Consider the following 144,179-nt stretch of genomic DNA (forward strand, 5'->3'; position numbering starts at 1 on the left):
GTCAGCAGAGAGGGACATGGGAAAGGCCAACCCCCTGTGCTGCCTGTGCAGCCTGGATTCAGCGAGGGGCTCGGAATGTCTGTCCAGGTTTAATGGTTTCCTTGCTCATTTGAATGCGTTATTGTTAGAGCAGCAGCAACAGCAGCCGTTCTGTAGACTTTACCCATCACTGGTTAGAAAATGACAAATGTCAAACTATGTCTGACCCTGACTCTCTTCAGCTCTTTTTATCTGTGGTATCTCTTTGGAATAAAAATGCCTGCTCCCTGCTGGGTCTTCTTAAAAATGCACATTGTCTCTTCACATAAAAGCAGGGATGATGGTGCTAGGGAAAAAGAAGAAGAGGAGGAGACAAAAAAAGAAAGAAAGAAAGAAAAGAAAAGGCATTCATTCGGACTTCTCAGGTTTGAAGTGCAAGTCCAAAAACCTGTTGGGCTAAACTGACACTTCATTAAGAATTTCCTTCTGTCCCTTTAAAACATTCTGCAGCTTTCAAATGGGGCCTTGGTTTTGTCGCTCAGTGTCCTGATCCTCACAGAGAAGGAACTGGTTTTAGAATGGTCAGGGCCAGCGTTGGGGAGAGTGCCTTCAGCACCAGATGCCTTGTCTGTTTTTCCAAACAAGGTGGAGAATGAATACAAAATGCACTAGGCAGTGTCACATGTCCCTGGGTGTCCTTCGCCACGCTGAGCCACAGTGTTCCCTATACCTAGGAGCCTGTGTTCTCAGGTGAATCCTGAGTGGAAGCACGCAGCTTGGACAAACATCATTACTACGACCACTGTTCTAGTCAGAACCTATGTTTTTGTGTCTGACAGTCTTTTGCTGGCTTGAAACTTCAAACCAAAAAGGAAAGGTCAAGTTTGAGGTGGATTGACTAAACAAATGCCAAGGTCCCTTCCAGATCTCATAGTCTAGAAGCCTCTGCTGGTCTCTTGCCTCCATGCTACCTTTTTGTCTGTGTAATTTTCTCATCAGCTAGGTGAGATGTGGAAGTTATAGAAACAATTTTGAAAAACAAATCTTCCAGAATGCTTTCACAATCTAAGTACCAAACATTATTAGTATTTTTATTTAATCAAAGCGATATGAAGAAATAATTTTCTTTCCATGTATGAACCATTTATGTCCAGTGGGTAAATTAGAGATGAAACTCTCCCAATTATATTGAAATATACATTTTATATCTAAAGCTGTAGGTCAAATCATGGTCAACAAGCTAGAGTAATGAATATCTATGGCAACAATTTTGCCATCACATGGAAATGTACCCACTGAAAAATGTACCCACATTTCCCCCAGTAATTAGAAATCCTCTTTATAAATTAGACCATAAATAAGAGCTTAGGTATACAGAACACCAATACCAGAGACCAAAGATCTCTTTCCCATACAACCCCTGGTTTTTATTCTTCTACAAGCATGAGACATTTGTTGGAATTTATACAGAAGCTACAGACTTTATGAAACTTTTACCCCAGTAATAAAGTATGAGAAAATATCAATACCAGTGAATATGCGATTAGTGCCTAAAAATGTCCATGTTACTCTCTGGGGCTCAGTTGTCTCATCAGGAAAATGGGGATAATAAGAAACATCTTCCCTATAGTGAGAGAGTACTGTATGAAAGTAGCTCAGATCCCTCTCTGCTCTACAACTTGTATAATTTATAATTCAATGCTGATTATGGACCAGTGCAGTGGTAATTCATGTATCCCAATACAAAATTATTAGACCAATTTATTGTCATGCTAAACAACATTCAATGCTGATAGGGCTGGATCAGAGCAAACTGTGAAGCAGATGGAATTTATAATAACCATTGGGCTTCCCAGGTGACTCAGTGGTAAAGAATGTGCCTGCCAATGTAGGAGACACAAGTTCGATGCCTGGGTCAGGAAGGTCCCCTGGAGAAGGAAATGGCAACCCACTCCAATATTCTTGCCTGGGAAATCCCATGGACAGAGGAGCCTATAGGGCGATAGTCCATAGGGTCACAAAGAGTCAGACATGACTGAGTGACTGAGCAAACACATAATAACCATAATAACAACAATATTAGCTCATGTTGATTGAGCCCCAACTTTTAGGCTCCATGAGAGAAGAGATGTTGTTTTATTCAAAAATATATTCCCAAAGACTTAGTGTTAATCTTCTAAAAACGGGTTGAATGAAGGAATGAGTGAATGGACAAATAAACGAATACTTTATACCAGGCTGTATGCTAAGTGCTTTCTGATTACTTCAATATATTTGTATTTTATCCTCCATGCCTGGAGCTGAGGGCACTAAAAGGAATCTGACATGCTCCAGGCCAAGAGGAATGCTTTTCATATGTTTTGGTGTTTTTTTTTTTTTTTTTTTGTACTCATATGTTTTACTGGCTTTATTTATAATCACCAAAACCTGGAAACAATCTAAATGTCAACTAGGGAATAGGTTAACAAACTACAAACTGCGGTACATCCACACTAAGGAAGAGTACTCAGCTCTACAAAGGAACACATGATGGTTATGGGCAACTGCATGGAGGCATCCCCAATGCAGTTTCCCGTTGTAATCTTCACAGAGTAGGCGTGACACATGAGAAGAGGGAGCCTTGGACAGGGTAAGTTACTTATCTAGGGACACACAGACAGGCGATAGCAGAGCCAGGATTTAGCTCTCGGGCTGCCTGAACCTTTAGCCTCGCCTTCTTCACTGGGCAACACTACCTTTCTTCTGTCTTACATTTATTTCCTGCTCTTCATATCGAACACCCAGAAGAGAATTGTTGGGACTTCATCACTTGGTTGAAAAGACTGCCAGGGCCTAACCTGCCTTTTTTCAGTCCATTCTATGCCTCACTTCCTCATTTCAGTCTTTTGAATGCACCACTTGCACCTTTTGACTCAACTTACATTATCTTTTCCCAGGGTATTGTGCCGCCATTATCTGGCAATGTATTTCCTGACAGTCATCCAGACGAGCCTGTACTTGGTCAAAATGTTGTCATCACTGGTCTCAAACCACCCCCCTCCTCTCTGCTTAGTGATTCTTCCCCATCCTTCATGGTCCAAAGGGAGACCTACCTTCTCTACTCATTTGCACATCAGCCTTGCACTGTCTTGGAAGTTTTCCTGGGCATATTTTGGGCTTGGGACATAGTGAGAAGTGACTGTGTCTTTGAACTTGGACTCAAACCAAGAGGGCCTTGATTTAATACTCAGAACCAGTTTCCTCACCCATAAATTATGGAAAATAATGCAGGCTTCACAGATAATACATGTAGAAGCAATGCCTAAACTCTGCTGCACTAAACAAATGTGTTATTAGCATGAGATTGCCTTCCCATGGAATTCTTTTTTCACCAAAGAGTGTGACACTTGGAAATCATGCTATAGGAAGGTTAATTTTGTGATAGTTCCTGGATGGATGGAGGGAGGGAGAGGCTGGAGATCTCTTAGGCATTGGCTCTACAGTCCAGACAAGATGTAATGGAACTTGGACAAGAGTTGATGGAGGTTGAGTGGAAAGGAAGACTCAGTTTGGGTTTTTAATGAAGAGAGAAGAAGTGTGGCAACTATGGCCCTGGGATAACAGTAGGCAACACTGGCACAAACAGGGAAGTATGGCAAGGTACCTGGAGCTGGTGATTAAATCTGTAAACACAAATGAGCTCTCAGAGAGAAGAGAAACTAAGGCGAACTTCAGGCGCTAGAGAAAGAATACCGAAGGGAGGTAAGGAATAAGGAGACAGGAACAGAGCACATCCATCGGCTTCTTCAAAGTCACTGATCCTTCTATTGCTGGCACTTCTGTAAATTTGCAGAGGGACCAAGAGTGGCATCCATGGAACAAACAGCAAATTGGGATGAGTATCCTAAGGGCTGTGCATTGTCTTGTGTTTTTTTTTTTTTTTGCTAGTGTCTTTCTCCACATGGATATGGATCCTACCTCCCCAAGCAGGGTGCCAGCTTCACAAAGGTCTCTGGTCTTTGGAGTTTCTAGGGCCTTTGCAGAACCAACTTTTGCATACAGGAAGTAGCCAGAATACAGCACTTGGTTGGTTGCTTTCTTTTTTCCTTCAAGTTTTCATTCTTTTTTTAAAATTAATTTATTTATGACTGTGCCAGGTCTTTGCTGCTGAAGGGGCTCTTCTCTAGTTACAGCACACGGACTCAGCTGCTCCACGGCACGTGACGTCTTTTCAGATCAGGGATTGAACCTTTGTGTCTCCTGCATTGCAGGCAGATTCTTTACCACTGAGCCACCCGGGAAGTCCACTTGGTTGCTTGAAAAGGGGCAAGGGAGGAAACTTTCTTGGTGAGATCTAGGCTGAAGACAGGCTTAATTTGTCTAGTAAACTTTTAAGAGTTCTGAAGTAATCACTAACATTTAAGCAACAGGAGATTTCTGGAAATTCCCTAGTGGGAATCCCTAGTGGTCCAGTGGTTAGGATCTGACACTTTCACTGCCGTGGCCCAGGTTCAATCCCTGGTCAGGGAACTGAGATACTGCAAGCTGCACTGTGCACCCAAAAATAAAAAATCAGATTTCAGATACAATTCTAGGTCTTTTTTTCCCCCTGGAAGACTGCCCATCAGGCAAGAGGCATTCAAATGAAAAGCCTAAAGACCCTTTGGAGGCTGCTGGGGGTGGGGTCAAAGAATCCTGAGAGAAATCAGGACCTCTGCTAAGGCGCAAGTGTGGTAGTCATTTTGTACCTAGAAGCAGGAGCCATCAGCTCTTTTGTGTGGGGGGATGCAGATCCATGAAGGTTTTCCAAGAAGAGGTGCTATCTCAGCTGAGTTTCTGTTTTTATTTTTTAATATTTCTTTGGTTGCACTGGGTCTTAGTTGCTGCATGCAGGATCTTTAGCTGTGGCATGCGAACTCTTAGTTTTGGCATGTGGGATCTAGTTCCCTGACCAGGAACTGAACCTGGACTCCCTGCATTGGGAGTGAGAAGTCTTAGCCACTGGACCATCAGGGAAGTCCCCTCAGCTGAATTTTTTTTTCTTAGCTGAATTTTGATGGAAAAGTATGAAAAACTTGTCCAAGGAATGGAGGGGAATGAAAAGTATTCCCAGCAGGGGTAGGGTGAGGATGCAGGCATGATGGCGAATGGTGATGCATTCTTGTGGGGCCAAGCACTAGATACAGGGTAGGGAAGGGCCAGTGAGAAAGCTGGTAATGGAGACTCTGGCCCAATAGCAAAAATCCAGAGCTGTCGAGTGACTTGGCAATTCATCTGGAAAGCAATACGGTACAATGAGGGGAAAGGGGGAGGGTTAAGCAGGGGAGGGACATTGTTCAAGTGATGTGAAAGGCTCACTGTCATGGCTGTGGGATGGCCGGGTATGGTAGAGGAGACACTGGAGGGCTGCAAGGCAATCAAGTATTAGGGAAGGAAGCCACATCCTACTCCTCATCTGCATATTTGGCAACCAAAACAGCTCCTCGGCAGGCCATCTCTTGGCCATTTCATCCCAAAGCTGAGAGAGTGAACAGGGCTTGAGTAGTTTCTGGCTTGGAAGCCAGCAGCAGTGAGTATATACTTTGTTCTCTCTGCCTGCCAGTGAGCGACCCCAGTGCCACCTCAGGAGAAATGCCTCACCTGGAAAAACCAACTCTACCAAATACAAGCCAAATACATTTTGGCTTGTATATCTCTCCTCCCTCTCAGGCTGGGTAGCATCTGGCATGTAGTAGGTGCTCAATGAACATTTATTAATCTGGAATAGGGACATTCATATGGGATTTGGGCTTCCCAGGTGATGCTAGTGGGAAAAAACCCATCTGCCAACACAGGAGACATAAGAGATAAGGATTCAATCCCTGGGTCGAGAAGATCCCCTGGAGTAGGGAATGGCAACCCACTCCAGTACTCTTGCCTGGAGAATCCCAAGGACAGAGGAGCCTGGTGGGCTACTGTCCATACGGTCGCAAAGAGTCAGACATGACTGAAGCGACTTAGCACGCACGCACGCATATGACTATAAAAGCTGGCTTAAAACTCAACATTAAAAAAACTAAGATCATGGCATCCAGTCCCATCACTTCATGGCAAATAGATGGGGAAACAGTGGAAACAGTGGCAGACTTTATTTTGGGGGGCTCCAAAATCACTGCAGATGGTGACTGCAGCCATGAAATTAAAAGATGCTTGCTCCTTGGAAGAAAAGCTATGAACCACCTGGACAGCATGTTAAAAAGCAGAGACATTACTTTGCCGACAAAGGTCCATCTAGTCAAAGCTACGGTTTTTCCAGTGGTCATGTATGAATGTCAGAGTTGGACTGTGAAGAAGGCTGAGTGCCAAAGAACTGATGCTTTTGAACTGTGGTGCTGGAGAAGACTCTTGAGTCCCTTGGACAGCGAGGAGATCAAACCAGTCAATCCTAAAGAAAATCAGTCCTGAATATTCATTGGAAGGACTGATGCTGAAGCTCCAATACTTGTGGCCACCTGATGCGAAGAACTGACTCATTGGAAAAGATCCTGATGCTGGGAAAGATTGAAGGCAGGAGAAGGGGACAACAGAGGATGAGATGGCTGGATGGCATCACTGACTTGATGGACGTGAGTTTGAGCCAGGAGTTGATGATGATCCGGGAGTTGATGATGGGACAGGGAAGCCTGGCATGTTCATGGGGTCGCAAAGAGTCAGACACAACTGAGCGACTGAACTGAACACATATGGGATTCAGTCAAAGGTCTTACATTGTTTTCAGTCTTGGTTCAGCTACTTAAGAGCTCTGTGGCTGTGGATAAGCCACATAACTTCAGTGAGACTCAGTTTGCTGATCTGTTTTCAAAATCACTAAAATTTTCTATTAGAGTGTGCCTAGAAGCACTTTGCAAACTCTAAAGTACTCTATGACCCAAAGTGGCATATCCATAAAATGGGATACTATCCATCCACAAAAAGGAAATGCTGACACATGCCCCTACATGGGTGGATCTTAAAAAACAAACAAACAACAACAACATGATGCTAGACACAAGAGGCCACATATGATACGATTCCTTTTATGCAAAATGTCCAGAATTGGCAAACCTATAGAGACAGAAAGAAGATGAGTGGTTGTTAGGCGTTAGGGGGAAAAAGGGAATGGGCTTTAATTGTTTAATGTGTTTTCTTTTGAGACGCTGAAAATATTCTGGAACTAGTTAGTGGTGATGGCTGCACACCATGGTGAATGAATTAAATGCCACCAAATTGTACACTTTATTTTTGGCCACACTAGGTGACTTGCAGGATCATATTTGCCTGACCTGGGATGGAACCCAGCCCCATGAGTAAAAGCCAAAGTCCTAATCACTGGACCACCGGGCAATTCCTGGTTAGTGTATTTTATCTCAATTTAAAAACCAAATCCAAAAGGCAATATGAAAGTTGATCATCCTGAGAAGTTGTTGATTCCTGCACTCTACCTGTCAGCCCCCGGTCCATTTTTTGGCATTCAGAGAACTTACAGAGTAGGTGCATCTCCACTAAGGAGTTCAGAAAAACTGGAATGGGAGTGAGGGGGATGGGGAGGAGGAGAGCTACAGGCCATCAGAAAAGGGAAGCTAGATGGTATTTGTTTCGCAGATTGCCAGTTGTTCACCCTGTTTGTATTTAAATGAAAGGAGGCTTTGAAGTGGGAGCTGCCTCTGAGCAGGGTTTGGGGTTCCTGCTTCGTGTGGTAAAGTTCAGACTTGTCCAGATTCGTTTCTAGCCAGAGGTTACTGTTTCTGGTGGAAAAGGTTCAGGTTTTGGTTAATAATATATGAACAGGAAGAGCTGGAGTAAAATGGGGGACAAGAAATGAGTTCACCCTGTACTTGATGTGAAAGGAAGTTTTCTATGATTTGGGCTGCATAATTTGGGAGTATCTTTTTCTCATTTAAGGAGGTTGGGTTTCATTTATTATTAACGTTGGTCCCATCTCAGATCGTATTCTCTTTGGGAAAGAACATCTTTAAGCAAATGCATCAGTGAATGAAAGTTAAAATTGCTGGGCTAAATTCTAGAAATGCCTTGAGGACCTGATGATTATCAGTTTAAGGAAAACCTGGACCATTTGAAAGTCCCTCGAAAATGGCAGAAAATTCATTTGTGCTGGAGTTTGCATGTTTAGAAAGAGTCCTCTCACAGTTGCAGAGTTAACCATTCTGCCAACCCACAGAAACTGGAAGTCCCACTTACAGATGGGTCACAATCCGTCTGTTTATGCTGATGATCTCCAAGAGTTAATAAAATATAGAAGAGTCTATAGTGAGCTTTCAAAACAACAGCTAGCTACTTTCTACAGCTCCTCACAGCCAACCACATCAACCAGGTTTACAAACAACAGTGTGTGTGTGGGGGGAGTCTCAACAAACCCTATGAGGGTGATAATTGTAATGATGGTTCATATCTTCACCCTATGTAATTTTATGGGAATTGAGAGTCTAGCCAAATAATAAGTTCCAGCCCCTTTTATCTGCCCAGTTCCCAGCACACTCCCGAGGTGTCTGAGGCACTTCTCACCCTAACCTCTTACAGCAGATTGTAACAATAACAAGGGTAATGACAAGTTCCCAATCTGCAACCATTCCCTTCATTAAGGAGCCCTGGGAGCTTCAAAAACATTCATTAATGGAATCTGACGAAGCTTAGAAGGTGGGAAGACTCACCCATTTCCAGTTTTCAGGTGGCTACGTGGAGACGGGGTCCTAGAGAGGTCTGAGTTTCTGTCACGAGGCTTAAGGGCAGAGGGGAACTCGGGGGTCCTTGGCTACTTTTATTCCATGTGACCTGGGAGTCATCTCTGGATCTGGGGGCACCCCCCAGCCGTATGCCAAGTGACTTTTCTTCTCTCGGCCTCAGTTTCCCTTCGTACAGAAGGACATTTGGGGACAGAAAGTGAGTTTGGGCCAGGTTTCCAAGGTCAACCCTGAATCTGCCTGCACGGACCCCCGCCCCGCCCACGCGGCAGTTGGGGTTGGGGGGGTCCAGAACCTCCCGGTTTAGGGTTTGATTAGACTTGTAGCAGAACCAGCTTGGGGGTGGGGCAGGGGGTGTGTGGGTGGGCTGAGAATGCCTGCCAGGTTTCCAAACAGGTGAGCACCATTTGATGGAAAGCAGGTCTGAGGAGGCCAGGTGAGGCTCTAGGGCCAGCTCGTAGTCACAAGTCCCTAGGCTGCCTGCAGCAAACATTGAGATTAATGCCAGCGTTTTCCATTCCCAGCCCAGGAGCTGGGTGGTGAGGGGCGTCCTCCTGGCTGCGGGGCGGCAGCGGGGGTGGGGTGGGGTGGGGTGGGGGGGACGGATTGAGGAGGGTAGGTATCGAGACCAGAGGGCTCGGTCCGGCTTTGGCCCGCGGGCAGCGGGTCAGGGGGCCGCGGGCAGAAGGCCTAGGACTCGGACGTGGGTTTCAAGTCCCAGGCTCTCGGCCCGGTCCCCAGGGACTTGGGCCTTTCGACACGGAGAAGTTAGCCGGTCCTCTCCGGGTGGGGGGCGGCGGGCAGGCTCCCCGCCTCCCGGGAGGAGGGGAGGAGGGAGGAGTCCGGCGGGGCGTGTCGCGCGAGGGAGCGCCGCGCGCCCGGTGCGGCCCCCTAGGAAGTGGATTTGGTTGCTCCGGATCCAACCCCGCTTCCAGGTTTTCTGCCGTCCCGGCCCTGCGTGCTCCCGCCCGTCTCCGGCACCCCCCCACCGCGCCCCGCCGCCCGCCCCCTCCCCCTGAGTGCCGCCCGCTGGGCCAAGTTTGTCGAGCGTCGCCGCGCACGCCGGCCAGTCAATCAGCGGTAAAGCTGAAGAGGGCACAGCCGCGCGGCCGAGGGCAGAGCGAGCCGAGCCGAGTCGAGCCAGCGGAGCGGACCAGCGCCGGGCAGCCCGAGCCGCGCGCCGCGAGCGCCCGCCGCCGCCCACGCCCTCCTCGGCCCCCGCGGCGCCTGCCACCTTCCCCTCCTTCCCCGCGCCCCTGTCCCGCCGCCGACCAGCTCGCCCAGGTCGCTGTCCCCGCGGAGTCCGGAGGTCACCGGCCCGCGCCTCCGCTCCCTTTGGGCCGCGCAGCGCCTCCACGAATTCCTCCTCCTCCTGCTCCCCGGGCCGGGCGCCTGGCACCGGGGACCGTTGCCTGACGCGCGAGGCCCAGCTCCACTTTTCGCCCCGCGTCTCCTCCTCCTGCTCTCCTTCTCCAACTCCTCCAACTCCCTCACCCTCTGACTCCGCTCTCGAGCCCCTATCTCCGAGCCCGCCCGCCCGCCCGCCACTTTCTGTCCGGTCCCAAAGGTGGGAGCGCGTCCGCCCCGGCCCGCACCATGGCACGGTTCGGCTTCCCCGCGCTGTTCTGCACCCTGGCCGCGCTCAGCGCCGCGCTGCTGGCTGCTGAGCCCAAGTCGAAAAGTTGCTCGGAAGTGCGACGTCTCTACGTGTCCAAAGGCTTCGACAAGAACGATGCCCCCATGCACGAGATTAACGGTAGGTGGGAGCCCCCGGGAGGCGAGCTCCGAGACGGGCACCCCGTGAAGGGGCCGCGGCAGCCCCCTTGCCCCGCCGGTCTCCGCGCCGCGGGACGCAGGTAGTCGAGACGGAGAAATGGACGGGCGCGCTGGAGCGAGCCCCGGTGCAGAGCGTGCCCCGCGGCGCGGCGGCCCCCGGTGCGCCGCGGGCGGAGAGGCATCCCGGAGTTGCCCGGTGTCACTCTCCCGCTCTGCTTTCATCCCCCACTCCCCTCCCACGGTCTCCCGGGTCCCAGGAAGCCCCAGAGGACTCTGGCCCGCAAAGTGCATGTCACCGGCTCCCTCGCCTTTTCCGGATTGAACTCCTTACTGGGCTCCCCGCTTTGTTGTCAGGGTGACTAGAGGTCGGGTGGGGGTGGGGGCCGCCAGTGAGGGGGGTTTCTAGAGCTTGCCAGAATCCCGGGGGCGCGAAACATGGAATTTGAGTTGATGTTTCATTGATTTTCTTTAAAATCTCCCCGCCTCTCTCCACTCCCCGCCTCTCCCACCCCTGACATGGATTAGGATTTTTAGTAGCTCCAGCGGCTTTAGAAGTGGCCTTTAAAAAGAAAAACGACTCTCCAGCCCTCCAAACCCTGACTTTTGGGAACTCTCCTGCTTTCCGGAAGGTGTTGGACGAGAAGGGTATCCCCCCCTTTCTTTTTTTCTCACCTCATTTTAAGGGTTAATTGCACTTTCAATTACAAATCTTTGAAAGGACTGATTACAGGAAACCTGAATCTCAGTTTGGAGATGGCTATGCAAATAGAGACGGTTTAGCCAGTGAAAAAGTTACCCGGATTTCGGCGCTGGGGATGCGTGGGTTGTTTGTGAAAGCCCTTCTCCGAGCGCCGGGGAGACAGGTTTGCGTCGGGTGTCCTTCGGCCCTCCTCTCCAGGCGGGCGGCGGTGGCCGGGCGGGTCCCCTCTGGGTGGCACTCAAGCATTCGCAGAGAGGCCAACTGTTCCACACAGCCCCGCGGGCCGCACCGGGGCAGGTAGCCTGTTCGCCCTGAGGGTTCAGAAAGAATCTCGAATCTAGCTGGCCCATGGCCAGCTTAACCTAACGGAGAAGTGAGCGATTCGAGCCCCGGGGGCCAAGCTCCATTCCGAACCTTTCATGGAAGTGAGCAGAGCGCGCCTTTGCCTCGCGGTGTTGGTCACCCGGGTGGGGCGGGCAGGGGGGCGGCAGCCCCAGAGGAAATACTGTAATTTCAACCAGGCGCTTCCAAAGACTTAGGAAGATTTGGGGGTCATTTTTTGGAAAGGGCTATTAATACCCTTGGAGATTAAGTGCAGTCATCAATTACACATAAATTACAAAGGTAATTGAGGGAAGTTGCTGGGCACTTTTAAGAGTGTGACCGGCATCTATCTAGAAATAGAACCCAAGAAATCCGTGGAGCAGCCTAGGAGCCCACGGCACCTGGGCAGTTATCAAGTAACTCGCACATTACTGATTAGAGACTGTTTGCCCTTGAGTTGCTTGTCTTTTGGGGAGCTCAAGTCTGTCTTCTCAGCGGGACGAGTTTATTGGCTGGAGAGCCCTAAAAAAGCCCTCTTTCTTTCCCCTCTCCCTCCCGCCCCTCTTGAAAAAGTAAAGTTAAGCCAGCAGCCACTGAAGCTTGGAGGCTCCACAGGTCAGACCTGGGGTCTTTGTGCTCTGCACGGTTTGGGCCCCGGGGCCCAGCGGAGATGATTGGCGTGAAGGTTACAGTTGTCATTCCCACGTTTTGAAGGGATAGATGCAGCGATCCACTTAATGGGGATGTGACAAGTTTTCATCTTCTGCCCATGCAAAACAGTATGTGCCTTTGAGGTGCACTGGAGGCGTTGAGGGAGTGGATGCTGAAATTGCCCTCCCCACCTTCTCAAGCTTTGCTTTGTGCAGCCTTGCAAGGGAGGGACATCTTTCCCAGCCAGCATCTCAGGAAAAAGGAAGTTTGCAGGGTGCTGAAGGACAGTGCTAGGTGTTCCCTTCGATTGTCATGGTCCCCAGAAAACACCTGAGGAATACTTTTGCATAGATGTTTCTCTGGACATACCCCCCCTAAAGATAGGAGCGTTATTAGTGACCAGCAGCAGGAAATGGAAGCTAATGTGCTCACACCCAAAACATTTTATTCTTTTTGTCTTGTCCTTCATCTCCCTCCCAGGGCTGCTGCTTTTATTTCCCCTTTTGAATGACCTACTGGACTGCATTCTCCCAAGGAACAAAGGAAGTGCCTTTTTAGCTGGAATCCTTGGAAGACCACCAAGGACTTTAGCTCATGCAGTGCAATTTCGCACCACTTTCAACAATAACAAAAATGCATGACTGAATGGCTCAAAAATGTGGAGTGTTAGAGGCATTCATTTGAGTCTAGGACACTGTCACAACACAGACAGACCCAAGTAAATACCTTTAGATGGTCAGTATAGAAACAGGGGTAATCTTTACTATCACCCTGGCCTCTCCAGATGCCTACATTGTCCTTGTCTCCCCTATGCTCCACTCAGATAATTTTGGTCATTTGGGAGACCATAGTCAATGGGGTGATTTGAATGAATTAACTGCCAAGCACTTTCCTTGGTTGAGGCGGGAGGTGTGTGTATTTTCTTAAGTGCAAAAAGTCCGTGATTGTTTTCCAGGCAAAGGGTCACGGGCGTCTGAGTGCCTAGCCCCAGGCTTAGCCCAAGTTGAAGGTTTGATTCCCAACGGCCTTGCACTTGCCTTCTAGATGTTTGAACAGGCTTTGAGACTACTCCACGTTCTTAAGGACTCTCAGTCTTTTAAGATCATAATTAAGATAATTTGATGTGCTCTCAAGGGTGTCAGGGAACACATCAGACTGACAGGGCCTCCTACCTAGGTCTTTCTTGCATTGCCTATCCACTTGACCCCTGTACTTACCAAATAATGGGCAGCTCAGATGCCATGATCAAAAGAGATCTTTAACACAAAATATAGATTTTGATTCAGCTTTCAAAGGGCATACCTTCTGGAGCACGTACTAGGTACGATTTTCCGTGGAGGCACTCAGCATTGTGGAGGGAGCAAAGAGGATAGGAGGGCTCTGCCACTAGGACCTTCCCAGGTAATAGGGAGATAAGCTGTGTATATACATGATGGGAATACAACATGGTGTGTGATAAGTACCATATGAGTGGTACAGTTGAGGAGAAAGGAGGGTCTGGGGAGTTCAGGGGAGAAGGGATTTGGGACTAGGGTATTAACTCACTAATGGTAGTTCAGTAGTTAGAAAATAATATTTATGGTGAAAAGTTGTAAAATCTTAGCATTCTCATTGTGCCTCTCTCTATGCGGACAAGATAAAGGACATGTAACAGTTGACATTTTATTACTCATCTAATCTTTGCTTGAAATTATCTTGAGGAGTGAACCAGTTTGGTTAGAAACCTTAAGCTTGCCAAGGTGAGATCGAAGGCTACCAAGGAGAACTTGGCATCATAGTTGTGATTTGGGAGCTTTTGCTTCCCTGTTCCCACTTGGGTTTATGACCAGTGCACCTGTGAGTGTGCTCGCAGCCTCATGTGTATATCTCCAAGGGAATCACATAAGCTATGCTAGGATTACGTGGGAGAATGTGTGTTGGAGAAGTAGGAATACTTTCTGCTATTGCATTGATTATTACATGTAAGACACACAGCATGTCTTCAAGGTTGTAATACCTCTTAAATACTTAAACTCTGTGGGTTAGCTTTTGCTGAGAACTTGTGATTTTTCTCACCTGTCAGTATAGAAGTTATCCCAAGTTTCCCGGACATGCTCAGAAAAGAACTTAGGAAAAGTTCTAGCTTACGCAGCCCAGTCTCCAGTTAGAACATACAAATATAAAATGTTTGATTCAGCATAATTACTATTTTCCTTTTTGATTTGACTCACATTGGGTTGCATGCAATTTCAGGATTAGCTGGAGACTAGACTGAGGAATGAAAAAGGAAGTTTTCTTTTGTTGTCTCAACAAGGGAAGCAGCATCAGTGTTCATCTAAGTCAGTTGGCTCCTGAATAACATCATCTGTTTTAGCACTGAATTGGTTGCAATATATGTTTTCCAAAAATGCATTTTGGTCTGAGTGAAAAGATGGGTGGCTATTAAGTGCTATCTCTGGGCCTGGTCCTAAGCATGATCGTCCCAACTCCCATAGAGGGCTGGTTTTGAAAACATAGGCTATGAGAGAACCTATACTTGTGCACTCTCTGCGACCCCATGGGCTATAGCCCACTAGGCTCCTCTGTCCATGGGATTATCCCAGCAAGAATACTGAAGTGGGTTGCCATGCCCCCCTCCAGGAGATCTTCCTGATCCCAGGGATCAAACCTGTGTCTCCTGCATTGGCAGGCAGATTCTTTACCACTGAACCACCTGGGAAGCCCATTAAAGAACCAGTAACTAACTAGTGAAAGATCATTATCACAGCACTATGCTGATGCTGTACCCTAATGGAGACAATCTAATGTTAGCTGTAAATTGTATTTCCTGGGCCATGGGGAGCCAAAGATAGCTTCTGAGGAGGGGAATGTTGTTAGTCACACTGTTTCTGGAAGATAACTAGTGGCACTGGGAGTTCAGGGTTGGTGAGGCAAGGGGGATAAAGGATAAAGGTAGGGAGGCTGTTTTAAATAGGTCTTAACTGGTCTACCTGCCTCTTGTCTGTCCCCCTCCCCTATTCCATCCTTAGTCTCACCAGCTTCCTTTCCCTTCAGCAGTGCTGTGAGTGGAGTCATTCCTCTGCTTTGAGCTTCCCTGGCTTCAAGCATCTCAAATGATTGTTTCATTGAGTCACTCCTGAACCCCCCAGGGTTATGTGCCGCCTTCTGAAACCCTGGCTTGAATCGGATCCATGGTCTTTGCACCCCAGCTGTCTTGTATCCTAGTTCATCGTGTGCGTAGGCACATGTGTGTCTTCTTGCCTCAGCTGTAAGTAAACCGAGGGCACATGGCAGCTCCTGGTGTTTTGTGTGCCCAGTGGTCCCAGGTACAGGAGTGCAGTGAAGTATTTGTTAAACAGGTGTGTGTATGGTGGGAGCGGGGAGGGAGTCACATAGACAATTAGATTGCGTTGTCTGGCAGGACACCAGGGCAATCATCAGATTATGCTGCCTTGATAATAGATCGTCATCCCATGTTCTCTTGCTCTCCTGGGAAACTTTTAGGTCTAAACATTCTGAAAAGCAGTGAATGTAGAGTAAACCTCCTAGAAATGTTATTATAACTTGGAGACTGTTTTTATTTTTTGATGGGACTACTCATCTTTACCACTTCATTAATAAGTGTCATACGGATTTTTCAGAAGGATTCAGAATTCTGATTTTCTTCGTGGTTTCTTTAAGAAACAAACAGTTGAGACCTGTGATTAGGCAATTTAAAGCAAATGGAGAAGAGTAATTGAACACCTTAGATTCAGCATATAGAGCTGTTTGATGCACATCAGTGACCTTTTAAAAAAAATCTTGTTTGTTGTCTTTACCAAGGTGAACAACACAGGCTTCAGAATATCGATAGTTTATATAAGCAGGGACTTCCCTGGCGGGCCAGTGGTTAGAACTCCATGTTTTCATTGCCAAGGGCCTGGGTTCAATCCCTGGTCAGGGCACTAAGATCCCACAAGCAATGCAGTGTGACCAAAAAAAAAAAAAAATGTTTTTTAATATAAGCAGACACACTAAAATGTGAACAGGTAAAAACTAGCATTTTCAATTCCACTTGGTTAAACATCTGTTTCTTACTATAGAGAACATGAAAGTGCAGAAAATTCATGAAGTGATTCCATCCTGGAGGTAATTTGAAATATTATATTTAATTTCTGATGCATTTAATTCAGCAATCTGGTGGGAGAGAAAAATCAAAGAGATCCATCAGCCAGGTATTCAACTTTTGAAAAAGAAACTCTAACAAATGTTAGAAATTAGGAAAAAAATTGAATGGAAGAGTTAAAAAAAAAAGTCAATAACCTCCAGGAAGCCTGGAAACTATGTAAAAACATCTTATTGGAAGCCCAGATAAATGTGTGCCAAACATCAAAAAGACCAGCTGCTTGGGGGAAGAAAAAAAGAACCCAGCATGACTAACTGGCAGAGTAAAAGAGGCTGCTTCAGGGAAAAAGGCATCTTTCACAAAATGGGAAGAGTTTAGGAAGTCCATGAGGTATAGCAGGGCAGGTACAAACTAGAAATTAAGTCGAAAGAGAATCAGAGGTGAGCCTTGCCAGGGACTTGACAGAGGGCCCAGGTGATGATAATGGTGAGAAGCGTAGGCTAAGTGAGTCCAGCCTCTCAGAGGAAAAGCAATATGGCTTCTTTAAGGGGCAGCCATGCCTGATTAGCCTCCCAGAGTTCTTTGAGAGAAAAGAATCAAGTGCATACAGGGAAACAGACCTAGTTCAGACTGTCAAGAATTAAGCAATGGGATTCCAAGGCAGAGTATATTCAGGAAATTCATTTACTTTGGGATAGGTGAGAATGTTTGCTTCTTGAAAAAAGGAAACGGGAAGGGAGGGGGAGAGGGAAGAAACCCCACTGTCCTAGGTAGAGTAGTTTACATGGAAAGACCATGGTTTCTTAGCAAGAGCAGGTCTAGCCTATCTCTGTGTCAAATTAGTTATTTGATCCCTTTGGTCAGGTTCTTTCACCTCCATTTGAAAAATGGGTGTGGGGTTGTTAGAAGACTGGATTACATCAGGGATTCTCAACCCTGGCCATGCTTTAGAACCACTTGGAGAGCTTTTAAAATCTACTAGTGCCTGGGCACTACCCCCAGGCCAATTAAATCATACTTTTTGGCAGTAGGGCTAGGTAAGTTTTCAATTTTTCTTTTCTTTTTTTCCTTTGGCCATGCTGCCCAGCACGTGGGATCTTAGTTCCCCTAGCAGGGGTTGAACCCTCACCCCCTGCGTTTGAAGCCCCTTGTAATTTTTTCAAAGCTCCTCAGTGGTTCTCATGAGCAGCCATGGTTGAGAAACAGTGCCCTAGATGATCTGAGGTCCCTTTCACTTCAGATTCTGTGATTTTGAATAAATAAATTTCATCACAAACTTAGAAGAGCGCTTTGATTGAGATCCAGTGCATGCTTGTTTTGATTTTGGTTAACTTGGTTTTAAGAGAGGGATCTGTTAAACTTGGGGAAAATATTTTGTAGGCAAGATGCAAGTACATGCCATCACCAGTGATGCTTTGCTGATGGTTGAGAAATAAAGACTAGGACATTGAAAGTACTTTGGAGAGATTTAGACAAGAATCCAGCCTTGCTGTTGTTTATTGATTAAGTGTCAGTGTGCTGGGTGATACTTCTTCCCTTTATCTTTATTGGTAAAATAAAAAAAAAATCTCTTTATCCCTTACTTTAATGTCCTCTTTGCCATGTGTTTATTCTCTTCAAGTATCTTATCAAGAAATAGAAGTACAGTAAATCCCTAGGCTTCTGGCCGGCATAGTCATCCAGAACGCAGCTGGGAATGTGGAAGTAAGCAGAAAAGCTAAATGATGGAAACAGCTGTCATAAAGCCCATGCATTCTACTTGGAGAAAAGGCCTTCAGAAATTTATCATCCCCGATCATTGATTGAATGCCTTTTGTATCGAGCAGAATGCTAGGTGCTGGGGATTCAAAGATTTTGTTCAAAACCAGAATCCAGCTTTTTGGAGGCACTTATATTCAAATTTGGTAGATAGGGTTTATAGGTAAGAAGATAAAAAGCTTAAGTTACCTTGTTTCCCAGTCCAAAACTGATTAAGAGTAGATATAGGAGTAGCCAGTAGTGCCGGTTAGAGAGTGGATGGGTCAGAGGAACGGGTAGGTTTAGAGGCTTGATATCTGGGAGGACTGAGAGATGACAGTGTGAAACAGGTTGGGCGGCCAGAGGCTGAATAGTAGACCCAGAACTTGCTGATCCTTGGCAGTTGGAGCCCTATTAGGATGGGTGAATACTCAGAGACACCTCTCTAACCATTGAGGGCACTGGTATATTTCAGGGCAGTATTAAATAATTGTGTTTGGAATATTCTGATTTAAAACTTAAGAAAGTGTGTATGTGTGTGTGTGTGTATGTTTGACTATACTGCATAGCTTACGGAATCTTAGTTCCCTGACCAGGGATCGAACCCACATCTCCCTGCAGTAAAAGCACAGTCTTAATCACCGGACTGCCAGAAAAGTCCCAGAAAGTATATTTTAGAAAAAGTGGATGCCTTCAAAATACAGAAATTGCCCTTGAAAGCATATGGCCTTTTTAGAGCACCTAGTTTCCCCACAGTGCTGGGTCAGTAAGGAGTCAATTCTGTGTGTCACTTTGTCATTTTCTAGGGGGAAAAAAAAAGTTAAAGGCTGTGTATCTTTCTGACCCAGGGATCAAACCTGGGTCTCCTGCATTGCACACAGATTCTTTGCCATCTCAGCCACCAGGGAAGCCCATTAATAATTCAGGGTTTACTCACGGTCAGAACTTTTGGTTGGTGATTTTGTTGCTCTGAACTTTGTCTTCTAAGCCCCCTGGAACGTCCCAGGTAGATTTTGTTCTTATACTCTCTCCACCTGCTAAACTCACCTTGGGAAACTGACATTCTGACCTGAAGTCATCAAAGGCAAGGGTTGGTTTTGAGTTAGAGGTGACAGGTATTTTTTTTTAAATTTAGTTGAGTGTAGATATTCCTTTTTCATCGGCCAGCTTTTCTTTCTTTTTAAAAATTTATTCTTATTTATTTATTTTTGGCTGTGCTGGGTCTTCACTGCTCAACAGACTTTCTGTGGTTGGGGCGATCAGGGGCTACTCTCTAGTTGTGGCGTTTAGGCTTAGGGTACATAGGCTTCAGTAGTTGTGACACACCTGCTTAGTTGCCTAATGGCATATAAGATCTTCCCAGACCGGGGATCGAACTCATGTCCCCTGCATTGGCAGGTGGATTCTTAACCACTGGACCATCAAGGAAACCCGTGACAGGTTTAAATATGTGTATGTTGGTTTCCCTTGTAAACATTTACCAAGCTAAGTAAATGGATAATCATATATAAAGAAACAGTAGAAGTTAAGGACGGGGGTACTATATTAAAGGTGAGGACACATTGGAGGGTTCCCATCTCTGATGAGGTGGCTGTTTGAACCTTTAAAGAAAAAGAAGCCATTCCTGACGGATCACACGTGCTCTGAGAGGCTGTGTAGCTCCAGGTTCTATCACACTGCCTGGCGCATGATAGGTGTTACAGAAATGTTTGTCGTTGACGAATAAGTTCAGGCATGATTTGTGACTTTGGTAAATTCCTTCAAGGAATGAATATTTCTATTCATCCATCCCTTTTAATTCAATTAATTTTAACTATTTTAAAATTTCGAATACATTCAGTACTAGATGCCTAAGTGAGAAAAAGAAATAACCTTTTTTTAAAAAAACAAAAACCAACTTGTAGTGTTATTTTTCAGTACGTCCAGAGATGGAAGCTAAGTATTTCATGTGCTTTGTTTTCATCCTGGTAGACAAATGGTTGCTGCTTTTTACATTGTCTTTTCCAGACATTAACAGGAGTTCCACGGTACCTGTCGAGGTGCTTCTAGAGAAAAAGAACCATTGCTCCTGTTTCTTGCTTTGGCTTCTCAGCCTGGTGTTCATGTCCTTCCCCTTCTTCAGGCAGCTCAGGTTGGGCCCCAGGCAGGATTGCCTGTCTTTGTCTAGTCTAGCTCAAGGTCACCTGGTTCCCGCCAACCCCCCGGCCATTGTTTTCATGCCAGTCCTTTCTCCTCCCAGTTACTTTGTCTTTAAGCCTGGCTTCTTCTTGATGTCGGGCTTCTGTCTACAGGAGCAGCCTGGGAAGTGGTTTCTCTTGGACTGCAGAGGTTTCCTTAGTTCTCCAAACCCTTGACGTCGGCATCCCAGCAAGCATCAAGCCACAGGAAAAATTTTTTCCCTTTAGTTATTGTTTCTATTCCACCACCCGGGTTTGTCTCCATTGAGTTTTCAGTCTGGTGTTTGGTTAGAGATGAAAACAAAGCACTGTGTCCTTGCAAACTGCAGTGTGAAGCATGTGGTTAACAGTTACTACTTGCAATGGTCCAGCCTGAGTGGGAGTATCATTTTTCTTGGCAGTCACTTCACAGAAAGTCCTGCCTCTTTGGTGCCAGAATAAGCAGTCATTACATTCCTGACAATTTATAGTCAAATTATTATCTACTATTGTTAAAATTGCCTTAATTATAGAATATTTCCCCATGCGAAGATTTTAAAAAGCAATGCAAGACAACTTTTCACTGGTGTACTTCAGAAATGGTCCTTAAAAATCACTTGCTGACTAGAAGGTCAGAAACTATGATGAGGAATAGTTTTTTGTGTGTGTTTATGGGGAGACTTTTTTTTTGTCTTAAGGGGAGGTGTGTGGTGGGTTCACTTTAAACTGAATCTGAGCTAAATGCCCCCAGCTGGCTGGTTCATTAATATTCTGCCTTGTTTATCCTCAGTTTGGAACTAATGTTTTTTTTTTCCCTGCCCCTTCAGGTCCCATGGGCCTGGATACATTCTGGGAGGAGGGCTCTACTGGTGGGAGGTGGATTGACCATTAAGCCGTGTGGCAATGGGAGAAGATGGTCTTTCAGTTCAGAGGGCAAATGAAGAAACCAGAACCTTCCAAAATAAGAGACTGTCCATTTCCTTGTGATCAGCACACAGATTGAGATGACTGTGGGAAATGTTTCTGTTTAGATTCTTTCAGAATCTCTGCCTTTGGGCTCTGCTTTCAAGATGTATCCAAGAATCTGTCTTCCTCTTTACCACCCCGATAACTACAGTCCTGATCTCATCCCCCATCACTTCTTCCCTGGATTATCACAGTTGGCTTGACACATCTCTGCTCTGGCTCTCACTCCCTCCTCCTCCCCATCAGTCTATTCCCAGCACATCAGCCAGTGTGATACTCTTCTGTTAAACCTCACTGGGATCTTATCACTTTTGCTCAAAGAGCTCCAGTGACTCCCTTTGCCACCCACACGGAAAGCCAGAGCTTAGGGAGCCTTACAGGGTCTGCCTCTTGCCCCCTCCCATGCCAGATGGTACTGTCTTCTTTGTGTTTTTTGTTGTCTCCACATGCTGGTCTGTCTTCCTTCTGGGTTTTGCTTACCTGTCACCTTCATGGGGAAGTCTTTCCTGACTTCTGTCAGGAACTAGAATGCCCACCTCCACATAAACTTTGTCTCTCTCCCTCACTGCTCTATTCAGATCTCACAATCTGACCCGAGGGCAGGGACTTTGCCTCTTTAGTCACTGTCCTATCTACGCCTGGTGTCTAGCACATTGCTTGGTACTTGGGTGTTCATGGAATAAATGAATGCATGAGTGAGTACTCCTGGCAAGTAGCATGCGGTTTACCCTCCAAAAGCCTTTTCCTAAGAACATCCTACTTGTGAGTGTGAGGCTACTACATACCTTACCCTCCCTCTGTAGAAAGAGAGTGCCTAGGCTAAAGGTTTAATTAACAACTGTTTACCAAGTGCCTCTGAGTTGAGGGGCATCATTCTGGGCACTGGGGGTAAGGCAGCCACTAGTGCCTTATACAGTCCTGGCCTCACACGCATGGGGCTCACGGTCTCAATGAGGAGACTGATCTTGACTTGACAAATCTCCAAATCAGTATCTAGTGACAGCTGTGATAACTTCTTCCAAGGAGAAGCCCTTGGGCTTGGGTGAATGATGATCAGAGTGAAGCAGAGTGTTTTGGGACTTTAGAACCTGCACTTAGGCCTATAGGGCTCTTCTCACTTCCCAGGAGGTGTGTGTTTTACACCATCACACCCCGCCCCCACCTCCACACATACACTTGAATGGCAGGGTCTTGAAATGTAAGTCTGCAGCACTTGGGACAGCACGGGGAAGATGGGGCTGCATTAGCACTCTTCTCTGGTTTTGTCCCTTGGCCATCACTTTAGAGTCAGGGTTTCCGTGGCACCAGGAAATGCAGAGAACTCTGTGTCACTTTGCACCATTGTCTTCTGTCCTCGGCGTGCTCTGCAGAGGAACCACTAGACACTCTTGAGTACTGAACCCTCCAGGTTTCTGTGAAAGCTCAATGTCCATTCTTAATCCTGTAGAGACCACAGAAGTGCAGGTTAAAAACATTTATTGAAGTATAGTTGATTTACAATGTTGTATTTAATTTCTGTTGTGCGGCAAAGTGACTCAGTTATACATATTCTTTTCCAGTATGGATTATCACAGGATGTTGAATATAGTTCCCTGTGCTATACAGTAGGACCTTGTTGTTTATCCATCCTATATATAATAGTTTGCATCTTGTTTTTGTTGGTCAGTCTCTCAGTTGTGTCTGACTCTGTGACTCCATGGACTGCTGCACACCAGGCTTCCCTGTCCTTCACCCAGAGTTTTCTCAAACTCATGTCCATTGAGTCAGTGATGGTATCTAACCACTTCATCCTCTGTCGTCCCTTTCTCCTTCTGCCTTCGATCTTTCCCAATAAGTCAGCTCTTCGCATCAGGTGGCCAAAGTATTGGAGTTTCAGCCTCAGTCTTTCTAATGAATATTCAGGGTTGGCTTCCTTTAGGATTGACTGGTTTGATAATATCTAAGCTTTTTTGACATTATCTGTGTCTCATTGTGCCTCCGTCACGTCTGACTCTTTGTGACCCTGTGGACTGCAGCTTGCCAGGCTTCCCTGTCCTTCACTATCTCTCAGTTTTCTCAGATTCATGTCCATTGAACCATCTGCTAATCCCAAAGTCCCAATTCTTCCCTCAGAAACCCCTCCCCCTTGACAAGTCCATTTTCTATATTTGTGTTTGTTTTTGTTTTGTATATATGTTTGTTTGTGTTGTATTTTAGATTCTACATATAAGTGATATCTTATGGTATTTGTCTGGCTTATCTCAGAATGATAACCTCTAGGTCCATCCATGTTGCTGCCAATGGCATTATTTCATTCTTTTTAATGGTTGAGTAATATTCTGTGTGTGGGGGGGGCGGAGGGGGGGCTTCCCTGGTGGTTCAGTTGGTAAAGAATCCATCTGCCAAGCAGGAGACGTAGGTTTGATCCCTGGGTCAGGAAGATCCCCTGGAGAAAGAAATGGCAATCCACTCCAGTATTCTTGCCTGGGAAATTCCATGGACAGAGGAGCTACAGTCCATGGGGTTGCAAAAGAGTTGGACATGACTTAACAACTAAAGCAACAACAAGTGTGTGTGTGTGTGTGTGTGTGTGTGTGTGTGTGTGTGTGTGTGTGTGTGTGTGTGTGTGTGTGTGTGTGTGTGTGTGTGTGTGTGTGTGTGTGTGTGTGTGTGTGTGTATGCGCACGTCTTCTTTATCCATTCATCTGTTGATGGATGTTTAGGTTGGTTAGATATCTTGGCTATTGTAAATGGTGCTGCAGTGAATATAGGGGTGCATGTATCTTTTCAAATTAGTATACTGTTGTCTGGGTATATGCCCAGGCATGGCATTATAGGATTATATGGCAACTCTGGGGCTTCCCTGGTAGCTTAGATGGTAAAGAACCTGCCTACAGTGTGAGAGACCCAGGTTCGATCCCTGGGTCGGGAAGATCTCCTGGAGAAGAAAATGGCAGCCCACTCCAGTATTCTCGCCTGAAGAATTGCATGGACTGACCATGTGATTGCAAAGTCAGACACCGCTGAGCGACTAACAGTTTTCACTTTTTCATGTCAACTACTAGTTAAGGAACCTCCAGACTGTTTTTCCATAGGGGCTGCACCAATTTACATTCCAGTCAACAGAGTATGTGGGTTCCCTTTTTTCCACACCCTCTTCAGTATTTATTATTTGTAGACTTTGAAATGATGGTCATTCTGACTGGTGTGAGGTGGTGCCTCATTTTAGTTTTGAATTGCCTTTCTGTAATAATTGAAATGCTAGGGTGTTTTTTTGACCAAGTGGCTCAGAACAAAGCCCCCTGGCCTCATGGTGACCGTTCCAGTAGAATTCTGGTTCAGCAGAAATGGATCTGATGCTTCTGCCAGTCGGCAGCAGGATTCCTTACCTCTCCAGGCCTTTATGAATGGCAACCAAGTGTGCATGTCTCCCTGGCTGTGTGTGTGTGTGTGGGGGGGGGGTGGTGAGCGTGGAGGCTGGCCAGGAAGATAGGATTGTAAGCAAATGCAATCTGAGTGATAAGTGTTCCCTGCAGTTATCAAGGGAACAGAATGGGAAAGAGCCTTTCCTGCCATACACTGTGCCCCTCAGAACAGGGTTGACTCCATTTCAGAGTTTGATACTATTTTATTTTTTAAAAAATTGAAATAGGATTGATAGTTTTCAGAATTTTGGATGAGTGCTCTGGATAAAAATTGGGCCTTATTTTTGTTAGTATGTTCAGAAATTCCAGGCTCTAATGAGGGACCCTGAGGCTGAATTATGCATAGACACCACCTTGCATGCTTGGCAGTTTCACGTACTGGTATACAAGTAGTCATGAGATCCCAATATTACCAGTGTTTTGCAGTGTTGAAGGCTGAAGTCCCAAGTTCTTGATTTAATGCAGTGAACTGACTGTATCTCTAGTAAATAGGTTGTATGCAAGGACCAAATCTTGTTTAGATATGCAGATTTACGTGTGCCCTATTTTATATATGGATTAAAATATGAAGCTTTTGGTATATGTCCTAAATAATATAGGCTTGCACTGTCACTATATAAGGAAAAGTTGCCTGATTAAAAATAGACATAAGTATTTTATTTCTTGTTGTCCAAGCAAGCAAATGGTTCATATGCTATGAAGTACTCATGGTGTGGACTAAGATATGTAGGTTCATGTTGAGGCAAACCAATCATTAGCTCTCTAAGCATAGCTTTACCTTTAGGGAGAAGTGATTAATTGTCTCTGCTTTTATTTTAAAACAGACACAGCATGGACCGTTTTCGCCAATAACCTAGTGTTTCTCTTGGAGCCCGGAGATTTTCTCTTGGTTCCTTCTAAGTTTTAGAATGAGAGATTCTGGGATGAAGGAAGCTGAGGCTAAGCTTGTTTATCTCTGCTGGGTCTGTAATAAAAGGGTTTGCTAAGCTAATGAATAAGTACATTAGGAGATGTTTGACACCTGCATAGGGGAAGGGAGTTATCACCAAACACCTCAAGGACAGCCATTTTCATTGAGACCATTGTGTTCATTACAAATATGTCTGTTTATTGAAGTAGGTCTCTAAGTTGCTTTAAAACTTTGGTGGGGTTGGGGTGGGGAGAAGTCACCTCGTGTTTAAAAAGTGATAAGTCTGCGTTTCTTTAAAATATTGTATAATTCAACCCATATTCCCTCCAATTAGTCAAATCTATAGAAGGCATTTCTATAATTGACCATAGCAACATGAGTGACTAATGGCAGTTCTGCTGTTAGGGTAGGATATTTGTTTTCTTTCTTGAAATCCCAGCAGCTGTTGTATCCTCAGAGTTTGCAGAAGGGAAAAACAGCCCCCCAAATTGAGATGTGTTTTTCATGTGAGAGGAATGCAAGCTGATCACTAAGAATAAAGGGAAATGATTGCATTGGCATAGTTATTAATTTCAGAAATGTCTTTGAATCTGTGCTATATGCTGGAGTGTTATGCCAGAGCTTTGTGGCTTCCTGGGGTGACATTTAAGAAGTGTAAGACTTAGATTGTGTATTTTGCCAAATATAAATTGCCTCTAATATTAAGTGTTTTTCTTAACAAAAATTGGTTGTAAAGGAATTTTTCACCATTTTCAGTTTATTTGATGTGTGATCAAACCCTCAATTTTTATCATAGTGTATGTTTAGTAGTAGACACTCTTGTGGGAGAAAGAATGCCAACTGTAGACAGCTTCCTAAAGGTATGTCACTTATGATAGTCATTCTTGGAAATGAGGGACAGTCTTGATCCTTAATTTTAAAAAGGAAGAATAGGGACTGCCCTGGTGGTCCAGTGGTTAGGACTTTACTTCTGCTGCAGGGGGCATGGATTCAATCCCTGGTTGGGAAACTAAGATCCTGCAATGCTGCACAGAGTGGCCAAATAAATAAATAAAAACCTTAAAAAAAGGAAGTATAGGGCATTTTACTCCAGCTAAATGTAAAATGCTGGCAATTTCTTTAAATAGCACATCACTCTAGTATGTTTCTTGGTTCTATTGAATTCTGTCCACTGAAGCAGTTGACTTTGTGCTTTTGTTCCTTTTTAAACAATTTATTGTAACCTTGATGGGACCTTTCTGACCTCCTTTCTCTTCTCTTCCTTTCCTAATATTTGTTTTGTTTAATCAGTCAATATTGATATATTTTTCCCATTAAAAAAAAGAAAACAGCCGAGAAGAGGCTAACATGATTTCATCAGCTTTCTAATTGCTTTACTAATGGGAATCTGTTGGTCCCTTCAACATCAAGGGTGCAGTTTTAAAAGGAGCTGGTGACCGATTCTTCAGCCATATGTCTTTAATTTTTAAAAATCTGGCAGGGCCTGAAATTTTGAGAAGTCATGTCATTTTCTTCCAAGGCTTTAAAATTTTAATTGTAAAATAAATCCTACCTACTTAAGATCATTTAATTGTAAAATAAATCCTACTTACTTAAGATCATTTAATCCATATTCAGTAAGATTCCTACAAGCATAGCGATCATTATTATTTTAGTTACAATAGATAGCATATACTGAGTACTCGCCTTGGGTCTTTTTAGAAAGCATTATGTAGATTAACCCATTTTATATAAATAAAATAAAAAGACACATGATGGAAGGAGAGGGGAATGAGGAATTCTAAAAGAGAGGCTTATGCCAGTGAATGGGCAAGCTGATAGGCTTTCTAGGTAGCTTTTATCAGCCAGTGGGAATTTGCTGTATGACTCAGGGAGCTGAAATTGGGGCTCTGTGACAACTTAGAGAAGTGGGATGGGGTGGGAGTTGGGAAGGAGATTCAAGAGGGAGGGGACAGATGTATACCTATGTTGATGTATGGCAGAAACCAACACAATATTGTAAAGCGATTGTCCTTCAATTAAAAATAAAGACAAGAAAAAAAAAATAAATCCAATCACATTGAAAAAAAGAAACCTGACAGTTCTTAAGGCAAGACATTTCCTTGTTGTTACTAAACCTAGAAAGAATTTATTATATAGGTTCTTAAGTAAAAGACATCAAACAGTGTAATAATCAGTGTCGTCAACATGATTTCATTTCTTGTACTGATCTCCCATAAAACCCCAAGAAACAACATTTGAGAAATTCAGTCTGGCTTTTGATCCATGGGATTATCTTTAGTTGAAAGAATTCAACTCTTCTATCATTCTAGATAACTGCTTCCTTTTCGTGTATGAATTCATATCTCTTGGTTTCTGAGTCAGAGCTCTCCTGTAATGGCCCCCTGATAGCAGCTATTACAACCACCTGAAATGTTCAGAAAACCAGGAAGAGTTACACACCGAGGGAAGTGAGAGCCTGTGGGCTGAAGCCACTTTAGATCTAGGGATTGAAACCATTTGAGGGAAGGTGGACAGCATCTTTGATTCTTCAGCCATTTTCCTTCTCCCTGTCCTGATTGACTCTGCTCTTAGGACTTTGTACCTGGCCCTCAGAATTGTCACAGCGTCATTTGATCTCCAGAAGTGAAAGTGTTAGTCACTCAGACGTGACTGACTCTTTGCGACCCCATAGATTGTATCCCGCCAGGCTCCTCCGTCCATGGAATTCTCCAGGCAAGAATACTGGAGTGGGTTGCCATGCCCTCCTCCAGGGAATCTTCCCAACCCAGGGATTGAACCCAGGTCTCCCTCATTGCAGGCAGATTCTTTACTGTCTGAACCACCATGGAAGCCCATTGGTCTCCAGAGATACTGTTTATAGTAGGCTAAATTTTTTCCAATTGAAAAGATGATATGACAATAATAATAAAGAGTAACTTTTATGTCCTTTTCACATCATAGTTCAAACCCTATTCACATGAACACGTTTTTATGTGATTGAAATTATAGTGCTTGGTGTATCTGCTGTTTTTCTTCCAGTTTTATTGAGGTATCATTGACATACAGCATAATGATGTTATTTATATATACCATGAAGTGATTATCACAAGTTTAGTGAACATTCATCATCTCATGTAAATATAACATTAAAGAAATAGAAAAGAACTTTTTCTTATGAGAACACTTAGGATTTACTCTTTTAACAACTTTTATATATAACATACAGCTATCATGCTGTACATTACATCTTTAGTACTTACCTTATAACTGGACATTTGTACATTTTGACCACGTTCATCCAATTCGTCCTGTATCTGCTACTTGAAACAGAACATGGAAGGTGCTTCTGTAGCTCTATACAGTGCTGATTTGCTAATGGCCACATAGATGTCTGTGGAGTTGATGCACCTGAATCTATTTTACCTATGCCATGCGACTGTGTAGTTATTTTTGGCGGTTTGTAGATGCACGTGTTTATGTGTGTTGGGTATTACATTGAACGCAACAGTGATCATCTACATACCTATGTGTTTGGCTTCTGTTGAAGAACTTCCTTCAGTTAAATTTTATGTAAATCTGTTTTTTTAAAAAAAACTTTCAGAAAGCTTGGAGGAAAAAACCCCGACACATTCCTCTGGTGTTTAAAGCCTTTTGGCGGCACACACCAGACTCCTCTGTTTCAGGTGTGCAGGGAAGAGAGGAGAGAGGAAATCTGAGATTTAACCTAGGGACTTGGTCATTACTGACACTTGGTCAGCTCTAAGAGTTCAGTTTATTCCAGCATTTCCCAGATGCACTCTCTCTCAGCTCTTGTCAGGAACCTACATGTACTTTGCTTCCTAAAAACGTAGTTCAGCAATATTTCAAGAAACAGTTCAAATGTTGGCTGGTCGGGGGATGGCGATTAAACCTGAAGGAGAGTATGGATTTTTTGCTTGCAGGGCATTTTTCTGTGGTTCTTATGCCCTTTTGGAGGAAAGTTTCCCACATGTTTGTGCGTGATATTTTTAAGAAAAGGTATTTGGGGGGGAACCCAAACAAAACCCGTTCTAAAAACATTTGTCGTCTAAACAGAACTTCCTAGAAAGCAGTGCCATTGTTTCTCAAAAGAGGGGCTCGTAATAACCCTCCTTCTCACTGCTCTCCCAGTTTTTGACAATGAAAAGATTTTATGACTATTAGTTGTGAAATGGCTTAATTCAGCTTCTTATTCTTTATGGAAAATAACTTTGCTATGCCTAGTGTCTGTCTCTGGTCAAAGGGCGTTTCCTCTGTCACTGGCTTCCACGGTTTGTCTGCTTTCAGCTTTGCTTGGGAGGGTACAGTCTCGCCTTTTAAATTGTCAGCTTCATCTTTTATCTTTCAACAGGTCCTGGAAGAAAAATCGTCCAACGGCTTCTTTCTAGGGTCAGTTTTTGAAAGATCCAGGGCTTGCTTTATTTTAACAGGTGGCTGGTGAAAGAGGCGCTTACAGGGTGGGGTAAAGAAGGAGGGACATCTAAGTGCAGGAAGAGAATGGTTGGCTGTTGCTTCTGGGGCTTTCTGACACAGCGGCGAGTAATTATGATGCTCTTTCTCCTCAATGGGGCATTGAAGGAGGAGTTTGCCAATAAGTCCTCCAGTTGGAAGACAGCTGTACCCTTTTTAGAACCATTTTGGGGTCTTTGGGAACAGAATTAGGATCTGTAGAAGATGCAACTGTGTAGATTAATTGGCCGCAATGATGCACAGGAGTGATGAATCATTCAAAAGGTGTCCTTCTCCCGAGGGCCTGTCACTTAGGATCAGTCCCAGAGGCCAGGCCAGCATGGTATCTCAGGTGGTCTCAACGACCCTGGTGTTCCGGGATATCTTCCAATGGTGCTGACTTGCTTTAGCCACGCTTGCTTTAGTTTATAGCACCCCTGGGGATGGCTAATTACTGACTGCCCACTGGATAAGGTAGTGCCTCTTTGTTATAACTGAAGCAACTCCCCAGGTCATTTAAATTTGGGTTATTTGTAGCTTCCAGAGATTGCCACTTATAGGGTTCATGGGTCTTTGTGATGTTTGAGACGTTAGAACAACATGTGGATTCCTTACATCTTCTCTCCTGTACCAGACTGCCCTCACCCCTCTTCCCACTCTACATCCGACTCTTATCACTTCAGCTTCTCTTTCCTGAGCCATCAGTTCAGTTTATGTCTTGTTTCATTTGCACAACTCAGAATTATACAATAATATTTCAGGTGGTTGGAGGAAAAGGAGGAGAGTATTTTCTTTTTTGATTCCTACAGCCTCCCTAGGTTCAGGAACAGTTTTATTTTTGGTGTTTTCGACTACATTTAACAGATTAAGTCCTGTTAATAATTAAGAACAAGATGTAAGATGTAAACCGGTCTAAAAAATTAACTAGTAAAACAAGTGAAGCTCAGACAGTTCAGAACTGAAAGGATTCGAGATCCAGGAGGTGCTTTTTCAGACCCCCTTTTCTTGCTCTAGGCCAGTTCAGGCTTCCAAGTGGCTTCGTGGGAGGATACAAAGTGATCAGTTAGGGTGAAAGGAGGGAGCAGAAGATGGTCCATGTTGCCTTTTTGTACTAGAATACTGTGATAACAAAGGCCTCTTGGAAAGAGGGCCATCTGCTGAGGCAGCATAAGCCTTCTATCATGAAGGAGGATGCTTGTTACCTGGGGTTTTAGGAATTCACTGTAAATTAAAGAGTCTTGATACTAAAGAAGATGGCTCAGTTTCCTAAGTGAAGGCAGGTGCTGGCAACAACAGTAATAATAAATTTTTTTATGGAGAGGTTTCAAGAAACTTGACAGTATGCTTTTAATGGCTTTTAATTCCTTTGCTGACCTTTCTGGAAGTTCTAAGGTATTTCATTATGCTATTCAATTTCAACATTTACATTAGACTTTAAGCCAATTTGTTTGGTTTGGTTTTTCCCCTAAGTGGACACAAACTATAACATAAGCACAGAAATATAGCACTGCCAGGCAAGAGAGAGCCTTCCTTGGACCATGTGTGACTCAGGAAGCCTGGGTCCTGTGCCCTGTTTGGCCCCTGACCAACAGGGTGATGGGCATTCAATAACTCATCATATCAGGGCCTTGTTTGTCCCTGGGGTTCATTAAAGGAGGGCATTTAACTAGATGATCCCTAAGATCCTTTCCAGCTCTGATACTCTATATTTCACTGCAGATGTGTTGAGAGCTGATGAGATGATCTGGAAAGATGAGAGGAATATGAGGAAAGCCCTTTCCTCATTGCATATGTATTCTTGAGTACAATAAAACCTTGAAATGAGCAGTTCTGGGTAACTGAGCTTTCTGAATGGTTTTTGTCTCCTTGCTCGCTGTCAGCTGTCATTCTGTACTGCTGTCAGCATGCCCGCTTTTAGCAACTCCTGTCCGTCCCCCCCCACCCCCCGCCCCAACCCCCGTCTTGGCTGCTTCCCTTGTGGTCTTAGGAACCGTAGCATTACACTCATCAGGACTCTGTGCCAAGTAAGCATACAGAAGCCATGGGGGGAGGGCCTCTCCTATGACCCTAGCCCACGGACTTTGGCCGATCAGAGCCTTTGGAGGCTTATTTTTAGGTTCCAGATAGGCTGTGTGTCACTCTATCGCTGTTTGTCTCAGGCTAGACATTAGTGTAGTTAATAATCACATTTCTTCTCTAAGCTAACTAGTAAGAGTAGGTGGATGAGAGGAGGCTAGGATGCACTGGAAAGGGGCTGGGAAGGCAGTGTGTATCCCAGGGCCTAGCCAGACGGCTCATCTTGTAAAAGATCAAAAAAGTGGTTTGGAGAGTGAAGTAAGTCACAAAGAGAAAAACATTGTGTATATAAACACATATATATGGAATCTAGAAAAATAGTACTGATAAACCTGTTTGCAGGGCATGAATAGAGATGCAGACATCGAGAACTGACTTGTGGCAAGACACACAGCAGGGAAAGGAGAGGGTGGGACGAACTGAGAGATTAGCAGTGATATATATATACACTACCATGTGTGAAATAGATAGCTGGTTGGAAGCTGCTGTACAGTGCTCTGATGACCTGGGGTGGGGCGCGATGGAGAGGTGGGAAGGAGGCTCAAGAGGGAGGGTATATATGTACGCGTGAGTGCGTGCTAAATTGCTTCAGTCATATCTACCTCTGTGACCCTATGGACTGTAGCCCGCCAGGCTCCACTGTCCATGGATATTCGCCAGGCAAGAATACTGGAGTGGGTTGCCGTGCTCTCCTCCAGGAGACCTTCCTGACCCAGGGATCGAACACTGTGTCTCCTGTAGCTCCTGCATTGCAGGCAGATTCTTTACTGCTGATTCACTGGGAAGCCCTGTAAAGTAATTACCCTCCAATTAAAAACTTAAAAAAATTTTTTAAAGACAAAAAAAGTGGTTTGGGGTGAAGAGCTAGGCTAAGGAGCTATTTGAGAAAGTTGGAGTCACGTAGCTTGGATGCTTGGATTCTAAAGAGAAACATGCCCCAGGCGTGCCTCTCTGCTCGAAGCAGGATGCTGGCAAGCGCAGGCTGCCCCAGCAAATGTGTGTATGTTCAGGGTTTGCTTGTCTGGCTGGTGCCTGGAATGTTTCATGCGAGCTTCTGAAAGGCCACAGACATCTTGCTCCCTGTGACTCAGGGCGTAGTCCCAGAGTGGGAGTTTGAATCAAGTTAACCCTTCAGCAAGTTCAACGACTAGGCATTAACATCCCGATATGCTTCCTTATTCTGAAGTCAAAGGATTCATCATTATGGCACAGTAGCATACATAACCCACAGTCGAGGGCGCTAGCCACACAGTGTATTTTGTGGTCACTGTTTCTGCCCAATGAAGTCTCTGCATCTCTCTCAGACCTTTGCATCCATTTTCTCTGATACTCACAGTTGGACAGCTCTTCTGCTTACCCGTAGCATTTTGTGAGGAAGAAATAGAAGGACGAATGAGTGGATATTAGAATAATGAATATTCATTCACTTATTCTGTAAGTGTTTATGCAACATCGTCTATGTGTCCAACTAAGTGGCAGTTACTAGGAATATAAAAAGACTGCATCTCAGTCCTCAAGGAAATAATCCTCACCTATTAAAACTGGCTATCAGTTTTATTACTTCTCCAGGTCTGGAAGCTCCTTGAAGTCAGGCACCCTGTCTTGCTCAGTTCTATAATCTCCCCATCTTGCCTTGCACACAGTACAGGGCCTCCATATGTGTTTATTAGCTTGATCTGAAAAACACCCAACTTTTTGCCCATGGGGGGGAAAAAAAAAACGGGCTTACATTCCCAGAAGCTTTTTCCAGACCATCATCTTTGGTTTGATGCTTTCTTTGATCTAATAACAGCAGGCATGTTAGTCTTTGAAGCACACACTGCCCTCGACATCAAGTGGACTGAAAACACTGATCACTGTCAGCCAGGTACCGAAAGGGTCTTCTTTTTATTGTGAAGCCTTCAAAGTAAGGACTTCTGCCCATTCGTACTCCTGGATAAGTGCACATTCCAGCCCACCACCAATCTTGTTATGCCCAGAGTTCCTAAAGTGCTTTAGCTACAAACATGTGCATCTATTGAAAAGATTTGATGCCATCTACTCAGCTGTAGGAAAGCCCAGCAGAAGAATTGTCCCAGGAAGAATAAGGCTTTTAGACCACACAGCAGTGTTGGAAAAAACGTCTAATCATCTAGTTCTTGAGCTTAAGTCTAGCGTGAAAATAATATAGCTAGGGATAATTTACACTGAGGGTAAATGGGTGTTCAGAGTTAGCAACTGAAGAACTTACTGGGGGAATTCAATTCAAGCATTGGAGCCCTTTAATTCAAGCATAAGTGCTGCACGGAACTTGAAGGGCTGCTACCTCGCAGGTCACATGATTAATAATCAGCAAGCCTTTCGAAGTACAATGATAAAATTAAATCCAGCTCTCATTTACAGGAAACACTGCCTCTAGTACAGATTATAGACTTATTAGGTTTATCTGGCAAGGCCTGTCCTTTAAGTGCTATATAATTATTCCTAAACCTTTCAGGAAAGAATTTGAGAAATAATATTTGAAACCCATAAGCTATAATTCACTAACAAGGTGGAAATTTCATTTAGTCGTCTGTGCGTGCTTGCTTATTTATTTATTTTATTGTTCAAAAATTAACCTTTACTCACCAGAATTGCTTCCAGTTCTCTGCTGTTTCCATTCTGGCAGACAACTATAAATAACACAGAATTAATATCACTACAAAATGGTTTATTCGCAGCATATAATTGAAACCCACTGCTGTTTGCACAGGGCATGACTGCAATAACAGGAAATGCTGGGAGACCAAAGGAGACACTCTCAGCCCACCCCAAGGATAACTGGAGGCCTTCTCCCATAAAACTGCTTGGCCCTCGTGAATGGAGGCCGGTGTGTTTTGGCCAAGGATAATTTAGCAGACATCTGTGCAAACAGGCTCCTGTCAGGACGCAGTTGGGCAGAAGTCACACAGCAGACTTGAACAGCCCTTTGGCCAGCCGCGCAGGTATCTGCCTTTATGGGCTGCAGGTCCCAACCTCTGCTACCACTAGCAGGCCGGGGTGCATGAAATTTATTGATTGAGCCCTCAGAGGGAGGTGCTGGGGGCTTCTGGCTGCTGTCCCCCTTCAAGGCTTACAATAGAATCTGCTGTCTAATCGCCATGAGAATTAGCTTGGGGTCCAGAAGCACCGGGTGTGAGTTCTTTCTTCCTAAAATCAAATTTCTGCATAAAACGAGCCCTCGTCTGAAACACATAAACTAAACGGAGTAGAAACTGGGTGGGGTTGGGGGGGATGTCCTTTGTACTCAGAGAATAGGTACTTTTACTTCAAATGTGTCAGCGTGAATTAGCACTATTAATGCTTTCACAACTCAGCTAGTTATTGAGCCGGCCCTTAAAACAAGGGAGGCGAGGGGGATTTGAATAGACAGATCTCTGACTTAATAGCCACTTCTCAGGTTGTTCTTTAGGCTCTGAGCATGTGCACCTGCCTCCCATTTCCATTAACGTCATTAAGAGCTGCGTATCGTGTGTAATACAGGACCATCAGGGTTCTTTATGGCTGTTCTTTGAAAGGGAATAAAATCATGTTCTTTTCATTCTCCCTAAAACATGACGTGTTAAAATTAAGAGCCGTGGTGCTTTTGCCCAATTACTTTTGCAGATAAAGTTTCTTGATAATCGCCTAGAAGTGAATTTTAATTTAAACAAGCAAATTGTGTATTCTTTGTTTAAACATTTTCCAGTTCCATTTGTGTCCCTGGTAGAATCCTCTGAAAGAACTGCTGAGATTTAGGAAAAAAAAAAAAAAAGAACACCCCTCCATCACCAAACACAAGTAAAATGGATGCCAGTGCCCTTACTGCTATTTCACAGCCCACTACCTCCCCACGGGGCCCCAATATCAAAAATCTGCTGCACAAAGCTGAAACCCCCATCCTATCCCCTCTGCCCAACTATTATTTTAGAAATTGCCCTTTATTTTAGCATTAGCTTAATAAGATACGCCATCCACAAATCAAACATGAGGGAGTTTTGGCTCCCTCACTTTTGGAGATGTAGGTCAGAGCAGCAGAAAGACCTCAGCAGTTAAATGACCTGCATTGTGACTAGTACTGAGCACCTATTCTGGGATAAGCTTCAGGGAATCTTTCATCAACTTCATAAGCATCTTAGAAGATGATTATTTTTTTCTTCATTTTTCTGATCAGAAACTGAGCCTCAGTTTTTCTAACTGTAAAATAGGATACTACTTTCAGGGCTTCTGGTGATGACAGAATAAAACAATATATGGAAAAATGCTTCAAGAACCATATGAACCATACCAGGCGCCATTATTGAGACAGCTACTTCTGATTATGCACAGGTGCTTGGAGTAAAAAAATGAAGCAGAGCAAAGGCTAACAGTTTTTTCAAGAGAACACACTGGTCATAGCAAAACCCTCTTCCAACAACACAAGAGATGACTCTATATACATGGACATCTCCAGATGGTCAATACCAAAATCAGATTGATTATATTCTTTGCAGCCAAAGATGGAGAAGCTCTATACAGTCAGCAAAAACAAGACCAGGAGCTGACTGTGACTCAGATCATGAGCTCTTTATTGCCAAATTCAGACTTAAATTGAGGAAAGTAGGGAAAACCACTAGGCCATTCAGGTATGACCTTAGGATTATACAGTAGAGGTGACAAATTGATTCAAGGGATTATATCTGGTAGATAGAGTGCCTGAAGATCTATGGATGGAGGTTTGTAGCACTGTACAGAAGACAGGGACCAAAACTATCCCAAAGAAAAAGGCAAGATGGCAAAGTGGTTGTCTGAAGAGGAAGATAGCTGAGGAAAGAGGAAAGGCAAGGGAGGAAGGAAAGATATGCCTAACTGAATGCAGAGTTCCAGAGATTAGCAAGGAGAGATGTGGTTGAGTTGCTGAGTTATGTATGACTTTTGCAACCCCATGGACCATAGCCTGCCAGGCTCCTCTGTCCATGGGATTTCCCAGACAAGAATACTGGAGTGAGTTGTCATTTCCTCAAGGAGAGATAAGAAAACCTTATTAAGTGAACAATACCATTTAAGAAAATTGGAGACACCAAGGAAACATTTCATGTAAGGATGAGCATGATAAAGGACAGAAATGGTGAGGACAGAAGCTGAAGATATTAAAGAAGAGGTGGCAAGAATACACAGAACTATACAGAAAAGGTCTTAATGTCCTGGAGAACCATGATGGTGTCCCATCACTTTATGGCAATAGGGACAAAAGTGGAAGCAGTGACATTTTGTTTTCTTGGGCTCCAAAATCACTGGGGACGGTTGGTGACAGCAGCCATGAAATTAAAAGACTCTTGCTCCTTGAAAGGAAAGCTATGACAAACCTAGACAGCATATTAAAAAGCAGTGACATCACTTTGTCAACAAAGGTCCATATAAAAAAAGCTATGGTTTTTCCAGTAGTCATGTAGGGAAGTGAGAATTGGACCTTAAAGAAGACAGCGCTGAAGAATTGGTGGTTTTGAAGTGTGGTGCTTGAGAAGACTTTCTGAGTCCCTTGGACTGCAAAGAGATCAAACCAGTCAATCCTAAAGGAAATCAACCCTGCATATTCATTGGAAGGGCTGATGCTGAAGCTCCAATACTTTGGCCAACTGATGTGAAGAGCCGACTCATTGGAAAACACCCTGATGCTGGGAAAGATTGTGGCCAGGAGAAGGGGACGACAGAGGATGAGATGGTTAGATAGCATCACTGACTCAGTGGAGGTGAACCTGAGCAAACTGTGGGAGGTAGTGAGGGACAGAGGGGCCTGGTGTGCTACAGTTCATGGGGTCACAAAGAGTCAGACATGACTTAGCAGCTGAACAGCAAGTTTGAAGTAAAGATCACAACCAAATGAGCCCAATCTTTTGACTGTTTCTGATGTTTAACAACAGAATTGAAATTTTTAAATCATTTCTGACATTTCTCCTAAGACCACCTCGATTACATTTTTAGACTGCTTTTCCCCAACCTGCCACCCCATAAAAATTGATTTGTAAATATCACTGTGGATCACCCTATTTGTGAGCAATATTGAGTCCTTAAGGACATATTCCTGTGAGGCAGAGGTTGTGTCACCCCTAAATACATTTTGTTTATTCACTTACAAGTTGGAAAGGTGCAGGGACTTGGTAAGGAAGTAATCCTAGGCTCTTGGAGGCATCAATTACCTGTATTAAGGTACATTCTGATACTCTTTTGCACACAGATGTGCATTTGTTATGAGTCCTGGCTTAGGGTTCTCTGGCCCTGATCTGGGTTCAGAAGGGCTGCTGAGGGGATCCTCAAGGGCAGTGCCTCCCAAGAGGCTCTTAGAGACTAGAGAGAGAGGGACTTAGTCTTTTCAAGTTGGATCCAGTTAGTCTTCCTGTTTTTCAGGGGTTGGGGTTATACCCCTGTGCCCAAGATCTGACATCTGCTAGGAGCTTCTTAAAGCGAAAGTGAAACTCATTCAGTTACGTCCAACTCTTTGCAACATCATGGACTATTCAGTCCATGGAATTTTCCAGGCCAGAATACTGGAGTGAGTAACTTATCCCTTCTCCAGCTGATCTTCCCGACCCAGGAATCAAACCAGGGTCTCCTGCATTGTAGGTGGATTCTTTCCCAGCTGAGCTACCAGGGAATCCCAGGATCTTCTTAGGGCTCCTGGTTACTGGTGAGGTCTTTGATGACACCCCCGGGGAGTGATGTCTGACCTAGGACCTTTCAAGGTTCCTGCTTGTACATATAGCCCAAGGTCTGAAGCCTTCCAGAAAGGCTTTCCATGTGCCAAAGACAGGGCCAGAGTCTGCTTTTGGCTTGGGCTCTCCCTCCCACTCAGGTAATTGTGCATCCTTAAGTAACCTTTCAAACTGAACACTGAGACATTTATAGCAACCCTAAAGTTCCTCTCATCTCATCCTCTGTCTTTCCCCTTTCAAAGTTTGAACTTTGAGATCCAGGATGGGGGTAGGGGTGGGGTTGTGTGTTTTTTTTTAAAGAAATGAGTTTAATTCACTGAAGATTTAACAACAGGGTATGGCCCTGCTCCCAGCTTCAGCTGAAGGACATGGCCTTTGTTTGACAAAGATCCCTAAGACTTATTAACTTGTAAAAAACTGATAGCATGATCCTTTCCAGGAAAAAAGGAGAAAGAAAGATTGTATGGGTCCTTCTCATAAAGGAGTCAAAATTGTCCCAATCAGGGCTTTTTTATTTTGTGCATGGCCATTTGCTGTAGGTGGTGGGTTCCTATGGACACATTAAAGTGCAGTTCTTTGTGCATTTTTAGTTCTCTGAAGAAAATTCTCATGTTGCATGATCATGATAATAAGCTACATGTTTTGAAAGGGCTTTTTAACTTTAAGAGCACCTCGTAATATTTTTAATGGACTTTATTTTTTAGAGCAAGTTTAGGCTCAGCAAATTTGAGCACAGAGTACAAAGAGTTCCCATATAGCTCCTGCCTGCCCACATGCACAGCCTCCCCCACTATCAACATCTTGCACCAGGGTCGTACATCTGTTGCAGTCTGAACCTGCATTGCTATATCAGTGAGCCTGCATTATCAGCCAAAGCCCATCCTTTCTTTACATTAGGGTTCTCTGGTACATTCTGTGGGTTTTTGACAAATGTATAATGACAGGGATCCACCATTACAATGTCACATGGAATAGTGTCACTGCCCTAAAAATCCTCTGTGCTCTGTGTATTCATCCTTCCCTCCTCCCTGCCACCCACCTACCCCACCCCCAACCCCTGGCAATCCCTGATCTTCCAGTTGTCTCTATAGTTTTGCTTTTTCCAGAATGTCCTATAATTGGCATCAGATAGTATGTGGTCTTTTCAGATTGGCTTCTTTCAGTTAGTAATGCGCATTTAAGCTTCCTTCATGTCTTTTCATGGCTTGATAGCTCATTTCTTTTTAGCACTGAGTAATATTTCATTGTCTGGATGGACCACAGTTTGCTTATCCATCCACCTACCGAAGGATGTGTTGGCTACTTCTAGATTTTGGTAATTATGAATAAATCTATAAACATCCTGTGCAGGCTTTTGAGTGGACATAGTTTCCAGCTCATGGATAAATACCATCTAGCATGTTTAGTTTTTTTTTTTTTTGTCTGTGTGTGTGTAATAAAGTTTTATTAAAGTATAAAGGAGATAGAGAAAGCTTCTGACATAGGCATCAGAAGGGGGCAGAAAGAGTATCCCCCTGCTAGTCTTCAGCTGGATGTTACATGGTCACTAAGTAAGAAAGAAAGTGTTAGTGGCTCAGTTGTGTGACTGCATGGACTGCAGCCCACCAGGCTCCTCTGTCCATGAGATTTTCCAGGCAAGGATACCGGGGTGGGTTGCTATTTCCTTCTCCATAGCATGTTTAGTTTTATAGGATACTTCCAAACTGTTTCAGAGTGACTGTGCTGTTTTGTATTCTTATCAGCAATGAATGAGTTATTTTTGTTCCACATCCTCACCAGCATTTGGTGTTGTCAGTGTTTTGGATTTTAGCCATTCTGTTAGGTGTGTAGTGGTATCTCATTGTTGTTTTAATTTGCAGTTCTCCAGTGATGACATGGAACATTTTTTCAAATGTGTTTTTGCCATCTGTGTGTCTTTGGTGAGGTGTCTTCTTAGGTCTCATGTTTTTAATCAGGTTGTTCATTTTCTCATTAAGATTTTTTCATCCTATGATGTCCATTTGTTCTCTTCTAACTGGCAGCTGGACATTTTGATTTTGGTTACATATCTCACCTAAGATATGTAGGTTTTAAGGCAGATCATGCCTGGTAAATGTTCCCCCTGGGTTTGCTGAAGGATTCACTTTTATTACCACGATTCTGGTGAAAGGGCAAGTAAAAAGTTAGTGATCAACTCAGTGTGCAGCTGCCAGTTAACCTGTTGAATGTATAAATCTGTTGAATGTGTTAACTTGTTGAATGTATAAGCCCAGTTGGTTCTGCCACTTTGTGGTAAAGTGGTGAATGGAAGGTTATCTGAAATCAGATGGTAAATGAATGTGAATGGGTGTGACTCAGCAAAGTGAACTGAGGGAACTGGTCGATGTTTGTGTGTTTATGTGTGTGCTTGCATACATGTTTTGTGGATTCCTACATGATTTGTTTCAGCTGGTGGAATTGTTTGCTTTCTTTTGTTTTTTTTTTTTTTTTTTTTTTTTTTTTTTACCTAGGGTTTCTTGATGAAATCACCAGTGAAGGTACCATGTGGGAGCTGTGAAATTCACATTATGCCCAAATTGTTTCCTAATATAACAATTGCAGTAGAAAAAATGTACATTTTCAAAATAAGCATTGTACCCTATTAGACTAGTCAGTTTCTTGAACAGGGTAGGGGGGGTTAATTTCATCCTCAGAGTAACTGCTCACATATGACCTCCTTTGTCCAGCTGCTCTTGACAGCCTACCGACCAAGGCTCTTATCACCAGTCAGTCCCTCCACGAGAGGCCTCTTGTGCTGCCTGGGGAAGCTGGTTAGCATGCAAAGAGTGATTTCTGGTTTTATATTGATGGGAGAACGCTGGGTTGTTTAAGACCTCTAGCTTACTCAAATTGCTGGTGTGGATGAGGCATTGGCCAGCACTGAGTGGTGAACGGGCTTCGCTGGAGCTGGTCTAAGTAAGGCTGGCTGCATGTTTGAGCCCTCAAATGGACTGTCTTCCTAGAGTAATTAAAAGCATATTGAAAGTTGGTCTTCTTTGCAGTCTCTGGCATGGATTGTAACAGGACTGGATTCCAAGTGTCTTTTCTGTGTACTTTTCCCCTTATGGATTACAGAAACCATCTCTTGCTAAGGAGAACTTTCAATCATGTCAAAACCTCGTTTTCCAAGGGAAAACAACACCTTAGAGAGGAATTTATTTTCAAAAATAGACACTCACTTTGCATATAGACAAGTGCTCTAACAATACCATGTTGCCCTTCTGTTCTGGGGAATAAATACATTATTGTTAGTTTGGAGGGAGGGATTCTTCGTAAAAGACAGACGCTCTGCTCTCTGTGTATTTCCAATGATCCCCCTCACTAAAGATGCGATGGCTTTATCATTCTTGGGGAGCTTTGGGGTTTCCTGTAGATTGGCTGAGACAGACAGGTCCGTAGCCTTAAAACTTCTTGCTACCTGAGAGCTACATCAAAGGTATGGCACTGCTCTGCTTGATTGGGAATGGGTCCTTGGAATTAGGAGCTAACATTTTAAAAAGGTTTTGTGAACAAAATTCAAGACCATCCTATCTCCGGGTCAAAGCTTTGTAGTTCTCCTGGAGGCCCATGTTTCTCTGTTATTACTCGCTCTTTAGAACCACTCTCTTCTCTACAGAAACTCCATTTCAGCACTGCTTTTCATGTGTTTCTCCTTTCATCCTCAGAAAACATTGTAAAGTTACTCTTCTCTCCACAATTTTCCACTTACGGGACTTAGCTCCAAGTCCCTTGCACTGGATCAAGCAACATGCAGTTTGAACCCAAAACTTTTGTTTTTAACTCTTTTTGTTGTTGTGTTAGATTTCATATAATAGAGAATCTACCATTTTTCACCCATTTCCTTCTTTTTTTCTTTTTTGGCCATACCATGCGGCTTGTGGGATTTTAGTTCCCTAACCAGGGATCAAACCCACGCCCTCAGCAATAAAAACGCAGAGTTCTAACCACTGGACCACCAGACAGGTTGCCATTTTCACCATTTTAAAATGTCACAGTTCAGTGACATTTAGTACATTCCACAATATTGTGCAACAGTCAACACTCTAATTCTTTTCTCACGTCAAAAATTCATCTGCCGCCCCCCCCCACCCTTGGCAGTCATTAATCTGCTTTCTGTCTGTAAGCATCTTGTCTAATCTGGATATTTCCTATAAATGAAGTCATACAGTGTTGGAACTTTTGTGTCCAACTAATTGACTTAGCAAAGTTTATCCACACAGTTGCATCTATTGGTATTTTGTTCTTTATATGGCCAAATAATAGTCCATTGTACGAACATAGCGCATTTGTAATCCATTCCTCTTTTGATGGATGACCTGGGTGGTTTGTACCTTTTGGCAATTTCAATAGTGGTGCTATGAACATTCATCTACATGTTTCTGTCTGAACACCTGTTTTCATTTTTCTTGAGTCTATATGGAGGAGTGGAGTTTCGGGTCATATGGTAATTCTATGTTTCACTTTTTGTGGAGCTACCAAACTGTTTTCCACAGTGGCTGTGTTGTTTCATACTCCCATCAGCAGGTGTGAGGTACACGCAGGTCTTTTTGAAGCCAGAGGCTGTGTTCATTTTCTTAGGCCATACCATCTCATAATAAGTCCCCAAAGGTTCCAGCAGCCCCTTGCCAGGTGTCCCCTCCAGCCAACAACAGAAGCAGGTTTCAGGGGGTCTTGTGTTGTGAGGGGAAGTTGTTGGTAATTACAACTTGGGCTTGGGGTAAAGAACAGGTGTTTGCCATCCTCCTCTTCCTCTGTGTCAGATAGTGAAGAGTGTAGGTGCTGGAACCACACACTGTGTGAGCTGCCAGGGAAGCCGAAGAAATACCCAGAATGGGCAAATCAGTTACTACCTAGGATTTAGGGAGTGATAAACTGTGGTATCTTCCCTAGTGGCTTAGATGGTAAAGAATCTGCCTTGTAATGTGGGAGACCCGAGTTCAGTCCCTGGGTAGGGAAGATCCCCTGGAGAAGAAAATAGCAACCCGCTCCAGTATTCTTGCCTAGAGAACTCCATGGACCGAGAAGCCTGGTGTGGGCTACAGTCCATAGGATCACAAAGAGTCAGACACGACTGAGTGACTAACACACAACTGTTGTATGGAGTTTTTAGGAGTCACAAAAATATTTTAATCTTGGCTGTGCTGATGGTTGCAGTAATTATACTGAAAAGCATTGTGTGGTATATATATTTTTTGCCACACTATTCAGCTTGATTCCCTGAGCAGGGATTGAACCTGCATTCACAGCAGTGAAAGCACTGGACCACCAGCGAATTCCCTGTGTTTTACTTTAAATGGATACATATTATATTAACATCTCATTAAAACATTAAAAACCAGAGTTGGCTCTGGAGCCTTACTGCTGCTTATTAGCTCTGGCCTGGGACAAGTTCATTAGTGCCTCTGTTCCAGGGTTCATATGTATAAAAGGTGGTAAAATAATAGTAGTACCTACCTCATAGAGTTGTGAAGATCAAAGAGGCTAATATACATAATATAGTGCTTGGCATGGTGCCTGACATATAACCAGTGCTCGGTGCATGCTGGTAACTATTAATATTAGCATCATAAAATAGTTTCTGAAGATCCAACTGATAGATGGTGTTCATGATGGGACAATGAGGACAAGAATTAGGTAGAATTCCTCTTAAATTTTGAATTCTTAGTTCAACCCTACTGCTGAGGGCAATCAGCAACACAGGACCGTGTAATGAGGCAATAATTTGGATAGTAATGGGAGATGAGGTCATGTGGCAGGGGGTGTTGGGTAGACCTAAGGGCTAGAAAAAGAATATTGGTGCTGATGTGGGGGAGGAAATTGTATTAAAAAGGCTGCTCTGCCTTCACTGACAACAGATGTTGGGACGTCTTGGGCTCTGAGCTCCAGGGCCTCTGACCCCCTTGGAATTCTCTCCAGTTCCTTTGGAGGTCACGATCTGATAGTTGGAGGAGTCCTCGTGTGGAGGAGTCGTGGTATAGAGTAGCTCCCTTGGATAGGTTTTCCTCTCGCTTTGCCTAATGTATCCCATCCCCAGGAACCTGGGAGGTGGTAGGTGCTCGTGCTAGCAAAGAAAGCAGCCACTTTTCAAGAGCAATGGAGGAAAAGGCTGGAATGGGATGGAAGGCAGGCACCTAAAGGACAGAGAAGGACCTGTGAGTGAAAAAGAAAGCTGAACAAAATGCCGAGCTGCTTCTGCCAGTTGCTCTCAGGCTGGAGGGCCTTCAGAGAGAGCCGAGCCATCATCTGTGTTCACACTTGCAGACTCCAGGCATGGGACAGCCTCCCGTAGGAGGGGCACACAAGAGCCAAGACAGCCACCCTCCCCCCAGTACTTGAGAGAGACTCAGAGTAAACACATAAAGGAACTGAAGATCGTGTCCAGAGAACAAGCTCACAAGTGCCACAGGCTGGCCATAAACTGAGTGTATCAAGTGCCCAGAGAGTCAATATGGTTGCGTTTAGGTTCACCGGGTGCTTTCCTTCTATCTCTGCACCTCCTTTCCATAACCCGGCGTCCTACATGGACTGATCATGTTTTACAGCTGGGAACACCCTGGGTTCCCGACCCGCCAAGTGATTTGTCACCAAGAGATGGTTCAGCATTGCTGTCTGCTTCTGCGAGGGTATTTGTGTTGGATTCCATCATCGGGGTAGATTGCCTCTGCCAGCTGAAGCCACACACGCACACGCCGTGCCCGAGCCCAGGCCCTGGGCCGTCACGGCAGATACATTGCCAGGATGCCGGCAAGTGTGAAATGCCATTGGCAAGGACCAGGGGCTGGAGCGTGCAGCCCTGTTCCCCTGGGGAAGGTGGTTGTGGGCTCAGATGTACAGCTTCTTCCTGCCTGCTCGCCAGCCCCTCCCCAGCCTGCTGTCTGTCCGTCAGCTGCAGGACCGCTGGCTGGTGCCCGTGGGCTGCTCCTTGGCACCAAGCCAGTGGCGAGCTAGGAGCCTGTGACTTTGAGACTTGGCCCTTTTCAGTTCTCTTTGTTCCGAAAGAAGTTTCATCCTGGCTCTCTTCAGTGGCTGCGGAGGATTAGGAGAACCCCGGGGAGACTTGGCTATAGGACAGCTCTCAATGCTGTGCTGGGAAATTTGAAGAGGGGCCATCTCTCTCTGTCTTAGTTCAAGTGACATTCTTCTCTACTTTGCTAAATGGGTTTTTACTGTTGCAAACCCTACAGCATAATCCCCGCGTGTACTTTTGTGATTTTGCAGCTATGGAGGGGATTAGACCAGTATCTGGACCAATAAAATATGGTAAGGACTGTTGAAATGGACAATGTGAAGGAAAGTTCAAATCTCAGTGCTTGTTTTTAACACTTGGACTAGTTAGAATCAGTGCTAACTTTTCCAGGTTAGGATTTCTTATTCTTTTTTTTTTTGTTTTAAAAGAAAACGAGAAGTCTGCTTTTCAGTGCCTTGATAAAAGAAGGGATGCTTTGCTCCCCTGAACAGAGCTTGACAATCAGATCACTAAATGGCCAAAAGCTATGGTATCCCCAAGTACAAGTGGGCCATTTTCCAGAATGTATAACTACTTGTACTTTTCCCGGTTTAATATTCTTAAGAAATGGAAATCGCCTCTGTTGTAAAGTGGTTTCGTATTAAGCTTTTTTACTAGTGTTAATGGCTTTTAGCTTTTTTAAAAAATGCTATTTACTCCATGACTATGAATAACTTGTTTTCTGAGCATCTGATTATTAAAATAGATGGACAGACCTTTCCATTTTCCTTAACTGTCCTTTGGTGTAAATATGAGATAAATGCCTCTATCCATCTTGTTAACCATGTTTCTTTTGGTATCTTGGGGAGAACTTAACTGTGAGCTGCTTCTGTTAGATTTATTACCTTGAGGACACATTAACAAATCAAAAAGCTATAACCGACTGCATATATACATACCAGAGGTGTGGAGTTCAGTTTCTGTAATCCCACAATACACAAATGTTGGCAGAATTTCCATGATTGTATTAATCCTGTGAGCTACTCCATCATGCATGGTAGCTGATATTTACAAATTGAGGTCTGGAATGGTCAGAAGCTTTGAAGATGTTTTATTATGCAGTATGTGAAAGTGGAACTGTTTTAGACTCTATTGGCTAACCGGGCAGCAAAAAATACAGTCTCCTAATAGGCTGCAGCAATCTCCTAACAAACCTGAAGGCTCCTGGAGAGTTTTTATAGCCTAAACCAACAATGTTTTGTCAAAGGTTTCACCAGGGTCTTACTCCCTATGGATGGGTTTTTGGTATCTGCTGTGAAATGTTAGTCTTCCCCGGTGGCTCAGATGGTAAAGCGTCTGCCCGCAATGCAGGAGACCCGGGTTCAATCCCTGGGTTGGGAAGATCCCCTGGAGAAGGAAACGGCAGCCCACTCCAGTACTCTTGCCTGGAGAATCAAAATGTTAGTTCATGTCTGTCATCCACCTACCTGTTGACTGACTTGCTTAGTCAGTTTCTGTATTGTGGAATAGGATAGCCCTGCTACAAGGAGCTCCTGGGTCTTTAAGGGCTCTTCTTGATTAATGGGCGGAGAAGGCAATGGCAGCCCACTCCAGTACTCTTGCCTGGAAACTCCCATGGACTGAGGAGCCTGGTGGGCTGCAGTCCATGGGGCCGCTAAGAGTCGGACACGACTGAGCGACTTCACTTTCACTTTTAACTTCCATGCATTGCAGAAGGAAATGGCAACCCACTCCAGCGGTCTTGCTTGGAGAATCCCAAGGACGGAGGAGCCTGGTAGGTTGCCGTCTATGGGGTCGCACAGAGTCGGACACGACTGAAGCGACTTAGCAGCAGCAGCAGCTTGATTAATGGGAGAGGATTTGAGCATAATTAGGAATCACATTGTTTGAAGACTGGAAGTGGAAGCCCAAGAAGGGTCACTGATTTGTCCTCAAGGTCACAGAGTTAGATTGAGTCAGCCTTGCTTCCTTGCAACATATGTAACAGTCTGTATAGAGGTTGCTTTTGCCTGCCCACCCACCTCCCCCACCTTGGATACTTTCACCCTTTTGAAGGTTTCTATGATGAAAGAAAGCCTTGGCTCACCCTGGCCACGTTCTTTGTGACTTTCCACATTTCTCTCTCCTCCATTCACCTTCCACCAGTTGTCTTTTCTCCCATCTGCCTTCTCCCTTCTTGTTCCTTTCATTTTGTTGTTGTTGTCCTTCTCTAGAAAGTCTCTAGGTAGTGTTCAGTAGTTTCAGAACAGCAGATGATATTCCAGGAACAAATGAATTACCCTTTGGTTTGTCTAAAGAGTAGGACTTTCTTTTTCCTTTGGTGGCTATGAGGGGAGTGTTTGTTCTGCTTTCTCAAAGCCTTCCCCAACCACAGCAGTCTCACGGATTGGAGTATTTTTCCGCCAGCTCTACAAGTCATACTATGAAAGTCACCATGTTAAAGGGTACAATTCAGCGGTTTTTAATATAGTCACAGAGTTGTGCGACCATCACTAACTATTATAGAACATTTTTGTCACCTTCCCCAAAGAAACCCCTTTAGCAATCAGTCTCCCTTTAGCCCCTGCTTAGTCCTAGGTAACCACACATCTGCTTTCTGTGGACAGAGCGGCGTCCTGAGGGCCCTGTCTCCAGTCCCTTCCCTGTGATAAGAGAAGTCGTGGACAGTGGCCTTCCTGATTTTTGCCCGTTTTGCCTCAGTAACTTGAGATGAGTGTGCCCTGTATTCCAGTTTCTATTCTATAGGCTCTACAGTCGGACTTTGCAGAGCCTCCCTTTCTGATGTCTGACTTCCTGCAACCTTGTTGTCAGATGATGGCATCCCCTTTGCTTCGGAGACCTGGTAATGGGAAAGCCCAAGACTGGAAGCTTCCTTAAGGCAGGGACTTGGAGACCCCAGCTCTGAGCCCAGTGCATGCCTGCCACATGGGAGATGCTCAGTGTTGACTAAATAAGTGAACTTATACACTGATATTAACAAAGATGAATGCCATTGTGTGTGTATGTGTGTTTTCTTTAAATAACCCAACTTTGGAATCATTTTTAAAATAGCATGTAAAGCTGTTGTCAGAACAAATTTGAAATGTATGTCATTCTGTGTACTAGTGAGACATGGGTGCTTTTCTCTCAACCATTTTGTGTATTGTCTTGTGAGTCTGGTGCTCTGTCTGTTTGAAGGGGGAAAAACAGAAGGTTTAGAGGATACAGTAAAACTAACGCTATAGACATACTCCATGTAGCTAGTGCTATACTCCATGTAGCTGCTTTGGTTCTTTTTAGCATTGTTCTCCTTTATCTGAGGATGAGCATCTGGTAAGGAATGCTTTTACTTGCCATTGAGGACATGCATGTTGTGCATTCAGAAAATAAGTGGTATTGAGAGATTCTATAAACTCCTCTGAGTACCGTAACGGGGGGCCTGGCATCCAAGTTGGTGTCGATAAAACATTAATGGGGAGAGTGCAGAAGTTCAGGGCATTTTGAAGCTCAGCACATGTTTGCATCTCTCTAAAATTGGTGAAGACTCCAAAGTGAAACCTGTAGGATCATGTGGTTTTAATGTTGTCCTGCAATAAGATATGAAAAGCCACACACTAAGGAGCACAATATTGAAAATTGCTTTGAACTTGCAAACCCCGCTATCTCAGCTGTCCCGGCAACTTTCAAAACGTGATAAGCAGGAATGCAGCAGTTCCAAAGACATGTGCTTGCTCTTAAGCAAACGCCTCAAATGCTCCTAATTTGTACCAGAGACCTTATCAAAGGCCTTGGCAAAACTTCCAGTTTGGCAATTATGAGTATTAGTTGAGCTTAACCTCTGAGGCGTTGGGGTAGGGGTGGGGAGTGAGCATTTCATGCAACTCTCATCAAGTCAGGTGGACAGAGAGTGGAAAAGGAACTGAGCAGCAAAGGGGCAGGAATTTGAGAGGACCTTTTTTGAGCCACCAGAACTTTCCCTCCAAGAGCACTGTCCCCACTGGGCAGGCTGTGAGAGCTCATAATTTATGAATAACAACGTTAACCCCATCGGTGAACACTTGGCTTCCTGTTAAGCTTTGGATTGTCGCTGCTCCCACCCTTAGGCTCCATTTAGGAGCCTGATAACGCTAGGAATCAAGCCTTTCTAAAGAAATTGCTTTCATTGTTCATTCTTATTAAAGACTTTTTAACAGTCCAGAAGACAAATTTTGTGTTAGGAAAATAAGTGACACATATCTGGGAGTCTGTGACCTTGAAGTAATGACTGTTTTTCCTAGAATTAGGATCTGTATTTCTTGAGAAGCTTTTAAGTAGATTGTGAAAGAGCAGGTCAGAGGAATATTTTCAGAGATGCAAAGTATCTATAACTTTGCAAATACAATGGTCAGCAACAAGAATTTTGAAATAACTCCATCTTCCTCAGGAAGGCTGAACAAATAGTGTTTATCAGTAAATGGAGGCCACAGCTGTTTTTCTCTAACATGTGACAGGGGAATAAAAATCTTTCACTGTATTTTGGCATTTAGGAAAATGTTGTAATTTGCTTTTTGGGGGAGTGGGGAGTGTGTGTGTGTGCATGTGTATGTGAGGAGGGGGAACGCATTTTCCTTTATACCATATGTTTCAATCTTTATTCATTTTCAGAAGATGCAAGAAACAGGAAGAATTTTGAAGGAACTAGTAAGTTAGGTGTTACTGTTGAACCAGAAACCACATTTGCTGATATTTTCTCCATAAACATCTGAGAGTTTTGGTTGTCAGGAGCAGTCCTGAAGCTGACTGACTGTGAGGGTGGGGGTCGTTGGTCACAAGTAGAGGTAGATGACTCAGAAGAGAGGGGCCCGAGTGTTAAGCTTGAGAGTGGTTCAGGAGGTTTCTTTCCAGAAAATGAACACCAGCATGTTATGATTGCCCTTAATTTATACCCTTAGGGCCTCCTTAAAAAACAAAAAGACATAAATTGAAAAGCAAAAGTTGGGCTTTGTGGAGACTCCTCAAACTGTTGAGCCAGAGTCTGGGTAGAGTGGCTTGGTATTGGCCTTGGGTGTTGAGGGAATGGAGATGCTTATTTAGGGTAGGTGGCCTCATTCATTGCTTTGAAAGCACCTGCAGCCCTTGGCTCAATCTTAGAACGACTTTTAGAATGTTCTGGAAAGCAAATTATCTTGGGACCTCAATTTCTGTTGGGTCAGTGAATTGCCTCTCCCTGTGAGAAACCTTGTAACTCATATAATGGCCTAAGGGTTTATCTTAGATTTATATGAACCAATTTGGAAAAAGAGAAATCAACTCAAGCTTGTTTTTTTTCTATCAAAGAAAGGGTATGCCCATTAAAGACAAACTTTGTGTATGAAGATGGCTTTATTTATATTTAGAAATGATGGCTGCAGGCTTCTCTTTGAGTTTATTTAGATTCCAAAACCTGAGCATGTTTCAGCACTGGGGTTGGGAGGACACTGACACTTCCCCGCAAAAGACAGTAGTGATTTGAGTAAAGCAGAAGTTTGAGTAATATGTGTGTGTGTGTGTGAGAGAGAGAGAGTTTTTAGTCCTGCAACTGAAAGTTATTTAAGATAATGAACACCATGATTCAAAGGACTGCATATTTGCCTTAAGAATATCAGTGAGAATGAGTTGCTTCTTAACAATTTTTGTAGTTCTGCCCTGTCTTGTTTGTTGTGGGGGTCATGACAGACTCTGAGAGAAGAGATATTGAGGCTAGTTTAGGCCTGGAAGTCAAGAATAAAGTAGGCTTTTAATGAACAGTTTCAAAATGTGCCATAGTTTCCAATTACATTTATTATTTGAACACGAAGATGGCTTAGGACTTTTAAGAAAAATGATGTTCATAAAACACACTGAAGGGGAACTTGCTGAAAGATTAATTTCATATATGTGTGTACACACACACACAGCAGCTAAATTGGGATGCCACAGCTTGATGAATTTTTCAAATATTTTAGCAAAGGTTTCAGAGCACTCATGAAACAGGCTAAGGATTGCTTGTCATAGCTAATAAAGTTTGCTTGGATCTCACTTAATTTTTCTGCTTCACTTCACAAAGTAATTGAAACTTCCTTTTTGCTTCGAAACCCCCGCCCCTCACCCCAAGAGCTAGTCTTAAAAAGAACCTCTCTTTTGGTTAGCAATTCTATGGAATTTTTCTGAATGTAGGACTAGGTCCTTAAATAGTTACTGAGCTAGTGGTCATTCAGTCCTCGAAAGGGAAATTAGTTAAATCTGTAAGTGGCTTCTGGAGGCTGAAGAACATCCAAGGAGGAAAAAATGGATTATTACAACTGGAGCATTTAAAGCATCTCTTAGGTAAGACTGGAAGTATGACCCAAGTCGAAAAGTAGAGAAGGAACTGTCCACCTGGAACAATGAAGGTATGAAAAAAGGATCTCCAAGCAACCTGAAGAACTTAGGTATGGGAACTCTGAATTGATGCAGATGAGTCCAGATGATGAGCTTGCCCAGTGTTCCAGCTTCTGCTGGTTGGCTTCTTTATTTCAAGTGGTTCTCTAGAAAATTGCTTTTTTCCATCAAGTAAACCAACCCAGAACCCTTAACCGACTCTTGCAAAATAGCCTCTCCCTCCCTCCCTTCCACCCATAGTTTGTTTTGGGTTGACAGTAAAAGACAAGACAGATTGTTAACTTTACCAGAAAATTTGCGGGGTGGCTGGGTGGGGGGCAGCGCTGTGGACAGGTTTTGCTGCTGTAGCTGTGAGGTGAACAAAAACCTCAGATTGCATGTCCCATATTCTCAGGGTGAAAACACTTATTTTGGGAGCAATGTGGGTGGGTTTTGAGGCGCTTTTCTGTTTTTGTTTTAAAGCATTTGGTAAGAAGACACTTGACTTTGAAATTTTATTTTCATATGTACTGGCTTGAGAACTCTGACCTCCCACCTCCGCTCAATCCACCTTGTCAGCTTTCATTTTTAACTAAGTAATCAACTGGTTGACATAACTTGCTTATTTTAAAAGCAATCATATGGGAGTAATTTGGCCTTTTTTTTTTTATCAAGTCGAGTGTTAATTATTTTGATCTGCCTCTTGAATGGTGGGTTGTTAATAGTAATATTAGTCACAGCTGGGCTGTGAGTGCTTGATTCCAGATTCCTTGGTTGAATGTTTCATAGGTCACTAAACAATTTTATGATGAAAATGATTTATTTAAAGCCTAATTCTTGACCTCTCTTTTCCCCCAGTGCCTTAGGATAATTAAATGCTCAGTACTGTACCTCTAGTTACTTGCTGTTCAAGAATTCCTCATTTCAGTGTTCATATCATATGCAGAAAGAATTATGTATCCCGGAAGGAAAGCTTTGTAAATACTGAGGTGTTTAATTCAATTTAAATTCATTTAGGAGAGACTAGTACCATGGATGGAGTGACTGCATTATAATTCACTATGCAAACGAAGCATTTGAAAAAAAATTGACATTCTTGACTAGGTTTCTTGTCATTCATAATAGTGTATTAGGTTTCTTAGCTCAAATGGTCTAATGTGAATACATTTAATATCATTTAAGACAGACTTTGGTTATCTCATGTAAGTGACAGTGGCTCTGTGAGAACTATAACTTCACAGAAATATAAGAAAAAACAGGAACTAGGGTCAAAAGCCCCACAGGGTATAAAAAGGTCATAACCTTTCTCAGAGGAGGCAAACTTAACTGATAAACTAGTTTTTGAAGAGCACTTTATTACATGAAGGAATGTAGTAACAGGACTGAAAGCAAACATAGCAGTAGTAAAGGTTAAATCAGTTGTATGTCCTGCTTTGGGGGAAGATTAAAGGATGCAGTTTTATGTAAAATTATTTAATTATAAGTAGGCCAAAAATGTCCTATTTTTGCATATCAAAAAGGTACAGATCTTCCTCAACTTAACAATAAGTTGAAAATGGATTTAATGCACCTAAGCTACAGAGCATCATAGCTTAGCCTAGTCTACCTTAAACATGCTCAGAACACTTAAAAATAGCCTATACAGCTAGGCAAAATCATCTAGCACAAAGCCTATTTTATGATAGTGCTGGAAAAATCATGTAGTTTATTAAATACTGTCCCCAAAGTGGAAAACAGAATGGTGGTCTGGGTACAGTGGTTTATGGATGGTTTTCCTCGTGAATGCCTGGCTGACAAGAGCTTCAGTGGCAGCCACTGCCCAGCATCACCTACCACATATCCCTAGCCCAGGAAAAGATCAACATTCAAAGTTTGAAGTGTGGTTTCAAGTAGAAGAATGGTAAGTTGAACCACTGTAAGTTGGGAACGGTCTTTACTGTATTTTATGACATCTTGCACGTATACATCTATGTATAAGTAGGATTTGGGCTTCCCTGGTAGCTCAGATGGTAAAGAATCTGCCTACAATGCAGGAGACCCTGGTTGATCCCTGGGTCGGCAAGATCCCCTGGAGAAGGGAATGGCTACTCACTCCAGTATTCTTGCCTGGAGAATTCCATGGACAGAGGAGCCTGGTGGGCTGCAGTCCTTGGGTCGCAGAGTCGGACACGACTGAGCACACATAAGTAGGATTTACACTTGGATATGTGAGCAAAATCAAGAAGCCATGTCAAAGTCTAAAGATCCAATATTTGTTTTTCTTGCCACACCAGTTCCCCAGACCAGAGCTCGAACCCCTGCCCCCTGCATTGGAAGCGCAGAGTCTTAACCACTAGCTTGCCATGGAAGTTTGCTCTTATATCCCTTAATATTGAAGTAATGCTGTCAATATTTTCTTAGATTGCAAAATTACAATCTTGAAGATCTTGAGAATGAAGCTCTAAGTGAATCAATAAAGTCTTTTAGATGATAAGTAATGAAAGGACAAAAGATGTTGAAACGTGAATACTTTTCTTAACAGTGCTTTTGTGAAATGAAGACATTCCATTAGACTTTGGTGTGGTGGCTGGAAAGAATGTGATGTATTCAGCATGGATGTTGGAAGTTCTGTAAAATATGCTACATCACTGGCCCCGGGGCTTCCAGGTGGCCCGGCTCCTGCAATGCAGGAGATGCCGGTTCGATCCCTGAGTCAGGAAGATGTCCTGGAGAAGGAAATGGCAACCCGTTCCAGTATTCTTGCCTGGAAAATCCCATGGACAGAGGAGCCTGGTGGGCTACAGTCCACGGGGTGGTAAAGAGTCAGACATGACTTAGTGACTGAGCACGCACACATCCTTATCAAAGGGTTTGGTTTGACCATTCAGATAATTGAGATTGAAAGATGGTTTGGCCATCCAGATAATTGAGATAATTGAGATTAAGACTTCAGATGCTGGCCAGGAAAAGTAATAGCATATACATTTCATCCCCAGTTCCATTTCAAGATGATTCAGAGTTGGAAGATAGACAGCATAGAGTTTAACCACTAGGATTTTTTTTTTACCCCTTTTATTTGAAAATCTCAGCAAATACTTTACTTGAAATATTATAGGTGAGAGAGGGGCTCATTTTTCCGGTTTGCCCAGCACAGTCCAGCCAGGTTCATACCTGTTGCCAGCGTGATTGTTAATAGTACTTCTTTTCACTCTCTTAATGTGTCCTGGTGCGGACTGTAATTTACGGTCACCTTAAGAACAGGGAATGGTATATTCACAAAAAGAACTCAATAATTTAAAATGATTTAAAAGAGTCTTGCTCCAAAAGAAAAGTGGGTAAGTGAACTTGCAAATCTTTTCGAGATGTGACTTAGCGTAAGGTTGAGGAATGAAGCAGGAGCAGATTGATGTCCTGGCAGGTTCTGTGTATGTAGGAAGAGCACTAGAGGCAAGAAAGCCATCTAGACGATGTCTAGAAAGAATCACTCAGAATTGATTCTGATGACGTTCCAAGGCCACCGTTATGAATAGCACTTCTGTCGCTGGTTGCGCACACAGGTGCAGTAGGCGCAAAACAGTCAGGGCTTATGTCCTGGGAGGGGTTTTGTGGGCTCTCAAGTGTCTTACTCCCTCCATAGTGCTTCTGCCTGAGAGTTGAATATGCAACTGCCTTCCTCCAGGGCTTGCCACTGTTTTTGTTTTTGAAATGACCAATAAAGGGAGTCTTTTTTTCTTTGTGAATCTCTTTCCAGGGAACAACAAAGAACAGCAAAGAAGTGCTCTTTGTGTTTTATTTGTACATTTAAAAAAAACAACTGGTTAAGATAGTATAGGGTGAAACTATGAATTATGGTTTTGTGCCCAGTGATCGAATATCCTCAGCCTAGCAAACACCATAATACCCAAGTTGTACAGAAATATCCAAACAGTGCAGAGGAGGTGTTTTTTGGATCAGATTTATGTGTTTATTATGATGGCATGTAGTTTAGTGGACTTCGAGCTGGGAGACTGATTTCCCGGCTACATTGGATGACCTTGGATAAGTCACTTAATCCCTCTGTGCTTTAGGTCCTTTTTCTATTTCTTGAGGCTTAACAAGGCTACAGAAATCCTCTTCTGGGGTTGGAGGAGTGAACTGCTGGCTTCCAGGAGATGTATTCACTCACTCAGCCTAGTGTCTCACTTGCTAAAACAGGAGAGGTCATGGAGGGCTTTGTAAGTGCCTTCAGCTCTAACCCTTGCCCCAAGCAGAATGAGATTCCGAATGCGGAAAGTTCCCCGGACAGGAATGTGCAACCTAAGTGCAGTGGGAGGTAAGAGGGCCTGGAACTGGCCTGCCTGCAGGACTATTTTTAGTTCTGGGGCACTAGGGTGGGTCAGCTCCTGTTCCAGGGCAGTGTTTTAAACTAGAGCCTTGAGTGGCAGGCCCCTCTGGGGAAGCTTTAAATTGGGCCAGGATGGGGTCCCAGTCCAGCCCTGGCTGACGATAGGAAAACAGTTTGGTCGGCAGTGGTAGGTCAGTTACAAGTTATTTACAAGTAGAGTATCTCAGTTGAGAAACCTGGATTACCTTGGAGCAGTTGGAAAGTGCTTCTTAAGCAGTGGGGTTCAGAGAGACATGACAGAGAGAATAGGGCAAGGAGTAAGGACAGACCCACAGATCCCCATATTTTAAAAGCACCTTCGTTCATTAAGTCCAGATTCGGACCATCTCAGCCTGCTTCCTGTGGAGCCCTGTCCCCTTGGAGTTCATTGTCAGAGAGCTTCACCTGTGGACCTTTATGGTCATGGGCACAGGTTATGTTCATCCTGCTGACTGTCAGTGGTGATTAGAACATTTTTTAGGCTTTTCTTACCTTAATCAATTGCAAGCGATTTGGCCTCGATTCTTTTCAATATTAAATAGAGAAAGACCATATATATTAGACCTGGAGCTAGCCCAAAACTTAAAGTTTGTTGCTTGGACACAGTTTATGAAGTTGGTCCTAGGGACTTACCGCTGTCCTGCTAGGCTGGCAGTGAGAGTAGATTAGTCTGGCAGTGGTCCTGGGAAGAATGTTTTGCTTTAGGTTACTACCGTTTAACTCGTCACTGCTTTTCAGTCCTCTACCCTTTGATAGAATGGGAATCATTTTCTGTTTGTCTGTGGTAGAAGTTTAAAATTCGTTTCCAAAGCACAAGTCTGCAAAGGGGCTCCATTTATTTGTCTAGAAATGTCCCCCCATTAGCCTTGGCAGGCCTCCAGCCTTGCAGACGTAATGGACCGAAAACTCTGCTAGTTCCCAGATTTTGGCATTCATACATTGGAATGTACAAACTGAACCACCCCCACAGAGGTAGACAAAACTGTAGTCTCATAATTTACAAAAATACAGCTACTCTGTTTGGCCTGCTACTATATGCAGAATGTAGAAGTTGCCTTTGAACTCAGAGAAGTGGGCTTGGAGAAGAGAAAGTACACTGCAGAAGGAATTCAAAGTGGTCAGATCTACCTAAGAACCTCTAAGGACTTCCGTTGACTAAGAAGTCAGAGGTTTAGTCTGAAGGCCGTTTCCAGCCCTCCTATTCATTCACACATTGAGAACTCAGCCAGGTACTGCGGCCCTAAGGACACTCAGGAGAATAAAAGAAACTGTTGACTGCGAGAGGAGCATTAAGTCTAGGAGCTCATTTGGGGGCCGATGTTCCTCAGCTCTGCCCTCCACTGGAAGTCCCCGGGTGCCCCGGAGAAGCAGAATCATGGGAACATAAGATCTTAGAGCCAGAGGGGAGGTCAAAAGTCATTTAACATACGAGGTCATTGAGACTAAGACAGCCAGTTACTTGCCACACTTCACCCAGCTGCCTTGTTGCAGAGCCAGTTCGAGGACCAAGGCTGCTCATCTTTATTGCTCTTTAAATGATACTGTGCTACTGGTGCTCTCTTTTTGGCCTCAAGAGAACTTGGGAGACTTACAAATCCATAGATGTTTGGGAATGTCTCTTAAGACCAACAGGTTGGGAACCACTGAACTGAACCATTGAAAATGAGTGTGTGCTTTAATGTAATGATAACGTTTGGCGCTTTGGTCTTGGAACTTCATGTTATGATCTGAAATGCTTTTAAACTTGAGTCACCTCAGTGCATACCTGAGCCATGCATGCCTTCATTACATACTTTTGACCTGAAATACATAAAGCTGATAAGGACTTGAGAAGGCTGCTCTGATAGCATGTAAACACTTGGAGGGCTGATGAATGTCCTGCTGTATCCTTGCTGTCCAGCTCTTGAGGGATTGCTTCTTAACATTTCATCAGCCAGTCATTTGCCATTTCTGATCTTACTGTCTAAAAAGCACACCCTCTAACCTAACATCCAGTACAGGATGTTGCTCCATCTTTTTGCAGGGAAAAAGCATGTGAAACAGCTGCAACTATTTAGGAAAGATGAGTAATGCAGAAAATAGTGCATATTTGCAGGTTTTAACAGACTTGTTTCCTTTTCTAACAAAAAATAAAGGAAAATAATCAGTCTGTAGGTTTGGAAGACTTTAGAAAATAAAATAACTCTAACTTTGGTTTATTAAATGATGGAAATTCTTAAGACTTTCATGTTCTGAAGAGATTTACCACTCAGTGTTTCTGTTGAACATCAGAATAAAAATGGAGTAATTTGAGTATGAGAGATCAGTAAGTCAGAGGATATTCTGGCAAGAAACCTCAAATTCAACAGGCTTTCCAACAGATGGTTTTGACATGGAAGCTTGGTAGGATATTATAAGTGCACTGGAAATGGAAATGGGTGGGGTGGGTTGGTGGAATAATCCATACTAGAGACTCCGAGCTCCTTTAGGGCAGAGAGTATGCTCATTTTTTTTTCCTCACCATCTGGCACCATGCCTGACATATACTGGGTCCCCAATAAATGTTCATTGAGTGACTAGAGAAAGAAAACTGGTGGAGATAGGTACAGCAAGCAAGGTAGTGGTGAATGACTAATGATACCGGGATTAAAAAGGAGAAGTTTTAAAAATTAGGTGGAAGCCACAGGTTGTGTCTGTAGGCAGTCACCAAAACTACAGTTGAAATAGAATGAAAGATTAAGAAAAAACAAATTGGGGGTGTTGAAAAAATAACTTATTTGTCTTTGGGGCTAAAATTCTGCAGCTGTGATCAGGGGAAAAGCTCAGCCCAGCAGCCTGAGTAATGAATAAAAAGAATTTTTCAGAATGAAAATAAATCAACAAGTTCTGTGACTCTCCACTGCAAGGCCAATTGCTGCCTCCCAGCATCTTTAAGAATGACATTTTACCCACCCAAGCCATTCTCCTCTAAAATGAATTGATAATGTTTGCCTTAGTAGTATCTCTTGTTAGAGAATGAGACTGCCTTAAATTTCTTACTCAGGTTTTAGCTGTGTCAGAAGCAGTGGATATTCTTAGATTTCCAACAGCATTCATATCTGGATATCTTTGGGATAATTTGTTGTGTTCTGATCCGGAAAGTTGATTATGTGTTCCTTTTACCATTTCTGAAAGATGTGATTCACACGAGAGTTATTAAAAAACGAGGAGAGTGTTATCTGATTCTTATTTACTATTTCATTCCAGTTTTACAAGTGTGTGTGTGTGTGTGTGTGTGTGTGTGGAAGTTCAGAATGCTCTGGCTAAATTCTAGGATGAAAACAGGAAGTAGTGACTATATTTAAGTGTTTTCTTATTTGAGGGATTAAAACCCATGTTTTGGAGTTTGTTTTGGTCATCACTCCCAATTTAAATGGCATTGTTGTTTTCTGGTGGCCAGAGCAGCTTGTGGAGACCAATAACTTGTGTTAAACTTGTATGTGAGGCCATTTCAGATGGTATTCTTAACTCTTAAGATGTCTCTGGGTGGCATTCAGCATACTCTTTGGCCTATCTGACTGACTCAGTAATTCCACTCCTAGGTATACTTAAGAGAAATGAAGTCTTTCGGGCAGAAAAAAGAAAAACAAAACATGGAAATTTGGGGATTACTGAGATTTTAGTGTTGTAAAGATGGCTTCCTATTTAATGTTTGTATCCAGTATCAAAAGAAAAACCTAATATAATGTTTGTGACAACATTATCCACAGTTGGTTGTCACCAGGTGGAAGCAACCTGAATGTCTACCAGCTGATGAATGCAGAAACAGAATACAGGCCTGCCTCAGTTTATTGTGCTTTACTTTATTACACTTCACTGATACTTGTGTGTGGGTTTTTCTTGTTTTTTAATACAAATTGAAGGTTTGTGGCAATCCCGCACGTTGACTAGCCTGCAGTGCCATTCTCTTGACATTAGTTGCTCACTCCGTGTCTCTGTGTCACATTTTGGTAATTCTCACAATATTTCAGACTTTATATTTGTTACAGTCAGTAGTCTTTGTTACTATTGTAATTGGGTCTGGCATTTTTTAGCAGTAAAGTATTTTAAAATTAAGGTCTGTACTAAAGAAGGAATGTAAAATTAAGATATAGTACAGTGTAAACATGGGGTTCCTGGTGGCTCAGGCGGTAATTCAGTTCATTGTGGTGGTCTGGCACCAAACCTGCAGTATTTCTGAGATATTCTTCTTTGCTATATCCATACAATGAAATACTATATAGCCACAAAGAGGAATGAAGCACTGATACATGTTACAGCACAGATGAGCCTTGAAATCTTCATGCTTTGTGAGAAAAGCCAGCACAGAAAGACTGTATATCGTATGATTCCATATGAAATGTCCAGAATAGGTAGATCTATAGAGTCAGAAAATAGATGACTGTTTGCTGGGGGCTGATGTGTGTAGGCAGTCGGCGGGGGGAGAGTGTAGGTGACTGCTAATAGGCATGAGATTTCTCTTGGGGGTGAGGGAAATGTTTTAGAATTAAATAGTTGTGATGGTTGCAAAACTCTATGAACATACCAGAACCCAGTGAATTGTATGCTTTAAATGGGCAAAGTGTATAAGGTTGGAGGGGTGGGTGTGGGAAGAAGCATGTTAGTGTCATTTCTGATGTCTAGTTCTCAAATGGCTAATGTCAGGGTTCACGTGACTGATGGGATTCAAGAATTACAACCTGGACCACAGGAGAGCAGAGCTCTGCTGCTGCTGCTGCTGCTGCTAAGTCGCTTCAGTTGTGTCCGACTCTGTGCGACCCCAGAGACGGCAGCCCACCAGGCTCCCCCATAACCAAAGAACTTGTGCCACCTTGCACAAGTTCATCCACATTGGCAGGGAACTTCATTTCCTCTTCTATAGACTGAGGAAATGCGATCTCAAGATGATTAAGTCCCTTCTAGGTTTTAGTGCTTGGAAACTTTGATGGCATTATTAACATACAAGCTTATTTCACCGTTTTCCATTCCCAGAGAATGAAGGGTGATGTTGGGAAATGAGCAGTGGGGAAAACAGCATATCCTTTTTCATAAGAAAAGGATTGAGGATGCCTGGAGAAGGGTGAAAGAAAGAAAAAGAACTTGGCTTAGTCTCTTTGAGCTGCTATAACAAAAATACCATAGATTCGGTGACTTAACAGAATTTTTTTCTCACAGTTCTGGAGTCCAAGACCATGGTGCCAGCAGAGTCTAGTGAGTGTCTAGAGTCAGTGTCTTGGAGAAGGAAATGGCAACCCACTCCAGTATTTTTGCCTGGAGAATCCCATGGACAGAAGACCCTGGTGGGCTGCCGTCTCTGGGGTCACACGGAGTCAGACGTGACTGAAGCGACTTAGCAGCATTAGAGTCACTGTCTAGTGAGAGCCGCTGGAGTATTTTTATAAAGTCCCTCATCCCATTAATGAGGGCTCCACCCTCATGACCTAATCACCTCCCAAAGGCCCCACCTCCAGATACCATCACATTGGGGGGTTAGGTTTCAACATAGGAGTTTGGGAGGTGGAGGTACACAAACATTCAGCCGATAGCAGAGCTATAGGTTTAAAAAAACAAATATGGTTTTCCAGACTGGTAGGCAAGGGCACGAATGTCAGGGTAATTCGTATTACTGATCCAGGCCAGGAATTGACAATAATTTACCCATGCACCCCTTGGCCTCTCTGTCATGGCATTCCCAGCTCTCAGTCATTCCTCAGTTTTCTGTCCCTCATCACCATTTGTTTTTACCAATAGGAGCATCGTCTCTGGGGACCCCCCCCCCCCAAACTCCTTCTGCCCTTAGGCTGGCTTGCCTGACTTGACTTACCTGTTCTTTGTTTTATTTATTTTTGGCCAAGGGGCCTGTGGGATCTTAGTTCCCCCATCAGGGATGGAACCTGCACCCCCTGCAGTGGAAGCACAAAGTCTTACCCACTAGGCTGCCAGGGAAGTCCCTGACTTACCTGTTCTGTGTAGTGGAGACAGCTGTGCAGATCCGCAGCAGCACCCATTCATTGCGCTGAGAGGAAGCAAGGAGTGGACACGCTTTTTCTGAAGAGTCATCATCGTGGAGGTTTTCAGGATATAAAGCTTGTGTGCGCGAGCCATCCCAGAGGACTGTTTTCAGGACATCTCTCATTGAGGAGGCTCGTTCCCCTCAGAAGTGCTGGCGGCATGTAGGCTTTCCATCCCTTCTTTAGCAAGGCATTACTCAGCATCCAAATCAGGGTCCTTTAAAATTGTAAAACCGTTCTGAACTTGTTCTTACCAGTGTAGAGCATTTGTATTGTGTTTGTGTTACATGTAGGGTACAGGTATGGCAAGTGACATTTGGTCCTGGCAGTTTTAGAATGAGAAATAGTAAGTTCCTGTTTGCTCCAGCTTCTCCCCTTCTCTGTCCGTTTTCTTCATGGTTTTGGTTTCTGTTTTGTTTCCTTTGTGGTTCAGCTGGTAAAGAATCCAACTGCAATGTGGGAGACCTGGGTTCGATCCCTGGGTTGGGAAGATCCCCTGGAGAAGGGAAAGGCTACCCACTCCAGTATTCTGGCCTGGAGAATTCCATGGACTGTAGAGTCCATGGGGTTGACTGAGTGACTTTCAAATTGTGTTTAATTTGTTTAGGGTTCTTTTCCTTGCTGAGTCCTGCCTTGTCGCTTGTTCTCTTTTGGGAGAGATGAGCAACTTTTGTATGGGCACTATAAAATGAATGAATGAGAAAACTTAGGCAGTTTTGTTTTCCAGAAACTTTGGCTATTTTGGTCTTTGATATTACCCAGGTTTTCTTCCAATTTCATTTCCCCGGAGTACTTCAGACAGCAGCGGTGTTTTTCCTGGTGTGTGCTTCTTCTAAAGGCATGTGGTTTGAGAGATTACTCCACTTCAGGATCTTATTTTTGCTTTCTTCTTGGATGTTTCAGATCAATTTCCTTCACTAAGATCGGGTTGCCTTGAGAGAAAGAATGATCTGAAGTGCAGATAGCAGAGTGTCTCTCCCCAAATGAGAAAGTAGGTGTTTGAAGAAATAAGCCCACTTTGAGAAATAAACCTTATTTTCATGTTTGCTTAACTCTTCTCTCTTAAATCTTCCGAGATTAATATTTTTGGTAATATGAATCAGCCGTTTCATGCCCTTTGAAAGGAAAAAACAGCACTCTGGTCAGTTGTATCCCTGGTATGGACACCACACTCAGCTGAAAGGAAGAGGAATGTTTTGTTGAAACAACAAAAAAAATCTAAGGATTTAAATGTATACAAAATAAGCCAGTTTTCCCTAATAAATTGCCCTATTGATCTCTTTCTGAACACATCTAGAACTTTTCATGAAGCTCTTGAGATGTGCGCTCAGACAACTGTTGACCTTACCCTTGTGACATTAAAATGTTATATGTTGGTTGTGTTGCTTCCTCTGAAAAGGAAATATTTGTGGTAACAGATTTTTCTAGATAATTATTCTTTTATACATCAAACAAACTTATAAAATGTTCTAAACATCTCTGTGAAAATATCTTGGAAATATTTATTCTCTTGCCTAATTAACTAGAATGATAAAAAAATCATAATTAGTTAAAGAAGACCCAGGGCCATCATGAAAATCATTTAATAAATGATACTCTAACGTGGTCATGTCCTTAGGGCTTTTTGAGGGACGGGAACTCTTTGCCCCTAAGCTAAATGGCCCCATACTGTTCTGCCTCTGTTGCTTCTGCCTCCCTTTTCAGCCGTCACTTGAGCTGTCATTGATTTGGGTTCACTCTTTGTCCTTTTTCACCCAAGGCAGAACTGAATGTCTAGAAATCAGACAGCAGCAGCAGAGTGGGTTAAATAGGCAACTGGAATATTTGTGTGCAAAATAAAGGCTACGTCCCAGAGGGTGGCTCCAATATTCTACAGTAAATTTCACAGACGTTTGTCCCTGCACCCCACCTCCACCCCCCGTTGTTGTTGTTAAAGTCAGGCTTCTCTTGCTCATTGGGTTGTCTCAAAAGTTGAAGCAGTGTGTAAGTGAGAAATTGCTATGCTTCTGGGGTTGTTTATTGAATGGGTTTAATATATGAGAAGTCAATAAAAAGAATACTCTTAAAGCCTCTTTTAAAACTTTGGAATTCTGCTTATTTCTTTTGTATCTTTTAAGGTTCAGTGGTAGTATACGGGAGCAGGGGTACACGATAATGCTTTCTGTTAGCACCCTCCATAAATTGTATATGCAGGGTCCCATTTATTCAAATGCATATTCTCCTTGCCTCACCAACCCGGCAAGCTCTGGTTTGTTAGATGAACAGGAGTTTTCTCCTTTGCCAAAATATTTGATGTTCTGTCTCCTCCATAGGATTTATTTTTGTAAATATACAGTGATTTCACCTTTATCATAAAATTGGCCAGCCTACTTGATTCGGGAATGAGCCCTACTGGTTTCTACTTCCCAGGGTCCCCTTCAGAACCCTTCTTATGAATAGGAATTGCATTGACAAGCAGCAGTTTCTCGGGCAGTGGCTGTTCGTAAAGATGGCCTACACATGTTGGCCAAAACAGTTTCACCCTTGAGTTACTTCAAAACTGACTGGTGGATACCATCTGGTCCCAGTGATTTATCTACTCCTGGTTTGTGATTAGATGCATAGCGTCGTGTTTACCACTATTTGATCTAGTACCTCTGACCTGCCGAGTTCAGTGTTCTGGTTTGGTAATGCGAACCTCCGAGACAAAGAATTCATTCAGTCTCTCGACCTGTCTCCTTTTTAGCTCTGTGACTGTGATTAAGTGAGTCCTTGGATCCTCTAAATGGCTTCCTCCCTTTGATAGAGAGAAAGAGCCTCTTACTCTGTTGATTTGGCAATCTCTTGCAAGTCGCTCCTGCCTAATTTTGATTTTGTGTCTAACCTCCATGCCTTTTGGGCTTTTCTCTATACCCAGTCTGGGATTAGCTTTTTATTTCATCAAAGATACCTTCACTTCTTTTTCACTCTGGCCTTTTAGCTGTGCTGAAGTTTCTCTCTTCTCTCTCTCTCTGCAGCCCTCTTTCAAAATATAAGTGCTTGGGAGCACTTATCTCTGAAGTAACAGGTAAAGGACTCTTCCCCTCACCCCCAATTTTCAAACTAGTCTCCAGATATCTTGCATGTTGCTTACTTTTTGAGCTCTTTTTTTCCCCTCCCTAAATAATGCCTGGTTTTGTCATAGCTTCTTACTCTAAAATGCGGGGCGGGGGGGGGGGGGCGGAAATCCATGCATTGTGTTTTGCACTTTTCTCTCCCGACGAGTTGTTGAGTTGCACAGGACTATGATCCCCATTACATACTCTTTCTCCTGTTCCTCAGTGCCTGAGTTCTGTATACTACTCAGGATCAAGGCCAAGGGTATCTCAGGCCCTTGCTCTCCCCTCCCTCCCTGCAACACCCCCCCCCCCACCTCCATAAAAACCCTTGTTCAGGAAGCATTTTTTATCTCTCCAAACCTTGCCTACACATCCTGGCAAGTAAGTATTATGGTGATGAATTTTCCTTTTCTTACTCATGTCTATAAATCTTAGGCACGATTGTGAAGTGTAATGGAGGGAAATCTATGGTCCCAGTTTAAAACCTAGTAGAGGAAGACCTGTTTGACAGAAATAAAGCGAGTAGAAGGAGGTGATCAGGTAATAAACTGACAGATGCTCTGAGGTCAATATACTCTCATCAGCAACATCAAAATATCAGCAGTTAAATGCACCACAATTGTGCAGGGAGCTGTCATTTCCATCTTTGTTCTCCCTTGCTTTGATGTGATAGGGAACAAATTCCCTTCATCTCAGGGTGAGTGGTTTTTTTTTTTTTCCTGGTTTTTATTTGACACACATTTATCCTTAGATATTCTAAATTTCTGAATCATCCACCTTTATCTTACAGAGCAGAGTGTTCTTTCAACAGAATGATTGGCTAGTAAGAAAGAACTGATCATTTGTCAGCATAGTGCAGTACGTACTCCAGGCATGCGTATTCTTTTTTTAAAGTAAGATGCTTATTTAAGTAAGTAAATAGGAGTGTCTTATTTCAACCTTTTGATTTGTATTTGTGAGTGCAGGAGTCTTAGAATATAAATGCTTCATACTTTACATGTAAGAATACTTAGATATTGATGCAGGGTTGATTCCTCAAAATATTAGGCTAGGCTGTTGCTGGTATTTCACCCTTTTGACTTGAAATAATGGCAGCTTCATATGAATCAACCTTTATTATTTTTTTTAATCTCCCAGCAGTATAACAGAGTCATTTTAAAACTAAAAAAAAGGTTGTCTAATCTGTAATCCCGAAGTGATATTGCTATAGCCTGAATTTTTACCAAGGGACAGTCTGTTTTGGCTAAATAAAGCTAAATTGCTGTTTTTTTTCTGTAATTTTTAGAAATAATGGTTCCTAAGCCTAATAATAGTAGCTGTAGTAGAAGTAGCAGCAGTAATAATCACAACAGGAAAATACTCTTCCTTTAATTATAGTTGAACCCCAAGGCATAGAAAGGATCGCCCTTCTGAGAAATATACAGCCATTCCTGTATATATATAGATGAGGGGTTTATGGTAACAAGATCCCCCAGGAAACCAAAATCCACAACACATCCTAGCACATCGTTCCATATGCTTTACCTCATCTGTAGATTATTTTTAATACAATTTACACAATGTAAATATTATGTAAATAGTTGCTGGACATTGAGTGGGCTTCAGCTTTTGAAATGGCCTTTCCTCACTACATTCAAATCGATTCCAGAATATGACTGAAAATCTTGACCTGATAATGCAGAAGCTGAAGCTCTAATACTTTGGCCACCTGATGTGAAGAGCTGACCCATTGGCAAAGACCCTGATGCTGGGAAAGATTGCGGGGGGGAGAGGGCAACAGAAGATGAGATGGTTGGATGGCATCACCGACTCAATGGACATGAGTTTGAGCAAGCTCTGGGAGATGGTGAAGGACAGGGAAGCCTGGTGTGCTGCAGTCCATGGGATCGCAAAGAGTCAGCATGATAGAGCGAATGAACAACAACAATGTGTGTGCTCCTGTAACATTGGCTGTAGTTTGGGATCATGCTGCCTTGACTCAGAGTTAGAACGTAAGATTAAATAGATTTTATTTTTCAAGTGAAAAGTAAAAATAAAATCTTTCAAGTGCACAATTTATGGTTCAATGAAAAGGGACAAAGAAAGCTATTTTCTGTTCCTTATTTCTAGTTACCAATACTCATTTAAGTACACTAAAATGTTTTCTAATTCAAACAGATAAGCATGGTGTTATCTTTAAAAGAGGTGGACATTTAATGTCACTTGGCATTTGTTTTCATCCTCAAAGACAGTTTTAAAAATTGTCTCTCTTGGGTTACTGTGGGATCCAGAAAAACTACGAACTTGCACAAATATATGTGTATCTGCAAGGAGAAGGTTACCTTAGTTTTATTTTCCTTTGAAGTACCTTTAAGTATATTCTTAAAATATATCCTGAACCACATACCATTGTTCGTTTTTCACATAGGATAAAACATCTTCAAGGAGAGGAGCCAAAAACAAGTATATTGAAGTGACATACTCTTTTCTGGCAGAAAGTCCCAGTATGAAACTGGGTCCTTGAATTATCCAAAGGAGACTGTATTTATTGCCCTTCTTTTCTAAGAGGGGCCATTTTAATAATTTTGCTATCACTTCAAAGACTTTTCACAATAATTATAGTCAATAATTGCAGTAGTAATGCAGTATGCCATCTGCAGACTCCGTGTAATGGAAACTAAAGAGAAAAACATGTCCCTCTGCGTGATGGGAGTTGCTGTGAACTTGAGGCCCTGGTGCCAGATTGCCACTAGCATCAGCTTTAGGTGGCCCTCCTGGTCCTCAGCCCTGGGTCCTCTACCAGTTTCCTTTTCTTTGTCTTTCCCTGGACCCATTTCTCTTTAGTTCTTGCTGTCTCTCTCTCTCTCTCTACCCCTGCCACCAGCACCCCTCCCATCCCCCAAGGAGTACTGATACCTTCTCAGACTGGAGGAGTAATTGGAACTTCTTTGGGATCAGATATTTGACCAGATCAATTGCTTTATGAGTGAGTTGGCCCATGGCCCCAAAGATTTATGGAAAACAAGTTGGATATTGAAATAATGAAACAGATGCTTACTCTCCCATTGCTCCAGGCCGTGGAAAGCTGTTTGATGCTTTGAATTTGTGAACATCAGGCCTCCAGACTGTGTCCTGGCCAGATTCAGACTCTGATGCTCTGGTGGCTCTCTTAGGTCCTGTGACAGTGGCTCCAGTGGCAGCTCTAGGGCAGGAACCTTCTGTCTTTGAGGCTCAAACCAGAATGGCCTCTCTCCTTTCATCCCCACCCAAAGCAAAAACTGGGAACAGGAAACCCCCTTATACCTAGTTTTCTGACAGTTCTACAGGAAACAAGGCCAGGCCACCTCCAATATACTAGTTGCTTTCTGGAACATTCATATCTATCTCTGTGGCCTCGGATCTGGCAGGCCTATATCTGAGGATGGTCAGGAATTGAATAGGCCTGTGAGGACTTGAACATAGAGCAAACGACTGGTTTTTCTCTTTTCCTTGTCACTTGCTGGCAAGGGCAATCACTTTTCCATCTTCTTCTGTAAGGAAGTAAATTTTTGCTTGTGTCATAAATAAGTAATCACGTTAATCCGTTAATTTAGTGCCCAAGATCTGCCCTTATTTTTCCCTTCTCTGTGATACTTAAACCAGAGGAAAATGGTAGGTGACTGGCATGGCAGCCCAGCCGAAGAATTATTTCCTAATTGATACCTTACATTTAAGTACCTTTTTGTTGGAGTTTCAGAGCCCAGAACAAACAGAGATTTTTCCTAGCATGGTAGAAAGAAATTGTGTACTATCTCAGTTCCTTTGCTGTTTGGTGTGTTAGTCACTTGAGGGCATAGAAGCTCCTCTCCTGAGACCACAGCAGCAAAAATTGAATGGGGTGTCACACCAGTGATTTGTTGACTATTAGATATTAAGGTTAGGGAAGTTCATCATCAAGGGATCAGGTTTAGATTCACAGGCTTTTCAAAAATCAAAGCATGAACATTGTCTGAAAGATGGGGTTTTAAAATTAATTTGAGTGGTTAGTGACCTGATTTGGCAAGCCGAATAGCTAAAGCATTTGTGTGAAGCTTTTCCTTTGTGGATTTTGCTTTATTGACCAAGAAAGGCAGCAGAACTAGATCCTTAAAGAATTTGCTCATTGCGAGGTTTTGCTTTGAGTTTAAACTAATATCTTCTGTTACTGTTGAGGACTCAAAAAATGGCCACAGCATATCTGGCAATGTATTATATCATGAGTATGTAACTTTCTCCCAGCTTGTCCAAAGGACCTACTATAAGGCACATCTCTTGAAGCCTCAGTGTAAGATGCATGAGTTGTGGTGGATTTGCCTGGTATAGAATCACCTCTTCTGTCTTTTGAACTTGAGTTGTTTCTAGATAAGATCAGAAGACCACAGAGATCTTTTGGGGAGGGCATGGAGGAGAGGAATAATTCAGAATATACAGTAAGAGGGAGAGAGAAAAAGCCTATAGAACAGCAATAAAGTCCACATCAGATTATCTTATCATTTTCAAGAGGGTGGAGCCCAAGCATTTTGCCTTCTCTGCACTGAGGAGTGGCATCTAGCATGTAAGACATGCTGGGTAAAAATACTAGATTCCGGGAGTTGGTGATGGACAGGGAGGCCTGGCGTGCTGTGATTCATGGGGTCGCAAGGAGTTGGACCCGACTGAGCGACTGAACTGAACTGAAAGCACCCCCAATTTTTTGTGTTGCCAAATTGGGCCAAAGGTTAGTTTTGGAGAAGTGAATCAATACTTTGATATAGACTTGGGAAAAATTTTAGGACAGGTTTTCATCTCTTGAGGTGGACTGGTTGAAGTAGTAAATATACTGAATTTTCTAATATTAATGAACAAACAGAATATAATCAACAGGTCTGAGCCTAAAGGAGAGATTCTGAAAAGTGAGATTGGGGAATTAGATGGTGTCGAGGAGACAGTCATTAGAATAAATAGGGAGATGGCCATTAAAATAAATCTCAGTTAGACCTGGGATGCCTCACTTATAAAGACAAGCAGGTAGAAGATATAATAAAGAATGGGACCATGGAAAGTTAAGCAAATTTAATCTTGTAGGAAGGCCAAGATCATTTCTATAAGTGGAGTCTCTGCTTGACTAATGACCTTGTGTTTTACCAGAGATTAAAGCATATGTGGATGAAGGGAAACCAGCGAACTTGATCTATCTAGGCTTTCAAAAAGCTTCTGGGATTGCACGGCAAGCCAAGGCAATGTAAATTAACTGGCATCACCATAGAATTGTGGGACTGTTTCACCAAGTACTACGATTGGCTTAGAGGCAGGATGCAGAGGGTTAGGGATGATAAGTCTCTATAGCTACATTAAAGTGGCATTCTCTCCAAAATTAGGATGGAGAAAATTTTGCTTAAAACTGTAGTAAATGGCCTAGGAAAGGAAGTGTACTTTACTTTTGGCAACAAAATGGGAATGAATTCTAGGGGTCTGTCCCAAGGGTGGCAGGCCCAGGTGTTACGATACTAGATAATGGTGAAGAGTTTTTTTGAGGGTTGAGGAAAACCCTCAAAACGAGGGCTCTGCTCTGCCTTTCTTCCATCTGCCTGTGCTAAGATGTGCTAAGGCTGAGTTTTTCTCTCATGTTATAAAAATGAACCCCTATTGAACTGTGGTCCATGCCCATGTCCATGGGAACGGAGACCAAGAGTCCTTACATGCAGATCTGTAGTGTTGTTCAGTTGCTCAGTCATGTCTGACTCTTCGCAACCCCATGGACTGCAGCACGCCAGGCTTCCCTGTCCATCACCATCTCCTGGAGCTTGCTCAAACTCATGTCCATTGAGGCGGTGATGCCATCCAACCATCTCATCCTCTGTCAACCCCTTCTCCTCCTGCCGTCAATCTTTTCCAGCATCAGGATCTTTTACATGAGTTGGCTCTTCATACCAGGTAGCCACAGTATTGGAGCTTCAGCATCAGTCTTTCCAATGAATATTCAGGGTTGATTTCCTTTAGCATTGATGGGTTTGATCTCCTTGCTGTGCAAGAGACTCTCAAGAGTCTTCTCCAGTATCACAGTTTGAAAGCATCATTTCTGTATTAGGGTAACATGTAACTTACTGTGAAAGTGGATTTTAAGGGTTGTAATGAAGTGCAAACTAATCGATTTCATTGATATCTGGCTAGAATTTTCAATGTATTTATTTGCCTACATCAGGTCTTAGTTGTGGCATGTGGGATCAATTTTCCTGGCCAGGGATCGAACCTGGCCCCCCTTCACTGGGGAAAGTCTCCTGGCTAGAATTTTAAAGACTGGTTCTTGTGGCTTGAAATCTGTCGTTAGAGAATCATTTTTCTTTATGTGAGTCAGTGAACTTTGTTATCATTCAAAGTAAAAGCATTCTAAATAGCCATTTGGAGAAATATCTTTGGGAGAATTCCTAATGAATGACTGTGTTGTTCTTTAGGTATATTTTCACTAGAAAGTAGCTTTACTGAAAACCTATTCTCACACTATTCCGGAGAGAGGAATTTTAGATATGTCTTGCAAAGGGGTGAGTAAAGAGAAGCTTAGGAGGGTTTTTATTTTTCTAGTTAACCAAGCTGAAAAGAAGCATGGAAAAATAGAGAAAATAATGTTAAAAATAGTCATGACCCACACCACCTGTGACATGTCTATAAAACAAAAGGTATTAATATTTGTATTAGATCAAGTGTCTGGTATTGATAAGCCTCCCCGCCGACTACATTTTTTAAAGTAAACTTTTAATTTTGCATTGGGGTTAGGCTGATCAGGGCTTCCCAGGTGGCTCCAGTGGTAAAGAACCCGCCTGCCAGTGCAGGAGACAAACGAGACGTGGGTTCAATCCTGGGTCCGGAAGATCCCTGGAGGAGAACATGGCAGCCCACTCCAGTCTTCTTGCCTGGAGAATCCCATGGACAGAGGAGCCTGGCGGGCTACAGTCCATAGTGTCGCACAGAGTCATATACAACTGAAGCGACTTAACCCACCCCCACCCCCCCCCACACACACATAGCTGGTCAGCAAACAATGTTATGATAGTTTCAGTTGAACAGTGAAGGGACTCAGCCATATATATACATGTATCCATTCTCCCCCAAACCCCCTTCCCATCCAGGCTGCCACATAACATTGAGCAGTGTTCCATGTGCTAGACAGTAGGTAATTGTTGGTTATCCATTTTACAGTGTGTACCTGTCCATCCCAAACTGCCTAACTATCCATTCCCCCCATCTTTCCCGCCAGCAACCATAAGTTCAGTCTCTAAGTCTGAGTCTCTTTCTGTTTTGCAAGTAAGTTCATTTGTATCATTTCTTTTTAGATCCTACTATATAAGGGATGCCCACCAACTGCATTTTCCTCCTACACATGGAAATAAAGTTGGTATCCAGATGTTGACCCTTTCTCATCTTGCTGTGAAACCTCAATGGCTGTGGCAGATTATCTTAGAATGAGGCTCTTGGGGGGTTCTTTAGAGATGAGTGGGAAATAATAAGGAAAATCACTCGCTATTAGAAGTGTGGTGTTCAATCAGCCCCTGGGAGGAGGGGGAAAGGAACATAGCCAGTGTTTTTTCTGAGGATGCCTTCTTCCTTGCCTTTCTCTGAGGTCTCATGTGCTTGCCTGCAGGAGACTGCTCACAGAGACCATCTTAAGACTTACACTAGACTTACACTAGGGGTGCAGAGAAAGGACAAGTTGCTGGTGGCCAGCATCGCCCCATTCTGAGAATCCCATCCTGAGACTCTGAGCCTGGTCTTAGAGATGTCTGAGACCTTTGAACTGTCTTAGAAATGGCCCTCCCGAGGCCTTGGTCTACCAGGAATTCGGACACACGGTGTGGGTACATAGGTTCCAGAAAGAAGTACCATTGGGCACCAAAGGGGAAAAAAAAATGTTCTAGCCAGTAGTGTTTCCTCTCTAGGCCACTTTTTATTTGTAGTTGAATATGAAATAGACATATTTGGTCTCAGGCATTCTGTTAAATGAAGAAACTCTGAAATGATGCTACCCTAGGTATGTGCACCTGACTCATTGACATGAAAGTTCTTTGTTACTTACAAAACGAGTAAGAGACGTTCTTTTCCTGCCTCCTGCTCCCCGTCCCCTGATCCAAGATCCCCAATACATTTCAGTGAGCCTTTTATTAGAAACGACTGCTTATGTGGTATTTACTGGATCCTCAGAATTGTTGAAGAGATTTGGGTTAATTGCCAGTATTATTATTCCTGTTGAGTCCTAGATCTGGATGAAGTGGTTGGAAATGTGCAAAATAGATGCAGTCACTCTGGCTGCTCTAAAGTAATGGTAACATAAGGTCAAAGTATGCATTTCAGGCCATTCACTCAGTTTGGTTGATGTGCCTTTCTTTAGTAAACCTTTGGTACAGTTAAAATGGGGTTTTAAGATTGTCGGATAAAAACTTAGGTTCATAATTTGCTTATCAGTATAAAGCAATAAAAAGCTCTGCTTGATTTCAGTCTGGAGTGGGTTTTAAAGCTGTTGCAAGCTCCCTGAAATGAAGTATGGAGTTTGAAAGTAGCAACCCTGACTCTTCCAACTACACTTACATGAAGTAGTCTTAGAAAAATATAATAAAACTGACGTTTGAAATGTATGTTTCTGATTGGCCTTCTAGAGTACCTTGCAGGATTAGTGGACCTAAAAATAATTGGCAGCTAAGCCATCCAGAGCTATATTTTGGCAAGGTTTTGCAAAATGCTCACTAGCTGCATTTCTCCTACTGATTGGTAGGTGATCTCAAATCATACATCTCCATAATGACTATAATTTATGTGCTTTATTATTAAGGTTTAGGCCAAGTGACTTCAGGCTTTGGATGTGCATAGCACTTTACCTGCAGTCATTTCACTGCTGCTTTGCAAGGGAGGAAGGATGGATTAATATATACATTCCCCACCCCCCTGGGATTATTAAAACCTTTAGAGATTTTGTTTCTTTGTTCCCATGAAGCAGAGCATTGTATATTCCTCCTGGGGTTCTTAGGTAGCCTGGAGGGGCTGGAGTTATACAGCAACCTGTGTTTTAGCTCACTCTGTGGCTCCATGAATTTAGATCGAGAAAGTGAACAGAAACTATTTTGGTAACCCTTGAGACCAATGGCTAGGAATTGTTTACTTCAGAACAAATAAAAATTAGGAAAAGAGTAAAGTAGCAATTGAGGGATTAGGAAAATTACCCCAGCCAATAATAGCTTGATGTGATTCCCCAATATTAGGATTAAATCAAGTGTTTGATGTAATACTGATGAAAGGCAACTCCCCCACATATTTATCCTGTTTACTTTGAAAACTGAAGCTTGCTTTAAAAAAAAAAAAAACTTTATCCTAGAAGTGTTAGATTTACAGAATTTGGGAAGATAGAGCCCAGAGTTTTCCTGTACCCCACATCCAGTTTCTCCTGTTATTAACATTGTATGTTTCTGTGGTACCTTGACACAATTGATAAACCAATATTGATGCATTATTAACAACCAGTACATTTTTTTAAACTAATGGTTTCATTGAGATATGATTTATTATCCAAACAATTCACGCATTTAAAGTATGCAGTGGCTTTTAATATACTCACAGAATTGTGTTTATCACCAACATCAATTAGAACATTTTCAGTATCCCAGAGATAAATCATGCCTTTAAGCTTTAACCCCTTCCTTACTTCTCACCCTTGACCGCCACCCTCCCACCTCAGCTCCATGCAACCACTTTCTTTCTCTATAGATTGACCTAGGCTGGACATTTCACATAAATGGCATCATACAATATATGGACTTTTGCAAGTGGCTCATTCACTTAATATATTATTTTCAAGAGTTCACCATATTGAAACACATTTCAGAACTTCTTTCCTTCTTATGGCTGAATAATATTTCATTGTTCAAATACATCCCATTGTGTTTATCCATCCATTGTTGGGCATTTGGCTATTATGAATAATGTTGCTATTAACATTTGCATGTAAGTCTTTGTATTATTGTACCATATTCATAATGCTTCCTTCTTTACAAAGGGCTCAGCCTCCAGGGGGTGAGTGATTTTTCCTAGAGCTTACAGTGAATCATACAGGTCTGAGATTCAAACCCATATTTCCAACTCCCTGTATCAGTCTTCTTATCCCCAGACTACCATTAGACCTGCAGAATGAAAGACTCAGATAGTATCAAGTATTTGGAAGTTTTTAAAATTCACTTCTTTAAAATTGCTTGTCAAGAGCTAAGTTTTCATAAGCCTCATCAAGGAGGTGAAAGAATTATACACTGAGAAATATAAAACATTAGTAAAGGAAATTGAAGATGATTCAAAGAATTGGAAAGATATTCCATGCTCTTGGATTGAAAAAATTAATGTTGTTAAACTGACCAAAAAGTGATTGATAGATTTAATGCAATCACTATCAAATTAGCCTTGAAATTTTTCACAGAACTAGAACAAATAATCTTAAAATTTATATGGAAACACAAAAGATCTAGAGTTGCCAGTGGAATTCTGAGGAAAATGCACAAAGCAGGAGGCATAACCCTTTCAGACTTCAGACAATTCTGCAAAGCTACACCTATCAAAACAGAGTGGTGTTGGCACAAAGGCAGACAGTGGAACAGAACAGAGAGCCCAGAAATAAACCCACACACTTAAAGAGACAATTAATCTTCAACAAGGGAAGCAAGAATACACAATGGGGAAAAGATTCTCTTCAAGTGGTGTTGGGAAAGTTGGGCAGTACGTTTAAATCAGTGAAGCTAGAATACACTCTTACAACATACACAAAAATGACAAGATACCATAAAACTCCTATAAGAAAATAAAGGCAAAAGATTATCTGTCATAAATTGTACCATTGTTAGGTCACTCTACCAAGGCAATAGAAATAAAGAAAAAATAAACAAATGGGACCTAATAAATTTACAAGCCTTTGCACAGCAAAAGAAACCATAAACAAAAAGACAACCTACAGACTGGGATGTAATATTTTCAAATGATGCAACCTACAAGGGCCTAATTTTCAAAATATACAAATAGCTCCCACAATTCCATAAGAAAACCCCCCAAACAACCAATTTTTTAAAAAATGGACACAATACCTAAATAGACATTTCTTCAAAGAAGATATACAGATGGCCAATATGCACATGAAAAGGTAGTCCACATTGCTAATTATTGGGTAAATGCAAATCAAAATTACAATGAGGTCTCACCCCACATCAGTCAGAATGGCCATCATCAAAAAATCTACAAACAATAGATGCTGGAGAGGGTGTGGAGAAAAGGGAACCCTCCTACACTGTTAGTGGGAATGCAAATTGTTGTAGCTACTATGGAGAATAGTAGGGTTCCTACTATTGAGAATTGAGGGTTCCTCAAAAAAAAAAAACAACAAAAACGAGGGGAAAAAAATACCATATGACCCAGCACACCTACTCCTGGGCATATATTCAGAAAAGATAAAAACTCCTAAAAAGATACGTTGCACCCCAATGTTTATTGCACCATTATTTACAATAGCCAAGACATGGAAGCAAAGTGAGCGTCAATAGACTGTTGGTTTAAGAAGTTGTGGTATTTATATATAATGAAATATTACTCAGCCGTTAAAAAGAATGAAGCAATGCCATTAGCCACAAATGGACCTAGAGATTAACACACTAAGCCAGAAAGAGAAAGATAAATACCATATGATGTCACTTATATGTGGAGTCTTAATACAGTACAAATGAATATATCTATGAAACAAGAGACACAGATGGAGAACAAACTTGTTGTATTCAAGGGGGAAGGAAGGACTGGGAATTTGGGATTAGCAGATGTGAACTATTATATGTAAGATGGATAAACAACAAGGTTGTTCCCTATATTGCACAGGGAACTATATTCAGTGTCCTGTGATAAATTATAATGGAAAAGAATATACATGTATGCTTGAGTGTGTGTGTGTGTGTGTAACTGAGTCACTTTGCTCAATAGCAGAAATTAAATACAACATTGTAAATTAACCATACTTCAATAAAATTAATAAAGCAAAAACCCAGAAATAAACAAAAAGCTGAGTTTTCTCCAAATTCCTTTTTGCTTGAAAGGCTTTTGCAAAATCAGAACCCCTTACATTGGCAGTTTTTCTAAGGACTTTCCAGTCAGTTCTTCTCAAATGCCTCTCGTTGCAGTGTTCACCCTTAGGGTGCAGTTTGTATATTTGTTATTTACCAAAGGCATTTGGTTTGCGTTTTGAGTAAAATCAGTTGGGCATCAGAGAATATCTGCCTTCCAAACTGTGCTGGCGCAGGCAAGCCTGAGTTTTCTGCATTGTGTCCCATACACTGGCTGCTGTTTCCTCCATTTAGGACTCTGGCAGAGTAATCCTGAATAGATTTATTCTGTCTCTTACCAGTACAGAAAGCTGACACCCTAGTAGTAATTACAAGTATTCCTGTATAACCATCTCCCTCCAAATGTGTGAGAATCTGAGAGACATTTTCTTGCCTTCTAGTTGGAGTTCAAAATGAAATTACAATTAGAAGTAGTTAGGTTTATAGTAAATAGGCTGGGAGCTGGCCAAGAACCTAACCATCATTTTTAACATTTTCTATGGATAGGTGGGTTATGAATAATTAGAAGTAAATGGACGTTAGCTGCACCTCATCTGTACATCAGAGCCAGCTTTGGTGGGAGGAATGAAAAAGGATGGACTGGATTCCTCATACTCAATGCCTGCTTCTTTCACCATTGATTTGAAGGGCTACAGAGGGAAAAAAAGAGCCAATCCACACTCGGCAGGATTGAGTAGTAATTTATTGTGATTGTCTTTGTTCAGCTTTGAAAAACGAAGGCATTGATATTAGGACTAAGGAGAAATTACATCGAGCTGGTGTGATTGAAAAAAGTTTGGCTCTTTCGAGTGATTTTTTTGTTTTTAATGCCGCAGAGTTAGGCTTTAAAAGCACGCTTCATTGACTCTCATCCAAGCCTCTGAGGACAAGGCTAAGGGACCTTTTTTCTTTTGAGGGCCACTGACCCACAAAGAAAAAAACCTAATCAAGGGCCATGTACAAAAAGCAACTTAATTTAGGTGCTTCCTTAGAAATCCATAAAGCCTTCAATACACCTGCTTTTGAACTTAAGAACAGGGAACTCTCAACAAGTATAACAAATATAAAAAGTCCTTCAGTTTCTCATTACGTGCTGTTAAAAGAGGCAGAGTGGGTTAAGAGAATAGGATGAGAAGAGTGAAAAGGGGTGAAAAGGTAAGGGACCCGAAGAAGGCTATGAAGAACGCAGCCAGGGTCCCAGAAGCAGGAGGTTGAGTTAGGGACGTGGAGGAGGCAAATGACGGTTGTAGAGCATAACCCTGTTTACTCGTACTGTTGGGCGAACTAAGACTCCAAGGCTTCTGTGGCTCTAATGCTTCAGGCGTTGAAGCTAGAGTTCTTCAGAAAGGGCGTGTGTCTGCAGCTCCTCTCATACGCTCACCCCCGGTCCCAGCAGTGGCTGTCGTCTGTCTGTCCCACATTGGATCCTGTTGTGCCTGTCCTCTGCTCTTTCAGCCTAAAGACCAAATTGTGACATGCTTCTTAAATGAGAAGCACATAGGATCACCAAGTTTAGAGGAGATCTCCAGAAACAAAAGACATTTCTCATTCAGACCCAGCATTTTAGAAGCAGTCTCCAACAAAGTGGAATGTCTTTCCGTCGATACGTATGGCCTGGCTTTGAATCATAGAAATCATTTTTTGGTGTTAAAGTAGAACTGTTAATGTTTTAAAAAGCAGACGAGTTGCTTGAGTTCTTACCAGTGTGCAGGGCTCTAAATTCTTCTTTAGATGCACCAAGACTTGTCCCTTTTCCTCCCTTTGAACTTCTCATCAGCCAAAACTGGTTATGGCACCAAATCCCTAGTAGCCCAAGTATGGTTTGGGATTTAATTCACAAGTGTGTCTTGGACAGGGCTTCTGGCAAGAATGTCACATTACATTTTCAAGTAACACTTTTTAGAAATGCAGACAGATTACGTGGTGTAGTCAAGGCTCAAATGAGCAGAAGTGGCTCTGTGATGATTTTTAGCCTGTGAAAATCTTAAAAAGTAGCTACTCTTATTATAATTCATTTATGTAGTTTTGTACACCCTAAGTTCTCATTGTATTTCAATTCATTTTCTATGTGGGGTATGAATGTGATATGGATTTTTTTTTAAACACAGTTACAGCAAGTACTGTAACTTGTACTTGCTGTAGTAGTTGGGGACCTTTGCATTATTTTTTGTGTGAAGATTGTGTTGGGGGAGGAATCCTCCACCCTGAAACCAGGAGACAGCTGGGTATCTCTTTGGTAATTAGATGTCTCAGTACCAAAGACCTGCTGTAAACTTGATAAGCCAGTGAGGAGGCAGTTTTGTTTTTGGTTATAACAAGGTGTTTCCAGAAAACTGGGCTTCTTCCACTAATGAGATCTAAGATGGTTGGCAGCCTCACAGCTCTAAACTCTTTCACATCCTTCCTTAGCCCCCACCCCACCCCATAGGTTTGAAAATGGCAAAAGAAGCATTTTGTAGTTTCTGGATGAGGAAGTTATTTGAAGATTGTTTCCCTTCTCCTCTTCTTTAAATAGCCCTTTACTGCTACAAACCCATTTTTGTCCGGCAGTAACACTCTCCCTACTTTTTAATTGCCAGGAAGGAAGAATGATCAGGAATATATCTGATTATGTAATTATTTGCATCTGTGCAGTTGACAACACTAGTGTTAGTCAAATAAATTGCCAACACCATGTTATCTGAAGCCTGCCCCTGCCACAAGGCTACTTTGCTATCTGTCCGAGGTGAAGACTTATTTCCTCTAAGCACCCACAGCCAAGAAGCAGCAGTGGTCGGCTCTGGCCCAGTTCATGTCCACGATTAGTGTTGTTACATAGATTTTACTCTTCATTCCTCATCCCTTGATTTATTATTCACACTTAACCATTGAAAGGTTAAGTGTGAGTTCCTGAGACCTTAGGTCTTTTCAGAACCCTTTTGTCTATCATGGAACAGGAACTGCAACAACAGGAGGAACAGTGAAGGTAGATTCTTGTAAACATCGGTAGAAAATTATACAAGGAAACCTATACCACACAGTTAATATTGGCATAACTAATGTGATGGTACCTGGTGGGATTATTTTTGAGTGGTGCCATATCTCTTGGTCATTATATGAGAAAGGCATGGTCTGTTCGAAGGGTAAATTTTGGTCTGTGACAGAGGAAGAACAAGGTAGGAGTGAAGTTTGGGGTTTACAAAAAAGAAGCTTTCTAGACTCTGATGTCAAAATCACAAACAGAATGCTGTTGCTATAGGGGAGGCAGATGGTTTGTGCATTGAGCTACTATGGAGTGAATGTGTCTTAGACATTTTCCTTGACTCTGAGTTACCTGAAGATTACATTTATTGAAAGCCATTAGTCTGTTTGGATGAATGAGTGACTACACCACACACAGTCATAAGGTCAATCTTCTAGTGTCTTAACACCTGTACGGAAGATGCTGGACAAGAAAATCTTGACAGCTGGGCTTTCAGACAGAGATAAAGCCAAGCATGGGCACCTAAATTAACCTCTTCCCTCTTGAACTTGATGACTTATGGTGGAGATTGATTGTCGTTCATTTTATCTTCCAGGTGATCATTTGAAAATCTGTCTCCAGGGTTATACCTGCTGCTCTCAAGAGATGGAGGAGAAGTACAGCCTACAAAGTAAGGAGGATTTCAAAAGTGTGGTCAGCGAACAGTGCAATCATTTACAAGCTGTCTTTGCCTCCCGCTACAAGAAGTTTGATGGTATGTATTAGAACTTTGGTCTCAGTAAGTGTAGTCATTTGCTTATTTATTTATTTATCACCATGTTGCTTGTAGGATCTTATTTCCCTGACCAGGCATTGAACCTGAACCACGGCAGTGAAGTGCTAAGTCCTAACCACTGGATGGCCAGGGAACTCCCTTGAATTCATGTTATACCTTTTAGTCAAGTCACATCCATGAGCTGCCAATGGAATTTGTACAGTTGCTTCTCCCTGAGCGCCCTTCTCCTCTCAGTGCTCATTTTCTCTCAAGATGCTCTCTTTCCTGGATCCCAGGGGCAAGTGAGCCTTACAGCTTTAGTGCTAGAATCCTTCCAGATACACTAGGATCTGTATGGTCTGGTAGCCATTATGGAAATATGGTCACAAGAAGCCAAGGAAGAGATTAAAGTAGTTTGAATGCTTTCGTTTATTTTCTTGGGTGAATACACAATAGTGTTGTTGACGCAAGTCACTTAAAAAAAAGTTTTCTAATAAAAAACAGGCATCTGAAAACTTAGCCAAAATAACCATATTCTGCAGATGCTGGACTTCAAATTTAATTTCAAAATGGCTCCCCCAAAGCCAACCAGAATTCCTAGAAACCCTGTAGAACACAGGACTGAAGCTCAGCTCTAGAGTGTCCATGCAGCGGCGACCCAGAGATAGCTCCTGGGCTCTAGTCTTCAGTATACTGGGCTCCATCCAGGGCCTCATTTTAGCTGGAGCTTCAGTAGCTCAGATGGTAAAGAATCTGCCTGCAGTGCAGGAGACCTGGGTTTGATCCCTGGGTTGGGAAATCCCCTGGAATAGGACATAGCAGCCCACTCCAGTGTTCTGCCTGGAGAATCCCCATAGACAGAGGAGCCTGGTGGGCTGTAGTCCATGAGTCACAAAGAGTTGGACACGACTGAGTGACTAACACTTTCAATTTCACACTTGGTCTATCTATGTGACACTTGATCTTATGGTCTATCCACGTTAAAGCCATGAACGAACCCATTTCATAATGTCCCCTCTGCCAAATACGGATTCTCAGATGCACACTTCATCTTTTCAGAGTGAAGAAATAGCCAGTCTGAATTAGATGAGAGGGACTTTAACATATCTGAAGCAATGTAATAGATAACAGACTTTTCAAAACTAGAGTTATGTGGTCCCAAACACCTCAGGATTCCTTTCTCTGGTGCTGTTCACTCAGTCTGAAGATTGTTGTGAAGTAGATTTAATTTTAATAGAAATAATTTCCTTTGTGCCTGTTGTAAAGGCCATTCTAATTACATAGTACCTTTGAAGCATGCTTTTCCTGACATTCTGTGCGGTGAAGAAGTATAAGGCAAATTTTCAAGATGTGAAATGTCTTTGAGCATTTCTGCAAAGGGCTCATTACCATGGTGAGAAGTGGGACTAAATTAGATTTGATCTAGCTGATAAGGCAGTCCCCAGTTAAAGAACAGGTTGTATTTCAAATGTTGGCTTTGAGATTAGTTATTTGAAACTGATAACTGATTTAATAAGTGTTAGTAGGTTCCCAGGCTACATGACAAATGGATAATTAAACTGTAATGTAGGTGAACTAAATTTTTCTATGTACCAATTTTTGTGCCTACTTTCCCCAACACTTTGTATGAAGAATTATGCTTAGTCTGTATCTCCTTTCCCTAAATAGATGGAAATAATTTACATATTTCTGTATCCTGTTGACACCACGTGGAGATGAGTGTTATTGGCAAAAGACATCATTAGACCACCTGTGTCTCCTCCTGGTCACTAAATTTATCAGTATGGTCATTGAAAAGAATGGTATTCTCTTGACTATGGCATTTCCCATTCAAGACAATAACTGAGAAAAACTTAGGAAGATAGACGGTCATCTTTCAAAACATCAGATGATAATTAAAAATTACTACTTGGGGGTTTACTAATGGGACTTAAAAAGAGAAAATTCCAGCTCTTTAGAAGTGGCTAGCCTGTTTTGTAGCCTGCTGGAGTGGAGATGAGGCTGTTAACTTCCAAGGTCACCACCTCCAGATCACCCCATTTCTTATTAGACATGTATCCTCCTGATGTGGAGCACAGACATTTAGTGATTTCTCTTGCCGATGGGCCTGCTGGTTTTCCTATTCTTTCACCTTCACATTCCCCATGGTTTTATAGCATAATTCGTATGCCTCCAGTGTGTAGTTTTTAAAAAGCCATACAAAGAAACTTTATCAGTAAGTGTTAACATATGTTTTTTAAAAACGTAGAGAAAAAGTTTCTCTTGGCTATCCCTACCAGGCTTCACCTTCAATATATGTGTTTGATTATCAGTTTCAGAACTGGCCTTGAAAAATTATTATGAAACTCCAGCTTGTCTCTTCTGAATTCACATTAGACTATGGCATAGACAATAAAGGTAGGCAGCATAGATTTAAAATTATTTTGAAGGTGTAGTAGCTAAAATGTGTTTGACCTGCAGATCAGAACAGAGCTTGGATATTTTGCCACACCCCGCCCCCAACCAAGTTAGGTTTTCTGAGACAATTAACTGCTTCTATATGGTAAAAATTGAATGGTAGCCAAGAAACCATCATCCTCTGGTGGGTGCTGCATTTACTGATTGATTTTTAAGGTTGGCAATTATGACCTGCCAGTACTCCACAAGGCCTAAAGATGATGTTGAGTGAAGTTGTGCAGGGGCTGTTCTGACTCTCAGAAATTCAAGGGTGGGGTGATTTGGTCACCACCTTTGTAAAAGCCAAGCCAAGGGTTATTGATGTGAATGGAAGGCAGGAAGTTGAGCGGAGTAACAAGATGGCAACTGGAAAGACAAAATAGGGCAGCAAGGTGGCACAAAGAAGGCTAGCAGTAAGTACTAAGTAAATAGTGAAGGACACATGGGAACAGAGGAGGTCAGACTACTTCAAAGAAGCATCTTTGGCCATCTCCAAGCTTATAGTATAAATTCAAAGTGGCTATCCTGAACTCAGGCAACTTCCTCTATCATCAAAACCTCAGCCATGTTTATGAGATACCATTTTTTCTAAGGCAGGAATAAGTATTTTTTAAAATAAAATTTCAAATAAAAATGAGGCTTTTTGAGGCTTTTCAGGAACTCACCCTTTTTAACCAGAAAGCATCCCATTATCATACTGCTTCAAAGAGCTCTGGGTAGAGTCCGAGCACCAGCCCTGGCGTTTTGGAAACAGTTAGTCCCCTTATCTCTAAGGTCCATTGTTCTACACGTTTAATTTTCTGTTCTTTGCACCTGTACAGTATATAAACCAGTTTTTAAGTTGTAAAACACGTATGTGTTTTGAGACCTGGCTGAAATATAGAACTTCCTTAGGCATCAGTCCCCCCACCCACTCTCTAAAGACCCCCCCCCATTCTCAGATATCCCATATATTAAAGCCATACCTCTGAATTTAGGACTCACCTTTGTATTCTCCTATACTTTAATCTACTCTTTGACTTAGAATGTTCAATACCAGAAATCTACTATCCTGGGCTAGAGACATGGAGCCAGACAGAGTTAGCTGCTCCCCCTCTTGGTCAGTTCTGGGAATTTTTCTTTCTTTCTTTTTTTGAAGTATAGAACTGCTAATTAACATAGCTGAATCAGTTGTCTCATAAATATGCTAATCAGATACTCCGTTCAGGGGGCTTTGAAAGAATTGCTTGGCAAAAGGAATAGAAATAATAGAAGTAGGGCATAATCCGTGTTTGGGGACCACAACATAAAGACCCGCCCCCAAATGTCACATTTTGTGAGGCAAGTTGTTTTTAAAAGAATCAGAGCTAAATCAAACAACCCAAATAGATTAAGAAGATTAGAGCTGCCATGTTAAATGTATTTCCAAATGACATAGTAAAAATGATGGTAACAACCACAAAGATCAATTCTTGCTTACAGACTCCTCAAATCAAATTATTTGCACGTTGTTTTGCAGGTTCAAAAAGACTTTTTAAGGAAATTGCAGTGTTGTCTGATGGTAGTCCATTGGGGAAACTGCTTTCATTTGCCATTGTGGGAGCAAATGTAGCAACTTTGGGCAGGAGGTGGAGCCTACGAGTTATCAGCCTGGTTCTGCTGTGAACCCACTGTGACCTGGGGCAATTAACTGGTCTCAGTTTTCCCATCCATAAAATGAAGGGGTTGAGTTGGATGCTCTCTAAAGACCCTTTCAATTCTACAAATTCTGTGAATCTTCTAAACATGTGACCAGACCAGCTGCTTCAGTGAAAGGTCTTACAAGATGTTAATTAGGCGTCTGCATGGTCCCCTCTATTTTCCTCCTATCATTTCTTAACCCTCCGCTACTTTCACCAGGTCTTTGAAAACCCTCTCATGGGCCTGAAGCTTGTTAACTCGAATAATAGTAGAAATGTTCTGAATTAGCTTAAAATGCACATAAAAGAAATAATTGTCTGTCCCATCTATCTGAAGAGTGCTTCATGTCCTGCTTTTGTGAAATGATAGAAAACAAGAGGGCTGGAGAGCTTAAGTGAAGGGTGGCCACTCTTCAGATGGAGCCAAATTTGTGTTTTAATCACTGACTAAAAATTTTCCATGGTTCATCCTGGCCATTACTTCATTAGGCCAATAGGCAAAGCAGTGTGGAGATTCAGTGAGTTGAAGGCATTCGAATTCACATGCCCATGAAAAACAAATATATAGCCAACTAAACCTCATGGCCATTAGCTAAGCTGAATTTTCTGGAATTTTCCTGACCCCTGACCATAAGTATTTTTCAACTGCATAGTTCTTTTACTGTCCTTTGCAAGGCCATACCAACTTACTAAGGACTTCCTGGGTCTTTAGTTTAAGTCTTAGACGTCCTTAAAATAGATGTGTCATAGGAATGTGTAACATACACAAAACATAGTGTTTTTAAGCCTTACCTCAGGTCTCGTTCATTAAGATGTCTTTTTTTAATTTGTTGCTTCTTAAAACTTCTATTAAAGCACAGGAGGCAAGATGAGTAGCCACAAAAAGTATAGAAAAAGACATGAGGCCTCTAGCCTTCCTGCAAATGCAGTGTTCCTTTCAGATCATACTGTGCTTGGAAAGCACGGCTACTCTGTTTTACAATTCTGTTTTCCTTCTTTTGTTTTTTCCCTCCATACAAAAGAGACTAAAAAGCTGCGTATTTTTTCTAATTCTTTGAGAATCTCTCTGTGAAACGTGACTAGAACGAGCCACTACTAGTTTACTGTAATCAAATCAAGAGCTCAGACAAAACACACACGTTTCTGTATTGACAAAGGTTTTCTGCCTTTTGAGTTGTTACCTCAGGTGTGACCAATTGTGACTGTGGCGTTGGCTCTCTCATTGAAAATGCCTGTGCAGCTTTCAACGCGCCCTGAGCACTCTCTTCGGGCCTCTGCTATTAGCTGTGGCTTCAAGCAGCAGCTGATCTGTTTGGAGGCGAGTAAATACACAGAAGAGCTTGAGCCAAACTGCTTTTATCTGTGTTTGTTGGTTCATTGTGCTTTGAGCCTGGGAGTTGAGAACCTTGTTGATGATCTCTGCTCACCCTTTTTTTCCATGCATCTGTCTGTCCTGTCAAAGAAAAGGGCTTATTTGATCTAGCAGTTATTCTGATTGAGAGAATTCCCAAGCCATTCAGGCCTTTCTTGTTCATTGTCCTGGCCCATCTCCACCTCTCTCTCTCTGTCTCTCTCATAATAAAGGGGACTCAAGCAGGGAGTGCTACATGGGCACACCTTTTCTGTAGGTCACTTTGGCAGTGTGTCAGACGTGTCACATAGGTTCATTTATACCCTTTGATTCAATAATTCTGCTTCTAGGTATTGATCACAAGGAAAGAAAAATCTGCATACAGGTTTATGTACAGGAATGTTCATCACAGTGTGGCTGCTGCTGCTGCTGCTAAGTCGCCTCAGTTGTGTCCAACTCTGTGTGATCCCATAGACGGCAGCCCACCAGGCTCCCCCGTCCCTGGGATTCTCCAGGCAAGAACACTGGAGTGGGTTGCCATTTCCTGCTCCAATGCATGAAAGTGAAATGTGAAAGTGAAGTCGCTCAGCCGTGTCCGACTCTTAGTGACCCCATGGACTGCAGCCTACCAGGCTCCGCCGCCCATGGGATTTTCCAGGCAAGAGTACTGGAGTGGGGTGCCATCGCCTTCTCCGAATCTGTAACTAATGAAAAATAGGAAATCAGTCTAAACATCCCATAGTGATTACATTATGATTTGGCCATATAGTGTCATAGTATGCAGTTGCTAAAAATGATATTTCTGGAAGCTTTTTAATCACATCAGAAGTGCTAACCATACAGTGTTACATGAGAACAGGGTATAAATACAGTATGGCTTCAACCGTGTGACAACACATTCCTTCATAGAAAAGACAGGAAAGAAATTCAATAAACCATTGTTGTTCTCTCTTAATGGTGGGATTATGGGCAATTTTTATTTTCTTCATACCTTGCCATATTTTCCACATTGCTGTGACTTCAAAGGAATAGTTTTTAGGAAAAAAACAGTATTTTTTAACAAAAAATGTAAGAACTGCTTTGGTGTTTTGCCACTTTTGGGTTATTTGCAGCATCATGATACTCACTGTAGACAATTAGGAAAAAGTAGAAAAAAATGCATTGAAGCATTTAAGTTGGATGAATATGATAAGGGAAAAAGTCATTTTTGAAAGCATGAGGTGGATTACTTTTCTGATTATGTCACTGCAAAATTGGAGTGAGCAAAATTGGAGTGAACAAAATTGAGAATCATATTGAAAAACATCACACTGATTCCCCAATACCCGACCATCACCTCTGTACACCTCATCTTTTTTTGCTCAGGGAGATAATGTATATATGTACATAGAAATCAGAATCATAACTGATTATGCTACTGTGTATCCTCAGTTTTCATTTCATATTAGATCAGATAGACTGTATATGAGGTTTGTGTATAAGGTCATATCATACAATAGATAGACGTGGAAGTTAGTATATGGAGCACTTGGAACACTACTCCAGCCTCTTTCTTTCTTTCTTTCTTTCTTTTTTTTTTTTTTTTTTGTTGGAGGTTTTTTAAACCTGCCCCCATGGGCCCTTCTCAGCGAGAAGGGATACAGCTGTGCTAAGGTGACTTGGCTATCTGGTGCTGGGAGGATCATTACTAGAGATGGAACAAGGTCCAGGGGAAGGGCTTACAGCACTGAGCCTTGTGTCCTGGGCCAAGTTACCCGGGAGAGAGAAAGGAAAGGAGCTTTAGCATTCAACATGCATTAACTACTGAAAGCAACCTTGGGAAGAAAGGGCTGCTCCTACTGTGGCTGGATCCCCCAGCCCCTTTCATATGTTAACAGCCCCTAATAAGGGCCGCAGCTGGCAATGGCCTTGTCATCCTAGGAGAGGGCCATTGTTGGGCGATAGCTGAGGAACATTAGTCAAGTACAAGTCCTTTTAGTGCACCGTGCCCTCCCTAGCAGGCACTCCTGAGGAGGGACCTTATACCAAGCTGGAGGACAGTGCCTGTTAAAAACTTAATGTGGATTTGGCCAGAAAAGCAAGACAGAGGAGATAATCAGAAGCCAAAGTTTCAGTTTGGTTTGGTCAGTTAAATGCTTGTTTAATTTCCTCCCCCCTGCCTCCATTTGTAGATACCTATGTTAGCTGTTCTTCAACAAATACTTAAGACCTTGGGTGGAAAGCATGGCTAGCTATAATTCTCTGAGTTTTCTTAACTGTGAGAAGTATGATTTGTAGCATTTACCAGGAGGTTTCTTTCTCAGGAATTTTGTGGATGTGGTAACTTACTGTTTGCACACCACACCAAGGCTGTGAAATAAGGCCTTTACAGTAAAGAGGAAATTAATCCTTATATGTAAAAGGCAGCTTCCCAATAACATAAATACAAGGGCGTAATTTATAGCACCAAGTAAATGGATTGAATAGAGAGGGCTCCCAGTCTCTTCAGGTCACGGGTTAATTCTAAAATGCATTCTAGCTCATTAATCAATAGCCGGTCGATTGTTTATAAAGTAGTAACTAATGGCATTTAATAGCAGAACTGAAGGCCTTTTGACCCATTTCAAGAATTTTGAATGTTTATTTGATGCAAGACAAGTGGCAGTGGATAGAAGTTCCAAAAGCACACGATGTTCTTTTTGTAAAAGACAGGATATTTACATAGAAAACTTTTATATAGAAAAGTTTTGCCTTTTCACTCTGGTAGTTTTTCCCATCTTGAATGGCTACTACTGACAAGAAGAATAATCACCTTTACAAAAAGGAATAATCACTTGTTAAAGGTGGAAAATAGTCCCAGTCTCTTAGCTCAACCCTTGCATTGAGCTGCTTCTGGCAAAGAACATAGGTGAAATACGTAGGGGTGGGGCATTGACCTACTGTTTCTGAATTCCTAATTTTCTTTCCCCTAATTCTTTGCCTTGATCTTTTTGTATTGGGTTAACCAAAAAATTTATTCAGGTCTCTCTATATTGTCTTACAGGAAAACCTGAATGACCTTTTTGGCCTATACAATATATATATATGTGTGTGTGCTATATATGATATTCTGTTGTAATATCACATGTAATCTCTTCCCTGGATTTCTCCATCCCATGTTTTTCACTCAGGAGTTGCTCCACCCTTGTGGATGTCTGGGACATTTTACAGCGTTGGAAGCTACAGCCATTAAGCATCTTTATCTTTGGCTAAATTGCTCCCAGTTTTATAAGGTCTTGGGTCTTAACTGTTCTCCAGCAGCTTTGGCTTAATTGATGTTCGCCCAAGAGCGATAATATTTGACTCTGCCAAGAAAGATAAAAACCAGCCTTGAAAGATTTTTTTTTTTTATGATTGTATATATAAAGAAACTCTAAAGGTGACAGTATCATTTCATATATCACATATGGTGTCCATTTATTGAGCAGCTATTATGTGTGAGGCATGATCCATAATGAGGGGAGCAGTGATAGTCCTATTTAATGGAGGAAGAAGCAACAGAGGCTCACTGAGGTTTAGATCTTCTGTCCCATCAAGGTCACATAGCTCATAAATGAGAGGTCTCATGCCTTTCCCACTGTGTGATGCTGCTTTAGATCCTGGCATGTTACACTCTTTATTTCCATTGCTATGTTAAGTGGTCATTCATGAGCCCTAGGTGTAGCAGCTGTTTTATCCTTAGAACATAAACCCTTAAGCCGCCAAACTGAAAATTGAAGGAGAAATAAACCCTGATCAGAGACACCGTATTTCAAATGCTTATTAACTGTCTCCTCTCTGATTCTTCTTTCAGGCACCAATAGCATCACTTAAAACTGACTCCCTGAGCAGCATTTTTCATGAACACAAGCAGTTCCTACAAGGGAGATCTGATTTCCAATTAATTCAGCTTCTGATTGTGGTGGAACTCTGGTTGACACTGCCCCTGACTGGTTCTGTTTTAGCCACCAACTGTCTTCTAATTGGCTTTAGGCATAATGTTTATGAAGGAATGATTGCAATCTCAGGCCCACACGGTTTTCCTTCGGGAGTTAGGATCTGATTTTGAATAATGGGGTAGAAAGTGGAGCTTTGCAGCAATGAATGAAGTTGCTATTGATGGCTGGGGACCATGTCCTGAATGTCTAGTTTGTGTTCTGCACCCCACTGTAGAAGGAAATATAGGAAGGAGGGGGATGGGGATGTGAAGGAATCTACAATAACATATGAGAGCTGCCAGTTTGGTAAGAGGAACAGATGCAAAAGCTTTCCTCCCCGCTTTTTTCCTTACAGCAAATTGTTATGCTTTGACTGGTATTGTACCCAATTGGTATGGATTTTAGAATCTAAATTATGTCTGCCATATCCTTAAAAGATCTCTTTGAGAAAAAAAACATAGGTGGAATAGTCCTATTTACCAGGCTGATAAGAACATGTCTGGGGCTTCCCAGGTGGTGCTAGTGATAAAGAACTCACCTGCCAATGCAGGAGACATAAGAGGTGCAGGTTCGATCCCTGGGTCAGGAAGATTCCCTGAAGGAGGACACCGCAACCCACTCCAGTATTCTTGCCTAACGAATCCCTTGGACAGAGGAGCCTGGTGGGGCTCCTCCAAGAGGTTGCAAAGAGTCAGACACGACTGAAACAACTGATCAAGAACATGTCTAAGGAAGGACCCCTGGTGGTCCAGTGGCTAAGACTCCATAGTAACAATCCTGCATTTGATCCCTGGTCAGGGCACTCGATCCCACATGTTCCATCTAAAGAGCCCACATGCCACAACTAAGACCAAACACGGCCAGATAAAAAACTAAATATTTTTTAGAAAAGAACATGTCTAAGGAGAAATGAGATTGAGTTTCTTGGATCACTTGACTTTTGTTCTGTTGACTTTGTAGGTGAGAAATAGATGAATATTAAAAAAAAAACTTGCTATATGAAATGAAAGATTAAAGGATTTTATAGATGCTTTCAAAATCTGGTGCCTCCATAAAAGCATGTGCGGAAAGTAGCAGGATAGTAAAGGTGAATTGGATGGAGAAAATTCATCTTCCTAGAAATTTTCATTACAGTCTGCTTGGGCAGGAATGTTAAGATGCATGGCAAAACCATGTGCTTTGATTTGAGCACATAGCAACCACTTGGTACATACTTGTGAAATTGCATAGTTCAGAGAGAGAAATTACCAGATTTCTAACTCCTTATATCAGTGCTTTAGAATTTCTGTATATAATCCATTCAGCCTATTTATTTGCAAGTTATGGCCACACTAAAGAATCTTTTAGAATGTGAAAAGGAAATCAACTGAACGGTTAAATGAATTAGAGCCTAATATGTAGCACCAAACTAAACTCTGAAAAATATAAGCTAACACACACACACACACACACACACACAACCTTCCTAGACAGAATTTGAGTCCTGGGAGATAAAGTCCATTGCGGTATTAGGCAGAGAACATGCTGTGTTAAAATCAGATCTGTTCTTCATTGGATCATTGATCTTGTACCTCAGTATAGCTATATAAATATATCTATACCGACCCACGGGCTTTTGACACAAATGAGGAAGTCTTGAGAATGTTTTATTTTTACCATAAAATTTGCAGTGTCTTAGTGATTCTTTGACCTTGAAACTTTTAAGCCTAAAAAAATAAACTCTGACCTTTCATAGTAGTATTCAGTTAAAACCAAGCTATCCATATCATTGCGCCCCCACCTTTAAAAACCAAGGTTTTAAAACCATTAAAAACCACTCATTAGAAATGCGAGTATTCAGAATTATTTAATGAGTCATGAAAACACAAGTCAAATCATTCTCAACTTCCCATTTCTACAGTAAATGATGTGTGCCAATTTTATGAGCAATATAGTAAAAATCCAGCATAGGGAAGGACCTATGCTTGTCTTTGCCATCCTCTCTTCTGGATGGTGAAATATTAGTACCACTGGGTTGACACAAGTTTTCCATATTGATATCAGTGACCAGGCTTTATTTTTCCAGTATGTGAGAGCCAGCACCACTTGGCAAGGACGCTAGTGACTCAAGGACGGTATGGCAAGTGGACCAGCTGACGTTTAACGTCTTTTCTCACCCCAACTTTCCCCAGCTTTGAAGTCTTAGAAAAATGCTACCTCTATCCTGACTCTTGGTTTCGAGATACTTCCACATGAGGAAATTCACCCCCGACCGCCTTCAAGAAATGACCCTCAAGAATGCAACAAAAAAAGCTAAAACCCAATTTATTGGAAATGTATTTTCTTCTAATTAAAGCATTAACCCTTACCCTGAATGCTTCACATTTAGCACATTTCCTGAACTGGTAGTGACTGCTAGTGAGAGGCAAAATGGGACAAATTTCATTGAGAGTCTTTTTTTTTTTTAATTGAAGGATAATTGCTCTACAGAATTTTGTTGTTCTCTGTCAAACCTCAACATGAATCAGCCATAGGTATACATATGTCCCCTCCCTCTTGAACCCCCCTCCTATCTTCCTCCCCATCCCACCCCTCATTGAGAGTCTTGATTCTCAAACTGTAGGGTGTAGCGGAGTCCCGAATGGCTGCCCCCTTCCCCCAGGGTTTCTGATCCAGTAGGTTTAAGGTGGGATCCAGGAACTTGTGACCCAGTGATGTCGATGCATGTCTATACTATGGGACCACAGTTGAGAACCACTTGGGATCTTGCTGAGAATGAGAGCCCTTCCCAAGTACCTGATAACTGTAACTCTTTTCATATGGTTCCCCTAGCTCCTTCTGTACTTTATGTCCTTTCAGGGAGAGAATTTTGATAAAAATGCCAGGCTGTACAGTATAATGGGGGTTTCCCTTTCTCTCACTGAAGAAAACTCGGGAAATAAAAGGCAAACAGTAGGGAAGGGTTTTGTAGTGCTATTCCATTTTGATAAGCTCACTAATGTTCTTCTGGCTTTGAAGGAGTTGTCTTATTTTTCTTTCTGCTCCACGTTCACTTGGAGGCAGCTTCTTTCTTGATGCAGTCTTATATTTTGCTTGGGAATTTATTACATTTCCTGCTTATAAAAGTGATACCATGAGGTGTTTATTTTTATACCAGACATAGATTCTTTAAGAATGATTAATGTTGCAGAAAACTGTTAACTCCTCTTTTCAGTTAACTTCCTGAAAAAAGATTCAGGAGAAACTAATTCACTATTTGTATTTAAGAGATTAAGTCTTTAACATTTAGGTTTAGGCTGTGGGAGTATGTGACGCCACTCCAGTACTCTTGCCTGGAAAATCCCATGGACGGAGGAGCCTGGTGGGCTGCAGTCCATGGGGTCATGAAGAGTCGGACACAACTGAGCAACTTCACTTTCACTTTTCACTTTCATGCATTGGAGAAAGAAATGGCAACCCACTCCAGTGTTCTTGCCTGGAGAATCCCAGGGACGGGGGAGCCTGGTGGGCTGCCGTCTCTGGGGTCGCACAGAGTCAGGCACGACTGAAGCAACTTAGCAGCAGCAGCAGTATGTGATGGCCAAAAACTAAATCTGGGAGGCGGGAGGAACAGGTATTCTTTTTTCCCTATTTATTTTCCCGTGTTATCTTATAAATATACCAGATCTATGGTTGAATCTGTTACGCATTTCATTTCTGTCTTTCTGGACTGAAAAGAATCTCATGGTGTTACTGTATGAATCCTTTAGGAACCCAAGGCCACCTTCGGTTCGGTTCAGTCAGTCGTGTCTGACTGTTTGCTACCCCATGAATCTCAGCACGCCAGGCCTCCCTGTCCATCACCATCTCCTGGAGTTCACTCAGACTCACGTCCATCGAGTCCGTGATGCCGTCCAGCCATCTCATCCTCTGTCGTCCCCTTCTTTTCCTGCCCCTAATCCCTCCCAGCATCAGAGTCTTTTCCAATGACTCAACTCTTCTCATGAGGTGGCCAGAGTACTGGAGTTTCAGCTTAAGCATCATTCCTTCCAAAGAAATCCCAGGGCTGATCTCCTTCAGAATGGACTGGTTGGATCTCCTTGCAGTCCAAGGGACTCTCAAGAGTCTTTTCCAACACCACAGTTCAAACGCATCAATTCTTCGACTCTCAGCCACCTTGGTTACCCCAATTTATACTGATGTCACAAGGAATACCTGAGAACTTTTCTTGCTTATGTGGGGTGTTTCATTACGTTTCTTGGCCTCAAGCATTTCCCAGGCAGTTTTCTTATATGTCATGTAGATGTAAGGAGGAGAAAGGCAGTTAAAATCATGTCTAAGTAAACAGCACATCTTGACAACACCTGTCTTGGTGTCAGGTTACAATGAGGAGGCATTATTCACCTCAGTTTAGATTCTTACAGTAAAAAATTCAGGGAAACTGTATGTATTCATTTTTGTCCAGTTCTTTATTTACCTTGTGACTGACTGAGAAAAGGAGGGAGGGAGACAGTTTTAGTTTTATATTGAGTCCTGAGAAATTGTTGGTTTAAAGTTTCTTTTTTTTTTATGTAAGTGTGTTTGTGACATAGGTTTCCTTTCAGTGACAAACTATCAGAGATGCCAAATTCCCCTAAAGAAATCCACCCTATATACAAGCATGTTTTCCAATGTAATATCAGAAATTTTTTTTTCAGTGTTTAAATTTACCTGAAAAGCACTCCTGTTATTTAATTAGTGAGAACCCTTTCCGTTTTGGTTTTGTGTTTAGAATTCTTCAAAGAACTACTTGAAAATGCGGAAAAGTCCCTGAATGACATGTTTGTGAAGACATACGGCCACTTGTACATGCAGAATTCTGAGCTGTTTAAAGATCTCTTCGAAGAGTTGAAGCGCTACTATGTGGCAGGGAACGTGAACCTGGAGGAAATGCTGAATGACTTCTGGGCCCGCCTCCTGGAGCGCATGTTCCGCCTGGTGAACTCCCAGTACCACTTCACAGACGAATATCTAGAGTGCGTGAGCAAGTACACAGAGCAGCTGAAGCCCTTTGGAGACGTCCCTCGGAAACTGAAGCTCCAGGTCACTCGTGCATTTGTGGCAGCCCGCACTTTTGCTCAGGGCTTAGCAGTTGCAAGAGATGTAGTGAGCAAAGTCTCAGTGGTAAGTACTGTTTACATTCTATGTTGTTTTGTTTTATGTTAAAAGAAAGTTTGGGAGGTATGGGAAGATAAATGACTAGAATTCCATTGCCATCTTTTCTATCTCTCCCCTCTCGTCACCTATGCTTTGTCCTGATAACATGAGCACTGTATTGCTATAAACAATACAGTGATGACCATCTTCATGTATCGCTATCATTCTTTTCATGGTTTCCTTGGTAGCCGTTTTTAGAAATGTGCACTACCTGCTCTTGACGTAATGGGTTTGCAGAATTATCAGGAAAGAGAATGAAATTGTAGTATGCAGGAAAGAACAGACGCAATGAACCATATTTTCCTCATTTGTCAATTACAAGAATCAGACAAGACCAGTATTTTTCAGACTGTTCTTTGGAGCCAGCTAAGGGGGTACCTCAGGGGCCTCCTTGATAGGAGACAAGGGAGACGCAGACTTAGTGGGCTAGACTCTGCATCTGTGCCTTTACCTCCTGGCTGCCCTAGGAAACCTTTGCTCTCCTCAGTTTTATGTAGTAGGGTTTTTTGTTTGGTTGGGTTTTGTTTTTGTTTATTTGTTTTTTTGGCTGCATCAGGTGAGTCTTCGTTCCCCAACCAGGGATCAAATCCATGACCCCTGCAATTGGAAGCATGGAGGCTTAACCACTGGACCACCAGGAAAATATTTTGAGCAAGATTTCAAGGAGGGAAAAATTCTATGCCTCCTTCACCCATCCTCTCCCCACGGTGAAATCTGAAAACATTTTGAAGGCCTTTCTGCCTCTACGTTTCCATGACTCAGTGCCAGTGAAGTCGGACAATTAATTCCAGAGCAAAGTTATCTGTGTAGGACTGATCTTAGTGCTATTACCATTAGACCCTCAAAGGGTCATAACCCAGACAACATGGGCAGACCAGGATTCATGGCCCCCCTGATTATAGAGGAAACTTAATTTAAGAGAATGAAGATAATTATGTATTGTGAAAATTAGGTGCTTATCAGATGTTTCGTTTTAGCATTGCATGGTGTGTTAGTTGATTGGTTGCATTCATTTTTACAGTTGTGTGTGTTCACGTTTCCCAGCCATTAAATGACAGGAAACAATTCTTTATAGCACATTTTGTTCACTCCTTTTCCTCCTGATATTTTCATCATAAATGGCAAAAAAAAAAAAAAAAAAGAAAGAAATGTTGGGGCATAGGAGAGCTGGGTGGGAGCAAGTAGGAAGATGATGGTTATAATTAAAGGAATAGCCTGGTTCCTGAACTTTGGCCCACCTCAGCACCCATTATTAATTTTGGAGATGCTCATGTCAGAGTCCCTAAACAATGCATAGTGAGTCCAGATCAAAGTTATTGACATCATAGTTCCCCTCACACATCTACCCTCTTTCAGCAATTCCTTGCATTTATCCTAAGCTGAGTAGCCAGTAAGGCACTGCTGTGTGATTTTGAATGTCTGTGTGCATGTGCATGCCAGAGAGAAAAGCAAGGACTAGAAAACCCTTTGCAAGTGTTTTACAGTGGTTTCTTTACATTAACCTCCTCCTTCCCTTTGAGTTTATTCTTGGGAAGAAGGACCAAGCTGACACAAGCCTGCTGTGGTGTTAGCCTCACTTAGCAAGGTTGGGGCCCCTTTAGAGAACTGAGATTCCAGAACCCCTAACTGGAGGAGGAAGGTGGTGGTCAGAACAAGGAAGCAGGTTGGAAGCTTGAGGGCTAGAAGGCTAGTCTTCGTCATGCCACCTCCCAGAGGAGAGAGAAATGAACACTTGCAGCTTCCCTGTGTTGCATTCGTCTTGACATAGTTTTCAGAATTAACTGTGGGCAATCAGTAAGATTGACCATTCACCCTTACTTACCTATGCAGTAAAGAGTATGTGACCCAAAAGGAAAGAATCACAATTTCCGATGTTGCTTTTGATAAGAATTTTTTTTTAAGCAAGAAAGAAATTTCTGTGTACCTTAGTTTTGACAAGCGGTATAAGAAAGTTACTTTCCAAATACGACCCTAGATTTTTTCAGAATTGATCCCTATTCTGTATTCTCATGTCTGCCTAAGAGATATTTGCATCATTATGTGAGAATGCAATGAATACAAGCTATAGAGCTCAGTTTACTTTGAATAAAACATTACTTGCCAATTGTTTAGTGGAAAATACTGATATGACTTAAAACATTTTTATTAAAATATAGTTTATTTCCAATGTTAGTTTCTCATGTACAACCAGGTGATTCAGTTATATATATATACACACACACACACATATTTTTCATATTCTTTTCCATTATGATTTATCCCAGGATTTGAATATAGTTCCTTGTGCTATATAGTAAGACCTTGTTGTTTATGTATTATATATAGTAGTGTGTATCTGTATTATGTATAGTAGTGTGTAATCCCAAACTCTTAATTTCTCCCTCCCCCATTCCCTTTTCCCTTTGCTAAGCATAATTTTGTTTTCTATGAGTCTGTTTCTGTTTTGTAGATACGTTCACTTGCATAATCTTTTAGATTCTATGTATAAATACTACCATATGGCATTTGTCTTACTGTCTGACATACTTTACTTAACATGACACTCTAGCTCCATCCATGTTGCTGTAAATGGCATTATTTCAATCTTTTTTATAACAGAATAGTATTCCATTGAACAGGTACCACGTGTTCTTTACCCATTTGTCTGCTGATGGGCATTTAGGTTGCTGCCATGTTATGGCTATTGTCAATAATGCTGCTATGAACATTGGAGTGCCTGTATGTTTTCAAATTAGAGTTTCTGCCATAAATAAGCCAAGGAATGAGATTGCAAGATCATGTGGTAACTGTTTTTAGTTTTGTAAGGAACCTCCATATGGGGCTTCCCTGATAGCTCAGTTGGTAAAGAATCTGCCTGCAATGCAGGAGACCCTGGTTCGATTTTTGGGTCAGGAAGATCCGCTGGAGAAGGGAGTGGCTACCCACCCCAGTATTCTGGCCTGGAGAATTCCGTGGACTGTATAGTCCCTGGGGTCGCAAAGAGTCAGACACAACTGAGCGACTTTCACTTGCCATATGGTTCTTCATAGTGGCTGTAGCAATTTACACTCATGCCAGCAATGTAGTAGGGTTCCTTTTTCTCCACATCCTCTCCAGCATTTATTATTTGTAGACTTTTTAATGATGGCCAATCTGACTGGACTGAGGTGGTACCTTATTATAGTTTTGATTTGCATTTCTCTTAACAATTATTGAAGGTGAGCATCTTTTCGTGTGCTTATTGGCCATCTGTATGTCTTGCTTAGAGAAATGTGATTATTCTAAATGTTACGTTTATAATTAGAAACCTTAAAAAATAATATTTTGCTTCACTACTGAGCATCTTCTCAACCTAAGGACTGACTTGAAATCAAACTCTTCAACTAGGTTGAGTTGTATCTAAATTACGTAATAATAAGACACTCAAGTATGAAATCAGTTTCTGAAACTGCCAAAACACAAATTATGTAAAAACCTATCATCTATGTAATGTTTCTTTTTAGAAGGTTGTAAATTCATTACATTTGTTTTTGGACTATGACTACCAGTTCAACAGAGATTTTAATTTAAGGTGTAGTGTATATTTAAAATTGAAGATGTTGAAGAAACTACATTTGATTAATACAATAAGTAAGCTCTAACAGTTTGGGGACTCAGGGAATGTTTTTTCATATAGATTCCCACCCCTGCCAACTGTTATCCAATTGTACTTTAAAGGTGGACTAGAACAACCCAAGAAATAAATATTTCCTTCTTTTAGTATCCAGTAGAATTAATTAGCTTTTTAAAGAGACCCACCTCACCCACTTCATCTAACAAGAGGTCAGTAAAGTCAAATATGAAGACCATTGCGGTCCTGGGGCTAGTTATTGCTTACTTAACTCAGAGATGTTCCCACTTTCTCTTCATGAGCATAGGCCCTGCTTTTCCAGTTTACTTGTGTAACAAAAGGGTTGCGGTTACGTGTTGAGCAACGATTTGATTGTCACTAAGCCTTTTAAAGGCCATTAGCACCAGCAGGCCTAACTGACGGCAAGAGAAGTCACTTCTTAAAGTATACTTGCCTTGCTTCAGTTTTTCTGGGCACAGACATCCAGAGATTTCAGCTTACTCCATTGAGCTTTGCAATTCAAACTGCAGAAAAGTTCCTTTAATTAGGAACAGATGGTTAAAGAATACCCTGGTGCTCCACATCTTTGTATTACTTATTCCATCTTTACTTGTCATGGTTCATGATACATTTCTTATTTACCTGCTTGCAGCAGCAGTTTTGCCTGGAAGGGTGAAGTCTGTTGTGGTCTTTCAAAAATGCACAAGTGGTTACATGCACCATGAAAATCAATAGCTCCTATGCCAAAGAGAGTTGCATTCTCATGGTTTCAATTAACACTGACATAATGGGGCTATGTCTACACCCCCACCCCAAACCACAGGGACTATAATTAGAAATCAGTGCTTTTTAGCATTGTGATGTCTAAATAACTATCCTGCCTTGAAAACGAGATCCATTGATGCCTCTTGATTTCTGTCTATTTGCAATGCACCAACACCTACAAGAGTACTATACAAATTATTTTCCCATTTTCCCAAATTGTTATGTCTATTTTAAAAATGAGCAATACAAAAAAGCTTTTAAGCGTACATATATATTCAGCCCTTAAGATTCTTTTTCAGTCACAAAGACTAGAATTGCAAAGAGGAAGGAGGGAGGTATATATATTCTCTACACTATAATATATACAGAGGTAGAGATGAGGAAGGTAGGGATATGGGAAGTGTCACAGAGTGAAGATTCTCAAAACGGTAATAGAGCCCTCTACAAGGGGGGAATACAAAGATGCTTCAATTTAATCACAAAGTCGTGTCTGACTCTTTGTGACCCCATGGACTGTAGCCTGCCAGGCTCCTCTGTCCATGGGATTCTCCAGGCAAGATTCCTGGAGTGGGTTACCATTTCCTTATCCAGGGGATATTCTGGACCCCAGAATTGAACCTGCCTGGCAGGCGGATTCTTTAACCACTAAGCCACCTGGGAAGCCCCTTGACTTATTATTAACAAGTCTACTTAAAACCACAACAACACTTATTTTCAAGCATTTATGTAGTTTCAGTTTTACCTACCATGTGGCCCTACATACTCCTGCATGAATCTTAGCTTATTTAATGTTTTTTGTTACATCTTTGAAATTCTATTATTAGGGAAATAGGAGCATCTTCGCTTTCTTTCTTTGCACGTGTGCGTATTGAATCCAAAACTAGTTGGGAAATTGTTAAATAAACCCTTCACATCTCACAGTGTGTTTGGGTTCCCTATCTTTTTCTTTAACCATAATTTGGAAAAAGATTTCCTGTTATTTTTATTGGGTGCTTATGTTACCAAGCAACAGATAAAAATCTAGAGCCTTTCTGTTTGTTCAGTACTATTGGCAGCACAGGGGAAAAATGTTGTAGTGAGTGTATGTTAGGAACTGGAAGAAACTAGGAGGAAATGTGTTTTTAACTTGAGTGCCGCATGTCGACTGCCATCACTGTGTAATGTGGCTGAAGGCTCGTTCTGAATTACTGAAATGAAATCCACGCTGTGTGAAGAGCCTTGGCTCCAGCATTTCTCTTTTTTCAGGTGGCTTGCAAGTAGTTTTTAATGTGGTGTTTTGAAAATGCAGGTTATTTGGTAGAAAGTCCTGATCTATATTAAGAGAATCTTCGCAGAGAAAAGGACATTTCTGCAAAAGCTTTTTATAGCAGAAATGGCATGCAGCTGTCAGTGTATATTCTGAGGAAGGTAGGAACAAGTATTTTCAAGAGTCTTTACTAAGTTAAAGAGTCTTTACTAGTTAAAAAGGGAAAAGAGGATTCCCGCCCTGCCCCCCCCCCGACCCTGACAGACTTTTACCATAAAACATACTAGCAGCTAAGATCTAAATGTTTGTTTATCTTACCATTTAGAAATACCTTAGTCAGTCTTGAGGGGCTTCCCTGGTAGCTCAGCTGGTAAAGAATCCACCTGCAATGCAGGAGACCCTGGTTCAATTCCTGGGTTGGGAAGATCCCCTGGAGAAGGGATAGGCCACCTACTCCCATATTCCTGGGCTTCCCTGGTGGCTCAGACAGTAAAGAATCTGCCTGCAATGCGGGAGACCTGGGTTTGATCCCTGGGTTGGGAAGATGCCCTGGAGAAGGACATGACACTCCACTCCCATGGACAGAGGAGGCTGGTGGGCTGCAGTCTGTGGGGTCACAAAGAGTCAGACATGACTGAGCGACTAAGCACAGCATAGTCAGTCTTGAGGATTTCATAAGGCTTGTAATTTGGCTATTAATGTATTATTATTATGCTCAGTAGCTGAAATTGATTTTGATTTGCATTAATAAAGAAACATTGAGTCCAGATGATGTTCCCTTTCTATCTTTTAGGTCCCCCAAAGTAAACAAACTAAGCCATCCCATTCTTCTATAAATAATGTCCAAAACTTCTTCTTATGCTCAGCCAGTAAAGAATCCACCTGCAATATGGGAGACCTGGGTTTGATCCCAGGGTTGGGAAGATCCCCTGGAGGAGGGCATGGCAACCCACTCCAGTATTCTTGCCTGGAGAATCCTCATGGACAGAGGAATTTGATGGGCTACAGCCCATGGGGTCACAAAGAGTTGGACACGACTGAGCGACTAAGCACATGTAAATGATATATCATGTTCTACTAGAGATTGATCATCTCTGCTACATTTAGCTGCAAGTTTTTCAAAATGTGAAAAGTTCGGCAAAATATATATTGTTTTTGGTTTTGTTCAAGTAACCTCTTCTCTCTCCATGTCTACCAGTGTTTACTTGAGCTTTTGAGTTTTTTGTATCTCTACTGCTGGTGAGTATTTTCTTTCTCACCCTGTAGCACCTTGAAGCATTTTAAGGGTATAGCATTGAGTGCATGAGTCATTAATCTTTGTTGAAAACTGTGTCATCTCATCCATAGTTATCCAGTCATATACTGTTCCATGTAGAGCAGTTGCATCCTAACTTGCTCTCCCACCTTAAAAACTGGTGAATAAATTTGAAGCCTGAAAACCAGCCCCAGAGCTGAGATAGTCACTGTGTGTGCATACCCTATGCTAGATCGTGGAGCTGTGGAGAAGGGCCAGCCCAGTGGGCTTCCCTCAAGGTTTCTATGTAATCTGTTACTCAAAAGATACACATTAAGGAAATTCAGTGTACCTGCTCCCAGACAAAACTGCTCGAGTTCAAATCTTGGCCATTTACTGGAAGATCTTGTGTCTGTTCCTTAATCTCTTTGGGTCCCTGCTTCCTCATCTGTGAAATGAAATGATAATATTCATCTCCGACAATTATTTTGAAGCTTAAATGAGTTAATACGCATAAAGTACTTAGAACCTGGCACACATAGTAAGTATTTAATATCATATAAACCTGTGAAATCCAATAAAAGGTATCAGAAAATGAATTCTGACACTGAAGAGAATATTTTTCTCTTCAATGTTTACATCTCAAACCTTCATGATCATGGTGGTTTAGTTGCTAAGTGCTGTCCGACTCTTGCCACTCCATGAACTTTAGCCTGTCAGGTTCCTCTGTCTATGGGATTCTCCAGGCAAGAATGCTGGAGTGGGTTGCCATTTCCTCCTCCAGGGGATCTTTCTGACCCAGGGATCAAACCCAGGTCCTCCTGCATTGCAAGCAGATTCTTTACCAACTAAGCTACGAGGGAAGCCCAACATAGAAATTGCATTAAGCATTCTCTCTGAGACCTTTAACCCATTCTTTATGTAAGTGGTTCAGAGCAAGAAGAGAGGAGTGTATAGTTTTTCTGTTTCTTCCAAATATCATTTTGAGAAATAACTATTAACTACTAAGAGAGGTCTGAAATATCTGACTTTTATAAAAGCCATCATAACTAACCCCCACCCAACTCCAACTCCAGCTCCAAGGATTCTGGAAGTCACCAGTGGACTCAAGAGACCCTTCTAAATAAAAATAAAACATATCAAATGTTAGTCAAGAGCTGTGACCCAAAGGAATAATCAGATTGATCATTTTAAGTGGTATGGCATGCCATAGAGAATCAGTACATAAGTGAGGATTAAAGAAAGATCTTAGAGTATGGTTACCCCTTTTGTTAATCCCCACGTGGCATGATCTACCACTCAGCCTTGGATCTTCTGGAGTAAATTAGTTCAGTAAGTAAGTTCTTTGAGGACTTCATAGGAGTAATTGATTTTGAGTGTTACAAGGTAGTAGAATGTGAATGAAGTTGATTTTATATTCCAAATTAATAAATCCCCAGAACAAAGTATGACTTAGTCCACTATTATATCTGCCTATGGGTGAAAGGTTTGCCCTTGAAATCTTGGCAAGACCATTGAGAGCTTGTAAGGGAGCATGGTAGTCCAGAGTCAAAAAGTAGAGCTTGTCCTTGGTACTCTGGATTCACCATCCTGAGCTTGGTCCGGTCAGTGAAAGTGGGGATCCAACACCTGAGGTGGGGTAGTTTCATCACTTCTTCTTGGGGAATGAGCATTGAAGGGGATCCCTATTTCTGTAGTTCTCATGACTGTTTTAAAAGCCTTTGTCTTTTACTGTTGCCTCATTGCACATGAGGGGTTTATTTCCCAGGTTCTGAATTCCCTTCATGTAGAATACTGCATGGCGGTCTGAGTAGTGGTTGGGAGACTAAAGACAGATTTTCTCTAACTTTGGTGTTTCCAATGTCCTTTCTCATCCTAGCTTTCTTATAATTTCCCCATCTCTCTTCTCAGTCTGGTATTTAGTGTTTCCCATAGCATATTATAGCTGAGTGACTTGTGATCATTTTTAGTAGTTACACAACAAAGCATGTGCAGAACATGAGCCAATACTTAGCCAAAGTATGAAATGGAAAAGCTCTGCCAAACCCAGCTTCATAATCTTCCTTTCATAAAACTCGACTGTGTCGCTTGGTTTGCTCTCTCTTTTTAAAACTTCAGCCTCCATCATCCTATTTAAGGAAAGGATAGTACTACAAGGCCTACTGCCTAAATGATTTAGCTTATAGTTGAACCAAGGATATGGTGAACCCATCCTAGAGTTATCTTTGACCAAAGTGTTTCTTAAGCACGGTTATGGAGTTTAAGTTTTTGCCTATTTCCTAATGGTCTATACCATTTTGAAATGTCTTTTGTGTTTTCCAGAACAAGTCTCATAGTCTAGAAATTCCTGCTTGCCTTGCTACCTAATCAGAAATGCATTCCAGAAAAATCTCTGGCCCATAGTAGGTACCCAGTAACTACTTGTTGACATTTTAACTCTTCCTACCTTGTTTTCTGCTACAAGTCCTTTTTGTCCCTAATAAACATTGTAATGAAAAAATATCCTGCACTAGCCTGCTTTTCACAGACATTTTTTAATAATAGCTCTGTACCTCTCCAAAATCCAGCCATTTTAGCAGTCTCACCAGTGTGGAACCCAATTAAAGATAGAAAACAAGCAATGTTTAACATTTAAGTTTCATATTATTCTCTTTAAAGAGGCAGCGACACATGACAGATGTGGAAAATGATTTCAGTGTTTGCTGAGGTGCAGTGCTAGAGTCAGATGCAGCGAAGTGGCAAGTCCACAAGTCAATTGTTCTCTCTGGCTTTGGTTTTTTCATCTCTTAAATGTGAGAGCTATACTCGGTGATCTCTAGGGTCTCTTCCAACTCTTAAGACTTCTATTATTCTCTGACCACCTTCTCTCCTCCCTCCAGGCCTGTTTGTTCCTCTGTCAAATGAGAGGGTGAGAAAGTATCAAAGTCCTAAGTCTCTGTAACTTTAAAGGTGTGCTCTTTTTTTTTTTTTTTTTTGTCCAGAAAACCTAGCTTTCTAGCATGGCTATTCCTTAAGGGTATTGGTTAGCCAAGATTTTACTGTATATTAATACGTGGTTAAAAGGACCAATTTAGTGCCTAGGAAAACATTTGGCACTGGTTAAAACTGTGGAAAAGTCCTAATTCTTCCTAGGGAACCTTGACTTCAGTGTATACAATTACATCCTGTTGGACAGTCGTCCCCCTTTACACTTGAGTTCTGTTTGAGATAAGAGAGAGTGTGTGTACATCAGATAGGAGCCTAACAGTGTGAAGTTTTTCTCCTGACAGTGTTAATCCCCCATTCCTGTTCCTAAGGCTACTGTTGATAAGTGGTATCCAAAGTTACACTCCAGAGCAGGTGAAGCGCACTGCTGCACTGCCCCGTGTCCCAGCATCTGTTCCCTGCGGTGGTATCTGCTTTCACAAGCCTGTTTGCAGAACTGGTTGGTACTGATAGAGAGGAATGCAGTAATCCTCTGATACTGACTCCAAAAGGGGAGGGTGGGGCCGAGAGACTGAGAAGACAGGACCTCTTGGGGGGCTGCCAGCTCGTGATCCTGGCCATGATCCTTTCTAAGCATTGATGGAAATGAATGACAGGATGGGATCAGCTCTTCTATGCCCAAGACAATTGCATCCTATAGAAGCAGAAAGATGAAACTAAGTCTCATTTATCTGCAGAGGCCATCGAGCCACATCTGACTTTGGTGCCGCCTTCATCCTTGCTGCTTCCCTTGCTCATGAACTTTTAGTAGCTCTCTGTGTCCTGCCATATGGTGTCTTGGTTTCTGCCTGCTGTCTAAGCCCCTTAATAGCCTGGTCACATACGTAGTCCATCCTATACGCAGGCAACTTTGTTTCCCAGAATTCCTCAACCCCATCCACAGTCTGCTCCGTACCATGTATGCTTTTGTTGATTTCATTCTCCCTTAACTGCAGTGTTCTCCCTTCATTTGATCATTTCAATCTAAACCGCTTGTGAACAGCAGATGCAAACTATTGTATATAGAATGGATAAACAACAAGGTCCTACTATATGGCACAGGGAACTATATTCAACACCCTGTTATAAAACATAATGGAAAAGAATCTGAAAAATATAAATATATGCACAACTGAGTCCCGCTGCTGTACAACAGAAATGAAGCACAACATGGTAAATCAACTATACGTTAATAAAATTTAAGATATAAATAAATCAACCCCTTCTTCGGAATGTAACTAAGTCCCATGTCTTCTATCATGTGGACCCTGAGCACTCCATGCTTTGCTGCTCTCAAGCCTCAGACAGCCTTCACATAACCCCAAGTTCAAATTTATTCATATTCTTCCATGTAGGATACATCCATTTTGCTTTCTGTGCAGCTATGGGCAGAGAAAGGAGTACACACGAGCTACCCTTCTAAACCTTGACTGGGGGGCTTACATTTGAAAGGGCGGTCTAGCAGTTTGAAAAGAAGATGTGCTCAGATTACAGTCTGGCATGGCACACACAGTGATGACCATCTGAAATGAGTGGGAGTAGTTGAGTGTGTGTGTCATATGCAGCTGAGCTGCTGAATGTTCATTCCTACCTCCCCATGCCTTCCTAGCATACCCTTTTTCTTCATCTAATCTTGCTGTAATTCACCTCTTCGGTAAGCATGCCAGGCCATGCTACATGTGATCCGTTGTGACTCATATGTGAAATTCATGGCCAAGCCTTCAAAGTCAAGTTGATAGATTTGCAATATATATGCAGTTGCTGTCTCTATCTTGGTCCCACCATTGTCTATTTCTTCTCCCAAATTAGGTGAATCCCACCACCCAGTGTACCCATGCCCTGGTGAAGATGATGTACTGCTCCCACTGCCAAGGTCTCGTGACCGTGAAACCCTGTTACAACTATTGCTCCAACATCATGAGAGGCTGTTTGGCCAACCAAGGGGATCTTGATCTCGAGTGGAACAATTTCATAGGTGAGCAGGCGATTAATGTGTTTGTGTCACTCCCGGGCTTCCCAGGTGGCCCCCTGGTAAAGAACTCACCTGCCAATGAGGAGACATGGATTCGACCCCTGGGTTGGGAAGATCCCCTGGGGGAGAGCATGGTAACCCACTCCAGTATTCTTGCCTGGAGAATCCCATGGACAGAGGAGCCTTGTGGGCTGCAGAGTGAGACACGACAGAGCGACTAAGCACCCACGCATGCACATGACTCATTAGGGATAGCTCACCTTCCAGCCACAAGAAATGTTTTATCTTTTAATTAAAAAAAATTTTTTTTTTGGCTGTGCTGCATGGCTTGTGGGATCTTAGTTCCCTGACCAGGGATTGAACCCCTAGCCCCAGTAGTGAAAGTGCCAAGTCCTACCCAGTGGACCAGCAGGGAATTCCCCAAGGGATGTTTTAATTGTCAGTGATGGAATTTCTGTTCATTATATAGTGATTCCCGGAGTTCTGATGGTACTCAAAGTTCATACCGCTCTACTAGTAAATGTTCCCTTGAACTAATGGTGGCATTTCTGAAGACAGTGGACACCAAGCAAATACCAAGTTTCAATAATGAGAAAGTGCCTTTTTGACATTTTCCCCCAAAGGTTAGTTTTAGTTCTACATCGTAGGCTTGTATCCATGTAAACGCTGGAGTACAGCTACCACTGACCTGTGGAAGGAGCTTTTCAAATGGTACATTTGTGGCATTGCAACTGAATCTTCTGCATACCTGCCAGATACCACTTAGATATTTGGATCAGGTGTAATCTGACTGTGGAAATTTAGCAGTTATATTTCTGTAGAGGATTTAATGATCACAGACTGCTCTGGTGAGAGTGGAAGGACTTTTGCCCTGAGAATTTCAGAGGTCAGTGTTCTCACCTACAACCTGAAACCTAGAAAACCTATTACTGGAACACAGACAGGGATGGAAGTGACCTAGCCCGTTTCCAAGAGGGTTAAGTATGATTTGTGGGAAATGACAAATTAGGGATGATTGAAATATCCAGTCATCAGCTCCCTGGATGCCTGCTTAATGCATATGGGAATCCTGGAATGTTAGTGGCAGGTGTTGAAGCTATTATCGGTGTGGCTGCACACACAGACTGTCAGTACCCTAAAACAAACTCTCTCCCACCCTGCAGTTGCATTTGCATAATTGCAGATTTTGAGCGTCTTTGTAAGCACCTATTTTTCCACTTATTTGTCCACATCCTGGGAACATGTATGCAATTTGCTGTGGGGAGGGAATGAGGGGATTGGAGCTGGGGAATGCTTTTTAGTCTGCATGAGATCTAATTATATTAACTCTGAAAGTGCATCAATCAATTGGCTCTAACAGATTCTTGAGAATACTGACACAAGGAAACAAAGATGTGAGTATTAAACACCGCAGCACTATTGTAGGCTAAATAGTTCAAAGCTAGAAGACCTGAAAAAGAGTCCACACACAGAAAAGCAGAATCCCATGAAAGAGAAGGCCTAAGACCAGACACACACACACCAGTGGCACATCATGCCCAGAAGGAAGCCATGGGAGAAATTGTAACTTGAAGATAATTTCCAGATCGAAATTAAAGTTGGTATACTTTTTCTTTTCTATCTTTTTTACTCGCCTTTCACCTCCACCTGCAAATGTCATGTTTGCAATTCACTTTTGCTTAATTCATTTTTAAGAAACAAGATGGTTTGCCTTTCCACGTTTCCCTGTGGCACCGAATGCGCTAGTTCTCTGGGCGAAGCAGTAACACCTGCACACAGGGATCTAGGTTGGCTAACTTTTCTACAGGCACATCATGAATAACGTAAACCATTCTGTTATTCTGACGTGTCTGGGAAAAAGTGTAACTCATAAATTTGTCTTAAAATACAAATTCTAGGGACTCCCCTGGTGGTCCAGTGGCTAAGACTCTGAGCTTTCAATGCTGGGGCCCTGGGTTTGATCCCTGGTTGGGGAACTAGATCCCACATGTCACAACTGACACCCTGTGCAGCCAAATAAATTAGTAAAAATAAACATTTACAAAGGCAAATTCTATATATTTTTCCAAGAGCTTGCAGGTCCATGTCAATACCATACTCTGGCTTCCTTAATTTACGTCTTCAGCCACGTACTCTAAATCAAGGAGGACGTCCATGGCTGCTGTTCTTCCTGTGCGTTTGACAAATTACATTTGTTATCTTTAGAAACAAAATTAAACTCAAGTGGAAATTGGTAGGATTTCAGAATCAATTTTCCTCATTTATTTTAAATAGTTTTTTTGGAGGGAGGAGGAATATAATTCTATCTAAACTGAATTTTTAATGGGTATTTTATTCTTAATTTCTAATAAGCTGATATAAAAGGCCAGGAGTAACAGACATTGTCAATCTCCAGTGCTTTTTCATGGCTTTTCACAAGGGGTTAATTAATTTGCTCAGTGGTTGTCGAATTCAGTCCCAATTTACATGCCTATGCCATAAGTTCAGTTTTTTCTTTTCCCTTCACAAGGAATTTTTCCTCCTTTAAATGACTGCAGTTAATGAATGGTCAAGGAGGGCTCTTCCCCCCTGCTTCCTTAAATCAGATCACGGGGTTAAGTCGGAAAACTGCCTTTTGTTCATCCAGTCTGGTCTTGAGGCTAAAGATGTGGGTTTGTGATTATCAGCAGCACAGAGCAAAAGGAATCACTTTTTCTTGTGAGAAGGGGCTGGTTTGTTGCAGGGTGGGAGGGAGCTGTCATGAACACTGAAATGCTGCAGTCAGACTAGAACCTTTAAAGAGACTAAGGATGAGTTTTTCAATCTGCCTTAACATTGTGCCCTCCTCTCTCTCTTGAACTGCACCTATTAAACTGTCACCCACCTTGATAAAGGTGGATCCAAATAGTTAAAACACCTTGGACTTGGTTTATAAGCGGTTATAGGAAACCCTCTTTTTGAATGACTCCCAGCCAACCTTCTTCATATCATGTGTCGCTGCCATTGGGGATTTAGTATGAGGGGGTTGGGATTGCTGGCTAGGCCATCAGCCAGTTCCTGGCAGGAGGCAGCCTAGAGTCATCAGAAGCAGTGACACTGGATTTGACATCATCAGATCATGGAGGCGCCCAGTGGATGGCTTAGCCGGACCTGTCCCAGCACTGAGCAGGGACTTTGGCTCCCGGGCTGCAGGCTGTGGGCAAAACACAGCCTCACTCACATTCTTCAGCAGCACCACACGCAACGCTGGTATGACAGTTTCAGCCCCACTCCCTTCTTAGGCCCTTGTGCATGGCCAGCCGGCCTGGAGTTGACAGACACCAAATGATACTGGGACGGATTGGGGGCAGGAGGAGAAGGGGACGACAGAGGATGAGATGGCTGGATGGCATCACTAACTCGATGGACGCAAGTCTGAGTGAACTCCGGGAGTTGGTGATGGACAGGGAGGCCTGGCATGCTGCGATTCATGGGGTCGCAAAGAGTCGGACACAACTGAGCGACTGAACTGAACTGAAAGAGCCAGAAGAATCGGGGTTTGTGTTCCCTTTCACAAGCATGTTTGTGATCTGGCCTTTCCTCACCCCTAGGGGAATAAGTAGTGAGGGGATGCACTGTTTCCTTCCTATGTAAACCTCTGTATTTGGGATTTTTCTCTGGAGCTGGTGACTTCTTGGCTCTGAAGGTCTGTGTTCTGCGGACATGGTGGTACTGATGCTTTGACAGTGATGAACACGTTTAGGTTTTGCTCCACTTGTTTACAGAGCTCCCCTTTCACTAGCACATCAAATGCATTTTTCCTCTCCTGGAAAAATGGTATATTCATGCCGGCAGGCTTTCCTTAGAGGTTGGGAGCGTCAGGTTTTGGTGATTACCACAATGTGACCTGAAACTTCATTCATTATGACTTTCCCCCCAAATTTGCATTGCTTGGAAGTCTGCTCATGTTTTGTGACATTGGAATTCTGGTTGAGAGAAATGAGCTCGAGCTTTAAAATGTTGGGCCACATTTGTTCTTGGGGGAGGTGGAAGGTTGCTGACCACCTGTGAGCTTAGGTAGAAGTTCAGCTGTGGCCTATGCTTTGAGAGGGACTTACTATGTTCTAGAACCTTGCCCTTCTTTCCAGCAGCTGTCCTTGGACTACCTGAAGGCTGTGGAGTCTGTGGACCTAACTCTCCTTTAAGGGGAAAGAGCACATGGAAAAGTTCACTGCTTGTCATAAATGAGGCATCATTTTTCTCATTTGAATATGACCTTTCCAGTTTCTTCTAATTTTGCACAATAAGTATCAGGGAAAACTACTAACTAAATCCCAAGAACCATGGATGACAAGAAAACCAGTACAGGGGGTGATTGTCTTTAAGAGATTCACCGTGTCCTAAAAAATTCTAGACTTTTCCAAAATGTAGAAATGATTTGCTGAGTAATTAGTGAAGGATACACATTGTAAACACAGATTTTGTGCCCTGTCTCTGTTTTTTTCATTTGAATAAAAAAGTGACACATGTTTTTTGCTTTAAAATAACTCAGGACCCTTGTATTTGAAATTGGAAGTTTATCTTAATACAAAAATGCATTCTACAAAATGCCATTACTTGTGAAGTCCTTAGAATTCCTAAGGAGGTGCCTAGGAACACTTTCATTTATATTTTCTAACTGCGTACCCAAGGATCTGAAAGGGTTTCATTTAAAAAATGAAAGAAAAGAATTGGTATGCCAGGATTTGAGCTGATTTATGTTTTTGACTCTTGTAAATCAAACATGAAATGGGAAGAGCCGTGGAAGTCCCTGGGTGAGCCGTCATGTTATTCTGCTCCCAGCCTTAGGTGTGTCAGGCAGGAGCTAGGTCAAAGCTATGCAGTGACAGCTACTGACACGTGGAGGGATGAATTATCAGCGTAATAGAAGGTTCCCGATTGTGTTTTCTTGCTGGGGGAGTAAAGTCTTCATCCGGCCACTTCCCACTCTAGAGAGCTGGTGGTACATAGCGACTGAATGCAGTTTTGTGTCATAGAAAAAGATACGAAAGCATGAATTAATGATGGTCATGCCTCCCCCTCCAACACCCCCCCCCCCGCCTCAACACACACAAGGGAAACAAAGACAGTAAAATAATCAGACTGATCACTCAAGGCCAAGCTAATGATTTGCTTTGTATTCTGTATTGTTCTGCCCCAAACCTCATGTTAGATGCTATGCTGATGGTGGCTGAGAGGCTGGAGGGTCCTTTCAACATTGAGTCAGTCATGGATCCCATCGACGTGAAGATATCAGATGCTATTATGAACATGCAGGAGAACAGTGTGCAGGTATCTCAGAAGGTAAGGAAGGCAGGTCCTGGATTGGAGAGGTGGGGCCCACTCTAGCCTGCTATGCCTCATGTGGCCACATTTATGCCCATGCAGGTTTTCCAGGGATGTGGACCCCCCAAGCCCCTCCCAGCCGGTCGGATTTCCCGTTCCATCTCAGAAGGCACCTTCAGTGCCCGCTTCAGGCCCTTCCATCCTGAGGAGCGCCCCACTACAGCAGCTGGCACCAGTTTGGACCGATTGGTGAGCCCTGGGGCAGGAATGGCCATGTTTAATGGCAAAAAACTGAAAACATTTGCTCAAAATGCAGTTTGATTGGAGGATTCCAAGCACAGGGTCTTTTCAGGTGAAACTTTTCCAGCAAATTGCACAACAATGTCAGTGAACCTGCTTCTCTGATTTCCTCGCTCAGAAAGTTCATCCATAGAGCTAGGAAGTGGGGTGCTCTGAGGCTTATCTGGACACTTTACCTTTTATGTCACAGTGCAGGTAACTCATAGGCTGGATCCTGAGTCATCAAAGCCGTGCCAGAAGATACTGTGTTTTTCCAGTGTATCTCTGGGGCGTGGGACCTGGTAGGCCTCAGATGATAGTTCTAATGAAGAACAGGAATGGACAGTGGGTGTAGGCACTAGGCAGCTTTTTTTTTTTTTAATGGCAACTTAATTCAGAGCTTGCATTTCATCTGTTAATTCTTGTGGTGATTTTATACATTTTACATAGAAGTATTGGGATAACCAGAAAGGTTGTTCAGGTTTTCCCATGATGTGGGAAAACCTGAACGAATTTTTGGCCGAGCCAAAGTCTGCATTTTTATCTTCAGACTCCAGAGAGGCTCTGGAGATACTTTAGACATGATCTGAAGGCACATGTGTAGGTAGTTTGGGGTTTTTACAGAGGTTTTTGTGTTCTCTCTCTTTCTCTTAATGAGGTTACTGATGTCAAGGAGAAACTGAAGCAGGCCAAGAAGTTCTGGTCCTCTCTTCCTAGCAGTGTCTGCAATGATGAGAGGATGGCTGCAGGGAGCGGCAATGAAGATGATTGCTGGAACGGGAAAGGCCAAAGCAGGTGAGCCGTCGTTGACCAAGTGTGCAGTTTCTCCCTACATGATGGGGAACTTTCAGAGAAGGTTTGCTCGGTCATTTCAACGAGGCATTGTGAAGCCTTTCACAAGCAGGTGGCAACAACATGGAAGATTTCTAAGCATTCTTAGGAACTGGCGTAGAAGTGTTGGGAAGGCCCCCAGCTACTTGCAGAGAGTCTCAGGGCAAAGGTTTATGCCCGTGGTTATATGATAGCGTTACTGCTGCAACCAAGGATTGAGTTGTTCTGACAGTGTCATTATTTTTCATATTTAATACCTGTGATCCTGTGCCTGATGGCATGGCCGCATCAAGTACCAGTTCTCAAAAGATCTCATTGTCTTCCTTGATGATGCTCTGTGTCCCTCCCCTACATACCCAGTAACTTAGACAAGTGTCCACTTAACTCTGCCCCACCAACCTCCACAACATGGGTAGTTTTCAAAAAGGTCCCAGAGTGGAGGAACATGTGTATCCCCAGGAAGAGGAGAGATTCTGAGTTATTCAAAAGGCAAGCACTTGCAGTTCACTGCAAGTGGCCAATACTAGAACCTAGCAAGAATCTTTGCCAATCTTCGGCAGCTTTTGTTTTACTGATCCTCTTAACGAGGTCCTTTCTCATTGCAGGTACTTGTTTGCTGTGACAGGAAATGGTCTAGCTAACCAGGGCAATAATCCAGAGGTGCAGGTTGACACCAGCAAACCGGACATACTGATCCTTCGTCAAGTCATGGCTCTTCGAGTTATGACCAGTAAGATGAAGAATGCTTACAATGGGAACGATGTGGACTTTTTTGATATCAGTAAGCATGTGTGCTTCTAAAGAACAAAGTGTTATGTGTTTGTTTGTACACCTTGAGATGAGAAAGAACAGAATAAACATTCCTCTTTTTATCCCCCCCAAAAAATAGGTGACGAAAGCAGCGGAGAAGGAAGTGGTAGCGGATGTGAGTCTCAGCAGTGTCCTTCAGAGTTTGAGTATAATGCAACTGACCACTCTGGGAAGAGCGCCAATGATAAAGCCAGCAGCGCTGGGGTCCCCACTGGGGCTTGGGCCTACCTCCTCACCGTCTTCTGCATCTTATCCCTGGTTATGCAGAGAGAGTGGAGATAATTCTCAACCTTAGAGAACAAGTGTTCATCGTCAGTTACAAAGGCACTGGTTATCACTTTTATACCATCCTGGTGACTTTGCTTTTTAAATGAATGGACAACAATGTACAGTTTTTACTATGTGGCCACTGGTTTAAAAGATGCTGACTTTGTTTTTTCATTCAGTTTTGTGGGAGAAGGGGACTTGTACGTAAGGTCAGTCCGGCCTCCTCAGAGTCATGTTAAATGTGGCTAACAGTGTAGGTACAGAACTGTAGTTAGTTGTGCATTTGTGATTTTTATCACTCTGTTTTCTTTCTGTTTGTGGGGGTTTTTTCCTTTCAATATGATCTCACCTTGTTTCTTACAAGAAAACCAGGGTCCTTTCTTGGCATGTAACATGTACGTATTTCTGAAATATTAAATAGCTGTACAGAAGCAGGTTTTATTTATCATGTTATCTTATTAAAAGAAAAAGCCCAACAAGCAGTAAAATTGCCATCTATCCCTGTTGTTTTAGTTGCCTTATCTGGAGAGAAGAGGAGGTGTTGTATCTTTTCTTCTGCAATGTGAAGGCACAAGGGGGCTTCTGAGCCACTTGTCAGGTTGTGTTCAGGCATCAATACAAGAAGAAGGTTATACTTCATTTATAGCTGGTGACTGGAAGAGGCTGCAGACTACCCATTTTGGTTGAGCTGGGTTGTATAAACTTCAATCACAGACCAGTCCATTTCTGGAAGCCGCTTATCCATCTAGAAGATTCTTAATCTCCCTCGAAAGATATAAGGCATTCAGGGTATCCCAGGGTATCACACTTAATTTGGGGGTGGGTTTGGTTTGGTGGTGGTGTTTTTTTTTTTTTTTTTTTAATACAGGCAAGTTAGCAAGCCACTGTGCTGGTCTTTGTGTCCATACTTGACCCTCTATGACAAGATCAGGTGTGTTCAGGGTAGTATGGCCATAGACCACCCTCTTTGAAGTGATATCCCACCAGCAGAAGTAAGTGTCTAGCAATCTCACTTGGTCCCTCTTGTTCCAGATTCCAAACCCAGTCATAGCCATCTGGGGGGCTAGCCAGAACTGGGGTACAGCCTGGGCTCAGGCAGTAAGTATCAATACTCAAGCAAAGTTTTTGTCCATGCGTGTGTATTTGCATTTATTTGGTTTTGGATCCCAGTGTTTTGTTTTTTTAAAAAAGAGATTCTAAAGTGTCTTATTGAGTCTTTTTCTTGCCCAGCCTTGCCCCATCTGAAAGCCAAAGGTCTTGCCACGGTTCACAGCTGTGTGCTACCCTATCAGCCAAGCAGCCCAGTAGGGGAGCTCTGAGTGTCCAGATTTTTCTTCTCATGTTGTTGGGCGTTTGAGTGGGGGGCAGGGAGGAATGGGAGTAGGTAAAACTGAGAAGAACACATCTTTAACCACGCAGGTGAACTGACAAAGGCCATTAACTCTTGTCCCAGACCAAAGAGTAACCACTGCCTTGGCCCCTTTGGGGCCGTTTCCTTGTGTCTTTACCAAATGACAGCTCATAAAACTGTGAGAATGTAACAAATCACGTTAAAAGGAGTTCCAGAAGTCTTCAGAAAGAATCACACTCTGCAGAGTCTTTTCTTGCTTTAGACACCATTCAGATCCCAACCCATTCCCCAAAAGCTGAAACCCACAGAGAGGTTGTTTGTGTTATTGTTCAATCTTCAGTTATAAGAGTAATTCTCTATTTTTATATTGAAACGTAATTACTTGATAGCTCAGGGTCTACATTTCATTCAGCTTTTTACACCAAATTCTGCAGAATGGACAAATGGAATATTGGGGCTGTTATAAACAGAGGCTTAATTTTATTAGAAGTAGCCAGTTATTTATTGAAGCATGATGTTAATAAAATAGGCATATTCTGGCTCATGTGTATAAGTTTTGTTTCTTTTAAACAAATCACAGAAGACGTAAAATTGAGAAGGCGCTCCATTTATGTATGAGGAAAAATTGATTGTAAATAGCTAAGCTGCCTTGTGAGAACTTGGAAAATGTGCTGATACTTAGTAACTACCTCAGTTGTGAGGAATTTCCTTTTTAGCTTAGATTGCTATTACTTTTACTTGGTAGAAATGAATCTGGTCTCCAAAATGTGGCTCAGAGAGTTATCCCCATAGACCTTGTTAGATTGTTTTTAATTTAAAACCTTGATCTCTGCCCAGCTGTTTTCTTTCAGTCAAGTTCTCGAAACCAATAACATTTTCCGAATTAAATATTCTTGAAGGTTCTTCTGGAGTCTAAATGATTTGTTTTCTTTCTTTGCAATTTTTCCTGTTACTCTTTTATTATTTAAATTGTCTCTTGCCTTTGAACTTGAACTATGAAATAAACAAATCATAGATTTTTCCATTCAGGTCTGACTGGATAACTGTTGGCTTCCAACCAGCTGGCAGGCTCACACCCCCACTCTCCCCAAAACAGAAATACAGGCAAGTTGAACATTTTAAAAATCTTAAGAGTTCAGTATATGAGGTAGAAGGAAAGCTTTGTGAGGAGACCTGACTTTTCCAAAGCCTCAGTTAACAGCATGTGAAGAGTTTGTGCTTTACAAAGTCATTAATTAATTACTGGTTATTTTCAAACACTTCACCCACTCTGTACCTTAAGAAACATGTTATGACTCTTAGATTGTATTTTATTTCAAAACTAGTAATTAGCACCTGTTATTTTGCTAAAACTGTACAATGGACTTAGATTTTTGAACTTTAGTTTCCTGGGTGTTAGAAACCTAACAGTATACAAATAATTTTTTACAAAAATTAAGTTACATCTTTAAAACTTACTGTATGTGATTACAAAACCACAATAAAAATAGGTATAGATGGCGCTACACAAAATTCTACTTCCCCTTTTGTGTTGGTAGAATATGTCTATTTGCATGGCTAAAAGCTATATGTTAATAACAGTATCTACTACAGGAAGCCTCTGTGTGTGTGTGTGCACTTGCTCTCAAGCAAATACCACACGATCAAATACAACTTTCTTTTTGAAATAAAGCACTGAGAAGAATCTTCTAAGTAGAACTTAGTGGGAAAAATATAATTTGGCATTCTGTGATATACTTTAAAAATTCAGTTTCTACCTTTAAACTCCTGATTGTTTTCTTTTAAAAATCCTTTTTGTATATGTGAAAAATACCTGAAAGATAACATGGTAATACAGCAATTCAAGCCCATCAGTAAGGCTAATGGCCATGTAATAATCGCTTGTCTAATTGAGGTTTTAAGTAGGTCATATATTGATGGGGTTTAAAAACAAAAACCTGTACTACAAAAGTACAGAGTGAAAGTTTCTATCCTGTTCTTGCATTCATCTGCTCAGTTATCCCTACACCCTAAATAAACTTATTAGTTATTTCTATATGTCTTCTTCCAAAGTTCCTTTATACAAATACAAGCAAATATGAATAGAGGCTTTTCTTTTTTGTCTCTTTACCTGAAAGGTAGAATATTATGCCCAATCATCTCATATTTGTTTAGGTTTCTCATAATGTTAAAAAGTATTGAGAGGAAGAGGAGACCCTAAAGGACTCCTGTTCAAAAGGCATGGCTTCTCTGTGCTACCACAATTTGCATTTTTACTGCATTTTGGCCCAGATTAATCTGAGTAATTTTTCAAGAAATAAACATGGACTTGATGAGCAGTTTGGCATTGTAGTCCTATAATCCCAGAGTGCGCAATTAGGATGCTCTCTGTGCTTCATTAAGGTTTATCTTTGGCACTTTGTTTCTGTATCATCACCAGCAAAGAAGACCTTGGGCAACGCGATTGGATAGATCCTCTTAGAGCGCAGCACATTAATACCACTGTTAATGCTTGGAAATGGTTCAAGAAGGAAATGTCATGCCCTAGAGTGGACTCTTATTCTATTAAAGTACTCTTAATGTTTCCTCAAGCTCAAATGCCTTGAAATAGCATCAGCCACCACACAGGAAGGAGATGAGAGTGTTAGGAAAATGTGTAACTAGATTGTCTGGGATACCACATGAATTATCTGTCTAGTGGTCAAGGAATCATTAGGATATGCACGTGTCCAAGCTCAGTTTTCATGTAAAATTAAGTTTTTACTCATCAGGGCATGAAGTGACTTCTAAATTCAGAAGTAATCAGAAAAATTCTGAAATTCATTTTTCAGCTTGAGGGTCCATGTGTGGAATTAAATGCCCAATTTTACTCTACTTTTGATATTTCTTAAACATTAGGAGTTCTGTGGGGAAAAGTATAGGATCATTGGAAAGAAAAAGATTTTCATGCATCAATCCTGCCAGGTTCATGCTGATAAAAGGTGAAAGGTATGGTTAAAGAATTGAAGAAACAACACATGTGTGATGACACAAGATGCTTTTCTAAAGGGTCCATGGTCTGGGACTTCCCTGGTGGTCCAGTGGTTGGGACTCCACACAGGAGGCATGGGTTCAGTCCCTAGTCAGGGAACTAAGATCCCATATGCCTCTTTGACACAGGCAGAAAAAATAAAAATCATTAAAGAAAATAAAGAGCTTGTGATCTTAATAGACTTTAATCAAAGTTCCCTGCACTTTGGGGAAGTTTTGCAACAACTTTCTTGCCCTACTATGTGTTGCTGTGTTTCTTACCAGAGAGAGTTGGAAGTCCTGTGTGTTTGTGAGTGTGTATCTACACAGGTGTATTTGTGTATTTTCAAACAATCCAGTTAGACTTTACCCTGTCACTTAGGGCTGCCTTCTCCCTGCTGGCAGTGGTGTATGCTTGGGGAACGCAGACAAATTTTAATAATAGCCTAAGGGAAACATAATTAGGAAGGTAAGTCTCTTGCCAAGGGGGGGAAAAATGCACGCACATATAAAATGCATTCCAGATAGAATTTCTTAGATTAACCACTGCCTGGGATTTGCTTTTCTGCCTCACCATCGACAGCCTCAAGTTGCCCATAACCCTCTCTTCTTGGTGACTTGCTGCATGGGGCAGTTTGTGCCAAGTTGGCCAGAAAGAAAGAATCATGGTCAGCAGGTGGTTTTCTGAACACACCCTAGGATCTCAACTCTCTGACTACAGTTGACTTTAAAAGTCTTTAGTGGCCCTGCTCTCACTTCCCTTGTTGTTGTTATTGTTCAGTCACTAAATTGTGTCTGACTCTTTATGACCCCATGGACTGCAGCACACCAGGCTTCTCTGTTCCGTATCTCCCAGAGCTTGCTCATACTCATGTACATTGAGTCAGGTGGCCAAAGTATTGGAGCATCAGCTTCAGTGTTGTTCCTCCCCATGAATATTAAAAGTTGATTTCCTTTAGGATTGACTGGGTTGATCTCCTTGCAGTCCAAGGGACTCAAGAGTCTTCTACAACACCACAGTTCAAAAGCATCAATTCTTCGGTGCTCAGCTTTATGGTCCTACTCACATCTGTACATGACTACTGAAAAAACCATAGCATTTACTATATGGACCTTTGTCGGCAAAGTAATGTCTTTGCTTTCTAACATGCTGTCTAGGTTTGTCAGGGCTTCCCTTCCAAGGAGCAAGTGTTCATGGCTGAAGTCACTATCCACGGTGATTTTGGAGTCCCAGAAAATCTCACTGCTTCTACTTTCCCCCTTTCTATTTGCCATGAAGTGATGGGACCAGATGCCGTGATCTTAGTTTTTTGAATGCTGAGTTTTCATCCAGTATTTTCACTTCTCACTTAAATATAAGGAAAAATTGTTGTTACTCTTGTTGGAGTTCTGAATACTTTGCAACAAGTTTTGGCAGCAACAATGAACAAAAAACAGCACATTGACTGTAAAAAACAAAGTCATTCATTTGTACTTCTGTTAATTCACCTGCAGTGAGGCAGGATGAACCTCCGTGCCTGGTACTAAAGCTGGGCCACGGCCATGATCTCACAGGGTCTTGCAGAGTAGAAACCCTTCCATTTTGCAGATGTGTCAAAGGATAAGTTGGGTGACTTTTCCAAGGGGTGACAGGTAAAAAATGCAAAAACAAGAGCTTGGCCTGCCACAGGGGCCTGCTTATCTTGGGTGCTGTTTTTCCTTCTATTACCCTTTCCCCTTTATTTCACATCTGAATCAGCAGGAAGGCATGGTGCTTGTCAGGCTTACTGCATGAAGAGCTCTTCTGGTCCTGTGGAAGGACCAGGGTAAGGGTCATGGTAGACCTTGGCTGCAGACTTTGGCTTGCCCAAGTAGAAGGCAAGAAGTCGAGAACCACCTAGAGACAATTCTTGAAGTGAACATTTTTCTAACCACACAATGGCTCCTTGCTCAGCTGACTTCAAATCAGAAAGAGCTTTGACGATAGTGCAAGGGGACCATGTGTTCTCTGCCTTTTGGTTGTAAGGAACCAGCATTAAGTCATGTGACCATGTATGAATTGGCACTGGGGGTGCTGGACAGGTGCCTTGCTTGAGAAAGGGGAGTCACTGAATACCATGGTAGTGGAAAGAATACCATGATTTATGTTGGAAAAATTCACACCTGTTTAATCAACTGGAGTTTTGTGAGGAGATAAATAAATCTTGCAGTAAATAAGGCACAGTGAATATTATCTGGGCTTCTTAAAGGGCCCTTGAGAAGATTTCAAAGTCATACCCAGGTTAGAGAGAGGATACAACCAAGCTTACAGGCACTTTTCCAGCCTGGGGAGTGTAACAAAAGCTTCCTCATGCTGTACTAGTCTTCATGCTGCTTAGAAATGATAACATCTGAAGACAAAATCTGTGCTTTAGAGTCCAGAGATTTTGACTCACCTTTTGCTACCTAGGGCAAGGTGGGGTGGGGAGGGGAGAGAACCTGGGAGCTTGGGTTGGTTTCCTGAATACATGTCCAAGTGTGCCCATCAAGCCGTATGTGCTATAAAGCTTCAGAAGTGTCCTGCTCTAGAGGTATTCTGGCTCTGGTGTTTGTTCTCAACCTTGACACAAGGTCCAGAGAGATGTCATTGAAAACCAGCAGGGACCAAGGGCTCTGCCTCTAAAAGAAAGGCAAGTGAAGGCCTCACTCGTCTATGGAGAGAGGGGCTGAGAGGCCATGTGACCCCCATCCCCAGATGTTGTGGGAAGAGCAAATTCCTAGGACTCAAGACAAACCGTCTTCTTAGAATGTGTAAATGGTCCATTTTGAAGAAAGAGGAGTTCTTCCTTTACTCAATGAATAGTGACTTATGTAACTGGTTAAACCAAAGGTGCTGTAGGCTGATGATGAACAAAATGGTGGATGGGAGTGGTGTAGAGGCAGCGACTGGGGGGGCTGCCAGAGGTTGGTGTTCACCTTGCCCCTTGGGCCACTGGCCCATACACAAGTCAGAGCTGGATGGATCCTTATGTGCCCCACATTGTGTAATTTGTCCTCTAAGTTCCCTTTTGGAGAACTATGTGCAACCAAAGTATTTGAAATTCCTTGTAATATTGAAACAGACTCCAAAGATGAAATACCTAGAGATGTTCGCCCTTGGTGAGCAGAGGTCTCTAATGGCTCTGGGTATATGGGGCTCCCAAATTACATGGGATTTGAGGCAGTAATCTGATCTCTGACACGTCTGGCCTTGCTCTGTGTTGGAGGACAAGAGGGCGGATGTAAGTAAGATGGAGTCCTCGTCAGGAAGCCCCTGGGGAGACAGAGGGATGTAGGACTAACTGTTCTGAGCATGGTAGTGGGATAGGTATAGGTAGTGAGCAGGTGGAAAGGAAAGGTGTGTAAAGCGCAGAGGTGACAGTTTTGCTAGTACAGGATGGGGCAAGGGTGGGGTCAGTAGAAAGCTCTCAGGAGCCAGGCAAGGCAATTTTCAATTCAAGGGGGTGGCTAAGACTCAAGCTCCCAGTGCAGAGGGTCCAGGCTCGATTCCCGGTCAGGGAACTGCAAGGAACCACATGCTGCAAGGAAGATCAAAGATTGCATGTGCCACAACCAAGACCCAGTGCAGCTAAAGAAATAAATATTTGTATAAAATTCAAGGAGGGCACAATCTAATGCAAATTACTGAAAGGACTTGACCTGTTGCCCAGTGTGTATAAAGAAGATAAACTAAGTATGAGGTCGCCCTTGGGTTTAATCACATGCTCAGCACTATATAGCCTGAAAGGGCTATAGTATGAAAGGACTCTTTTCCCTTCATAACTCATACACTCTGGCCTCCCCCAAATGATCTTGATTTGGAACTCTCTGGTAATGACAACCCAGCTCCACTCAAGGAGTACATTTTGGATGTCCAGGCTCAGAATGCAGTCAGACACATTCAAAGTGCTCCTCCCAGCCCATCAGACATTGGCATTCTGGCCACTCACCTGCACAGGTCTTCTCCATTTCTTTGAGCACTGCCTCCAGCTCACCTGCATGGCCCTGCCCCCCAACCCAGGGCCTCCAGAGCTCCCAGGTGTATTCGGCTACACCCTTCTGCTCTGGCCTCCTGGCTCTGGAGAAAAACACAGAGAAGGATCCCAGGAGTCTGGTTTCCCAGACAGCATCCTGCACAGACCTGGGATTGCAAGGGAGTGAGGAAACATCCTGAAACATTAGACAGCCAGTGAGGGGGATGAATGGGCCAAATATCTCTCAGGTCAAAGGAGGAGCCCCGCCTGCTTGCCTCCTGCCATCCCAGGTGGCTTATGTCACTTTACCACTGGGGTAGTCAATCACAGTTTGAAGACTACGAAGCCTCCACTTCACTTCTTTCTGGGCTTTTTGCATCTAGACTTCGGGTGCTGGAAACAGTGATGTTCCAAGGGTAAGGAGTGCTCCTCTAAGGGATGAGGAATCAGGAGCTGCTTCATCCATCACAGGCCTTTGCCTAGAACAGAGGCGATTTTACAAAACCTTGCTCACCAGGTTATATGGCCACTAAGGTTCCTGGAGGCGGGATGACCGCCTTCCCAAGGCCTACACAGAGCCCCACCTCTGGCAGGGGACCCAGGTTAGAGCCCGTACAGGAAGGAGCCCCAGCTGCAGGACCTCTGAGATCCTGACTCTGTCTGCCCTCTTGGCACCCTCATTGTGGGCTGCACGCTATCCACATTTAGAACGGAGCTGGCCTGGACACCGACCATTGCTGAGTGATAGCAGGAAAGCTGCATTTAGATCAAAGCCTTAGGCTGAGGTTTTCTGGAAAAAGAGCAAGGAGAATGAAGCCTGGTTCTTGCAGGCAAGAAAAGATTCTAGCTTTCTAATAATGTTGTTGTTCAGTCGCTAAGTCTGACTCTTTGCGACTCCATCGACTGCCGAATGCCAGGTTCCTCTGTCCTCCACAATCTCCCAGAGTTTGCTCAAATTCATGTCCACTGAGTCAGTGATGCCATCCAACCATCTCATCCTCTGTCTCCCCCTTCTCCTTTTGCCTTCATATTCTGATTTGAGGGTTCAAAACAGAGGAAGATCCAAAGTGTCTCTTGACCTCCCATCACCCTGACCTTTTACTGTTCTTCATCCCCAAAACATGCCTCATCTCTACTCTTCTACCAGGACCCCTAGAGGAGAATTCCACACACTAAGCCTTCTATCTAGGAGGCAGGCAGACAGAAAACTTAGGCGAGCACCTGTCCAGCCTCTTAATTACTCATCCCCACCCGACTTCTCTCCACCTTTCTCCCACCAAACTGAGTTCCTTGAGAGTTGCCATCTCCTTTGTAAAGGGCTTCCCTGATGGCTCAGCGGTAAAGAATCTGCCTGCCAATGTAGGAGATGCAGGTTCAAACCCTGGGTTGGGAAGATTCCCTGGAGAAAAACCACTCCAGTATTCTTGCCTGGAGAATCCCACGGACAGAGGAGCCTGGCGGACTACAGTCCATAGGGTCGCACAGAGTCAGACACGACTGAACAACAGCAACAATCCTGTTGTAAATAAGCGCTTTTCTCTCCTGGTCACATAATGAAGCTTCCCCAGCTTCTCTGATTCCAGAATTGACAGGGAGAAAGGAAAAAGCTGTGCAGAAGTGTTTTCCAGGATCAAAGTCCCATCTGTATCTCCCTGAAGAATCCAAGCTGCTCTTGGAAGACCAGTATGGGAGGGAACGGGTGATGCTGAGTAATCCCCAGTTCTGTCTTTCCTGTAATCTTCTGGCCCAGACCATGTGGATTAAAGAGTGATTTCGCCATATCTCTATGAGATGTTAAGAGGACAAGATCCCATCAAAGACTGTGGTATTAGTTAAGCCCATCCTGGCTTAGGTAACGATAAATCCAACTCAAAATGATCTAAACAACAAGGGATTTATCATCTCATGTAACAAGAAGCCATGATGTAGGGAAGCTCCAAGAATGCTTATTTCTCAACATTATTATCAAGGATCCAGAGCCTTTCCATCTTTTAACTTTGAGCTGTTGAGTAAGAAAGCTAAGCTAATCAAGATTCGTGCCCTGGGCAGAGTCCAGTCTTATCTGAAAAACATGGCCACAGGGAAGAGGATGAACACTAAACTACCCTGAACAAATTAGGGACTGATCAGCAAGGAAAATGAGAGGAATGGCTATTGGGTAGGCAGATAACTGGGTTGGTGACACCAGTAGGCACATAGGGCGCTCTTGCTGCATCCGGGATGGCAAAGTGCATGGTTGTTGTTTGGTTGCCAAGTTGTGTCCGACTCTGTGATCCCGTGGGTTGCAAGCCAGGCTCCCCTGTCCTCCACTCTCAGACTCATGTCCATTGAGTCGGTGATGCCATCCAACCATCTCATCCTCTGTCATCCCCTTCTCCTCCTGCCTTCAATCTTTCCCAGCATCAGGGTCTTTTCCAATGAGTTGGCTCTTCGCATCAGGTGACCAAAGTGTTGGAGCTTCAGATTCAAAAGGGCATTAGGCATCAGCAACTTTGACAGGGATAGAAAACTTCACGGAGCTTCAGGGATTCCAGAATGCAGAGCTACACAGACATAAATTCACCTTCTAGACATACCAGCTCAACTCAATTCCCAGGGTCTCTTCAAGGAGTTCCAGGTGAATCTTGAATCCTTAGTGATTGGTTGTCCTCTACGACAGTCCTGCCAAGCGGTTGCCCAACCTCTGCTTGAACAGCTCCAGTGACAGGGATCTCACCGCTTCACAAATGGTGTTATCTCTAGGCAGCTCTAAGTATTAGAAAGGGTTTTCTGCCGACTCCAGAATGTCCACATATGTACTGTTTGCTCAGTGATTAGGTGGCAAAGCCTTTGAAGTTGCTGTTAGTGTTTACTGGAAATGGAAGTTTTCAGATGTTTCTAACTAAAATTTCCTTGCAGATTCATAAGTGTTGCCAAGAGATATTTTAAAAAATAAACAATTGAGTAACTCTGGGAAAATTTGGCTTGTCTGCATTAAGATCTGTAGATATTTTTCATAATTCAAACCCATTTTTGGCTTGACTGGTTTAAATTTTAACAAGAGATTAGACCATAGCATAACCTAATAACTAACATTTTGGGGGGAAATGTTTTAAGGAAATGCCTTGTGGTATTAGCTTTGAAAGTAGTCATTGTATGTGAGTCCCACATAGCTCCTGCCCCAGTTAGACTGGAGAAGCCTAGCTGAACTCCTGGTTGTCCCTTGGGGAAGAGGAGGTCATTTCCCCTGGTACCATCTCTTGCTGTGAGAGTAAGATAGTGTATTTGGTGTGTTCACATGAATTCAGATGAATGGGAAATAGCAATGGCTTCTGCCTTGGCCATGACCGCTCAAGGACTTGGTAGCATCGATGGCTGTGCTGCAGCAGGTGGAAGTTGGGGACAATGTCTCAAGGGGATTCTAGGGTAGAGATTAAGGTATGTTTTGTCCCCTAATAACTGTTCTTCTCTGACTACATGGATCGCCCTTCCCTGATCAAACCAAAGGAAGTTGCCCAGGCTCACCAGAGTCATAAGTTCTAGTCAATTGTTTTTGAATCTCAATATGATGTTATGGAAAGATTTTCTCTATGTCCAGCTGGGAAGATTGCCCATAAGTGTGCCTGCATTGTCAGAGACATGATATTACTTTTTAAAAAAACTGAAGTGTGGTCAATGTACAGTATATTATATAAGTTACAGGTGTACAATAGAGTGATTTATAATTTTTAAAGGTTGTATTTCATTTATAGTTATTATAAAATATTGGCTATATTCCCTGTGTTGCACAATATATCCATATAGCTTATTTTATAATTCATTCCCTACCCCTTCATTGCCCCTACCCCTCCCCTCACCCCACTGGTCACCACTAATTTGTTTTCTATATCCTTGAGTCTGCGTCTTTTTTTTTTTTATATTCACTAGCTTGTATTTTTTCAGATCTACATTTAAGTGATAATCATATAGTATTTGTCTTTCTCTGACTTATTTCACTTAACATAATGCCTTTCCAATCTATCCATGTTGTTGCAAAATTTCGTTCTTTTTCATGGCTGAGTAGTAGTCCACCCTATATATGTACCATATATTCTTTATCCATTCATCTGTTTATGAACACTTAGGTTGTTTCCATATCTTAGTTATGAATATTGGGGTGCATGTATCTCTTCAAATTAGAGTTTTTATTATGAAATAAAAGTAATATTTCAAGGTTGATTCCCCAGTGAGTCACAGGAGCACTGAGGGGCTAACCTCTTGAGGGAGCAGCCTGAACAGATACCATTGGAAAAATGAGGACATGTCTGTTAAAGGAGAATGGCCATCTGCGACTACTGGGAATTGGGAGCAATCTTCTGAAGGTTGGCTCCACAGGCTATGTCAAGATCTAATGTTACCCCCTCTTTTCACCACTCTCCAGATTCATGTTCATTCCCTCCACCACCAATTATGAAGCCACTATCCTTGCAGAAACCCTACTTCCTTCCACCTCCCTTCTTTGGGACTGTCCACCCCATGTTCAGATATGGGGTTTGGGTTTGGTTTCAGCTTTGTAGAAATATGATTAAGGCAGAGTCATACTTCTCTAACAGTGACCAAGAGCTTCACATAGCCTGTGGAACCAACCTTCAGAAGATTGCTCCCAATTCCCAGTAGTCACAGATGGGCCATTCTCCTTTAACAGACATGTCCTCATTTTTCCAATGGTGTCTGTTCAGGCTGCTCCCTCAAGAGGCTAGCCACTCACTGCTCCTGTGGCTCACTGGGGAGTGTCTTCCTAGGCTGTGGCACACTTAGGGGCCCACCTCCTAACTCTGATGATGGATATAAATTTTTTTAATAGTCAGAAGTTAGTAAAGGCCAAGTCTGATGCCCTGACCAAAGGAATCAGTCACTAACCAGATCCTTCTGCATATTATATGGGTGCCAAGGAAGCCAAGTTCTCGTAGGGTGACCTCAGTGTCAAGGTAAGCAATTTTGCTCAGAAATGAGATGTGATTATGAAAGGAGAGAGATTTTCTCATATGGCTCTCAGAAACAGGTTCTGAAGGCAGGTCACATGAACAGTTGCTTCAAGTCTGTACTCGAGAGGAGCTGGCATGCTTGGAAATGTAAGTCCTGCTCTCTTGTTAAAAGTCACAGATTGCATGACCCTATGGACACATGGTGGCTGGTGTTAGGCTGCGTCAGGAGGTCCTATCAACTGGGTGGTCTTATCCAGGTCACTTTAAGGTTGGCCGTTGTCATCTTGTCACCCATGCCCTTCTTCTCTGGCAATTACCGCTGGTGTGATCTGTGCTCAGACCCATCAGAGCCTCAATCTGTGTGATCTCTCAGGGACAAATTCTGAAGCTCAAAAAAATTAGTGAGAGAAGCCAGGTTTGTCCCAGGCCCCCTCTGCCTCCCAAGTATCAGTCTCTTCCTACCCTAGGGGCTCTGACATTGACAGGGAACAATATCTTCAGTGGAAGCAATGACATTGTCATTGAGGGATTTGAGGTGAGGGTGGCGAGGAAGGGCAGGGCCCTGGAGGCTGCTTCCAAGTTCCACAAGTCACTCATTAGCTCTGAAAAACACCAGCCACTGTACTGTTTCCCATCCTCAAGAGAACGTGCCACCAAGATAGTCTCCAGAACCTTGTAATGCTTGGCCAAGAGAAAGGTGGTTTCCATTTAGTCTATACTTTCAGCTGCTTCCCCCGAGGGAAGGCCTGGCCCATCCACTTCACTGCGTAAATAACAGGCAGGAGGAGCCTGTCTGGTGACATGAGCCGGACTTCTTGGGTGCCTCCACAGATTGCAGATAAGCTGAGTGAGGACTCAGGGTGGAGGGCACCATGAGTGGATACCAGCCAGACCACCATGGCCCAGGCAGGTTGGTTATACAGGCGGATCCCTGCTCTGGAGAGGGCTGGGCTGGTGAGGAACTGGAGGCTGTTTCAACAGTCAACGTAATCTGAGACCTAAGTAAAAATATGTGTTTGGAAATAGAGACAGTCATATTGGAAACAGGTGGGGTTTGGGCTTTTGCCATTTTACTCTCCATTTCACTCCCGAAAATGGATTGTCTGAGGCCCACAGTGCTTTTCTGGCTCCAAAGTCTGCCTGTTTGGGGCTTGGAGCTTCACTAAGGATGAGGCCTGCTTGAGCCTCTGTTCTGAGGGGGGCTCCTTGAAGGTTACCAAGGATATCGGGTTTTCGTCAAGTTACAGACCTTGCCCCAGAGTGAAGAGCAGCTGCTGCTGCTAAGTCACTTCAGTCATGTCCGACTCTGTGTGACCCCATAGACGGCAGCCCACCAGGCTCCACCATCCCTGAGATTCTCCAGGCAAGAACACTGGAGTGGGTTGCTATTTCCTTCTCCAATGCATGAAAGTGAAAAGTCAAAGTGTAGTCACTCAGTCGTGTCCGACTCTCAGCGACCCCATGGACTGCAGTCTATCAGGCTCCTCCATCCATGGGACTTTCCAGGCAAGAATACTGGAGTGGGGTGCCATTGCCTTCTCCGGTGAAGAGCAGCAGGAAGCCCAATTTCTGTCCTGCTGGTCATCAAGTGTGCCTATGCTTCCTGGGGGCAAGTGAATAAGCAGCTGCAAAACTTACTTGGAGGGGACTTCCTTAGTGGTCCATTGGTTAAGATTCTGAGCTTCCAATGCAAGGGGCACAGGTTCCATCCCTGATCAGGGAACTAAGATCCCATATGCCATGAGGTATGGCCAAAAATAAACTTACTTGAAGCCCTGGCTGTACACCAGGTACAGTGTAAGCATGTAGGAGAGACAAAGATGGGGCTTACATGCTAACACAAGGCACAAAATGCACAGAAAATGATAACAGTAGAAGGTAACACAACTGCCAATCAAGCACTAGGGCTCTCCAGACTGTTCTCTCAAAGCTTACTATAGTGCACTGGGAGTGTTTTATAAGTAGGGTTGATTCATTAGTGTGTCCCTTGATGCATTTATTAATTCAATCCATAAACTCTTCTTCCATGGAAAGAGAGGTCATTCACACAAGAGTATGTGTGTGTGTTTTAAGTGAGGGCTCCTGGTTATTATTTAAATAATGAATTTCCTTTCTTTCTGCAAACCATACTCTCATCTTCACCCTGTAGTGAGTGTATATTCAAGTGCAGGCCAGAATCAGTCAGAAAGTGATCTGTCCAAGTGTTGCTATGTGAAACAGAAAGCTGTTTTCATCCATATGCCGAATCTGTAATACCCTGCATCTCATCTCATCTTTAATATTTTATCATTTTTAAAGAGAAACAACACTCATTGTATATTAGTTACAAGTGGTCAAAGTAGGGCTTAATTGGAGTTTTTGTGGGTTGGCACAATTGATGTGCTGGTTCCATCAATGTGAAGGTAAGAGCTCAGACAGGTTGGAAGGAGGGCATAGTGGGGCTCCCACCACCACCACCAGCCCACTCTGAAAACTTCCTTTGGATCAAAAGGACTATTATGTTTAGGTAACTCTTGGATGTTTGAATGCAATTTCTAAAGTACTACCTGCTCTAAACATCAGTGTTTTGAAGACAATTTAATAGATTACCTTAGCTAGGATTACCTTACCTACAGCTGGGGAGGGTAGCCAAGGGCTTGAGGTGGCCCTTATTGTTAGCATCACTTTTGATTGTAGCTTATATTAAAAGACTACAAATACAATGAAGAAAATAAATTTAATGTGAGATTTTCCAATGTGTTGGGCCACATTTGGCCATCTATGGAATTACTGGGGAAATTACCTGCAAGATTTTACACAGTGATCTCAAATATTTACTGGAATGCGGTGAATACAGAATCACTGACATATACAAATCCCGATGAATTTGCAGGTGGGTATCTGCTTGCTGGCTTTTCATCAGTAAGCTAGACGATTCTCTGAATTGAGTTCCCAACTGGGAAGTTCCACCCTGGCACTTTGTTTCATGTGAAAGCATGAGCAAACTTGCTGTGGCTTTCTGGCTCTCACTGAAATGCCCTGGAGCCTTTCCACCTCTCTGCAGTCTGTGGGGCTGAGCCTCAAGTCGGACTGCATGGCTCTGGAGCCAAAGGCGACCTGAGATTGGAGGCCATTTAGTTTATGACCATTTGGGGGTCTTAAACCCTCATGAAACTGAATGGGTCTTTTTAATTTTGTTGCTGAGTTAGTGGGGTAATTGCTTCAAATTCCATTTCATTCTGGCTGGGGTCTCGTGTTCTTGTTTTGGTTACTTGAGGATTGTACTTGATTTTCTCACTTGAATCCTATAAAGGTGCTGTCCACAGTGCTCTTAGGGGACCATTTTTTGGCCATTTTCTCTGATACCTGGTAAGCAACTAAAAAGTCATGCTCCTCATCCGTGACTGGATGGAGCAGGTACAGGGAATTTTGATCTTAGTCGTGAATCTTTCAATGGACTCCTGTGAAGCTCATTCTTGGAGGACACTTCCTTGTTAAGGGAGGACCACGGATCTGAACGTAGTCTGCACTGGATGTGACCAGAGAGAGGGAAAACAGTGTTAAGTGCTTTGTATACCTTTTAAAACGATTTCTCTTTGCATATATGTGTGGATAAAAATATACCTGTGAATATGCTTTAGTTAGCATGAAGTCACCAAAGTTAACTTAAGTAATGAACTTAGAGACCCTTCGAAACCTTTTCTGGTCTCTTTATGCTATACTGAAATCACCATATAATTAGCCATTCATTTTTAAATCAGAAGAAATGAGTCATATTTGTAGGTAAAAATGCTGAGAAATACAGAGGAAAGGGAGAGGGTAGAAAAAGATCAGGTACAGGCACAGTGCATGTGCTTCAGATTTTTTTTTTCCTGAGACTCTGAAAAAAGAAATGAAGTTTTGAGTTTACCAAGAATGCTCATTTAACTTCTATGCAGAGTACATCATGAGAAACGCTGGACTGGAAGAAACACAAGCTGGAATCAAGATGGCCGGGAGAAATATCAATAACCTCAGAGATGCAGATGACACCACCCTTATGGCAGAAAGTGAACAGGAGCTAAAAAGCCTCTTGATGAAAGTGAAAGAGGAGAGTGAAAAAGTTGGCTTGAAGCTCAACATTCAGAAAACGAAGATCATGGCATCTGGTCCCATCCCTTCATGGGAAATAGATGGGGAAACAGTGGAAACAGTGTCAGACTTTATTTTTGGGGGCTCCAAAATCACTGCAGATGGTGACTGCAGCCATGAAATTAAAAGATGCTTACTCCTTGGAAGAAAAGTTATGATCAACCTAGATAGCATATTCAAAAACAGAGATATTACTTTGCCAACTAAGGTCCGTCTAGTCAAGGCTATGGTTTTTCCAGTGGTCATGTATGTATGTGAGAGTTGGACTGTGAAGAAGGCTGAGTGCCGAAGACTTGATGCTTTTGAACTGTGGTGTTGGAGAAGACTCTTGAGAGTCCCTTGGACTGTGAGGAGATCCAACCAGTCCATTCTCAAGGAGATCAGCTCTGGGATTTCTTTGGAAGGAATGATGACTTAAGCTGAAACTCCAGTACTTTGGCCACCTGATGCGAAGAGTTGACTCATTGGAAAAGACTCTGATGCTGGGAGGGATTGAGGGCAGGAGGAGAAGGGGACGACAGAGGATGAGATGGCTGGATGGCATCACTGACTCGATGGACGTGAGTCTGAGTGAACTCTGGGAGTTGGTGATGGACAGGGAGGCCTGGTGTGCTGCGATTCATGGGGTCACAAAGAGTCGGACACGACTGAGTGACTGAACTGAACTGAACTGAACTGGACATGGAACAACAGACTGGTTCCAAATAGGAAAAGAAGTACATCAAGGCTGTATATTGTCACCCTGCTTATTTAACTTATATGCAGAGTACATCATGAGAAATGCTGGGCTGGATGAAGCAGAAGCTGGAACTAAGATTGCTGGGAGAAATATCAATAACCTCAGATATGCAGATGACACCACCCTTATGGCAGAAAGGGAAGAAGAACTAAAGAGCCTCCGGATGAAAGTGAAAGAGGAGAGTGAAAAAGTTGGCTTGAAGCTCAACATTCAGAAAACTAAGATCATGGCATCTGGTCCCATCACTTCATGGCAAATAGATGGGAAAACAGTGGAAACAGTGGCTGACTTTATTTTGGGGGGCTCCAAAATCACTGCAGATGGTGATTGCAGCCATGAAATTAAAAGATGCTTACTCCTTGGAAGAAAAGTTATGACCAACCTAGATAGCATATTAAAAAGCAGAGACATTACTTTGCCAACAAAGGTCCGTCTAGTCAAGGCTATGGTTTTTCCAGTGGTCATGTATGGATGTGAGAGTTGGACTATAAAGAAAGATGAGCACCAAAGAACTGATGCTGTTGAACTGTGGTGTTGTAGAAGACTCTTGAGAGTCCCCTGGACTGCAAGGAGATCCAACCAGTCCATCCTAAAGGAGATCAGTCCTGGGTGTTCATTGGAAGGACTGATGTTGAAGCTGAAACTCCAATACTTTGGCCACCTCATGCGAAGAGTTGACTCATTTGAAATGATCCTGCTGCTGGGAAAGATTGAGGGCAGGAGAAGAAGGGAGCAACAGAGAATGAGATGGTTCAGTGGCATTACTGACTCAATGGACATGAGTTTGGGTGAACTCTGGGAGCTGGTAGTGGACAGGAAGGCCTGGCTTGCTGCGGTTCATGGGATCACAAAGAGTCGGACACTACTGAGTGACTGAACTGAACTGAACTGAATTAGGTTTTCTGATTTCAAAACAGGTTAAAGTAGGGTTTCCTTTCCCAACTATAAACTAGAATTGAAATTGAGGCCAACTTTGTCTTCTTAGACTTAGAAAGTATTTTCCAGGCAGAGTATTTTAAGGCACAACTTTCCTCATAACTGATCAGTATATACAGAAATGTTTGAACAAATGCCTTCTTCATTCCATAGCAAATAAGGTGCTGATAAGATACAGGAGTAAAAATATAACCACCTGTTCAATAAGGAGTTGCAGAGGGGAGAGAGAGGGGAGAAGAATGTGTGTGTTCCTATGTCCTCAACCCAAGGACTTTCCTAGTGACCCAAGTTACTAAAAGAGAAGTGAGTGAGTCCAAACCAACCTTTCATAACATTTGCTGCTTTCTTAGAATTAAGCTGCAACCAAGTATCAGGCAATGTTCCTTGGGCATTGTTTGAGGGCTAATTTGCAAAAGTCAAGTGAAGGAGTTGTTTGAATCTTCTTTGAAAAGCACCTTGTAGCTTTTAGGAGATTTATCAAAGTCATTGAAGTAGCTTCTGAAACAAAGGGAGGATGTAATATCTTTTTTTTTTCTTGGCCACATAGCATTTGGGGATCTCAGTTCCCCAACCAGGAATGGAACCCATGCCCCCTGCAGTGGAAGCTGAGAGTCCTAACGACCACCAGGGAAGTCCCATGGTATATCTAAATTGTATAAACCTAAGTCATTTGGGGGCTAGAAGGCAGCTGAAGGTGAGGCAGCTTTAGAGGAGCCAGCATTTTGCATTCACATTCCCTTCGTCTTCCTTGCCTGCTCTTTAGTCACTCAGTCATGTCCGACTCTTTGTGACCCCATGGACTATAGCCCGCAAGGCTCCTCTGTCCATAGGATTCTCCAGGCAACAATACAGGAGTGGGTTGCCATTTCTTCCTTGCCTACTTTTTCAGTAATGGATTTGTCAACAACAGGATTGACCTAAAGAATTCCCTGAGAGCAACGCCTTGTTATTGAGCAAACAATTAGAGTAAGAATGTTAAGATTTGGGCTCAAATTGTATTTTGTTACACTGACTTCCTACAGACTTCAGGTGAGTATGGTATGTAGGGCTTTAACGTGAAATGATCTCTATGAAGAATTTCATTTTCCCAGGATCTTTGAATGAAATGGATACTGATCCACTATTGTTTTCTCCCAGGGCTTATCTGGAGGGAGAACAGAGGGGCTATAGAAGTGTGTACTCCTCTCTTTCTTTGGGGCAGAGATCAAGCAGATAAGAGCGAGGGATCTTCAGCCAGCAGGGACTCCCCTTCAAAGCAGGAATGTGAGCAGGTCAATTCTTCCAGCTCTTGAAGGATTTGGGTGAGAATTTGTGTGTGTTTACATGTATAGAATTGGACAACTAGCCCTCTCAACTTGGGCTCATACATCAATTTGATCAAGGGCTTCTACTTAAACTTCTCTTGACAAGGAATGTTCATCCACACAGAGCTGGAGGGTCCCACTCTTCCCCCAAACCCATGCTGCCATCAACCAGTTCCCTGGAAGGGTAAGGCACCAGGTGCAAGCCTCCTTAACTGTTACCATCCACCCACATTTCACCATTTTATTGATGAGAGTATCATGAAAGACAGTACAGTTTAGAATGCACAGAAGATCAGCAGATCTTTGAACATGCAGTAAAGAAGAGTACTCATTGAACCAGAATATCTGGAGCAGGGGCTTTGCTGTTGTGTGAGTGATGAAGGCATTATTAACAAAAGTCAGCATCAGAAACCCACTTTAAGCTATTCTAGGCTATTGGTTTTATTTTTGCTTAAGAAAGCTCTTGCAAAATATAATCCATGCTGTAGGTTCAGTCATTCTCAGTACTTTCCATAATCTTCGTGATGTCCTGTGTTTAACGCCCCCTCCAGGTGTTGTTATGGAAACATGAACACTACGGTCCTTCCTGCTTCCCGTCATCAAATACTGCTCTTTGACTAGAGCTGCTCAGAGGTTTCCTCTTTAACCTTTTCAAGCCCAGCGGTGTGTGGGCTCCACATTCTTTTCTAAATATGCAGAAGCCACCTGTTTGAGAATGTGGGCCAGAATATTGCTGGGGCTCAGTGTCAGGTTCAGCACTTTGCCGTTTCCGGAATCCACCCATATGTGTGTCTATATTTAGTCGCTGCCATCAACATTTTCCATCTCTTACATGTTTAGCCAACTTTTGTGTGGGCTGTTGCTTTGACCTTGCAGTGAAGTTCTAACCATGTATGGGACCCAAGATAAATAATTAAAAGATCATCTGTTCACCACAGTCTGCAACCTCCTCAACCTATTTCATTTCAGCTACAGCTGGGACCTGAGCCAGGGACACTAGAGAGACGAACAACTCCTCTCAATGGCTTTGGGTCGCTGAGGGTCTTGTACCTGCAACTTGGGTTTTGCTCTTTAGCAGAAATGCTTGCCCACAGATGCACAGCAGGACCCCCATCCTCTCTAAGAGGGGTGCAGGTGACATGATGGGGACTGGTCACAGATGCCTAGGCATTCTAGAAAAAGCCAAACCCTCTACGCATTTGAGTGGGACAGAGATTGGTGACAGAGACTATTTCTGGGAAATCCACAAGGGGAAGGAAATTACGCAGTGTAGATTGCTTTTATTTAATAATTTCCTGCATAATATCTGCTTCAAATGAACACCCTGGTGGTCCAGTGGTTAGGACTCCATGCTTCCACTGCAGGGGGCATATGTTTGATCCCTGGTCAGAGGACTAAGATCCTGCATGCCTCATGGTGTGGCCAAAATAAAAATAAACTAGCCCTTTCTTTAAAAAGAAAAAAAGGAACAGCCAGGAAAGATTAGCAAGGAGAGGGGATGTGACAAGTTGAGCCTCCAAAATCAGGGGAGTGTTCCGGGAAGGGCCTAGGAAGACTCCATGATGCTGCAATCCTCAGCTTATTTCTGGAGCTCTGCATGTGGCTGGTCATATGTTAGCCTCCAGTGAAATATCCCCTGTTTAACAGCAGAATGGAAAAGCAGGTGATAGAGTAAGCCGTGGGTAGTCAGCTCCACGAGGAAGGGGCCTAGGTTTGTCTTGTTCAGGCGCTTGTCCTGGAACAATGCCTGACACAGACTAGGAGACCAATAATTATTTAAGTCCATAACTATACATAGTATCATAATGTAATGTAGTTTAAAGAACAAAACATCAATAAACTCATCGGTCCCCTTTGAAGATATTAGGTAACTAAGTCATTTGGAAAATGGTGAATTGTAAGAAAGAATCAAGCATTTATCTTTGTTTTCTATATAAACCATACTCCCAGGGGAACAATATTATGAGGGGAAGATTTGTTTTACTGAAAGCATTCCAGCTAATAAATGAGGAGAGATGGACAGAATTGAGGTGTCAATATTTTGTATCCACTAATAAATCGATGAATCCAAGCCTCGATCATCAGTTGCATTAGCATCATAATAAGAATGACCAGGCATCGAGTGCTTCCTGATGAACTTCAAGCCACCACTTATGAAGGAATTGGTCAAAAGAATCAAACGTGAACCTGATCATGCTTCTAATTCTAACTTTCAATTGACAGGAAATCTAGGAAACAACACAGTACATTGCCATGAGTAAAATCCAGACTGGGAAACTGGACAAGACAATTGCAAGAGGAAAAACAAGAGAAAAGGGGAATTTGAGAGGTTTTAAAAGTCTTAAGAAATTTATTGATTAATTGCCATGAATGAATTGGAGGTTGATCTTGATTTGAACAAATAAATTGTTGTAAAATCTTCTTAAGGGATTTCCCTGGGCTTCCCTGGTGGCTCAGATGGTAAAGAATCTGCCTGCAATGCAGGAAACCTGGGTTTGATCCCTGGGTTGAGAAGATCCTCTAGAGAAGGGAATGGCAACCCACTCCAGTATTCTTGCCTGGAGAATTCCATGGATAGAGGAGCCTGGCAGGCTACAGTCCATGGGTTGCAACTGACTGATTAACAGACACACACAAGGGAGTTCCCTAGCAATCCAGTGGTTAGGACTTGGCACTTTTGCTGCTGAGGGCCCAGGTTTGATTCCCAGTTGGGGAACTAAGATTCCACAAGCCTCGTGGTGTGGCCAAAAATAAATAAACAAATCTAATATTTCTTAAAAGAAAGAAACAATCATTGATGGGTGAATGATGGCAAGTTGAAGCAACAAACTGCAGCTTGACAAGCTTGTCTGTGCTCAGTGGCTAGCCCAAGCCACAGGGCAGTGGCACTAATTTTAGTTCCCACCTGCTGGTGGAAACAGGGCTCTGAAAATTCTACCAGGCTTGATTGGAATTAGTATATGCTCCATTTCAAGACCAGTTATCAAATCAGCCAGATAAAAATATTTGTAACTTCCAAGGGTTCTGTTTCAGGATGTAGGAGCCCCCTGCACCAAGGGTGGGGGAAGCTGCAGCCTGGTGAGTGGCTCAGAGCTGGACACTGTTGGCATCTTTGAAAGTTAAGGGCAGTTAGAATTGTTAGTCTAAACGGGAATATTAAAATGGAAAAAGGTGTCAACAAGAGGCGGCCAAGCTCATTGGAGAGCTCATTCAGGGTGAGGAGAGAGAAAATGAAATTTGCCCACGAGAGAGCCATCCTGACTTACTCCACTGATGGAGGTGTGACTTCGATAGGGGTTACGGTCTAGTTTGGTGATGGTACATGCCATGATTTTCTGAATTGTACTGGTTCCAAATTGATTTCTTACCTCACTGGCTTATTTATCATTTGGTTTCTAGCCCCTATCTGCTTCCCCCAAAGGATCGGAGGCGGCTTTCTTCCCTAGTGAATCTTCAAACAGGACCATTTTGAAAGACCTTTTCACACTGCCAGCGGCAGCGGGAGCCGGCAAGGCTGCAGGAGGCAGGCTGGGCCCCCAGTTCTGGTTACTGAACTATTCAATATGCCAAGTATTTACAGGGCACCTGTGTGCATAGTTCTCTGGCTACAAAAGAGAAAGAAAGGCTGTTTCTGTCCTTTCTACTTGGCTCAATCCACTCCCAAGGCCTTGGGAACTTGAAGAGGTGGGGAGCAAAGGTGAGAACCCTGGAACAAAAGGGGACATGTGGCAATTAAGAACTCAGGAGCCTCCTATAGACACTAAAGGATGGCCGGGCCCTTTTAGACATCACCGCCCATGCTTCCCAAACTGAGGCCCGCAGACCCTTAGGGCTCCAAGACAGTGTGCTGGCCACAGGGTAGGACTTGAAACCAGCAGAGAAAACGTATGTCTTCTTTTTTATATATTTATTTATTTTAATTGGAGGCTCATTACTTTACAATATTGTGGTGGTTTTGCCATACATTGACATGAATCAGCCATGGGTGTACATGTGTTCCCATCCTGAACCCCCCTCCCACCTCCCTCCCCATCCCATCCCTCAGGGTCATCCCAGTGCACCACCTGAGCACCCTGTCTCTTGCTTAAAGATATTAATTAGAAAGTGAAGGCAGGGAGGGAACTTTGTTTTTCCTTTTTTAGACTTGTTATCTCTATGTTAAAACAAACACATAGGCATTTATAAAATGAAAACATGAGATTTCAAAGAAACTCCCTGCTTATGGCAGACTGCTTCAGATTATGCTCTGAGCCAGCCTCCCCCAAACCTCTCCCTTCGGTGGGACTTGTATTGGGTGATATTTCTGTGGGGAATTTTAAGGGCCTCTAAGAATTATGACTGTACATCCCAGTGCTGCCCAAGTCCCGTATCAATACAATGTGCACCACAAGTGTAATTTCAACTTTCTAGTAGCCATGTTCAAAAGAGAAACGGGACGGGTGAACTTGATTCTGGGAATAGATTTACCTTAAGGTGACATACCCCAAATATTGTTATCTCAACCTGTAATCAATATTTTAAAAATTAGTAATAAGATAGTTCACTTTCTTTTTTTTCACAGTAAGTCTCCGAAATCTGGTGTGTATTTTCCACTTACCACACATCTCAGTCCAGACCAGCCACCTTCCCAGGATTCAACAGCCACACGTCACCAGTGGCAACCTTGACCCCACTGGCCCTGGGCTGACAGCCTTCCAGAGCAGAGGAGCCCGACTGCCGAGAACGCACTGCGTGGGCCTCACCTTCTCATTTTGTAAATGAGGAAACAGGGCCAGGACCGGAAGGTACAGTTTCTAGTCTGTCTTCCTAAACTTTCCCAGAAAACTTTGTATTCTTATGTCAGATCCTTACCATTTTATTCCTTTACAGCGTGACTATTCTCTTGCTTGGAGAGAAGACAGACACACACACACATATACACCCACAGAGTATTTGCTCACATCCTTTGCCTTTTGCTTTCCACATTCCCTTCCTAGCCCCACACAAACCAAACTGCTCTCTCCTGTGGCCTGTTGCCCCCAGGTCCAGCCTTCCAGACAGAAAAAGCAGACACTCCAACCCAGGTCAGTAGTTCATAAGTGCTACTGACTTCACGTGCAAAACCCTCTCCATCCCCACCCTGACCCACTCTACACACATTCCCACATTTTCAAAGAGGCCTTCTGGAAATCACGCCTTATCATCACTTTGTGGGTAACAATGTATCAGGGCTATGGCCTTTTGGGGTGGGGTGGCTCAGTGCTATTCCAGGAACCTGTACAGTCATTGTTACAATCAATGAAAAAATCCAGTGACTCTAAAGAAGAAAAGGAACTCACCCACAAGCCCTCTCCCCAAGCATAAGCACTGCTCATAGGATTTCCTTCCTGCACGGGGCCTTTTGATGGGCCTGAGACACTCGGAGGAGGGCCAGCTGGGACCGGGACCACAGTGGCCGAAACCTTGTCTTAGTGAGTTTCCCACAGCTTGGCTGCTTGCAAGGGCTTCCTAAGGAAGGGGAGTCCCAGCCCCTCCCCCCAGGCAGTCCCTCCTTATAGACGTGCACTTGCCAGGGACTGGCCCACTCTGTCCCCAGCACAGCCTGAAGCTGTCAGTTGTGCACACAGGAGCCCAAGCAGCCTGCGGAGGTTCCTTGACCCCACTGGCCCCGGGCTGACCCCCTGCCAGAGCAGAGGAGCCCGACTGCCAAGAATGCACTGGAATCCCGCTGAGGCTGGAGCCGAGGCCGCGAAAATGCGCGGAATGCCATTTGTTCAGACACACTGGCCTTTGCACAGAAAAGCTCTTTGGGCTTCAACAAAGGTAGGATGCATTGTTTCAGGACTAAGGGTCTGATCCAAGTTCACTTCAGTCGGTCTTAAAAGGAGGACGCCAGCTCATTAAAAACAGAGCAAAGCAGCAGTGCTGCAGAGATGACTTGAACTTGACAAAGTTCCCACCCGGTCTCAATTTTGAGACTGATGTCAGATCTCATGTTAAAAAGAAAAACCCAAAGGAGAAAAAAAAAAAAAAAAGCCCTTGGGCTGTTCACAAAATGGGTACTCATAAAGATAATTTCACTGTGATCTACGGTGTAAGGAAAAGATTTAAAAATGACTATGATTTAGAAAATGATTTTTGTAATTTAAAAATTATTAGAATTAATTTTCATTAACTTGATGGGATTCCATTTTGGTCGTGGTGGAGGAGTGTGTGCTAGTGAGAGGCGTGGTAAAGTAACATCAGAACTAGGCTGGGGCTGCCTAACATTTATCTAATACTTTCCATTTGACACACCTTTTTTAAAAAGTATTTTTCCCACATAATTAAAATATAACCTTCAAGGTAAGCAAACGGGTATTGGCTGTTACTATGGTGAGATGAGGAAACTGAGGCAGCTCACCAAAGGTGAAGGGACTAGGTGACAAGGCTGACAAGGCTTATCCATTAAAAATAATGTTAATAATACAATCACCATTTTAACGTTATTTTTACTGTGTTAATAATACAACCATTAGGGACTTCCCTGGTAGTCCAGAGGCTGAGATTCCACACTCCCAATGCAGGGGACCTGAGTTTGATTTTTGGTCAGGGAACTAGATCCCATGTGTCACAATGAAGATTGAAGATCCCATGTGCTACAACTAAGACCTGGTGCAGCCAAATACATAACTATTTTTAAAACATCTCACTCTTTAAAAAAATTATCAATTATATCACACGTTATAGCTTGGTGTAACAGGCAAATTTGGCCTTGGAGTATAGAATGAAGCAGGGCAAAGGCTAATAGAGTTTTGCCAAGAGAACTCACTGATCATAGCAAACACCCTCTTCCAACAACACAAGAGAAGACTCTACACATGGACATCACCAGATGGTCAACACCGAAATCATATTGATTATATTCTTTGCAGCCAAAGATGGAGAAGCTCTATACAGTCATCAAAAACAAGACCAGGAGCTGACTGTGGCTCAGATCATGAACTCCTTATTGCCAAATTCAGACTTAAATTGAAGAAAGCAGGGAAAACCACTAGACCATTCAGGTATGACCTGAATCAAATCCCTTATACAGTGGAAGTGAGAAATAGATTTAAGGGATTAGATCTGATAGACAGAGTGCCTGATGAACTATGGACGGAGGTTCATGACATTGTACAGGAGACAGGGATCAAGACCATCCCCATGGAAAAGAAATGCAAATCAGCAAAATGGCTGTCTGGGGAGGCCTTACAGATAGCTGTGAAAAGAAGAGAAGCAAAAAGCAAAGGAGAAATGGAAAGATATACCCATTTGAATGCAGAGTTCCAAAGAAGAGCAAGGAGAGAGAAAGCCTTCCTCAAAGATCAATGCAAATAAATAGAGGAAAACAACAGAATGGGAAAGACTAGAGATCTCTTCAAGAAAATCAGAGATACCAAGGGAACATTTCATGCAAAGATGGGCTCAATAAAGCACAGAAATGGTATGGACCTAATTGAGGCAGAAGATATTAAGAAGAGGTGGTAAGAATACACAGAAGAACTGTACAAAAAACATCTTCACAACCCAGATAATCATGATGGTGTGATAACTCACACTCACCTAGAGCCAGACATCCTGGAATGTAAAGTCAAGTGGGCCTTAGGAAGCATCACTACAAACAAAGCTAGTGGAGGTGATGGCATTCCAGTTGAGCTATTTCAAATCCTAAAAGATGATGCTGTGAAAGTGCTGCCCTCAATATTTCAGAAAATTTGGAAAACTCAGCAGTGGCCACAAGACTGGAAAAGGTCAGTTTTCATTCCAATCCCAAAGAAAGGCAATGCCAAAGAATGCTCAAACTACTTCACAATTGCACTCATCTCACACGCTGGTAAAGTAATGCTCAAAATTCTCCAAGCCAGGCTTCAGCAATACGTGAACCATGAACTTCCAGATGTTCAAGCTGCTTTTAGAAAAGGCAGAGGAACCAGAGATCAAATTGCCAACATCTGCTGGATCATCGAAAAAGCAAGAGAGTTCCAAGAAAACATCTATTTCTGTTTAATTGACTATGCCAAAGTCTTTGACTGTGTGGATCACCATAAACTGTGGAAAATTCTGAAGGAGAGGGGAATACCAGACCACCTGACCTGCCTCTTGAGAAATCTGTATGCAGGTCAGGAAGCAACATTTAGAATTGGACATGAAACAACAGTCTGGTTCCAAATAGGAAAAGGAGTATGTCAAGGCTGTATATTGTAACCCTGCTTATTTAACTTGTATGCAGAGTACATCATGAGAAACGCTGGGCTGGATGAAGCACAAGCTGGAATCAAGATTGCCGGGAGAAATGTCAATAACCTCAGATATGCAAATGACACCACCCTTATGGCAGAGAGGGAAGAAGAACTAAAGGGCCTCTTGACAAAAGTGAAAGAGGAGAGTGAAAAAGTTGGCTTGAAGCTCAACATTCAGAAAACTAAGATCATGGCATCTGGTCCCATCACTTCATGGCAAATAGATGGGGAAACAGTGGAAACAGTGTCAGACTTTATTTTTGGGGGGCTCCAAAATCACTGCAGATGGTGACTGCAGCCATGAAACTAAAAGACGCTTGCTCCTTGGAAGGAAAGTTATGACCAACCTAGACAGCATATTAAAAAGCAGAGACATTACTTTGTCAACAAAGGTCCGTCTTGTCAAGGCTATGGTTGTTCCACTAGTCATGTATGGATGTGAGAGTTGGACTATAAAGAAAGCTGAGCACCAAAGAACTGATGCTGTTGAACTGTGGTGTTGTAGAAGACTCTTGAGAGTCCCCTGGACTGCAAGGAGATCCAACCAGTCCATCCTAAAGGAGATCAGTCCTGGGTGTTCATTGGAAGGACTGATGTTGAAGCTGAAACTCCAATACTTTGGCCACCTGATGCGAAGATCTGACTCATTTGAAAAGACCCTGATGCTGGGAAAGATTGGGGGCAG

General features: G+C 42.8%; 1 protein-coding gene and 1 non-coding gene across 2 annotated transcripts; both read left to right on the forward strand.

Annotated features, from left to right (window-relative positions):
- Window positions 1-4,416: 4,416 nt before the first annotated feature.
- Window positions 4,417-4,488, forward strand: TRNAE-UUC. Its single transcript has one exon. It is a non-coding gene; the product is annotated as a tRNA-Glu (tRNA).
- A 5,267-nt stretch (window positions 4,489-9,755) lies between these two features.
- GPC4 (glypican 4) lies at window positions 9,756-118,298 on the forward strand. The gene is made up of 9 exons (XM_018044248.1): window positions 9,756-10,431; window positions 80,980-81,138; window positions 95,248-95,639; window positions 107,280-107,445; window positions 112,613-112,743; window positions 112,828-112,974; window positions 113,663-113,799; window positions 114,441-114,616; window positions 114,725-118,298. The coding sequence occupies exons 1-9, from the start codon at window positions 10,272-10,274 to the stop codon at window positions 114,925-114,927; spliced, it is 1,671 nt and encodes a 556-aa protein (XP_017899737.1). The 5' UTR covers window positions 9,756-10,271; the 3' UTR covers window positions 114,928-118,298.
- Window positions 118,299-144,179: the final 25,881 nt, after the last annotated feature.

Source organism: Capra hircus (genome assembly GCF_001704415.2).
Source record: "Capra hircus breed San Clemente chromosome X unlocalized genomic scaffold, ASM170441v1, whole genome shotgun sequence".
NCBI classification, from domain to species: domain Eukaryota; kingdom Metazoa; phylum Chordata; class Mammalia; order Artiodactyla; family Bovidae; genus Capra; species Capra hircus.

Excerpts from the sequence above, each read along its gene's own strand:
- GPC4 (XM_018044248.1), top strand. The coding sequence starts at position 10,272 with ATGGCACGGTTCGGCTTCCCCGCGCTGTTCTGCACCCTGGCCGCGCTC. Across the intron at positions 81,139-95,247 it reads CCGCTACAAGAAGTTTGATG|AATTCTTCAAAGAACTACTT; the intron begins GTATGTATTAGA and ends TTTTGTGTTTAG. Across the intron at positions 113,800-114,440 it reads AACGGGAAAGGCCAAAGCAG|GTACTTGTTTGCTGTGACAG; the intron begins GTGAGCCGTCGT and ends TTCTCATTGCAG.